Source organism: Pelobates fuscus, chromosome 7 (assembly GCF_036172605.1).
Source record: "Pelobates fuscus isolate aPelFus1 chromosome 7, aPelFus1.pri, whole genome shotgun sequence".
NCBI lineage: Eukaryota > Metazoa > Chordata > Amphibia > Anura > Pelobatidae > Pelobates > Pelobates fuscus.
This window is the reverse complement of record NC_086323.1, coordinates 18,970,299-19,114,477: the sequence shown is the minus strand read 5'-3', so window position 1 is coordinate 19,114,477 and position 144,179 is coordinate 18,970,299. Positions and strand designations below refer to the sequence as shown.

At 43.1% G+C, this 144,179-nt stretch overlaps 1 protein-coding gene across 1 annotated transcript; it reads left to right on the top strand.

The window, feature by feature from the left end:
* The first annotated feature begins 53,768 nt into the window (after positions 1–53,768).
* LOC134568981 (vitamin D3 hydroxylase-associated protein-like) lies at positions 53,769–122,895 on the top strand. The gene is made up of 16 exons (XM_063427747.1): positions 53,769–53,965; positions 57,940–58,280; positions 75,215–75,328; positions 76,434–76,577; positions 78,241–78,374; positions 78,881–79,087; positions 87,340–87,380; positions 88,237–88,361; positions 91,886–92,011; positions 94,898–94,995; positions 99,143–99,242; positions 99,528–99,571; positions 100,106–100,145; positions 102,979–103,087; positions 106,071–106,216; positions 122,684–122,895. The coding sequence occupies exons 2-16, from the start codon at positions 58,059–58,061 to the stop codon at positions 122,810–122,812; spliced, it is 1,779 nt and encodes a 592-aa protein (XP_063283817.1). The 5' UTR covers positions 53,769–53,965; positions 57,940–58,058; the 3' UTR covers positions 122,813–122,895.
* Positions 122,896–144,179: the final 21,284 nt, after the last annotated feature.

The following is a 144,179-nucleotide window of genomic DNA, read 5'->3' as shown; positions in this document are numbered from 1 at the left end:
GATCCTCCCCCTTTAGGTATAAATACTGAACCCGCAAAACCTACCCCAGTCTTCTTTCTTGTCCCGATAGGGATGGACAGGACTTTCGTTGATGGTGAGGCACACGGGTTGTTGTCTGGGGGATCCGGTCCGAGAGCTGCCCGGGTGGTAGGCTGAGTGGCCCATGCTCCGTTGTCTTGCCGTTACGGAGTGAAAGAGGCTGTTGGATTTATGCCGAGAAGGTTTCCGGCAGAATGCTTCCGGGAGGCGGAGCTCGCTCTGAGCAAGCGCACAGCGGTGGAACGCACGCCCTGGTGGTGATTGCGTTCCACCTAAGCTTCCGGGTGCGCAATGACGCATGCGCAAACGGAAGCTTAAAGATATACACAAAAAAAAAAAAACCCGCGAAATTTGAATTTAAAAGCTGTGCTGGTACCCACTGACAGCATGGATGCAGGTCAGAAGTGGTACGCCGTGTCACCTGCCCCCCCACACGGCTCAGAGGTATTTTGAGGTAAGATTGATAAAGAAATCTTTACTTTGAAATACTTTCTGAAGAAGAGTTTGGATTCTAAGTGCCTCCATTTATTTTTTTCCAGATATGTCTAGTCCACCTGAGATGGATAAGGAAAAGCTAACCCCCACGCCGAGAAAGGCTACGGTGAAGTCCAAACATATTGTTTGCAGCGAATGTGCAACTCCTCTCCCAGACGGGTCTAGGAAGAAAATATGCAGTCAGTGTACTGCAAACTCTTTGGAAAGAGAAAAGCAAAAGGATATGCAATCTTTCCTATCCTGGTTCCAGGAGAATTTGTCCCATACCTTGGACTCGATTAAAGAATCTAAAAGGGTAGAAGCCCCCATTCATCAAAAGATTAATAAAAGAAAGAGAATTTCTTCATCTGAATCATCTTCGGGAGAATGTTCTTCTTCTTGCGAATCAGTGGATTCAGGTTCCTCGTCAAGCGAACCAGTGGGGTTTCCCCCTGAGGCAATCCGCAAATTAATTAAAGACTGACAATCCTACCTCAGGGATCGGAAAATCCAAAGAAGGGCTTTTCGGTCCAACAGAGCCTAGTTGAATTTGTATTTAGGGAATGGAAAAACCCGGAAAAACGTGCCTTTATTTCCAGACACTTCAAGGATGTCTTCAGGCTGGCTAGCGACGTTATGTGGGAAGATCTCCCAAAGGTTGATGTTCAGGTGGCACAGATTGCCAAGAGAACCACTATCCCTATAGGAGAAACTGCAGCGTTAAAGAATCCTATGGATAAAAGAGCCGAAACCTCGTGTAGGCGGGCTTATCAGACAGCTGGTTTCCAATGCAAAGCCTTACTGGCAGGAGCTGCAGTAGCCAGAGCAAATGAAGTGTGGCTAAATTTTGTACAGGAAAATTTATCGTCTGGTCATATTGAGGATCTAAGTCACATGTTTCAGAACATGCATTTGGCGAATGAATTCCTTTTGGATATGTCGACTGAGGTGCTGAAATTGGCCTCCAGGATTATGGGTTTGTCTTCTGTAGCAAGACGTGCCCTATGGTTGAGGTCTTGGTCTGCGGATACAGCGTCAAAGGCAGTCCTTTGTGAACTTCCTTTGGAAAAGTCTAAATTATTCGGCGCCCCCTTAGAGGAAATCATAAGACAGATGTCTGAAACCAAGAAGGCACTTCCTCAAGATAGGAAGTCCTCCTGGAAACCGGGGTACAGAAATTACCAATCTAAGGGTAGGAGATCCTTTCAAGAGAGACCACATTTTTTTCAAAGAAAGGAAAAAAACCGGAAATTTGAAAGTAATGAGGTCAAAAGATCCTTCAGAGACAAGGGGAGACGTTTTTGACGCCAGAGGTGTGGGAGGACGGCTCCAATATTTTTTTCCGGTGTGGGAACAGACCACGGAGGATCCCTGGGTTCTAAAGATTATCCGAAAGGGACACAAGATTATTTTTCTGGAAAAACCAAGATCAAGGTTCCTACTTTCGACTTACCAGTCTGCAAAAAAATCTCGAGCCCTAGATTATCAGTCCAGGCTGCTTCTACACAAAGAGGTTATAGAAAGAGTTCCAAAAAAACAGGAATTTCGGGGAGTCTATTCGAGACTATTTCTGGTTCCAAAACCGGACAACTCGTTTCGGCCCATTCTGGATTTGAAGAAAATAAATCAGTTTATCCCCTATCACAGATTCCGTATGGAATCAATCGCATCGATTTTTCCTCTATTACAAAAAGGCGACGTGATGGTAAAGATAGACTTAAAGGATGCGTATCTTCATGTTCCGATAGCCACCGCTTCAAGGAAATATTTAAGATTTGCAATAAGAAGAAGAAGAGGTCACATCCTTCATTTCCAATTCAGGGCCCTGCCTTTTGGTCTGTCGTCCGCTCCAAGAATCTTTACAAAGATCCTGTCTCCTCTAACTGCTCATTTGAGGGAAAGGGGTATTTCAATTATCCCATATTTAGACGACTGGCTTCTAGTGGCTCATACCGAGGATCAACTACACAAGGATCTGCAGGTCACTATAAGGTTTCTTCAGGACCATGGCTGGATCTTGAATCTAAAGAAATCAGTTTGCATTCCAACAAGAGTTATAGAGTTTCTCGGTTTCGAGATCAAGTCAGACTCCATGTCAATTTTCCTTCCCAAACGAAAGAGAAAACAGATCCGAAAAACGATTTCCAACCTCCAAAGGATGAAAACTTGTTCCTTCAGAGAGGCCATGAGTGTGTTAGGCCTTCTTACGGCCACCTTCCCGGCGGTCAAATGGGCAAGATCAAAGGTCAGGCCCTTACAATGGAACATCCTGACTTCCTGGTCAAAGAAGGTGGAAGATCTGGACAAAATATTCCTGCTGTCCCCTCAGGTGAAGACGCAATTAGATTGGTGGAAAACCTCAGAGTGCCTTTTAAAAGGTTTATCCTTTCTACCAAAGGTCTGGCTAATAGTCACCACAGACGCTTCAAACTCAGGTTGGGGAGCCCACTTAGGCTCCACCATGTTCCAAGGAAAATGGTCTTCCAAGGAAGCAAAGGAGTCTACAAATTTCAAAGAATTATTGGCGGTTCTGTATGCTCTTCATCACCTCAGACCTTGGCTACTGCAAAGAGCGGTCAAGATACAGTCAGACAATCGCACGGTAGTCTCTTATATCAATCGACAGGGAGGAACCAGAGCAAGAAGGCTTTACAGTCTTTGTACAGAAGTTATGGAATGGGCGCAGAGAAATCTAGAAGACATCGCAGCGGTTTACATAAGAGGCAGCGAAAATGTAATAGCCGACGATTTGAGCAGAGGGAAGTGGGACCAAAAGGAATGGTCTCTAAACCCAGACGTATTCAGAATCTTGACTGGAAAATTCGGAGTCCCAGAAGTAGATTTGATGGCAAGAGAATCAAACAAAAAGGTTTCCCACTTCGCCTCCCTTTTCAGAACGGATCAACCCAATTGGATAGACGCTCTATCGATAAGGTGGGATTTTCAGCTGGCTTACATCTTCCCTCCTCTGCCCCTGATCCCAAAGGTCCTCCTCAAGACACGTACGGACAAGGCGAGGATATTGGCGATAATCCCTTATTGGCCAAACAGAGTCTGGTTTGCAGCCCTAAAGAAGATGACTATCGACTATTGGGAGCTTCCCATTTCAGTTCATCTCATTGTGAACAGGAACCTACCCTTGAAAGTACTGGAAATGTTCAGGTTGACGGCTTGGCTACTGCAAGGCTGATCCTTCGGAACAAGGGCTTGCAAGATGAGAGAATAACAGTCTTACTACACGCAACTAGAAGATCAACTTCTAGGATATACTTCAGAATTTGGTCCAAATTTCTTCACTGGGGTAGGGATCACCGGGTCTCGATATTACAACCGTCTATAGATAACATTCTTCAGTTTTTGCAAGACGGCTTTGACGCAGGCCTGGGAGTCTCCACTCTCAAGGTTCAAATCTCAGCTTTGAATTTTTTTCTTATTAAGGATTTGGCAGCCAATGTTTTCGTCAGAAGATTTTTTAGGTCCATCAGCCTCAAGAGACCTCCTAAACGATCGGTCTTTCCGACGTGGGACTTGTCCCTAGTCCTTCAGGCCCTTAGTACTAACCCGTTTGAACCCTTGGAGGAAGTTCCTTTGAAAATTTTATCTCTTAAGGTATTGTTTTTGGTAGCCATCACGTCTGCCAAAAGAGTGGGAGAACTTCACGCCCTATCCTCCTCAGATGAATTCACCATTTTTCATGAGGACAAAGTGGTTCTTTACCCGAGACCATCTTTTCTTCCAAAGGTTTTATCTTCAAAAAATGTTAATCAGCCTATTGTTTTACCTTCCTTTTTTAGTGCGCCCTCATCTCTTCAAGAGCACAGATGGCAAAAGTTGGACGTCAGAAGAGCGTTATGTATATATTTAAACAGAACAAAGGAGTTCAGAGTTTCGGATCACCTGTTTGTTAATTTTCAGGGTCACCAAAAGGGCAAGGTGGCTTCCCGTGGGACCTTATCTCGTTGGCTTATTCAGGCTATCGATTTGGCATATTCTTCCTCAGGTCTGCAGTCTCCTGCTACAATCAAGGCCCATTCTACTCGAGCAATGGCTACCTCATGGGCAGAAAGAGCACTTGCATCTCCAGAAGTCATTTGCAAGGCGGCATGCTGGTCGTCCTTCAACACCTTTATCAAGCACTACCGGCTAGACATATTCTCTGCCTCTGAAGCTGCTTTTGGGCGTAAGGTGTTACAAGCCGTCGTGTCATAGGTCCCGCCCAGAGGGATTCTTGCTATATCCCAGAGGTTACTGCCACCATATGACAGAAAAAACAGAAATTTTTACTTACCGTAAATTCTTTTTTTCTTAATATGGTGGCAGTATTATTACCCTCCCTCTTTTATTAAAGAATTTTTTGCATTGGATGTTTGCTTGTTCTGGTTTTCTTTACTTGTTACGTACTGGGGTAGGTTTTGCGGGTTCAGTATTTATACCTAAAGGGGGAGGATCCGTTTAAAAAAGCTTGTTAAAGGTCTTGTCCACAGGGAGGAGCAAAACCCAGAGGTTACTGCCACCATATTAAGAAAAAAAGAATTTACGGTAAGTAAAAATTTCTGTTTTCTTCTGTTTAAGCCATTCTGTTGTTGATTTACTTCTATGCTTTGGGTCATTGTCCTGTTGCAACACCCATCTTCTGTTGAGCTTCAGCTGGTAGACAGATGGCCTTAAGTTCTTCTGCAAAATGTCTAGATAAACTTGGGAATTAATTTTTCCTTCGATGATAGCAATCCGTCCAGGCCCTAATGCAGCAAAGCAGCCCCAAACCATGATGCCCCCACCACCATACTTCACAGTTGGGATGAGGTTTTGATGTTGGTGTGCTGTGCCTCTTTTTCGCCACACATACAGGGGCGTTTTAGCCGCAAGGCAAACAAGGCATTTGCCTTAGGCGGCATTTTCCAGGGGGCGGCAAAAAACGCCGCCCCCAAATGCCCAGGACAAATGCCTTGTTAGCCTTGCGGCTAACAAGGCTGCCGGTCGGGCTGATGGGCTGGGCGGGCGGGCGGTTGGCGAGGGAGCTCTTCCTCTGAGCGCTCTGCTCAGCTCCCTCGTGCGCCGCAGAGTGAGGCTGGGAGCCGGAATATGATGTCATCTTCCGGCTCCCAGCCTCACTCTGCGGCGCGCGAGGGAGCTGAGCAGAGAGCTCAGAGGAAGAGCTCCCTCACCAGCGCACAGCAGCCTGCACGCCCAGCCGGCAGCCACTGGACCACCAGGGAGAAAGAGACCCCCCCAGCATTCCCAAAGATAAGGAGGCTGGGGGGTAGGTTAAATTAAAAAAAATCTATATATATGTTAATGTGTGTGTTTGTCTGACTGTGTGTGTTTGTCTGACTGTGTGTGTGTGTGTGTGTGTCTGACTGTGTGTGTGTGTGTGTGTGTGTCTGTTAGTGTGTGTGTGTGTGTGTGTGTGTGTGTGTGTGTGTGTGTGTGTCTGCTAGTGAGTGTGTGTGTGTGTGTGTGTGTGTCTGCTAGTGAGTGTGTGTGTGTGTCTGCTAGCGAGTGTGTGTCTGACTGTGTGTCTGTTAGTGTGAGTGTGTTTGCCTGTGAGTGTGTGTGTGTGTGTATTTAGAAGGCGGGACGGGGGGGAAGGGTTGGGGGGGGGGGTGGCGCGGGGGAGGGGGGGGGGGGGGTGGCGCGGGGGAGGGGGGGGGGGAGAGGGGCGCCTGAGTTTTGTCCTGCCTAGGGCAGCACAAAACCAGGATACACCACTGCACACATAGTGTTGTGTGTTTCTTTCAAACAACTCAACTTTGGTTTCATCTGTCCACAGAATATTTTGCCAGTACTGCTGTGGAACATCTAGGTGCTCTTGTGCAAACTGTAAACGTGCAGCAATGTTTTGTTTAGACAGCAGTGGTTTCCTCTGTGGTATCCTCCCATGAAATCCATTCTTGTTTAGTGTTTTACGTATTGTAGATTCGCTAACAGGGATATTAGCATTTGCCAGTGACTTTTGTAAGTATTAGCTGACACTGTAGGATTCTTCTTCACCTCACTGAGCAGTCTGCGCTGTGCTCTTGCAGTCATCTTTACAGGACGGCCACTCCTAGGGAGAGTAGCAGCAGTGCTGAACTTTCTCCATTTATAGACCATTTGTCTTACCGTGGACTGATGAACAGCAAGGCTTTTGGAGATACTTTTATAACCCTTTCCAGCTTTATGCAAGTCAACAATTCTGAATCGTAGGTCTTCTGAGAGCTCTTTTGTGCGAGGCATCACTCACATCAGGCAATGCTTCTTGTGAAAAGCAAATCCAGAACTGGTGTGTGTTTTTTATAGGGCAGCTGTAACCAACACCACCAATCTCATCTCATTGATTGGACTCCAGTTGGCTCCCAGTTTCCCAGTTCCCAGTTTCAGCACCCAGTTTCAGCACCCAGGGAAACACCGAGGGGGAAAGCAGTCTGAATGGCCCCATTGCACTCGCATCCCCAAAGCAGATACTCCCTGCCAGGCCCGAACCCATAGTCGGTTTGAAGGAGGCTGACCTTGATTCCTCTCCAACAGACGCTTCCATTACAACAACTGTCCCAGAGTTCTCTGCATGACATGCAAATGAGCACAGATGGGTATTCTATTTCAGACTTAACTGTGTATTTCTGCAGGTACCGTTAGAAATGGTCAGATTTAAAGGTTTGTTTTTTTTTAAGATGTTGGGAGTTGAGAATTGGGAACTAGAAGGACCAATGGCCAGAAGCAGCGTATACAGTTTTTATCGTGTGGGTCTCATCGGCATGGCACGGATTATGGTCTGAAAGTGAAAGTATCTCTGAGAGCATATAGCTCGGTGCCAAAAAGATAGTGGTGAGACCAAACCCAATAAAACTCTCCAAAAGTGCAAATAGAAGGTTCACCTGCCCTGAATCAGCAAGGAAGATTTTCCAGGTTTGTCAATCTGAAATAAGAAATATTAAAAAATTAATGATGTAACAACATATAATATTAAATCACAAGATGGCAACATTCATAACTGAAGTTTGGAAACGTATTAATTTTATAAACAAATTCAGATTAAAAACAGATGAGACTCCAATTGTAAAACAAATACCTTAGAAAATATCCATATTTTGACCACAAGGGTGTAACATACAAATACATATATAGATAGATTAATAGTCATTTCTAAGAGCATGTTGTCTTCCAGCACGGAACCTCATGCACCATTTAGAGATGTTGTGGCCGGAGTGACGTCATATCTTGGCTCCTGTCATCACTGCAGGGCACGCAGGGGAGCAGTGCTGGTAGAGAACGAAGATTAGAGCTCCGTCGCTACGTCCATATTTCTCCTATCAGGCCCGGACTGGCCATCAAACACACCAGGCAAATGCCTGGTGGGCTGCGATGGCCATGGGCCATGGCAGGCAGGGGAGGTCACAAGATCTCCCAGGATTGTCCATCCGAGCGCCGGCCCAGCTGTTTTCCATGACGGGCCAATGGGGAGATCAAAGATCTCCCTTAGCGGCCTACATGTAGTGAAATGAGGCTGCCGGGGGAGAGAGATCGGAGAGGACCTGTAGGAGCTTTATCTTGCAGCTCTGCCGGGTTCCTCTTGCGAGATCCGGAGCGTTGCTATGGCCCCAGGCTAGAGTTCACTCACCACTAGGACCACCAGGGATGGCAGCACGGTCCCCGTCCCAGGCTAAAGGTAAGGGAAGAGAGGGGGAATGTAATGCCGGCTGTTTTAATAATAAATAAAAAAATTAAAAAAAACATATATAAATACGATGCCAATTACAAAGATGCTAATCTGTTAATCACATACTATAACTGTCTTTTGATAATTGTCAGTGTAAGAAAAAAACTCTGCAATACAATTCTCAGTGGCTATGCTCCATTCCAAACCATATAAAGAGACAGTATGCAAGTAAGCAGAAAACATCTCAATCCTTAGTTTTCAATTGTTTGCCACTTGGTGTAGCATATCAAATACTCAGACTATTAAACTGTGGAGAAAAAAAAATGAAAAAACAAATCAAATAAAGAGTTAATTATATTACTATTAGTGATGTCGCGAACATAAAATTTTCCGCAAATGTTCGCGAACCGGGCGAACTGCCATAGACTTCAATAGGCAGGTGAATTTTAAAACCCACAGGGACGCTTTCTGGCCACAATAGTGATTGAAGGGGGGGGGGGTGCGAGACCTACTCTCCTCCCCCCCCCCGGGCGGCGGGTGGAGGCCATAAAGATAATGAGGGGGGGACCCCTACTGTCCTCTTCCCCAGGCCCCCACCCCTGTGCGGCGTTTGGGGGCCATAAAGATAAGGAGGGGGGGACCTACTGTCCTCCCCCTCTCTGGCCCCCACCCCTGGGCGGCGGGTGGGGGCCATTAAGATAATGAGGGGGGACCTACTGTCCTCCCCCTCTCCAGCCCCCACCCCTGTGTGGCGGGAGAGGGCCCTAAAAAAAAATAAGGGGGGACCTACTGTCCACCCCTGGCCCCCACCCCTGAGCGGTGGGTGGGGGCCCTAAATACTAATAAGGGGGGGACCTAATGTCCGCCCCCATGGCCCCCACCCTTGACCCTTGAGCGGCGGATGTGGGGCCCTAAATAAAATTGGGGGTTGACCCTAGTCATCCCCTCCCACCCCCCAAAAAAATTATCCCCCTACCTACCCCCCTCACCCTAAAAATAATGAGGGTGGGACCTTTAACTAAGAACCTGTAAAGAAAATTAGAAAAAAACAACTTACCATTTGATGTTTTCTTTCTTCTAAAATCTTCTTTTTTCAGCCCCAAAAAAGGCCAAATAAAAAAAACCATAATAACCGACTCAATAAAAAAAAAAAAAATAATAAAAAAAAAATCCATCTTCACCCATGGAGGGCTCCGCGCAGACTGAGCTCTGCATGGCGGGGGAAGGCTTATAAAGCCTTGCCACGCCCTGCAATTAGGCTAAGAACACTCTGATTGGCTGGTTTAAGCCAATCAGAGTGCTCTTTGTCATTTTACACAGCGTGGGAAAATTCCAAAGAAGTTTCCCACGCTTTGTAAAATGACACAGAGCACTGTGATTGGATGGCTTGAAATCAGTAGGTCCCCCCCTTATTGTTTTTTGGGGCCCCCACCCATCGCTCAGGGGTGGGGGCCGGGGGGGGAGGACAGTAGGCCCCCCCTCATTATTTTTATGGCCCCCACCCACCGAGCAGGGGTGGGGAGAGGGGGGAGGACAGTAGGTCCCCCCCCTCATTATTTTTATGGCCCCCACCCAAGGCTCATGGGTGGGGGCGGGGGGGAGGACAGTAGGTCCCCCCCATTGTGATTTATGGCCCCCACCCACCGCGCAGGGGTGGGGGCCGGGGGGAGGACAGTAGGTCCCCCCCTAATTATTTTTATTCCCCTATATAACAATGTTTTGCATTTAGTGAATATTCCCCTATATAACAATGTTTTGCATTTAGTGAATATAGGGGAATATTCACTAAATGCAAAACATTGTTATATAGTGGAATATTCACTAAATGCCAAACATTGTTATCTAGGGGAATATTCACGAAATACCAAACATTGTTATACAGGGGAATATTCACGAAATACCAAACATTGTTATATAGGGGAATATTTACTAAATGCAAAACATTGTTATATTCCCCTATATATCAATGTTTGACATTTAGTGAATATTCCCCTATATAACAATGTTTGGCATTTAGTGAATATTCCCATATGTAACAATGTTTGGCATTTAGTGAATATTCCCCTATATACCAATGTTTGGCATTTAGTGAATATTCCCCTATATACCAATGTTTTGCATTTAGAATAAAAAGAAAAATGATAATAATAATAATAATAATAAAAAAAAATGATTGCAGCTTCCGAATGAATATAAATTGTATGCTGTCTAGTAGGTGGGAGGGTCTGCTAGGGAGGGTCTGCTGCTGATTGGCTGTAATGTGTCTGCTGACTGTGAGGTACAGGGTCAAAGTTTACTCAATGATGACGAATATGGGGCGGACCGAACATCGCATGTGTTCGCCCACGGTGGCGAACGCGAACATGCTATGTTCGCCAGGAACTATTCGCCAGCGAATAGTTCGGGACATAACTAATTACTATCCTATCCTCCACTTTTCACCTTGGTCATCCTACTTCTATCAACAACACTTACGCCCCAATACCCTATAACAGAGGAACATGGTATATTGTTATAATATAACAAGTTGTTTAGATATTGGCATTAACCTGCCTCCCCCAACACACAATCCCTCCAAACACACACAGCACCCTCACTTACACAGCATCCTCTCTCACACACAAAGCACCCTCAAACACACAGCACCCTCACTCACACACAGCGCACTGCACACCTCACACACAGCACCCTTACACACACATACTGCACCCCCCCACACACAGAGCATCCTCACATACACTGCACCCCTCACACATTATACTCCTCACAAATACACACTACACCCCTCACACATACACACTGCCCATCTTACACACACAGCAACCCCCAAACACACTGCACCATACACACGCACACAATAATTCCAAACATATACATATATATACTACAGAACCTCTCGCACACATACTGCACCCCTAAACACATTATATTCCAGACACACACTAGATCCCTTACCCAACTCTGGATCATCTACACACATACACACACTAGATATATACACTCTGAACCATCTACACACACTCACTAGATCTACTATACACATTCTGGGTCCTTCAAACACACACTAGATCCCCTACACACACACTGCACCACCTACACACACACTACATTTCTGACATACACACTCTGGATCCCCTATGCACACACTAGATACCTTACTATACTATACACATACTCTGCTGTGCGGGGGGGATAGGATGGCTAGAAGGTTGGAGGAGATTTTAAACTTGAAGTAGAGGGGGAGGGTCAAAGCAATCTAGAAAATGGAGATAGGATAGAAAGGAGATGGGCTTTAGTTCAGAACAAAGGGGGTGGAGCTGGGGGGAGCGGAAAGCTCAGAACAGAGGAGGTATGTAATATTGATAATTCAAAAAAAGTACAAACGACTCATGATAATATTAAATGTATGCTTACTAATGCAAGGAGCCTATATAACAAAATGGGGGAACTAGAGGCAATAGCATACACTAAACAATACGATATAATAGGCATAACAGAAACATGGTGGGATGAGACACATGACTGGGCAGTTAACTTGAATGGGTACACGTTATTTAGGAGGATAGGAAAAACAAGAAGGGTGGTGGGGTATGTCAATCATGAGTAATCTTAGGCAAGTGGAGTGTGACGAGGAAAATGTGGAAGCTTTATGGGTAGATATCTGCTTGGGGCAAACAAAGGGAAATCAATTATTGGTTGGGATATGTTATAAACCACCTAATGTTAATATTATTGAGGAAGAACAGCTGTTAGAGAAAATTGGGAAAGCTGCAAATCGGGGTAACACGTTAATTATTGGAGATTTTAATTACCCGGACATAAATTGGGATAGAGGGACTAGTACTTCAGCAAGGGGAATCAGGTTTTTGAATGTGTTAAATTACACCTTTATGTCACAACTGGTACAAGCACTAACTAGAAAGCATGCTTGTCTGGATCTTGTTATAACAAACAATGTTGATCTTTCAACCAACATTCAAGTAGGGGAGCATTTGGGAAATAGTGATCACAATATGGTAATTTTTGAAATAAACTCAAAAAAGCAAAAACACGTGGGGTATGCTAAAACGTATACCGTATATACTCGAGTATAAGCCGACCCGAATATAAGCCGAGGCCCCTAATTTTACCCCCAAAAACTGGGAAAACTTATTGACTCGAGTATAAGACTAAGGTGGAAAATGCAGCAGCTACTGGTAAATTTCTAAATAAAATTAGATCCTAAAAAAGTTATATTAACTGAATATTTATTTACAGTGTGTGTATATAATGAATGCAGTGTGTGTGTGTGTATGAATGCAGTGTGTATATGAATGCAGTGTGTATATGAATGCAGTGTGTATATGAATGCTGTGTGTGTATGCAGTGTGTGTATGAATGCAGTGTGTATATAATGAATGGAGTGCAGTGCGTGTATATGAGTGCAGTGTGTGTATAATGAATGCAGTGCAGTGTGTGTATGAGTGCAGTGTGTATGCAGTGTGTATATAATGAATGCAGTGCAGTGTGTGTATGAGTGCAGTGTGTATATAATGAATGCAGTGTGTATGTATGAATGCAGTGCAGTGTGTGTATATGAGTGCAGTGTGTGTGTATGAGTGCAGTGTGTATGCAGTGTGTGTATATGAGTGCAGTGTGTATATAATGAATGCAGTGCAGTGTGTATGAGTGCAGTGTGTATGCAGTGTGTGTGTATGAATGCAGTGTGTGTATATGAGTGCAGTGTGTGAGTGCAGTGTGTATATAATGAATTGAGTGCAGTGTGTGTATGAGTGCAGTGTGAATGCAGTGTGTGTATGTGTGTATGTATGTATGCAGTGTGTATGAATGCAGTGCAGTGTGTGTGAGTGCAGTGTGTGTGTGTGTGTGTGAGTGCAGAGCATTGGTGGGGGTGGGCATTTTATTAATTATTATTGTAATATATATTTTTTTTAATGTTATTATTTTTTTATTATTATTATTATTATTTTTTTTCGTCCCCCCTCCCTGCTTGTTAGCTGGCCAGGGAGGGGGGGCTCTCACTCCCTGGTGGTCCAGTGGATGGGCTGTAGGAGGGGGGCTGTCAGGAAGCTGTAACTTACCTTCACCGCAGCTCCTGTCAGCTCCCTTCTCTCTCCTCCGTCCGTGCAGCTCCCAGGTCAGCTTCCTCTGCAACTCTCGCGGCCGCGCGGAGCGTTGCCACGGTAACCCGTGGCAACGCTCTGACCCCGCGGCTCTCGCGAGATTTGCAGAGGGAGCTGACCTGGGAGCTGCACGGACGGAGGAGAGAGAAGGGAGCTGACAGGAGCTGCGGTGAAGGTAAGTTACAGCTTCCTGACAGCCCCCGGTCCTTGTCTGTATTATGGCAATGAAAATTGCCATAATACAGACAACTGACTCGAGTATAAGACGAGTGAGTGTTTTTCAGCACAAAAAATGTGCTGAAAAACTCGTCTTATACTCGAGTATATACGGTAATTTAAAAAAAAAAAAAAAACATTTTCAATAAGATTAGGGCAGCTCTACAACATATCGACTGCCACAAACTCCTTAGTGTAAAAAAACACTGAGGATAAATGGAAACTATTCAAACACATATTAGAAAGGTACATTTCTCAGTATGTACCATTGGGTAATACATATAAACAAAACAAATTAAAACCAATGTGGCTTAGTAGAGAAGTAAAACAAGAGATTACAAATGAGAAAAGGGCATTTAAAGCATTTAAATCGGACAAATCAGAGGCATCCTATATAAGGAAGCCAATAATTCTTGCAAAAAGGCAATTAAAGTGGCTAAACTAGAAAATGAGAAATTGATAGCCAAAGAAAGCAAAACTAACCGCAAAAAAATGTTTCAAGTACATCAATTCTAAAAAAACAAAAAATTAAAGTGTAGGTACACTGGAAACAGAGATGGGTTTGTGAGCTAATGAAGACCAGGAAAAAGCAGAAATTTTAAATAACTATTTTTCTTCAGTATATATTAATGAGGATCCTATGGCAAGAGATATGCAAATGATTGCTGCAAAAAACTTGCAGATAACTTGTGATTGGATAACTTGAGACAAGGTGCTACAGCTATTAAAGAAAATGAATGTAAATAAAGCTCTGGGGCCTGATGGTATTCACCCACGAGTACTTAAGGAGCTAAGTGGGGAAATAAGTGAACCTCTGTATTTAATTTTTCAAGATTCTTTTGTTTCAGGTATTGTACCGGAGGATTGGAAGAAGGCAGATGTTGTTCCTATATTTAAAAAGGATTCAAAATCCTTGCCTGGAAATTATAGACCTGTAAGCTTAACTTCTGTGACTGGGAAAATATTTGAAGGGAATTAATTGGGAAGAACTTTGTTATTAGCAATAATCAGCATGGTTTTATGAAACATAGGTCATGTCAAACTAACCTAATTGCATTCTACGAAGAAGTAAGTAGAAGTATAGATCAGGGTGTTGCAGTGGATGTGAACTACTTGGATTTTGCCATGACATACGGTTCCTCACAATAGGTTAGTCTTCAAACTAAAAGAAATTGGTCTAGATGAATATTCTTGTTGTTGGGTAGAACATTGGCTTAAGGATAGAGTACAACGAGTTGTCATTAGTGGTAAATTTTCAGGCTGGACAAAAGTGGTAAGTGGTGTCCCTCGGGGTTCTGTTGTGGGACTGCTTTTATTTAACATGTTTATAAATGATCTTGAAATAGGCATTGAAAGCCATGTATGAGTGTTTGCAGATGACACAAAACTTTGTAAAGTAATAAAATTCTATTGCTTTGCTGCAGATGAATTTGGATAGATTGGGGGACTGGGCATTAAAATGGCAGTTGAAATTTAACGTAGAGAAATGCAAAGTTATGCACTTTGGGGTTAAGAATGCACAAGTAATTTACATCCTAAATGGTAGTGAATTAGGGATAACCACACACGAGAAGGATTTGTGAATTCTTATAGACAACAAATTAAACAGCAATATGCAATGTCAATCTGCAGTTGCTAAGGCCAGTAAGGTTTTGTCATGTATAAATAGGGGCATAAACACATGCACAATACTCTTTCCTGGCATTTTTGTCTCTTGGTATCCCATTTATGGAGACACCAGAGACAAGTTTCAAGCAAACATAGCGCAAACATGTTAATAAATTTGCTTGCGCTGTGCAGAACAAATACAGGGCTCTGTGCATGGTCTGCCCTGGAAGAGCATTGAACGGGACCAACATGCTCACTTTGAGAGTGGGTGTGCTTGTCATTGGTAATGATAAAACACACCCTATCTGGCCCTGCCCTTTCTCAGGGGGCCGCTGTGATTAAAAAAATGCCCAGGCTGAATAGTTTTCACAGTCCGGCTCTGCAAACTATATTACGGCAACTATATTAGTGGATATATGCTCTCCTTCTAGGGGGCCTTAATGTAGCCAGCCTCACTGTGTTTAGTGCCAGGACAAGCACCATGGTACTCCTATTCACAGTGCTGCTTAAGTGAGGGACTATAATTTCTAGTGTAGGGTATGTACAGAGATAGTACTGATCCAAAAACTCTCTCTTTTTAGCAGTTTTTTTTGGAATATACAAACTCAAGACTCTTTCGCCCCTAGGGCTGAATGAGGGGTTTCCATAGTTACATTACCTATACATTTCTAGGACAATTACGCTTGTAAATAAAGTAAATAGTAGCTTTAATTGTGTGTATACTTCATTTTATCATCTTTTACAACTACCTAATACCTTGGTTTGTTGATTTGCAATCCTCTTATTCCACTATGTGCATATATAACTTGAGAGATACTTCACTGATGCATAGTGAGGAATATATTACCTGGTACACATATACCCTATGTCTACCTATTTATGCCACCTCTATACTAGATCACACATACCACGCATATGTCCTTAAAAAATACCAGCTACATGCACTTTATAATATAATGTATTTCTCCCTTAAATCCATATGATTAGTGGAATAATTAATGAACACATTTCATATGTGTGACAAAATGGCTTTTGTCACTGGGTCTGCATGTGACAAACTGCCCTGCCCCCCTATCTCTTGGAGGAGCCGGATTGCTAGCCTCTTACTCTGGGATGCTGGCCCGTTAAGTCATGGGGTCTTAAGGCACTTGGGACAGAGCCCTCTGTCTCTGGATCACATAATTCGCCTTACTTGCTTGGATTGTACATTTCCCCTGTTACACTCGTATGTGGGTTTGTGCAGTTTAACTTCCATTACAGCTGGTGAACTTTAAACTTTATTCGACGTTATTGAGATCTGTGTTCATGGGATCTGAGCGCTATTCGCCTATAATATGCGCTCAGATCCAAGCTATCTGGGGGGGGGTGGAACATGGGGACTTCGTTCAGCGAAACATGAGTTATTGATTTTAATACAGTTTTTTGTTAAAAGGTAAAAAGCACATGTTTCTCTCAGCCCGGAGATAATTAGGTTCTCTGCAACCACTTAAGTTAATTATCTCCAGGATAGAGAGGAGGGGTTACACTCTTCCTGTGGGTGTGTATAAGAATTGTACTGTATACTGATTGGTGCTGCATATTTTGTTAGTCTTCCACAAGGTCCCATGTGGGAGTTCCCTTACTGGGAGGCCCTCATAAAAGGGCTGAGTTTGGCCATCAATAAACACATTCGTTTTACCCCTTCATGAAGTCTCGACTCATGTTTGGGGAATTGGGAGCTATAATCACTACTTCACTCTTTTCAGCTTGGATTTTGGGAGACGCTACAAGGATCGGCGCTGCACGGATAGCAGGATCTTTTACAATATGTATGGATAATATATATTTGTTTGTGTAAACTAGAAGTAGCTTGTGTAAGGGACACTAAACACAATATGACCTATTTTATGTATATTAGAGAGACAGGATGCTGTGGTATCAATCACTCAATTAGATACTCCATACTAACACATAGGAGATGCCTTTGAGTGATGGGAGTGAAGAGCCACTGGAATAGCAACTCATATGGGAGGATGCATACAACGTAATAGGGCTCATCAAGTGGGACGGACAGATGGAGTATCCGCCCACACTATACCCCTCGGAGAACCCGAGGAGATTGACATCTCCCCCAAACCCCGCCCAGTTTACATCACGTGTGCCACAACATAAAGGTCCCCTCCCACATAAAATCTGGGCTATCAATGAATAACGGACCTATTAGAATGGAGCTATGCATAATCACCCTCAGGTGTTAGATACATACACCCCTTCTGTCCACACATATTCTATTGGCTGAAAGTGGTAATAACAGGAAATACTAGGGTATATAAGAGAATTCTGTAGTTAGTAGTTTGCTTTCCCCTGACGAAGGTGCGTCCTATGCAGTGCCGAAACACGCGTCGGGCGTTTGTTTTCTTTTGGGCTATGGGCACTTGACACGGCACTTTGTTTGCCTCACATGGTTTTTGTTTAGTATGTTACTTTTCTCTACTATTTTATTGCTCCTACCTCTGTCTAGTCAGTTTACCAGGGAGAGATGCTGTTTAACTAATCTCTACTGCTAGCTTTTCTAGCAGCTCATTTAAATCTCTACTCTCTATCCTAACACTATCATGTTGATGACAGATTGTATCCGTTTTGATACATTGTTACCTGACCAGGAACTATAAGCCTTTATACTAAGGGCTTCATGAATGGATAATTCTCTGATGTATGAGGCTTTATTGTATTAACTGACTAGATAATTGTAGATTATGCTAACGTAGTGTACCTATAATCTTAATTTCAATAATGACAGGAGGCGAATATTTTGCATAACATTCTTTACTTTATGCCTCCAGCAGCAAGTCAATCAGAAAAAAAACTTTAAACCAATCAGTAACAGGCATCACATCCATATATAAAGCCCTGACAGATACATGACTTCCTCTTTCTTTGATGCGAAAAACAGTCTATTAGAACGGCAGGGAATTCAGTAACAGTCCTGAGTAACATGTAGCACATAACTTGAAACGAAACTTGATACTTTCCAGCTTTATCTTGTCGAATCCATCTATAATGATTACGCTGAAAAGAACAGAAATACGTGAAAGGTGATGGAAACCAACTGTTGTCCACATTAAATCCACTACTATACGTATCTATATTTATATAAAGTTAATATACTGAAACATTAAACAACCATAGTATACTTAATAATCAACACAGATCTAACACATGTCAACCAGATAAGCATCCCATAAATATACTGAAATACCAAAACCTTACAATTACATTGAGAAAATGACAAACCAGAATATTAACATTTTCCAGAGTATAGGGAGGGAAACAGGGAGGGAAAATATTCGCCTCCTGTCATTATTAAAATGAAGATTATAGGTACACTACATTAGCATAATCTACAATTTTATCACATGGCAGGAGGCTTAATATTTTGCATTTTTAAAGCTGCGGTATGAGCCAGAAGGAAAGAAAATAAATATATGGAAGTAGTGGTTGAAGAAAATAAATATATGGAAGTAGTCTCTCCGTGTCCAATTCGTCGCTGTAAAATATAGAGTCCCCCCGTAAAGGCCTAAGAAGCAGCCGCGTACCGAATGAGTACCCAAAACACGTCTCCACCCCCTCTAGCGATAACAACCAATGAACCCATCTAGTCAGAGTGTTCATGGTAACTGGCTTGTATGGTTGGTATAAGACCAGCAGATGTCCTGAATGTGACAATCTAAGTGTTGTCGTGATCTCCATGTAACGAAGTACCGCTTTAACTGCACAAAGACTGGGAAACCGCCGGGAACAGGGTAAGATACGGACGCGGACAAGATTTTGTTCTACGAGACACCGTAGAAATCATTCCTTCCGGTGATTACGAAAAGACCGTCTACGTTGAACTCCAGTACATCTGATACCCGACGAAAAGACCTAAAAGTAACGTGGCTGATGGATAGGTCCGTGTTATCTGACTAGTTCCAAAGAACCAAATCAAAGTCCCACAACAGTGATACTTTGACGCATGCTTCTGGACAGTTTGATACCCCGCAGAAAGCGGCATATCAAAGGCTCCTGATCGACCGGAGTGTCATGAATCGTACTATGCGTCGTCGAACTGTTAATGGTAGAGAAAAGGTATTGTAAAGATTCAGCATTGAGGAGATAGGGGTAATAAAAGGATCACAGTCCCTTCCCATACACCAGCGACTCCAGGTGTTCCATGTGGATAAGTTATTTCGGGGAATACCTGGTGTTCATGAGTCCCATAATAGGTCTCTAGTTGGTTGCGGTAGTCCCTTGACGTACCAGTCTCCCCTGAAAGACATCAATCCAACAACGCCATACGCTCCTGCATTATCAATGGATGATGTTCTCCTTTTGGATCTGCCCGAGGGCAAGTTAAAACTGAAGGAGCAGTGGATGATCCCGATTAAGGACAACCATTCTGGGTGCCACGCTTGACTCCTTTACCGCGGTAATGAGTACTATTGAAGTCTTCGCTATTCTGATCCCAATTTCATAGGTGTGTCCGGATCTCAGGCAGTGAGCATTGAGCCGCTGTCTGGCCTGGTAGTGAAGCGGTCCTGGGAAATAGTCAAAGGGTTATGGTGTCTTTACGCCGTTTCCGTAGAATTTCCTTACGAATCGTCGCTATCAATGATGTGGGAAGGTGTAATCCGCCCAAGGTGGAATCTATTCCGAAGTAGAGGAACTGAATCACACGGAACTGGGATCGAACCGACTCCTCTCTGTTCACTATGGATCCCAACAATTCCCAAAACTGTATACATAAATCTTGTCTGTAAACGTAGTCAGGAATTGGATTTGCAAAAGGTCAGTGAGTCGTCTAGGTATGCGACAGTGGATACCCTTTGCTCTTCAGTGCGCCGTGACCGGCTTCAGAAACTTCATGAGGCACCATGTGAACCAGTAGGTAAGTGCCCTTCAAATCCAACCTTGTGAACCCCTTTCGAGGAGTAGATCCCCTAAGAGATGGATACCTTCCTTCTTGAGGTGTCGGTACACCCCAAAACCATTGGGTTGGCGTAGGTTGATGACTGGGCGATAGTCTCCTGTCTTCTTCCTTACTACCAAACCGTTGCTGAGATAAATGGTTCTCCAAACAATAGTCCGTCTGCCTGAGGTCCTCGCTCTTTCATCCCTAACTTCAATAGTTTGAAATCCATCTTTAATCGGGCTGCTTTGCGCCGTTCTGTGCACCTGTCTGCCTTGCGTTCCCCAACCTACATATTCCCTTTGCACTCATTCCCTCACATCGTGAGCTTCTAGAGGTGAGTCTTAGGTGGGATCAGGTCCCCAAAGTATAGAATTTTTTCCCGGGGCTGATCATGTCCAGTATTTCATCCTAACTCGTTTTGAGTCCTTCTCCTACACCTTTACATGGAGCCCTGCCTGATCGGGACATAAATATCACCACAGTGATACCGAACTCCATGGTGAGAACTATCTTGTTCAGTAATAGAGGGCGTGGCCATTCCTCCCTGAGCTTGTCTCTGACTTCTTTTCCCATAGGCCTCCTGAGCCAGAAGTGGGCAAAGTGTGCCCGGTGCTCCGGTAAACCCCATTCGGATGACCATGGGTGTCGGATGGTGTGTGAGTCAAAACAAGAGTGTCCAGTGTGCCAAAGAAAAGCCTTTCTAGGTGGGTCTTGTCACTTTACCACTTCAGATGGAGACTCTTCTGCTCTCCATTCTTTCATGATCTCTAGAGAAGCGGGAGGGATGAAGTCCTCGTTCCCTGATGATGGAGCCTGAGATGATTAATGGACAGGATGTTCTGAGAGATGGCTCCGCTAAATCGGGGTGTTCCCTTTCCCCTTTGGAGAAGCCGCGTTGGAGCCCTTCCAATGGTGTTTAGATGATAAGGTGTCCAACCTAACGTTGTCGGTATCTCTAGCTTCCATTGGTGTTGGTGCCATTGCACCCGCCCTGTCGGATGGGTTGTTAGCCAGCATATTGGCGAGGACTTCTTCCCCCGAAGCTGCCATGGCGGCCTTAATCCTCGTCTGAAAATCGGTCGGGGATATTGAGGGAAGTCCAACATGTTGGTTCACACCCTTTCGGTCTGTGGGAGACAGGATCGTACAACAGTACACTTATTGCCACTCAGTGGGCCTCCGCGTATAATTGGGGTCATCCAGAATTTCGATCAATCAGTACCACTTTCACAGGATCCGGGGGGTGGTCTTAGAATGAGGACACCCTCAGTAAGATCGGGATGAGCGGTCTGCAATGTCGGGACGTAGCCCGAGTATGGGAGACGTGAAAGCCTCAATATGTATAATCCAAGGGGGTCATCCTTATGTGGCCTAGAATTGTGGAGTTTTGGCAGCACTGTGAGTTCTCCTTCTCAGTTAAGGGAAGGGCGTACTGATTCCCCAGTTGAAGCATAGAGGTGCATGCATCTAGTGCGCCCTGGTCTGTGCATACAATGACAGAGCGTACTCTGAAGGTAGAAGCCCTAGAAAGGGCGCGGGTGGTAACCCCTTTGTACATATGCCACTAGCACCGGAGTAAGACTTGCTTGGGGGTCACCCAGCGTAGGGGGGTCACCCCTGTATGTATGTCTCTTATGGCATATTGGGACACTCTTTTGGTCTGTGGGGTACCGAACAGATGTCAGGTACGGTAGTACACTTATTGCCACTTAGTGGGCCTCCACGTACAACTGGGGGTCACCCAGAATTGTTTCAATCACTACAACTTAGAGATTTCCTGGGAGTGGTCTGAGGAGGGGGTCACCCTCAATAAGACCGGGATGAGCGGTCAGTAATGTCGGGACATTACCCGTGTGTAGGGAGGTATGGTAACCTCCAAATTATCCAAGGGGTCACCCTTATGGGATATAGTACTGTGGAGAAATGAAAGCACCGTGAGCTCTCCTTCCTGGCTCTGTCGATATACATGTATCCAGTGTGTCCCGGTCTGTGCATACCGTAACAGATCGTACGTGGATATGAGCCCCCCAGTATATGTATGTCACTAGTACCGGAATAAGATTCACTTGGGGTTCACCCAGCGTAGGGAGTTCACCCCAGTATATGTATGTCACTAGGACAGAAACCAGATTCGCTTGGGGGTCACCCAGCATAAGGGGGGTCACCCCTGTACCACAATGTCACTTTGGAGAGGTGACTGCCATGCTTGGGGGTCACCCAGTTTAAGGGGGGTCACCCCTGTTAATCACTCCGTTATGTGCCTCCACTACTGTGTCCTGGGAGGTGTATCCCTGTGGGGAAGGAGTGTATCCAGTGGTTGTGAAGTCCAGTGGGAGTAGGGAGCTGAGTAAGTTATCAGCTCTATTTAATTTCCCTGCCAGCAGATAGAGTAATGCATCCACTATATGCCCACAGCAGGGAACAGTCCCTTCATAATCCTCCAGACGTACAATAAAACTGTTATTCAACATGTCAATTGTATAGAACAGAATAGAGCAAACTGCCAGCAGACATGAGTACTGCATCCACTATATGCACACAGCAGGGATCAGTCCTACATATTCATGCAGAGTTACATATAGTTACGTATAGAGCTCAGCACTGAACAGTCCATTCATAATCTTCCAGAAAAGGTACATATAAAACCTTTATTCCACATGCCCATGATATGTATTAGTATTGAGCTCAAAAGTACTTGTAAAACTTTTATTTTGCAGGAAAAATTCCTTAAACAGTACAGATCTAGCTGCCAGTTCATGGGAATCACGAACTGGCTAAACGACATGGCTGACGTGAATCTCGCGAGTGCCGCGAGATTCAAGATGGCAGCCATCCGCGCGCAAAAGCGCCGTGCGGCCCGCAATCGAGGATACGATTGCAGCCCGCCGGTATGGAACAGAGTCCCCCTGACACCCCCAACCCCCAGAGACCTGCCCTGAAGTCCCAGCACCAGTGGGAAAAAAAGCGTGTTTGCACTAAAACGCTGCGATTGCGGTAAAAAAACCTGCGATCGCGGTAAAACGCAGCGATCCGTGCGAGACCAGAGCAAAGCATAGGAAAGAAAAGGTGCCAGCAACAGAAAACCAAACAGGCTAACAAAGCAGAAAATACAGGGTTAATTCGGGGTAAGGGTTACAGGGGGAGAATATCACACTATACAAGTCCAAATGGAAGGCAAGTGCAAAATAATGAAAACCGTTTAGGTCAAAAATGCAGGACGAGCTAATAAAGTTTAACTAAAGTGGCCATGCATATCCAGAAATAGTTTGGAGCAAAAACAGAATGTCTAGCATTTAAAAATCTAACTAAAGTGACCATAGCAAAATTAATAAAAACAGTTGGAGCAATCTGAAAGTCAAGTAATAAAGTTTAATTAAAGTGACCATTGCAATATCCAGAAAACCAGTTTGGATTAAAACTGAATGTCTATCATAAGGTGTCTAACTACAGTGACCATAGTAATATTAATAAAATGTTTAACTAATGACAATTTGCAATATCAGTAAAACAGTTTGGAGCAAAATACTCTGACCTGTGCCTTGGCTGGTAAGCAGTGAAGAAAGAGGAAGTCATGTGTCTGTCAGGGCTTTATATATGGATGTGATGCCTGTTACTGATTGGTTTAAAGTTTTTTTTCTGATTGACTTCTGCTGCTGGAGGCATAAAGTAAAGAATGTTATGCAAAATATGAAGCCTCCTGTCATGTGATAAAATTGAAAGTTTTTTTCTTTCATTATATAACAGAAGATTTAATAATAATAATAATAATAATAATAATATTAGGGAAAGCGCTGATATACTTAGAGCCAGATCAAAATAAAGCTCACTTGGTATATGTTCGCAATAGCACCTATATATAACCATTTTGACTAGTTATATACTACTTTGTACATAGGAGCATACTGATACCGGAGAAACTGACGGAAGCGAAGCACAGAGAGATGGACACAGGTTTCTTCAGGAAGGAAGAGATTCTTTATTGGATCACCGATCGGGACTCAGAGGGACTAACGTCACCAAAATACAGCAAGTTCTGAGCCCCGGACAATAGTGCAGGCTCCTTATATAGGCACATAACTCCTCCCATATTAAGCTCCACCCGCACATTCTCTTGACCAATCAATACAAATAAGAATTAACTTCCTGCTTGACCGCATGGCTTGTCCAGCACAATGGAGGAGGGGAATACTACATCCTGTATTCTTGCACATGCTCCGTACACTACTGATCGTATCTTGCCTCGTGCAACCAACTGATCGATACGTCAGCATATGCACGTACACATGCCACGTGGTAATCTCGGCCTACTAAATTTATTTTTACCGAGATTCCACCACATTCCCCCCTTTGATGCCTCTTGATATTTCACAATTACTTGAGGCATCACTTAACCTTAGTTTGCATACACCGCAAGTTACCCTGAACCAGACCAGACTTATCTTATGATGTGAATCTTCAACACTCATCTTCCTGCATTGGTTCTCCCTGATCTAGAGCCTCATATTTATAAATTGCCATTATCTGTGCAGCAGCCTTCCTCTCTGCTATATTTTCTATCAGGCTTTGCACAGACCTAACTACTAAGGGTATAAGACACGGCAGGAGTAGACACAACATTAAAATCAGTAGGACTCCACCTACCACTGCCTTAAGCCCTCCAAACCACTCATACCAGCTACCAAACCAACTACTTGGATTATACCCTTTCCATACCTGAGTAGGCACATGCGCTAGTTTAACCATATGGCTAGTAAGCTCAGCTATTGCTTGCCCTTCGTCATCTATTTGAAGACAGCAATTGCTCAGGTTAAACTTCCCACATACACCTCCCTCTACTGCCAAAAGGTAATCCAAGGCTAATCTATTTTGGTAGACTGCTGTCCTCATCCTGGTATTATGCTTCGCTAGAAGATTGAGCGCTTGTGATGTCTCGTTAGTAATAATCTCAACCACCGCCTGTAATCTTATAATACGGTTGAGCATATAAATAGGGGTTCTATAACCAAAGGTACCATCTTCTGCCCACGTGGCTGGCCCATAATAATCTATAATACGCTGGGGAGGCCATTCATTATCTTCCCAGGCGCCTATCTCTATGGGTCCCCTTTTCTTCCTATGATTCACATCATACACTTTAACACCTAAAGTCTCACCTGTTTCAATAGGTAACAAGAAGAAGGATGGTTTGAGCATACCCAACACACATGCCCCTTCCCAGTCCTGTGGCAACTCCGAATAGGCTTTCTTACCACAGATCCAGTACAAATTTGCTGGGGCTCTCCAGGTAGATGTGATGGATAAATCAAACCACACATCCTTTAAATTGGCGTATCTAGCAAACGGGTTAGATGGTTCTGAGACATTTGAAGCCGACCACCAAGTTGTATTCTTTGTATCATCATCATAAGCTTTTTGCCCTAGACAAGTTAATTCTCCTACAGAAGTATTATACATTATTCCTTTCCTTGCTATGCAAACATAACCTATGATGGAGGTCTTTAATCTCCACTCAGATTTACCTCTAACACTCATATGATAATCGGCTTGTGTAGATATTAATTGGTCAATTGCCTCAGAACCGGACATTACCTCCTTTGCTTCCCAAGGCCATTGGTCTCCCATGTTAGTACCTCCACACACATAGCAGTTGGTAACATTAAGACTACCGGCAATACTTTCGGCTAAATCAATGAACAGGTTTTTAGCATTATGGGGGATCTTATTATCTATACTCATCTCTTCATAAAAGGAATGGTATACTTGATGAGTTTGGGAGGATACCGTATCAGTCTCTATCCCTATAAACAATACTGTCCCAGGGTCTAAACCCGTCCCGTATATTTGAAACCCAAATAAATTGCCATACTTGTCTAAGAACTTGTCGGGGTTATTTATAAGTATATGGACTGGATTGCATTCCATAGACTTACAATATGGGCTGGTAGGCAACTTAGTCACTGTCTGTCCCCAAGTTGCCCACCCCACACAAGACCAATATGGGCAAAAGTTATAGTCTCTATTTGGGCATCTAGGACTCACATATTTATTTTTACTACTGGGACAAATATATTTATCATTAGACCCATACGTCCTCTCCCATCTAAGATCCCCACATACATTCCACGGCTTTCTACCACTTGATATCGCCTTACACGCATCAAATAGCAGAACACCCGAAGAATGTACGGATTCTAACACCGTCTTATTAATTAGGGTCCCCTGAGGATCTCCATTCCTGAGAGTCAACCAAATTGTACGAGGTTGATACTCCGGACTAAAGCACTTAGGTTCTCCTACTCCTAAATGGCACACACTATAGTCTATATTTAGGTATCTACATCTTGATACATCTCCTTTACACTCGTATTGTGAATGCCAAATTAGGGTTTGGGAAATATGGTTACCTGTTCTTGTAGTCTTAATGCATACCTCACAGCTATGAGTGTCGGTACCTCTACCTTCCTGAATATAAAAATACACATAAATAAACATTATCATCAACACATCTTTCGCCGTCATCCTCAGTCTTCGTCCGTGCGAAGGCACCTCAGCTTCCAGGATGTAAGGGCTGCAGGGAATGGAGTTCTGCTCGTCTTCACAGGAGTCCCTTCGAGACTTTCCCTGGCTTATATACTATACGTCGGTGGGCGGACAGGCTTTATTATGGCCTTCTCACTCACGCACCAAATCCCTAAAATAATAAAATTTTGTAATCCACACAAGTTCCTCGTTACTCCGACTGAGTCGTGCGTTTTAACCGGATCTTGCAGGGATTCTCTGGATCTGCTGTAACTTGCCAAGAATCGACTGCTGCTGGTTTAACCCTGGAGTGATGTATCCACGGAGTCACTTCGGCTACTTTTATCGCTGTAGGGGTAGACAAAAGAACAACATAAGGACCTCTCCACTTGGGCCCTAACGGTACATTATTCCACTCATTAATCCACACTTGATCTCCTGGATGGTAACTATGAACAGGGGGATAAATATTCACAGGTAATCTATCTTGTACCCATTTCTGTACCTCCTCCATAGTCTTACCCAACTCTACAACCTGCTGCCGGGTAATTCCTTCTCCCAACTGACTCAAGTCCCCCCTTAAGTTACCAAGTACGGGAGGTGGTCGCCCATACATGATTTCAAAAGGAGAGAGGCCCATCCTTCTGGTAGGGGTACTGCGGATTCGCAATAGAGCTATGGGTAAGAGAACGTTCCACTTAAGTTGGGTTTCCTGACACATTTTAGCCAACTGATTCTTAATAGTTCTATTCATTCTCTCTACCTTACCAGAACTCTGGGGTCTATATGCTGTATGAAGCCTCCACTTTATACCAAGCATATGAGTCAGTTGTTGTAGGCACTGATGAACAAAAGCTGGACCATTGTCCGATCCTATAGAGCAGGGTAGTCCATATCGGGGTATTATTTCTCGCAGCAGGAATCTCACAACTTCTCCTGCTTTCTCTGTACGAGTAGGACATGCTTCTACCCAGCCTGAATAGGTGCACACAATTACCAGCAGGTAACGATGTCCACCCGATTTAGGCATCACTGTAAAGTCAATTTGTAAATCGGACATGGGGAGTCCCCCCATAAACTGGACTCCTGGTGGCTTTACTGGTCCTTGTCTTGCATTATTTTTAGCACACGTTACACATCTTCGTACAATGGCCTGAGTCAAGTTGGACAATCTTGGTATGTAGAAATGTTTTCTGAGAGATTCTTCTGTGCTGTCTGTCCCAGAATGTGTCCCGTTGTGATAATTTTGGACAATTTCTACCGCTAGTGATGCTGGTATGACTATTCTTCCATCTTCTAGCTGATACCACTTGTTCTCCAAATACTTTCCTGGTTCAGTCTTTAACCACTCCTCTTCTTGAGCTGTATAAACTGGAGTCCATTGAGACAGTGGAGTTGGTATAAGAGCAGCTATATGCCCCACATATTACTGTCTTCCTGATTCAGCAGCACGCTTAGCTGCACTATCTTCCATCCGATTTCCCTTAGTTACATCACCATCTCCTCTCAGATGCGCTCGACAATGTATGATACCGACTTCTTTCGGCTCCCACACTGCTTCCAATAGTTGTAGGATTTCAGCTGCGTACTTGATTTCTTTGCCTTCTGAATTCAGTAGTCCTCTTTCTTTATACAAAGCTCCGTGGGCATGAGTGGTTAAAAACGCATACTTGGAGTCCGTGTAGATGTTCACTCTTAAACCTTCAGCCAATTGTAACGCTCGTGTCAGTGCTATCAATTCTGCCTTTTGTGCTGATGTTCCTTTCGCCAGTGGCCGAGCTTCTATCACCTTGTCTATTGTTGTTACTGCATATCCTGCATAGCGGATCCCTTCTTTCACATAACTACTGCCGTCGGTATAATATTGAACATCGGGGTTCTGGATGGGAAAATCACGAAGATCTGGTCTACTTGAGAATACTTCATCCATTACTTCCAAACAATCATGTTGACTTTCAGTAGGTTGTGGCAAAAGGGTAGCTGGATTTAAGGTGTTTACAGTCTCTAAATGCACTCTTGGGTTTTCACACAACATTGCTTGATACTTAGTCATACGGCTGTTACTAAACCAATGATTTCCTTTGTAATCCAACAACGTCTGTACTGCATGTGGGACTCGTACATAAAGTTCTTGACCCAGAGTGAGTTTATCGGCTTCAGCTACTAGCAGGGCGGCTGCAGCTACGGCTCTTAGACAAGGTGGAAGTCCGCTGGCCACTGCATCCAATTGCTTAGACATGTAGGCAACAGGTCTTTGCCATGATCCCAAGTACTGTGTCAATACTCCCACAGCCATTCTTCTTTGCTCATGTACATACAGGTAGAATGGTCGTGTGTGATCAGGTAGACCTAATGCTGGGGCACTCATCAAAGCCTTCTTCACATCTTCAAATGCCGTTTGCTGTTCTTGAGTCCATAAGGGGTCGTGCTCTGTACCTTTGATAGCTGCATACAGAGGTTTTGCCAGTATCGCGTAGCTGGGAATCCATATCCTACAGAAGCCTGCTGCCCCCAAGAATTCTCGCACTTGTCTTCTATTCTTGGGTATCGATATTTGGCACACAGCTTCTTTTCTCTCAGGCCCCATAATTCTTTGACCTTCAGAGATATGGAATCCCAGATATTTGACAGTTGGCAAACACAACTGAGCCTTCTTTCTAGACACCTTGTATCCTGCCTTCCAGAGAATGTGTAGTAGATCGTGCGTTGCTTGCTGACATATTTATTTTGTAACTGCTGCTATCAACAAGTCATCTACATACTGTAACAATACACACTCTCCTGGGATGGACTCGAAATCCAGTAGATCTTGACTTAGAGCTGAACCAAATAGGGTAGGTGAATTTTTAAACCCTTGGGGCAGTCTTGTCCAGGTCATTTGGCGTTTTGAGCCCATTACAGCGTTCTCCCATTGGAAAGCGAAAATACATTGACTTTCTGCGGCAATTCGGAGGCAAAAGAAGGCATCTTTGAGGTCTAAGACTGTAAAGTAAGTAGCCCCGCCAGGAATTAAAGCAAGCAGGTTATATGGATTGGGTACAACTGGATGTATACTAACAACCGCATCATTGACTGCTCTCAAGTCCTGCACAGGTCGATACTCATCTGTACCGGGCTTTTGAACAGGCAGCAATGGGGTGTTCCAGGGGGAAGTACAGAATTTTAGGATACCATACCGTATGAACTTATCCAGATAAGATTGGATGTTCTTCTTAGCCTTCTGCGGGATGTGATATTGTCTTAGGCTCACTGGATAAACCCCAAGTTTTAGTTCAATTTTAATAGGTGGAATATTGCGGGCCAGTCCTGGTGGGTTGTTCTCTGCCCAAACTCCTGGTATGTTGAATAAGGACTCATCACTCCTAGGGTTTTGGCTAGTCAACGCTGTATAAAGTCGCCACTCTTCTTCCTTTGGTACGGATAGTGTCATAATACCTGAAGGTCCATTAAACTTTAAGGATGTTGTTCCATTTGGTAGGAACGTAATCTGCGCTTGTAATTTAGATAGCATATCACGTCCCAGCAATTGGACTGGACATTCAGGCATATAAAGGAATTTTTGTTTTACTACGTGGCCTCCCAATGTACAGAGTCGACTTTTAAGAACCGGTTTTTCAGCACTTCTTCCAGTTGCTCCTATTACAGTAATAGTTCTTCCAGATGGAGGAGCAACTAGATTAGTCACCACCGAATGTTCAGCACCAGTGTCGATCATGAACGCACTCCTTTTTCCCCCTATTGATACATCGACCATAGGCTCCGCTCGACCAAGGGGGATGGAGCCCGGTCGGTATCAATAGTCCTCCATGACCGTGTCAGCCAATCCCACAAAGTCCCTACCTTCTCTATCGCGGGACCTTTGCGCTGCTGGGAAATACCTATCTTCCCTAACACTTCCTCTGTTCCCATTGCTCCCTCTATTACCATTACTCCCTCCGGGGCCTCCTCTACCTCTCGCTCTGCCTCCAAAGTTTCCATAACCTATCCTAGGTCTGTCTCTCTCACACTGTTCTCTTCGAGGACACTCATTTCTCCAATGCCCTTCTTCCCTACAGTATGCGCACTGATTTCTACTTAGAGGTTCCTCATTCCACTTACTATCGCCTCTATCTGGGCCTCGTCTATCTACGCCTGCGATCGCTACCGCTAGCATATCTGCCTTTCTACGCATCTTGCGCTCTACCTCTTTCTTACTTTCTGTTTCTCTGTTCATGTATACCTTATTCGCTACCTCCATTAGTTGGGTGATGGACATACCTGCAAACCCTTCTAACTTCTGTAGCTTGCGCTTAATATCTCCGTAAGCTTGGCTGACAAAGGCGGAGTTCACCATTCGGGAATTATCTGCGTCTTCCGGATTAAAGGGGGTATACAAGCGGTATGCCTCCAATAATCGGTCATAAAAGACACTGGGCGCTTCATCACTTTTCTGAATCACCTCAACTGTCTTCGACATATTAATGGCTTTCTTTCCTCCGGCTTTCATGCCAGCAATTATAGCGTCTCTATAGGCTCTGAGTTGAACCATATCAGCACCATTTACATTCCAATCGGGATCGGTGTTGGGATAATGTGTTGCGGCCCATGCTGATGGATTGGCTTGATTCAAAGTACGGGCTTTATCCTCTAGCGCTTTAATGGCCGCTTGATTAATTCTTGTCCTTTCCTCATTGTTAAACAAAGTCATTAATAACTGCTGGCAATCAGCCCATGTCGGGTTATGTGTCTGTACTATTGAGGTGAACAGATCAGTCATAGCTTGTGGTTTCTCAGTATACGAGGAATTGTGGGTCTTCCAATTTAAGAGATCGGTTGTCGTGAACGGGACATATACGAAGACTGGGTCAGCATGTGCCATTTGGCCTGCGGCATCGATATAGGCTGACCCGGGATTCAGACGAAGAGGCATCTGATAATGTTTTAATTGTTGGGTACCGGTCAGTTGTCGGGTTTGTATGGGGCTACGTGGAGGGGCGTCAGTTATGGGTTCCAGTCGGGGAGAAATAGGGCATGAGGATGTGGGAGCTTGGGTTTGGGAAAAGGTAGTAAATAAAACACTTCGAGCCGAGCTAGAAGAAGCTTGACCGGAAGTCTGAAGTGGCGCCAAATCAGGATATTCGGATCTAATGGGGATTGGCTCTGGTTCCGGAAGGGGAGATTTAGTACGAGAGGGGGTGGATTCTGTACTGGAGGAGGAAGCGGAAGTGGATGAGGGCAATGAGGGAAGGGTTGCAGGACTTCCTGCATTTGCGTCACTTCCTCTTAACGGAAAGTAAGGGGGCGGCAAAGGGATCTCGGACTCAGGGGGCGTGTCCAAAATGGGCCTAACACCAGTCCTAGTGGACAAACAAGTCCTAGCTACCATGAGGCGACATTGCTCCTCGTGGCATGTCTGAATCCATTTTGGCGAGTCATTTACGGCCTGTCTCCAACAATCAATATAAGGAAACTGGCCGTAAAGTTCAGGCCTACCCGATACAGCCACGTGTAAGCGCTGTACCAGAGTTGGATCCAAACTGCCACGTGGCGGCCATGCCGCAACCAAAGTAGGCCACTCCCTAGTACACAAAGTGACCAAACGTACAGGAGACATTTTAACCCCAAAATCACATGTTTTGAATCCCTTTTTAAAATTCTTCACCATACAACCTAAGGGATCCGGAATCGTTGACTGCGACGCGCCCATACTTAACAATGGAACGTCGCTGACAACGAATACTATGCACGCGTACTATTCAACAGTCACACCCGTTTCCTCTGGCAACAGCACCACGTGGTACAGTTACCAAGTGAAACGTACACGATAACACAATAAACACTCAGGGAATTCCCGTACACACACAGCTGTTACACCAGTCACTAGATAATCAATATTATGCCCTTTGGCGAAACTATACAGTCACCCACGCTATAATTCTCTATATACGAATTACCCGTCTATAACACACCCCAGTAACATCGTCTTTTACAAATTGCGGTTACAGTACGGTTAGCATAGGTCAAAGCACAAGTTAAGGTCACAATACAATTATTAGTGGTTATGGTGTTAAACATGCAATGGACGACAATGATTAGTACTTATATACAGTGTCAGTAAATATACAGGGTTATGGTACCGTGCACTATAATACAGCAACACACTATTAACACTCTCGCTAGACGGCTGAGCTCGCGCTATCTAACAAGATATACACTTTACTAACAATCTTTAACACATTTACAATTCCCAACTAAACTATTGGCCAGTACCTTGAATGGACTACCAAAAACAATCTACATACGTTTTGGTTAGCCACACTGCCTAAGCACCACATATAGCGAGCTAGAGGACCGAATTTACACAGACGCCTCTTAGTCGATTACTATCAAAAATCTAGTGGGTTCCAAATTTACACGCCTTCCCACTTAGCCAAGATAGGTTGAGAGCTAGCGAACCGAATTTACACAGACGCCGCTTAGTCTCCCGGTCCCTCCGACCTAGCGAACAAAATATACACCCTAGAACGCTAGTCTAGACAAGACACCGGTGTCCGGCTAGGGCTATTTACACCAGAGCCCCGCCTGACTAACAAAATCAAACGGTCTGACTAAAGAGCGTTCGATCGAGCGGTGCGCCTTCGCTCCTTCCCTCCGACAGAGGGGGCAGATTCCATACACAAATAACCCCTTATGGGCCTACCGCACAATCGGTATACCCCTAGTGGGTCTGCCGTCTAAAACAGCAGTTGTCTTACCTCCTCGTTCCTGAACCTGAGTTCACACTCATCGACGGGGACACCCCAGCACTTCTCACGTAGAGGCCGATGATTTCCTGGACAACAGACCAGTGGCGCCGAGACGAAAGGAGGTCCACGCAGAAGTTCAGGGGTGCAGCCGTAGAGAACGTGGGCAAAGATAGACCGTCTCACGCCTCTGCCTCTCAGCTACCGTTGAACGATGAGCTTCCCGGCCAATGCACCAAATGATACCGGAGAAACTGACGGAAGCGAAGCACAGAGAGATGGACACAGGTTTCTTCAGGAAGGAAGAGATTCTTTATTGGATCACCGATCGGGACTCAGAGGGACTAACGTCACCAAAATACAACAAGTTCTGAGCCCCGGACAATAGTGCAGGCTCCTTATATAGGCACATAACTCCTCCCATATTAAGCTCCACCCGCACATTCTCTTGACCAATCAATACAAATAAGAATTAACTTCCTGCTTGACCGCATGGCTTGTCCAGCACAATGGAGGAGGGGAATACTACATCCTGTATTCTTGCACATGCTCCGTACACTACTGATCGTATCTTGCCTCGTGCAACCAACTGATCGATACGTCAGCATATGCACGTACACATGCCACGTGGTAATCTCGGCCTACTAAATTTATTTTTACCGAGATTCCACCACAATACTTATTCTATGCTTACTAGTTTTCTACTTTTTTACCACGACTTGATAGAGACTTTTCCAGACTAATCATGGCAGCATATACACATGGGTTAGCTCCTCCCCTTACAGCCGATAGGACAGGAAAACCACCAAGGTTTTAAAAGGAGGCTCCATCCCTAAGGTCCTCAGTCTTTTTCCTGTCCTACAGCCCTTAGGACGTGAGCAATTTGCTCCCTTAACTTACGGACATGTATGGTTTTTTATCTTCATTACTTTATTTGCCTGTTTTACTGTAGTACATTATGCAGTTGTGCTTTTATGCTGTGATGCATTTAAGCTTTGATATCTTTAAACTAGTGCATTATACAGCTGTACCTTATTTTTAAGATTGTGGTACATTATGCGGTTGTGCTTTTGCTAGGAAGCATTTAACCCCTTAAGGACCAAACTTCTGGAATAAAAGGGAATCATGACATGTCCCACATGTCATATGTCCTTAAGGGGTTAAGTTGTGTTGCATTTCAGCTGTGTGGCATTTAAAACTGTTTCATTTAAATTTGCATTTAATACTTTTGCATGTATTGAAACTGCAGTACATTTGGAAAACTGCAGTGCATTTGAAGACTGATATATTTAAAACTGTGATACATTTTGAAAACTGTGTTACCTTTTATATCTTGAGGCCTTTAGACTGTGGTGCCTTTAAACTTTGACTTTTTGCACGTGGTTGCCTTTTCAACTCCCTTGCAGGCACTTTTGTTATCTATTTTGCTTCCCCTCTGTCCCAGTGATTTATTCCCGGTACCCTGGGTGTTTAGGGGCCATGTAGGCTTCAGACAGAGTCCTCTCCCTGGTCTCTAAACAGCAAACACACTCGGAATAGGCCCACATGTGTGCAGTTTGTGCCTTATTGGGCCTAATACAGATGACTTGCATTGTGGGAATACAAGTTGTGGCAGCCATCTTGGATAAGGGCAATTGCCAGAAAGTGCCTAAAATAAAGGGAAAAGTACAGTAAACCTACCACACTTATTTGGTAAGTATTTGCAGTGTCTCCAGACATGGATAAGTGCTGTCTTCAGCCTGTTTTAAAGCTGTTTCGCTGGTTTCTTATAGAATTTAACAGTGCACATTTTTTCTTAATACTTACCACAGGTAATATTTAGTTATTATTATTTGTCAGGTGTCTGATTCTTCACCAGGATCTGGTTATGAGGTGAAAACAGTGGAAGGAATCGGTTATGCACTGACTTCCTCCAGAAGGTTGTCGCTTCAGCATGACCTATCACTGTGCAGCCACATGACATGCAGGCAGGGCTTACAAAGTAAGTTCCAGAGGCCTTAGGGGTAAGAAAAGAGGCCAGGCTTTACCCTGTGGAGGAAGTTATTTCCAACCCCAGAACTACACCATCTAAGTTGCACACTTATGGATCATAGGTGGACGCAGACCTATCCAAAATTTTACGCCTACCATTGCAGGAGGCCAGCCAGCTGTGACTTCCGCTGCTGTTTCTACAAACATGAAATATGTGATTAAAGATCTCAAGGCTACTATGGAGAGAGATATTAAAAGCCAAGATTAAAGAGGCAGTCTGAAGTCTTCAGGTTACAACTGACTTCTTCACAGAAACTTCCCTAGATGTAACTAGGATATTCTCTGGATCAAATGGCTTTGTCTATAGCAGCTAGGAAAGCATTATGGTTCTATTTCTGGGATGATGACTCATCCTCCAAGTCTGCCCTCTACACCATTCTATTTGAAGGGGTGGTGCTGTTTGGGGAAACTTTGGATAATTCCATTGAAAAGGCGAATGAGGGCTGCAAGATATTGGTACCTTAGGGTGGAAGTTCCAAGGATCCCAGCTCCTCATAGTCATAGTCAGACCGGAGAACCTCCAGTGACCAGTATTTCTGAGATACATGGAGCTACTGGCCCTGCAGGGAATACTCCAGAGGTGACTCATGGCAGTTGGTAAACCTGCCTTTCAAGGTTCTAATGGAGCTATAACGCAGTCGTTTTGCTCTTCAGCAATGAACATATCTCCTCCGGTACTAGGAGCCTCATTTTACTCTGGAGGCTTGTGTGGTATCCATGGTCCAGATTGATATAGACTGGAGTTTTTTCTTAACGGGCACAGGAGTCCCCATACCAACAGGAGTATTAAGACCAATGAATCAAAAGGTAACGCACTGAAGGAAGAAGCCTTCTGGACGAAGAGGTGATATTTTTTTTTTAGGTCCCAGAACAAGAGCAGTTCCAGGGACAAGTTTCGCCTCTCTTCTGGTGCTTAGAGTAAAAGCACAGGAAAGCCTACATTGGACATAAGAGGGGCCAACAAGAGGCTGAATGTCAGTCTTCGGGATGGAGTCAAGCAGATCCATATCTCAAGCAATCTGGAAGGATAATTTCCTTACCTCTATATATCTCAAGGATGCTTATTTTCAGTCCAATCTGCAGAGATCTTCGGCATTAGCTCAGAAGAGAACCTACCATTTGGCCTCAATGTGGCCCCAAGAATCTTTATATGTGCTTATAGTGTTATTGAAAGTCCAGAACTCCACCTGGTTCCATTAGCTGGAGGATCTACTTCTGATAGCCTTAGACCCTCAGAAGGCAGGCACACAGAGGTATATAGTTCTTTCATAACTCCTAAAGTTTGGATGCTTGATGAATATCAAGAAAAGCAGTTTCAGACCAGCTCAGTGGTTGACATTCCCGAGTGGAAAATTCTATGCTCTGCTTTTCCCTATCTCGGGAACAGTTCCACAGATTGTAAAGGTTTTCTCTCCCAGTTTCTTCATTTCTGCTTGGTAACAGCAAGAAAATAGATACAACTACAAGGAATCTTGGCTTCCACCAGCAGACTTGTCAGATGGGCCCAATGGCATCTCTGGATTCCTTACAGATCCTTCCTATCTTGATCCAACAAGAGAAAGATTATTGGAGTCAGCCACTTACTATGTCCCCCATCAGTGGAGTTATACCTTCCCTGGCAGCTGAAAGAGGGATTAGATCTCTGAGTTTCCTGTGAACAGAACCTCATTGGTCGATTATTAGCTCGAATTCCAGTTTTTATAAGATTGGTTGCACAGTGTTTAGAACATGTTGCACAATATTTCCATTCATTTGTATGGAACTAAGAGTCATTTTCAAGGTTCTTCTTCACTTCAGATGCTTGCTGAAGAATGAGTGGGTCCAAATTTGCTCAAAAATCAATGCAACTGTATCCTATATTTACCAAGATGGGTCTCACAGATACGTATTGATGGAATTCCAGCCCATAATCAGGGCACAGAAGAACAACCAGTGGCTCAGAATACAATGGCTGTTTGCTAGAGCTGAATAACTGTGGACAAGGTGGATTGGCAACCAGGTCCTGACGTATCCTCAGGGTTGACGCAGATTGTCTGATACCCTACATAGATCTCATGGCCATTTCTTGGACCTACCAGGTCCAGAAGTATTTTTTACATGCTAGGACCAGAATGCTCAGGTTCAGGATACACTGACTCAAATTTAGAATTTTAGTCTGATGTACATATTTTCCTGTTTTCGACTTTCCTAAGAAGGCAATGCAAAAGGTGACAGTGGAAGACCGTGTCGACTCAAATTCCTATGATGAATAAGATGATTCTGGAACCTCCAAGGGAAATTCCTGTATGTCCAGACCTATTACAAGGCCCCATGACACACCAGGATCCTCAAGTTCTGGTGTTGATGCAGGGGTCCATATTAGTATAGGCATCCCTGAGACGGTCATTGAGATCCTCTTACAATCCTATACAGGCTTTACTAAGCTTGACATGCTTTTGTCTGTTGGAATTACTCCTCGTTCAGGCCTTGAAAGGTTCTGTGTTATAACACTCTAGAGGAGCACTTAGCTGCACTTTGCTTCATATAGGCATTGATTGAAATCATGCCTCCACTGAGTGTGGTGAAGCCAATATGTGATGTACCACTGGTCTCACGGGCCCTGACTGAACCATTATTCGAACCTCTAGAATGAGCTTCCATGGTGGTAGCACAGAAAGTGCTGGTGGCTGGTACCCCAGCAAGGAAAATGGGTGAACTCCAGGCTTGATCCTGTGAACCCCCTTTCACTACTTTTCAACAGATATGGTCATCTTGCATTTGGCATCTGAAGATCCTGCCTATGGTGAATGCTTATCTAGGTCATTCTCTACCTGTACTGAAGGGTACCGATTGAGCGTTGATATCCCTTGTGCTTTGCTTCATGTAAGCAACAATTGAACTCAAGCCTCCGCTGAGGGTGTTGAAACCAATATGTGACGTACCACTGGTCTCACAGACTCTGACTGAACTTCTAGCAGGAGCTTCCATGAATTTAGCCCAGATGTTGCTGTTGCTGGTGACTTGTACCTCAGCAAGGTGAATGTGTGCACTTAGCTGCACTTTGCTTCATATAGGCATTGAATGAAATCATGCCTCCACGGAGTGTGGTGAAGCCAATGTGTGACGTACCACTGCTCTCATGGGCCCTGACTGAACCATTATTCAAACCTCTAGAAGGTGCTTTCATGGTGGTAGCACAGAAAGTGCTCGTGGCTAGTACCCCAGCAAGGAAAATGGGTGAACTCCAGGCTTGATCCTGTGTACCCCCATTCACTGAATTTCAACAGGATATGGTTGTCTTGCTGGTAGCACCAGAGATCCTGCCTAAAGTGAGAGCCTTTCAATGCCATTCTCTACTTGTACCAAAGGATTTAGGGCATTCTCCACTAGTACTGTTACAGCATCTCGTGGGCTTCCATGGCAATGGTCTCTGCTGAAACTTTGTAAAGTTGGCATTTGGACCTCTTTGAACTAGTTTGTCCTGCATTACATATTGGACATTGAAGTAATTCGTGAGGCACAATTTGGACGTCACGTCCGTTCTCTACCTGTGCTGGAGGGTATCAGGGCACTCTCCTCTCATGCTGTTGCAGCATCATGGGTTGCCATGGTAATGGTTTCCGCTGACACTTTTTGTTAGCTAGCATTTGAACCTCTTTAGACACGTTTGTCTGGCATTTCATACTGTTCGTTAAAACAGTCTATGATGCACAATTTGGTACTCAAGTACTTAACTCAGTTAATTCTTCTATCTATGTTGAATTATTCTGATTATTTGATTGGCTATTCTGTCCCTCCCTTTGTAAGCGTGGGTATTCCCCATGTGTATATGCTGCCATGATTAGCCTGGAAAATGGAAAATTTATTCATACTTACCGTAATTTTCTTTTCCTGGCTATTATTCATGGCAGCATATACTTCCCACCCATTAATGTCTCTATTTATGTACTGTAGAGCTTGTAAACTGACTGAGGACCTTAGGGATGGAGCCTCCTTTTAAAACCTTGGTGGTTTTCCTGTCCTATCGGCTGTAAGGGGAGGAGCTAACCCATGTGTATATGCTGCCATGAATAATAGCCAGGAAAAGAAAATTACGTTAAGTATGAATAAATTTTCCATTATATGAATTAAGATCTACCCACCTGCAACTAGGTATTGGGGTATATTACCTTTTACTCCACATTAATTGGGCTACGTATACTTCCAGGTGATGCAATGGGTTATATATATATATATGTACTGTGACCACTTGTATCAGTTGTTTACTTGTTTTCTTTTTGCATATATTGGGGTTAAGCCCCAAGAGACCCCTGGAGTCTCTAACTGGTAGCTTTCGCTATAGCAGCTCATTTGCGTCCTGCTGTTTTCTACGTTTAGTTCTTTTTTTGTTCTGATTAGGTTTCAATACCGCAGTACCAATCAAGTGTATCATGGCCAGTTTTCTGTTTGATAAATCTAAGAGAGATATATGGTGTACAGATTATTAATTGTGTTGGCACTCAATTACTGGGCGGTGCAGGTATTAGAGGTATTCCCCATCATCATCAAGGACCTCAATAATATATACAAAACATCAATTAAATACCGCACTCATATGCATAACCATATGCATGAAAAATTAATAAGAGAGTCTCTATTTGATATGCAAAAAAAGTTAAATTGATTTATTATACACTAGTTGTCTAAATTAATTCATCAACAACATATAAACACTATTGTATTCTGATGATCTCCTTCATAATTTACTGGTTCATCAAAATAGGTAAATCACTCATATATTAGTCACTACATGTATGGTACACAGATAGAAATAAATAATAAACTCCTTGATAATTCATCTATGGTACAAAACGCTCATATATATACACATCCTAGGCTATGTACAATTATATACATTAATTAGATACAACATATATACTGTGTATAAGTTAATAAATGTATAGATGGATCCATTCCTTGGTGATTCTCATTTGAAAAAGGTTTATATACAAAATTAAAAAAAAAAGTGAAAAAAATAGAAAAAAAAAGAATATATAAGTGCACAAAAATTGCAAAAAATTAGAAAATGAGAAAAAAATTAAAAAAGGAAAGCCTAGGATGTGTAATATATATATATATATATATATATATATATATATATATATATATATATATATATATATATATATATATATATATATATATATAGCGTTTTGTACCATAGATGAATTATCAAGGAGTTTCTTATTTATTTCTATCTGTGTACAATACATGTAGTGACTAATATATGAGTGATTTACCTAACACTTATTTGCAAGGAAGCTTGCACTCCATAAGTTCCACTGCATAAGATAAGAAAAAAGAGCAAAAAAACTGGTCTTACAGCTCTCTGACAGTTGTATACTAGACACACTTGTATACCTTCTGTCTAGCAATGACATACCCACGAACCCACAACCTCCTTTCACAAAACTTAAAAAGAATAGCATGTTTACCCCACACCTTGCAGAATTCAAATACATTGACTTATTTGTAGAACTAACCTGCAATGAGATAGAAAAACTAAACTAAAAAAATCTGGGGATGCATCCCTACAGTAATATCACACCGCAAGAAAAAATATCCCTTAAACAACTACAAGCGAGGGATGACATCATCTCTTAGCCTTCCCGGTGGTAATACAGTAGTCCTAAATACCAAGCGTGGTAATACAGTAGTCCTAAATAAGATAGATTGTATTTCTATGGTACAACGACTAACCGAGGACAAAGATACCTACGAAATATTAAAGGGACACTATAGTCACCTAAACAACTTTAGCTTAATGAAGCAGTTTTGGTGTATAGAACATGCCCCTGCAGCCTCACTGCTCAATCCTCTGCCATTTAGGAGTTAAATCCCTTTGTTTATGAACCCTAGTCACACCTCCCTGCATGTGACTTGCACAGCCTTCATAAACACTTCCTGTAAAGAGAGCTCTATTTAGGCTTTCTTTATTGCAAGTTCTGTTTAATTAAGATTTTCTTATCCCCTGCTATGTTAATAGCTTGCTAGACACTGCAAGAGCCTCCTGTATGTGATTAAAGTTCAATTTAGAGATTGAGATACAATTATTTAAGGTAAATTACATCTGTTTGAAAGTGAAACCAGTTTTTTTTTATGCAGGCTCTGTCAATCATAGCCAGGGGGGGTGTGGCTAGGGCTGCATAAACAGAAACAAAGTGATTTAACTCCTAAATGACAGTGAATTGAGCAGTGAAATTGCAGGGGAATGATCTATACACTAAAACTGCTTTATTTAGCTAAAGTAATTTAGGTGACTATAGTGTTCCTTTAAGTGAAGATCCCACTAAAATATACTTGTCAGAATTGAAAAATATTCTAGATGAAGCCTTTTCACTGTCACTTATTTCCAAAGATGAATATCTTTTCATGTTTATAAAAAATCCCGTAACTGCCACTTTCTGTTCACTACCTAAAGTACATAAACAGCAGCCTGTACTTAGTGGTAGACCGATTGTCTCATGTGATTCCAATCTAACACAGAATGTGAGCATTTACGTAGACCAGATCCTAAGAAAAACCGTCACTGACCTTCCCTCATACTTGAGAGATACCAAACACACCTTAAACATCCTTGATGGAGTTCAACTCCCTGATAATGCGATCTTATGTAGCCTGGACGTGGAGAGCCTGTGTAGCTCTATTCGTCATGAGGTGGGCTTGGCACGCCTTAAAGCTATCCTTGACATCAGTCCAACAACCTCAAAAAGACATAATCAATTTGTTCAGGATTTGATGAATTTTATTTTCATGCACAATTACTTCATCTTCCAGGGGAGATACTAACACAAGGTGAGAGGGACAGCGATGAGGACGGCTTGTGCCCCCTCATATGCCAACCTCCACCTGGGGTGGTGGGAAAAGACCACTGTGTTTGGGCCCTATTTGGAGGAATATACTAGATATATCAGACTTTTGAAAAGATATATCGATGACGTCGTAACAGTATGGACTAACACTACTGAAATCTTCAAAGAATTTGTTGAGACACAGATTAATTTTCTGGATATCACCATTATGATTACAGATGAGGGATACCTGACGACTACACTATTTCGGAAACCCACAGCAACCAACAACTTCCTCAACTGGAATAGTTACCACCCACCTGCCCTTAAAAGGGGCATACCAGTGGGACAATATCTGCATCTTCGACGTAACTGTTCCACGATTAAGGATTTTAAAAACAAGGCTGAGGTACTTAAAGAACAATTTAAAAACAAGGGTTATCCAAATAGATGTCTAAAGGATGCATTTAAACATGCACTTTTGGTCAATCCCAAAGAATTGCTAACAGATGACCAACTAAGGAATCTACACAATACACTATTAGTTGCATAGGGAATTTTGTTGCCGGCTGGCATTCGATACTCAAAATTCTTGGAAGATTCTGGCCCCTTTGCATCAGGACCCCCACATACGTAAAGTAATAACTCCCCATGTCTCAGTGACAGCAAGAAGAGGTCCAAATATTAAAGATTTTAGTGCCTAGCCATCTTAAAACCTCCACTAATAAATTTACATGGCTCAAATCTTCAGTGTCAGGCACCTACCAATGTGATATACCAATGAATACGTATGAATTTAATGTAAAAACGTTCTTCAACTGTCAGTCAAAAGGTCTGGTCTACCTATTTACATGCTCATGCAAGAAATTATATGTTGGGAAAACCATCCGTAATTTCAAGTGTAGAATCCGAGAACATGTAAACTCGGTCAATCCTAAGAGACTGATTGAGACCCCCATCAGTAAACACTTGAAACAATATCACGGAGGGTCCGCAGAGGGAATTCGATTCTGTGGCATTGAAAAAGTCACACATGGACCTAGAAGAGGGGATTTAGACAAAAAGCTGCTACAAAGAGAGAGATTTTGGATATACAAACTCAAGACTCTATCACCCCTAGGGCTGAATGAGGGGTTTCCATATACACCGTTCATCCCTGAATAGTTACATTACCTATATATTCCTAGGACAGTTATGCTTGTATATAATGTAAATAGTAGCTTTAATTGTGTGTTTTACAATCACCTAATACCTTGGTTTGTTGATATGCAATCCTCTTATTCCACTATGTACATATATAACTTGAGAGATACTTCACTGATACATAGTGAGGAATATATTACCTGTTACACATATACCCTATGTCTACCTATTTATGCCACCTCTATACTAGATCACACATACCACGCATATGTAATTAAAAATACCAGCTACATGCACTTTATAATATAATTTATTTCTCCCATAAATCCATATGATTAGTGGAATAATTAATGAACACATTTCATATGTATGGATAATATATATTTGTTCATGTAAACTAGAAGTAGCTATAAGGAACACTGAACACAATATGACCTATTTTATGTATATTAGAGAGACGGGATCTATGTATGTATATACTCTATTGATACATGGATGCTGCATCTGCACCGGGGCCCATTAGGTGGCCCAAGCATTTAGGGCCACCCGATGGGCCCTATATCTTCAGGGGCCCGGTCAGCGCTGCAGCCGGCTAATTGCGCGACCGGGCGCCTTTAAAAAAAAAAAAATTGCGGCTACACCGCAAGGGCTGCTTGGAGGAAGTGATGGCCGGGGGGAGAACGGAGGAGAGGGAGAGCAGAGGACACCAGAGGCATCCACTCCCATCATCCCCAGCCATCCTCCTGCAACTTAAAGGTAAGAGGAGGGTGGCTGATAAATGAAGTGTGTGTGTATGTATTTGTCTGCAAGTATGTTAGTATGTCTGTCAGTATGTCTGTATGTGTGTGTGTATGTCTGTATGTGTGTGTGTATGTCAGTATGTATATATGTCTATATATATATATGTCTGTGTGTGTGTCAGTATGTATGTGTGTGTGTATGTATCAGTGTCAGTATGTATGTGTGTGTGTCAGTATGTATGTATGTATGTGTGTGTGTGTGTGTGTGTGTATGTCAGTATGCATGTGTGTGTGTATGTCAGTATGTATATATGTCTGTATGTATGTCTGTGTGTTTGTCAGTATGTATGTGTGTATGTATGTCAGTATGCGTGTATGTATGTATGTGTCTATCTGTGTGTGTATGTATGTCAGTATGTATATATGTATGTATGTATGTGTGTATGTCTGTATGTATGTCAGTATGCATGTCTGTATGTGTGTATGTCTGTATGTGTGTATGTCTGTATGTGTGTATGTGTGTATGTGTGTATGTCAGTATGTATATATGTCTGTGTGTATGTCAGTATGTATATATGTCTGTGTATGTCAGTATGTATATATGTCTGTGTGTGTCAGTATGTATGTATGTCTGTGTGTGTCAGTATGTATGTCTGTGTGTGTCAGTATGTATGTGTGTGTGTGTGTGTGTGTGTATGTCAGTATGTATATATGTATGCATGTATGTCTGTGTGTTTGTCAGTATGTATGTGTGTATTTATGTCAGTATGCATGTCTGTCTGTGTTTATGTCTGTATGTATGTGTGTATGTGTCTATCTGTATGTGTGTGTGTGTATGTCAGTATGTATATATGTCTGCATGTATGTGTGTGTCAGTAAGTATATTTGTCTGTGTGTGTGTCAGTAAGTATATATGTCTGTGTGTGTGTGTCAGTAAGTATATATGTCTGTGTGTGTGTGTCAGTAAGTATATGTCTGTGTGTATGTATGTATGTATGTCTGTGTGTGTGTCAGTAAGTATATATGTCTGTGTGTGTGTGTATGTATGTCTGTGTATGTCTGTATGTATGTGTGTGTATGTCAGTATGTATGTCTGTGTGTGTCAGTATGTATATATGTCTGTGTGTCAGTATGTATGTGTGTATGTATGTATGTCAGTATGCATGTATGTCTGTGTATGTCTGTATGTATGTGTGTATGTGTCTCTGTATGTGTGTGTGTATGTTAGTATGTATATATGTCTGTATGTATGTATGTATGTGTGTATCTCAGTATGTATGTATGGCTGTATGTCTGTGTATGTCTGTATGTATGTGTCTATCTGTATGTGTCTGTGTTTATGTCAGTAGGTATATATGTCTGCATGAATGTCTGTGTGTATGTCAGTATGTATATATGTCTGTGTGTGTGTATGTCTGTATGTATGTATGTGTGTATGTCTGTGTGTATGCCAGTATGTATGTGTATGAATATATCTATCAGTATGTATGTCAGTATACATGTATGTCTGTGTATGTGTGTATATCAATATGTATGTGTATGTATGCCATTATGTATGTATGTCAGTATGTATTTATGTGTATGTATGTCAGTTTTTCAGTATGTATGTCTGTCTGTATGTGTGTGTGTCAGTATGGGAGTATGTATGTACATCAGTGTGTGTGTCTGTATGTCAGTATGTGTGTGTGTGTGTGTGTGTATCTGTGTATGTGTCTATGTGTGTGTGTCTGTTTCAGTATTTATGTCTGTTAGTATGTGTTAATCTTCCTGTGTGTGTGTTTGTGTCTGTGTGTGTGTGTATTGCACCTTTTCACAATATTCTAATTTACTGACATTGTGGATTTGGGGTTTTCATGAGCTGTAAGTAGGCATGTGCATGGGGAAAAGTTTCGGTTCGGTTCGGCATTCCGAAATTCGGGACTTCGGCAATTCGGGACTTTGGCAATTCGGCACTTCGGCATTTAGGCACTTCTCTTGCAGCCGCTTAGAAGATAACTCCCTAATTCCCATGGTATTAGGGAGTTATCTACCAAAGGCTGAAAGACCTAAATTGGTCTTTCAGCCAAATTGACTAATTCTAAGTAAAAATTACTTAGTATTAGTAAATTTTGCCTCTACTCGCTATACTGCGAGTAGGGGCATGTCTATTAAACAGTGAGCAGCCCGTGGCTGCTCACTGTTAAAAAACAAAAAGGGTCACCCCTCCCAAGCCCCCACCCGCGATGCGCGAGTGAGGGCTTTTAAAATAAAGGGGGGACCTATTGCTCCCCCAGCCCCCAACCCTGAGTGGCGGGTGGGGGCCCTAAAGTAAAATGATGGCGGAGGGACCTATTGTCCTCCCCCAGGCTCCCACCCCTGAGAGGTGGGTGGGGGCCCTAAATACTAATAAGGGGGGGAACTAATGTCCTCCCCCTGGCCCCCAACCCTGAGCGGCGGGTGGGGGCCCTACAGTAAAATAAGGGGGGCCAAGGGGGAGGACGTTCGGTCCCCCCTTTATTAGTATTTAGGGCCCCCACCCACCACTCAGGGGTGGGGGCCAGGGGGGAGGACATTAGGTCCCCCCATATTCTAATTTAGGGCCCCCACCCACCGCTCAGGGGTGGGGGCCAGGAGGGAGGACATTAGGTCCCCCCCTTATTTTATTGTAGGGCCGTTAAGGGGTGGGGGCTGGGGGGGCTATCCCCCTTCAGGTTAGAAGCCCCCACTCGCACAGCACGGGTGGGGGCTCAGGAGGGGGGGGAACTTTTTTTTTTTTAAAGTGAGCAGCCACAGGCTCACTGTTTAATAGACATGCCCCTACTCACGGTATAGCGAGTAGGGGCATAATTTACTAATACTAAGTAATCTTTACTTAGTATTATTAATTTGGCTGAAAGACCAATTCAGGTCTTTCAGCCTTTTAGTAGATAGCTCCCTAATACCGTGGGAATTAGGGAGTTATCTACTTATTCATTCCTGTCATTACACTGACTGGCTAAGTACCGTATATACTCGAGTATAAGCCGACCCGAATATAAGCCGAGGCCCCTAATTTTACCCCCAAAAATTGGGAAAACGTATTGACTCGAGTATAAGACTAGGGTGGGAAATGAAGCAGCTACTGGTCAATTTCTAAATAAAATTAGATCCTAAAAAAATTATATTAACTGAATATTTATTTACAGCGTGTGTATATGAATGCAGTGTGTATATGAATGCAGTGTGTGTGTATGCAGTGTGTATGAGTGCAGTGTGTATATAATGAATGGAGTGCAGTGTGTGTATATGAGTGCAGTGTGTGTATATGAGTGCAGTGTGTGTATATGAGTGCAGTGTGTGTATATGAGTGCAGTGTGTGTATATGAGTGCAGTGTGTCGATATGAGTGCAGTGTGTGTATGAGTGCAGTGTGTGTATGAATGCAGTGTGTATGTATGAATGCAGTGTGTATGTATGAGTGCAGTGTGTGTATATGAGTGCAGTGTGTATGAATGCAGTGTGTGTATGAATGCAGTGTGTATATAATGAATGCAGTGCAGTGTGTGTATGAGTGCAGTGTGTATGCAGTGTGTGTATGAGTGTAGTGTGTGTATGAGTGCAGTGTGTATGAGTGTGTATAATGAATGCAGTGCAGTGTGTGTATATGAGTGCAGTGTGTGTATGAGTGCAGTGTGTATATAATGAATGATGAATGCAGTGTGTATGTGTGAGTGCAGTGTGTGTGTAGTGTGTGTATAATGAATGCAGTGCAGTGTGTATGAATGCAGTGTGTATATAATGAATGCAGTGCAGTGTGTGTATGAATGCAGTGTGTGTGTGTGTGTGTGTGCAGAGCATTTGTGGGGGTTGGGCATTTTATTAATTATTATTTAATTATCTTAATTTTTTTTTTATTTTTTTTTGGTAATTATTTTTTTATTTTATTATTAATTGTATTATTTTTGTTTGTTATTATTATTTTAATATTTTTTTTTCTTATTATTTGTTTTCTTAATAATTTTATTTTTTCGTCCCCCCTCCCTGCCTGTTAGCTGGCCAGGGAGGGGGGCTCTCACTCCCTGGTGGTCCAGTGGATGGGCTGTAGGAGGGGGGCTGGCAGGAAGCTGTAACTTACCTTCACCGCAGCTCCTGTCAGCTCCCTTCTCTCTCCTCCGTCCGTGCAGCTCCCAGGTCAGCTTCCTCTGCAACTCTCGCTGCTGTGAAGGTAAGTTACAGTTCTGCCAGCCCCCCTCTCTCCCCAGTCTGTATTATGGCAATGAAAATTGCCATAATACAGACACTCACTCGAGTATAAGACGAGTGGGAGTTTTTCAGCACAAAAAATGTGCTGAAAAACTCGTATTATACTCGAGTATATACGGTAACTTACATTTTACATGAATGTATGTTACTTGATTGTTGTAAGTGTTGCAAATGCTTACAGCTGAATCCTAGCTATGTTTGTATACTTTTATTTAAAATTGTATACAGTGTAACATTCTGAATTCTTCCACTGGGTAAGTATATTAGTTCTTAGGCAATACTGTGCTTCGGCACTTCGGCACTTTGGCAACTTCGGAACTTCGGCTATTCGACACTTCGGAAATTCTGTAATTTCGGGACTTCAACTATTCGGCAATTTGCAATTCATCTATTTGGAAATACTTCCCGAAATTTGTTCGAATTCACATTCTGACTGAAACGAATTGCACATGTCTAGCTGTAAGCCATAATCATCGCACTTAAGACAAATCACAGCTTGAACTATCTTGCTTTGCATGTAATGCGTCTATCTCATTTATTAGTTTCCCCTTTTACGTTGCATTACTGAAATAAATGAACTTTTGCACGATATTCTAATTTTTCGATTATCACATATATATACTTGTATCAGTTGTTTACTTGTTTTCTTTTTATATTCTAAATGATCCTTGTCCTGGCCTTTTGCAGTATTTTAATTTTGTATGCTATGTCAGTGAATTGTGTCACCACATCCCAGCGAGAGTCCACCAGGGCCTGCAATAACCCTGAGTTTTCTGTATACCCAATCCACCGCTGTGGTCCCGTCACCTGGAACACTGCCAGTGAATCCACATGACCCTGCACAAGCTGCATCAAGTCCTTTGGTGCAATACTCTCTGGTATTCCCCTGATCCTAACATTTCTATTTCTCTGCTTGAGGAGAAGGGACTCCACAGACAACTCCAAAATCGCAATCTTATCCAAGACCTTACTCTGCTTGTCGGGTTGAAATGTGTGTCAGACTCCAGGGTAAGTGTGCACTGGGGTAGATCTCCCACTTCTTGTTGGAGGTCTCCCAACTCAGCATGGAACATCTGCTTAAAGTCCCGGAACAAAAACACGGAAAATCTGCTTAAAGTCCCGGAACAAAAACTTAGTTAATGGGGACGTATCATCATCCAAACCTTTGGTTCCATAGGAGGAAGGTTTCGTGTTCGACACAGACTTCCTTTCTTGGTTGTCATCTGAGTATTCCGATTCGAAGCGTATCTTGGTCACCCTCAGGTGAAGCCTGTGAGGGCCTTCGTATCAGTAAGGACTCCATAACAGCATGTTCAGCTGCCTGTTTTGAGCATTTTTCTTCTGTCTCCAGCCCATAGGGATCATGGGAGCAGGTGGGAGCCAAATTAAATCATTTGGGGTGCAAAAGGACACAAAAAGATTATATAATCATCGGTTGTCGTCAGGAGCTCAAGCACCATGCGTCCTCCTGCTAGCTCAGTCGGTTCTGCCTGCTCCTACATATTTTTTATTTTACAAACAAAAACATACACGGACAGGGGAGTGGGAGTCAATACTCAGGGGTATTCCGCCCTTGTATGGTAGGCTGTGACCTGACCCCTTTGGGCCTACATGTGCCTCAGGATGTCCAGGAGAAAATCTGCAGAGGTGAGTACGTTGATTTTCTTTCTCTGGTTTCTCCAGACAAAGACTCAGGGGACAGGCCACAGCCAGGAGAGCTGCCAGAGGCAAACAAAGGTAAGCATAAAGGTAAGCATATATGTTTTTGCTAGCATTCTGGTGCGCCGGTTTCCTAAAAAGGAATCGTCACTTTTTGTGTATTTAGACTTAATATGAGGGGCATATAAGGTCTACGGGGTGCAATGCTAGTATTGTTATGACCAGCAGTTCAGCCAAAAGATGGCGGCTGGGATGGATTTCCTGGTGTCCAGGACAGCAGCTTGTGGCTGTTAATCATGACCCCCAGTAGACCGCCCCACTTTCCCGTGCCAGCCGGAGGAGTCTCCAGCTCGTCGACAAGTCAACAAAAAGGCGTGTGCTGGCTCTTTAATGAGAGCCAGTGCAGGTGGTACAGCTCCTGCAGGATCCAGCATGAATGTGCCCATTGTGGAGGAGCGCATTCGGCGATGCTCTGCTTCAGAAACGGCAAGCCGCTTGTCGGTAAAGGTTAAAAATGTTCATAGTGGAGAGGACGCCGGTGGACATAGTAAGGATGCCTCCGTGACTTGTGCAGTATCCTAGGCATAACGATTCCCAGGTCTTCTTTGAGGGGTTTACGTTAGGGTTCTGGATTCCATTTGTTCATTCTTCCTCGCCCCAGTTTGCGGACAACCTCCGCTCAGTTAGGGGTAAGGAGGATGCAGGAGCGTACCTAGAGCATTTGGCACCCGGGGCGGACCCTGAGTGTAGCACCCCCCCATAATAAAAATGTAAGAAAATATCCACAATTTTTTGCTTTCCTATGGACTGTTTGAATGTGCGCGCATGTGCATTCGGCTCCACTCGGGAGCTGACGTCGGCGGGGGAGAAGAGGTCACCCCTTAAACCCCTTAAAACCAATTCAGCCACTTACCTTTCTCCAGCGTCGGTCTCCCTCTGCGCTGGTGACCTCTCCTCCCCCTGCCGACGTTAGATCTGACTGCGCATGCGCGGCAAGAGCCGCATGCGCATTCAAACTGCCCATAGGAAAGCATTACTCAATGCTTTCCTATGGACGTCCAGCGTCTTCTCACGGTGAGTTTTACAGTGAGAATTGCGAAAGAGCCTCTAGCGGCTGTCAGTGAGACAGCCACTAGAGGCTGGATTAACCCTCAGTGAAACATGTTTTCAGCTGCAGGGTTAAAACTAGAGGGACCTGGCACCCATACCACTTTATTGAGCTGATCCTTAGAAATAGAATAGGAAAGGGATTTGGGTTCAAAAGATGTAGCGGCTAGGGCAGAGGTTTTGTAGAAGGGGGCCAGGGCAGGGGTTTTGTATAAATGCGCCACAAGACCAGTGCTAGAAAACTCCTCCCCTGCCCCTTTCTACAAAGCCCCTGGTCTCGCCCCTTCTAGAAAACCCCTGCCCTTCGCCCTTCATATAAAAACCCTGCACACTGATCACATAAATTTCATACACTCCCTACACATAAAAACCCTGCACACTGATCACATAAATTTCATACACTCCCTACACATAAAAACCCTGCACAGCGATCACATAAATTTCATACACTCCCTACACATAAAAACCCTGCACAGCGATCACATAAATTTCATACACTCCCTACACATAAAAACCCTGCACACCCCCCTTAATTAAAAAAAAGAAGCTGCACACCCCCTTAAAAAAAAAAAAACCTGCACAACCCCCTTAATTAAAAAAAACCTGCACACCCCTTAATAAAAAACAAAAATCTGCAGTGCACATCCTCCCTTAATAAATAAAATACTGCAACCCCCTTAATTAAAAAAAAACCTGCACCCCCCTTTAATTAAACATACCCCCTCTAAATAAACCTCCCCGTGCTGCACCCCCTTTAATTAATCCACACCCCCCTTTAATTAATCCACCCCCTTTAATTAATCCACCCCCTCTAATTAATCCACCCTCCCTCTAATTAATCCAACCCCCTCTAATAAATCCACCCCCTCTAATAAATCCAACCCCCTGTAATTAATCCACCCCCTGTAATTAATCCACCCCCTCGAATTAATCCACCCCCCTGTAATTAATCCACCCACCTGTAATTAATCCACCCCCTGTAATTAATCCACCCCCTCTAATTAATCCACCCCCCTCTAATTAATCCACCCTCCCTCTAATTAATCCACCCCCCTTTAATTAATCCACCCCTCCAGGGCCATCTTTAATTTGGATTGGACCCTGGGCAGGCATTTACTAGGGCCCCCCGACTACATATAGATACACACAAATACACTACCTGACACACACACGCAGATACACACTGACTGCATATAGACACACCGACACACACACAGATACACAACCTGACACACATGCAGATATACAGATACAAACACTGACACATACAGATACACACACAAACACAAATGGACAACATACAGATACAGAGACACATTCTGACAGACGTACTGACACAGACAGCCATACTGAAACACACATACACAAAGACATACTGAACCACACAGACACTGACGGACTCACACACACAGACATACAGATACACTGACAGACATACTGGCACATATACACACAGAACCACACGGACACTGACAGACTCACACATAGACATACAGACATTCTGGCACACATACACACATACAGACATACTGAAACACACATACAGACATACTGACACACTGACACACACACACACACACACACACACACACACACACACACACACACACAGACAGACAGACATAATGACAGACTCACACACAAAGACATACTGACAGATTATCTCTCTCTCACACACACACACACACACACACACAGACATACTGACACACTGACAGACATACACACATACACTGACAGACATGCACACATACTGAACCACACAGACACTGACAGATACACTGACAGACATACTGGCACACTAACACATACACACATACATATATACTGACACTGACACACACACACACACACTCATGCAAAATTTGTCGGCTGCCGAAAAGCAAGGGCCCGGTCGCGCTGTTAAAGCGCCACAGCGCCCGACCGGGCCCCTGCTGACACAGGCCCACCGGGTGGCCCTAAGTGCATGGGCCACCTGATGGGCCCCCATAGTTTGCGGGCAGAGGGCAAACGGAGCAGCTGTCTTGGGCCCCCCAGCAGGGACAGGGCCCGGGACAGCTGCCCCGTTTGCCCCGCGTTAAAGACGGCCCTGACCCCCTCTAATTAATCCACCCCCTCTAATTAATCCACCCCCCCTCTAATTAATCCACCCCCCTCTAATTAATCCACCAACCACTTACATTTTGATGATGCCTTGCTTGCCCGCTGAGTCTGACCACTGGGTGCCTCACCGCCCGGAAATGGATCCTTCTGCTGAAGATTCATGAAGGCGGACTGATGGCGCTGTGCACGTTGTCATCACGTTGCGCGACGCCGCGGCCCGCAATGCTCCTCACCCTCCTCCTCATTGAAGAAGGAAGTCCCGCCGGGCCGCAAAGGTGTTGCGGCTGTGCGCAGCGTAATGATGGGGGGTGACACATGACACTGGAAGTCATGGCACCCCCCTAGTCAGTGGCACCCCCCCCCACCCCCCCTTAGTACACCACTGGGAGGATGTCCTCCAGGAAAAATAGGACGTCAAGGTTCAGCGGGGTCGCATGGCAGGTCCTTTTGCATGTTTGTGTTGTAGGTTGGGTGCTGTGTTTCTTCTTTGTTTTGTCACAGCTCGTGGTAGTCCTGGCCAGCGCAGTTAAAATGGAAGAAAGTGCCCAACCAGCCTGGGGAGTCGCAGCCTGCTGAGAGCTGATGGCTGGGGCAGGCTGCTCCGGACTCGTGGTTCATATTGGAGAGAGCTGTCTGTTTGTGAAGCAAACCAACAGCTGACAGAGTTATGATGCTGGCAAGAATTTATTAATAAAGCTGTGGCCATTGCCCTTACCCATATCAAGTGTTATTGTGTCTTTATTGGGCAATGGGTGGTTGGGGGTATTCTGTTCATCACTCATGTCTGCAGTCATTTCCACAAAACTATACATCAGGCTATGTTTAAAGAGAACTTGGGGAGAAACCTTTGGGCTTAAACAGCTCGTGAACAGTTTAACCCGTAAAGGTAAGCTGGTGTTCTGTCAGATTTAGTATCCTGTTAGAATGTGTTTATCATCGGAATTCCTCGTCCCTCAGGATCCTTGTGTCATTAGGCCATGTAGGGTTAAAGTTAGTTAACCCCTTAAGGACACATGACGGAAATATTCCATCATGATTCCCTTTTATTCCAGAAGTTGTGTCCTTAAGGGGTTAAAATTAGGATTCGCATTAGGGAGTCTTTTTTTTTTTTATTCACAGATTACTGACACATAGGAAAACATAAATGTATAATTACGTCCTGGGTTAATTTTAACGTTACTTCTAGGTTTATTGTTGGAATAAGAAGTGAGAGGCTAATTTTAACCCGTAATGTACCCAGTGCTGCAGTGAATCCCCTAACTATAAGCAGAGTGTGACAGTAACTTTACTTACTCAGAATACCCTCACGCTGGAAGCAGCAGGTTAATTGTTGGTGTAGTACTCCCCTGGAAGGTTTGCCTTGACGTGGAGGTGATAGTGCACAAATAACTGTTATCTTTGGTTTTATTGTGTATTCATTGGGGCTTATGTGTACTATAGTCATTGCTGCCGCCCAGGATTAGTGTGAGTTTAATCGCACGGCCTATTTTTGCATCTTTGTATCACACAGCCATTTTACAATGCTACCAAACACCCCATGTGTTCCCTATTAAGAGTTGAATAGTGTGTAGAGAGACTAGAAAAAACACCCCTCTCAGGCCCTGGGGAGATAGCGCAGCTAAGCGGACAAGGGCAGGGCCGGATTAACATAGGGGCTGATGGAATAGGCCCATTGATTTAAAAAAAATAAAATTACATTTTTTCTTTTCCCCACACACTACTCTTAGGGATTCCACCTGACTTTTATTCTATTGGCACAGCCAGTATTTGAGGCTGCCTGGCTGGTGCCAATATTGCAGTGATACTGGCAATACAAATGCTGGTATTTTTCTCAGTATAAACAAGAGAATACTATGCAATACCAGCACTGGCCAGTAGGGGTCGCTGTGTGTGGAGACAGGCAGGGATAGGAAGTTCCAGCAAATCCCTCCCTGCCTATCTTTACTCACTGATCTGCAGGGGTGCAGCTACAGAGAGTCCAGACAGCAACTCCCACCCTGCAGAGACAGCCTTCAGCTCAGGGAAGTAAGGGATGGGGGAAAGGCTGCAAGGAGACATACACTAAGACACTAAGGGACATTGGGAGACATTATAACAGACATATGGGGACACAGGAATCCATCTATACAGCAGAATCAAACTAAGTAGTTTTTTGGTGATTTTACAGCATTTATGTCACTCCTTGTGATTTACATCATGTTTTTCCAAGAAAGGTTGCAACCCTAACTACTTTTCACATACTCTTACTTAAGTATGGAAACTTAAGAGGGATGTATGGGAACAAAACTTGTGTGAACTGGCTGACAATGAATATGGTTAAAGGGACAGTATAGTCACCAGAACAACTACAGCTTACTGAATTTGTTCTGGTGAGTAGAATCATTACCTTCAGGCTTTTTGCTGTAAACACTATCTTTTCAGAGAATATGCAGTGTTTACATTACAGCCTAGTGATAACTTCACTGGCCACTCCTCAGATGGCTGTTAGAGATCCTTACAGGGTCATGGCTGCCTAAAATGCATCCAAACATTCAGTGTCTCCTCCCTCTGCATGCAGACACTGAACTTTCCTCATAGAGATTCATTGATTCAATTCATCTCTATGAGGAGATGCTGATTGGCCAGGGTTGCGTTTGAATCATGCTGGCTCTGCCCCTAAACTGCCTCCTTGACAGTCTCAGCCAATCCTATGGGGAAGCACTGTGATTGGATCAGGCCACCACTTCTAATAATGTCAGCAGACTGCTTGTTTTTCTGAGTCTAACAGCATGCAGAGTTACAGCTTCAGGCTTGAATACAGTAAGATTTTGCTATATTTATGGAGGCATGAGGGGCCCAGGGGGGGCTAGATGGTGGTGTTAACACTATAGGGTCATGAGTTCACGTTTTTGTTCCTGACCCTATAGTGATCCTTTAAGGTAATGCTGACTTTGGTCTCTCTAACACTGTGGCATGTTCCCTTTCTTCTACACTCAGTACATACAGCTTTTCTCTGCCCCAGACTATATACCAGGTGCTTCTGCCTGCTAGTAAGAAGGTAAGGAGACAAGTGGACCAGCGAGTGCTAGGGGACAGTCCTTAGAAAGCATTGAGCGAGCGCATCATTAGATGCATTTATGCCAAGCTCAGGGTGCTGTCTGCATAGTATGCCCTTAATTGGCCAGCTGCATGATTGGCAGGCAGCCTGACATGCATTCATGCCAGGCTGGCCTTCTTATTCTTTGGGCAGACATGTCCTCTTTTTGGGCATGTTCGCCCCTTTTGGCAGGTTACGTGATTTGTGTCAGTGGCACACCCTTTTACTGTGCCCATTGACTTCCTGCTTGACTGGACACTGCTGTTAGGGGTTATGGATTTACTTGAAAGATGAAAACATAAATTAGTGAGAGATAAGCCTAGGGTATGTGTTTTCTTATAGCTGCTGTTTTCTTTTTCTCCAGCACCATCTCCATCAGATACATGACGCTTGGGAGTGTTTTACTGTTTTTGGTCAATATGATTATGTAATTAGGCCCATCATAATTGTCAGCACCAGGCCCACAGGGCTCTTAATCTGGCCCTGGACAAGGGCACATGTAGGAGTGTGGGGATAGATGCATGGGATTGGTTGGGAAAGAGTCTGTGGGTGGGATTATGTTCTGTGTAAGTTAGTGTGGGGGAGGTCTTACCTCAGTGCCACTTGGGATTCTGGCCAGCAGACAGCTTCCCTCCCGCCCGCCCTATTAATATATTTTGTTGCAGCTAGCCGGGGGTATGTCCTTGCCAATTGAGTTTGAGGTTACGTTTAAGTATATGGAATGAGATGAACAAGTTTTTAAGGTCTCAAACCTCCCCTGCTCCAAAGGTTAAACTTTAGGTTGCCTGAGGTCTCGTCCCATCGAGCGTGGATAAGGTCGGCTGATGGCAGGCATTGGAAAGATATGATTTTTATGACGAGGGGGGAGGTGAGAAGGAGTGGTGATTAGGAACCACTCTATGTTTATTGGAAAGGATGGTTGGGTCACTGTATAACACTATGTGTGGAGTTATATATGTATATATGTTAATTTATGCTTATTTATGTCTAATGTTTTGGTTACAGAAAAGAAGAGATTTAATAAATAAAGTTATGGATGTGTTATGCAGTAATTTAATTTGTGATAATAAATGCTGTGGCCTGTTTCATCCATACTAAGTGGTCTGTCGTTACTGGGGGGTTGAATGGGGTTAGATTTTGTTCTAGGCTGCATCGCGATTCCCCACTACGTACGTACATGTCTTATTAGAGCTTTTGCCTTCAAGGTGAAATATTAGTGTAAGACTCACCTAAGAGGTTTGCAGGTGAGCCTGGAATTTAAGGGCCATTGGAGTGATCCTAAAAACCTCCATGTATTTAAATGTGCATATAGATTTGGGATAGTGCCCAAGTAACTCTTTGATTGTTATTGTATGTATTAGACTGATGTGTAATATAGTCATTGCTGCTGCTGCTCGGGTGTTAATTTTATATGTTTGAATCTGACATAACACCAGCTCTAGGAACCTCTTGGCACCATAACCACTTCATTTAATGAAGTTGTTATGGTGCCTGGAGTGTTCCTTTAAGCTGAAAGCAGTTGCAGTGTGGCGATTCTTAGAGCTGCGTCAATCCATTGATCCTATATGATCAGAAACTTTGAAAGTTTTTTATTAATTTTTTTTTTTTTATATATATGACAAAATTAAAGCATTGCATCCTTCTAAGGGGTTAAACAACTTTAAAGCATTCCACAATAGTCTAATGTGTAAAACCCCTGTTACATTGAGCAATGACTGTGCTATAAGATTTGTTTCAACATGAATCCAGAATGTTAAAACCTCTATCTGTTTTATATTCCCAAGGTTGAGTCGTTGGTTCTATCGCCCCCTCCTCCACCAATAAATAACACTGTGATCCTCCCAGAAATATTAAGAACTTGGAACACTCCGCATCGACTCGGAGCAAGAAGTATCAGTTGGGGATGGATCTCAGCCTTCTACTTGACAAGTGGAAGCAGGTGCTTTCTGAGCATAACTGGCAGTGGAAAGTCCTTGCTACCGTAGGATGCATCTTGGTTGCCACCATTTATGGTCCAAAATGGAACAGGAAGAGGAGATTTCTCAAGAAAGTGAAACAGGAGAGAGAAAGGAGAGCGAAAAGTGTGCAGTTCATGGAAGGAAAAGTTACGAAGTTCAAGAAACAGGTACAGCAGTACTTCTATATTACAGACTGAGCATTTTATAATATCTTCTGTGGTGCCCTCCTTAGTACGGACTCTGTTTAGAAATGCAGATGTATTGGAGCCAGTTGGGGGCTTGAATGTGTCCAAGGAATGAAATAAGGCTTGGTATATTTCTAACTAACAAACAGTAGATCCCAGGAACTTTTACATAACTTTTTTTTGTTTTGTTCTAAAGGTAAAATAAAATGAAGTACTTACACTGCAGTGTATGCTGCTGTATTCTGTCTAGAAGTGTTCTCGTAATATTGACATAAAATACCTTTTCTGCTCTCTTGTTTAACTGGATTGATAAAATGCACAGAAAAAAAATTGGCTTATGGTGAAACCACACAGTGAATAAAGGCAAAAACATTAATAAAAAGGTGTATTTATTATAGAATATCCAAAGGGGGAAAAAGTCAAACGAAAAATGACTATAAATCCTAGGACAGTATAAAAGGGACAATTCACCAACAGCGAGTTGTCATTGAGGCTTATAGGGACACTCCACTCTCTAAATACAAAAAATAAACACTGCTTGGTAGATATGCCCCAATGAAAACATGCATGCATTCTTATTTCATAGGGGGTATGTCTAACAAGCAAAAAAAATGGGTTGCAATAGCTGCAGGTCTCTTGTCTGCAGCCTTTGCAAGCCCTTGCCTTCTAACTACATCCAGACATTCTGTGTCTGTCCAATCAGACTTCCAAATGCAGCTCAATGAGAATTATTTGCAAGGCAGGTGCTCTGGGCAGTTGCTGCCTCTTGAGTTAATCTCCACTGAGCTAAACAAACTAAGTAACCGGACCGGTTGTCTGATAGCTGGAAGGAATGGGGTGGGGAGGTGTAACCAGGTTAATTTATAAATGTACTAATTTCCATTGAATCTGGTGTTTTTTGTAAAATGGGAGAAAAAAAACCTCCTATACATAAAGTACAGTTACGGTGCCTTAGGTGTTTGGAGGGTTCCTTTTAACATGGCTTTCTCGTATGCACTGCACCTGGTGTTATGGGAAACCTTACCTTCTATGACATAACTTTTATTTTCTTAAAGGGACACTATAGTTGCCAGAACAACTACAGTTTATTGTGTTTGTTCTGGTGAGTATAATACAAATAATAATATAATAACCTTCACAAACAAACATTTTTTTTCTTTTCTTTTCTTTTTTTTTTTTTTCTTTTTTTTAAAGAAAATGCAGTGTTTCCATTACAGCCTAGTGATAACTCCACTGGCCACTCGTCAGATGGTCACTAGAGGTGCTTTTTGGGTCAGTGCTGCACAGTGTGACTGATATCCAGGGTCTCCTCCCTCTGCATGCAGACACTGAACTTTCCTCAAAGAGATGAATTGATTCAATGCATATCTCTGAGGAGATGCTGATTGGCCAGGGCTGTGTTTGACTTGTGCTGGCTCTGCCTGAATATATAATTATAAGAAAAGCTCAACTGTAAGTGGGTGAGCAGTGATGTGGTTTAAAAAGTACTGGGTGCTCTTTAAGGAAAAAAACATTCCCACACTGGATATATATACAATAGATATAGTAATGAACCCAAGGTTTACACACAACAAACGTTTATCCATGCATTAAGAAAGAAATACATCAAGTAACTTTGACTGAGAAAAAGTGCATAGAATATTACCAGTAGCACAATAGTAATAAAGTGCTAATTACATACACCCATTAAAAAATGGATACTGACCAAGAGCAGGAGAAATGAAAAAAACTATATTTTGGCTCTTAAAGGGACTCTCCAGTTGCACAGGAAAACAAACAGTTTTCCTGGCACTGCAGGTCCCCTCTCCTGCTCATCCCAAGTTGCTGAAGGGGTTAAAACCCCTTCAGTGACTTACCTGTATCCAGCACCGATGTCCCTCGGCATTGGGTCAGGCTCCGCCTACGCTCCTCCCCCACCGACGTCAGCCAGTGGGGGAGACCTATTGCGCATGCGCGGCCTGCAGCGGGGGAGACCTAATGCGTGGCAATGCCGCACACACACACATTAGACCTCCCCCATATGAAAGCATTGAATAATGCTTTCCTACGGTGATTTCAGCTACACTGGAAGTCCTCACATAGCGCGAGGACGTCCATCATCGTTATAACACACTTTTCGTGTTCTATGAACACGGAAATGTCCTCTAGTGGCTGTCTAGTAGACAGCCACTAGAGGAGGAGTTAACCCTGCAATGTAAATATTGCAGTTTATGAAAACTGCAATAACTACACTTGCAGGGTTAAGGGTAGTGGGAGTTGGCACCCAGACCACTCCAGTGGGCAGAAGTGGTCTGGGTGCCTGGAGCAGTGGTGTATCCTGGTTTTGTGCTGCCCTAGGCAGGACAAAACTCAGACCCCCCCTCTGCCACTGACCCTCCTCCCCGCCACCCCACCCCACCCCCTCCCCCGCCTTCCAAATACACACATTCACTGACAGATACGCATACACTAGCTAACAGACACACACACACACACACACTCACTCTCAGACACACACACAGACACACACTAACAGACATACAGACACACACTCACACTAACATACAAACACAGACACACACACTCACACACACTAACAGACACACTAAACAACACACTAAAAGACACACACATACTAACATACACTCACTAACAGACAAACCACTAACAGACACTCACTCACTAACAGACACTCACTCACTAACAGACACTCACTCACTAACAGACACACACTAACAGACAAACACACACTCACTCACAGACACACTAAACGACACACTAACAGACGCAGACACACACTCACACTAACAGACAAACCACTAACAGACACTCACTCACACTGACACACACACACTAACAGACACACACACACTGACACACACACACTAACAGACACACACACACTGACACACACTAACATACACACACTTTTTCTTTTAAAAAATCAACCCCCCAGCCTCCTTACCTTTGGGAATGCTGGGGGGTCTCCTTTTCCCTGAGGGTCCAGTGGCTGCTGGTCAGTCCGGCGGGCGGCGCTGGCGAGGGAGCACTTCCCCTGAGCTCTCTGCTCAGCTCCTTCGTGCGCCGCCTGCAGAGTGATACCGGGAGCCGGAAGATGACGTCATATTCCGGCTCCCGGTATCACTCTGCAGGCGGCGCACGAGGGAGCTGAGCAGAGAGCTCAGGGGAAGTGCTCCCTCGCCAGCGCCGCCCTCCCAGCAGCCAGCCTGGATTGTCAGTTAGTCGCAAGGCCTGGGCATTTGGGGGCGGCGTTTTTTGCCGCCCCCTGGAAAATGCTGCCCAAGGCAAATGCCTTGTTTGCCTCGCGGCTAATACGTCTGTGGCCTGGAGTGTCCCTTTAAGCCTTCCTCTGGGGGACCTCTCACTGACTGATCTATGATCCCACTTATATACCCTGTTTACTCAAACAAATACAGCTTAAAGGACCACTATAGTGCCAGGAAAACATACTCGTTTTCCTGGCACTATAGTGCCCTGAGGGTGCCCCCACCCTCAGGGTCCCCCTCCCGCCAGGCTCTGGAGAGAGGAAGGGGTTAAACTTACCTCTTTTACCAGCGCCGGGCGGGGAGCTTTCCTCCTCCTCTCCTTCTTCCTTGCGACGTCATCGGCTGAATGCGCATGCGCGGCAGGAGCCGCGCGCGCATTCAGCCGGTCGCATAGGAAAGCATTTACAATGCTTTCCTATGGACGCTTGCGTGCTCTCACTGGGATTTTCACAGTGAGAATCACGCAAGCGCCTCTAGCGGCTGTCAATGAGACAGCCACTAGAGGTTTTGGAGGCTGAATTACGTGCAGATGTGATCATGTGTTCCGGCAACATGGAGCAACTACAGGAAAACGTAGTGGCCAAACTTGATGTCAAAGGAAATTGGTACTATTGCATAACGGCTAATTGTATATACTATCTATTGGCCAGTATATCCTAAATCTCCTGTAGCTTGGCCCATGGCCATCGCGGCCCACCTGGCATTTGCCCGATGGCCAGTCCGGGCTTGTATATAGCTGAATAGCAGTCTCACCTAAACACTAGCCGAGACTTGATGAAGGCCGGGTGAACCACAGGTTTATATAGGAGTAATACAAGAGGGGGTCATCAAACAAAACAATTCAAGCCCATAATGGAATTACCTGCCTGACACCAAGATCCAATGCACAATGGCTATTGTATAATAAGCTAATTATCTTCCACACACACACATACACACACACGCCAACACAATTAGCTCCCATAGTACAAGAAAACTCCTAAACACATATACAGCAGTCAAAAGGGGTTAACCCATAGGATAAATTGAAAAAACAGGGGGAAGGGGGGAAAACTGTCCAGTGACCACAGAGTATAATAAAATATAACTTTTTTTTTATAAATTCTTTATTTATGTCGAGGAAGAACATTACAATAATTGCATATCAAAACGAGCCGATACAGGATATTGTTACATTATATATGCATGGTTCACATCGTATTTGGAATGACCTTAAACTATCCCTCCTAGTAAACCTTCACTTCACCAACGTATCCTGGAATGCGGCTATCAGCTTTTAACCAGTCCTTCCCAGTTTTTTATTTTTAAAATTTTTAAACTTATAACATAGATGAGAGATAAGCAAAGGCAGTAATAAGACAAAAACAGAAACCAATAAAGCAGGTCAAACAGCACCATATATGTCATACTAGTATGTTCGCATGTTAAATATGTTTAGGACATGCCCTATTTTCCATCCTGTGTTTCCATGATAATCTAACAACTCGTTTGCTGTTTTATATTTTTTGTCAAACTCTTACAAAGTTCTATCCAATTGCACCAGTAAGCCCATGTCCCAATCCTTTCGTGGTACTAGTTATTTACAGTCTGCCTGGCTGTCGTGAAATAATTAAGAAGATCTCACAAGAAAGAAGGAAAGGAACAGAGAGATGAAAGTAGATATCAGAGTGTGAAAAAAGGAAAAACTAGGGGAAAGAAAAAAAAAAAAGGGGGGGGGGGGGGGAGGAGGGTGACGTCAGGAGGGTCCGGCCATCCCATGTCGTGTGAGCTAAACTCACGTATTAGCTGCGCTGGCCTCCCAAGGGCCCCAAATTTTTTCAAACTTTTTCGTCGTACCCCTAACTCGAGCTGTGAGGTCATCCATGAGGTAATTATCTTTAATTTTCCTGATCACCATATCAATCCCTGGGGCCTCCTGTTTCAACCATCCCTGTGCCAGAGCTCTCCTAGCTGCCAGAGTCACCTTATTCAATAGGGCTAGTTGCGCTTTGGTCCAGTTATCTATAGGTCTGGCTAACAGGAACACCCATGGGTCTAGTTTAACCTCCCTCTCAAATATGTCTCGTAGCAATTGCGCAATTTGTCGCCAAAACACTTGTGCTATTGGGCATTCCCACCACATGTGGACATATGTGCCCTTGAGACCACATCCTCGCCAGCATAGGTCTGTAGTAATTTGATTCATACGGCTCAACTTTACCGGTGTGGTATACCACCTAAATAGCGTCTTATAGGACTGTTCCTGCAGGGAGACACACATAGAAGCCTGCGCGGCCGCCTCCCACATCTCCTGCCACTCCACTCCCTCTAATGTCTCACCTAATTCCGCTTCCCATTGGGCTATGTATGTTAGTCCTCCCCATTCTGAAGTGTTGTGGCATAAATGTAAGTAGATAAGTGAAATCATTTTTCCTGGGAATCGTTCTTTTGCGCACATTCTCTCAAAGAACGTCATCTGTGCCTCTGCGGCTTGTTTAACCTGGATGTTACGGGCATAATCCCTGATCTGAAGGTACCTGAAATAGTCAAAGGGTCGCAGAGGTGTTTTATTTTGCAGATTGTCAAAAGTCACGATCGAGCCCCCCTCGTATAGCTGAAATAACCTTTGCAGACCTGCCCTTTCCATGCCTCTAAACTCCCGGGCCGACATCCCTGGTAAGAATGCTTTGTTCCTCAATAGAGGGGTCATCGGTGAGGGGAAGGACGCCAAGCCATACTTAGGTGCAGCCGTGTCCCATATTTTCAGCGAGTTAGAGATCGCTGGACAAGTCACTGTTATGTCCGGTCTGTGCTCCTTCGGGGTCCACATATAGAACTGAGGCATATCCATCCCCATAAGGGATGCTTCCAGGTCAACCCATCTTCTTTCCTCAGGCGGGGAGTGCCACAGCGCCACCTGTGCCAGTTGGGCGGCAATGTAATAAAAGTGTAAATGTGGAAGGCCAAGTCCTCCTCTGCCCTTAGCTCGATAAAGAATGTTGCGTGATACCCTGTGTTTCCTGTTTTGCCATATAAATTTGCCTATGGCTTGCTGTAGCGGTCCTAGGTCTGATCTGGATACCCTTATCGGAAGTGCCTGGAACAAAAACAATATTCTGGGTAGCACATTCATCTTTACGGAGTGTATCCTGCCGATCCAAGAAATTGCCTTTTCCATCCATTTCTCCATATCCGTCATCAAGGTCTTAATCAGCGGAGTGTAATTCTGTTGGAATAATTTAGATGGATCCGCTGTCAATCGTATGCCTAGATATTTTATGTGATCTCTCGATATTCTTAACTTGTAGGTTCTCCCTATGTAGTCTGTGTCCAGCTCCGGCATCCCTATGGGTAACACACTGGATTTATCCATATTCACCTTGTATCCGGCCAATTCTCCAAATTTTCCCAAAACGTCTGCCAGTGCCGCCATAGATCGCCTCGGTTCAGTTAGCGTCAGTAACACGTCGTCGGCAAATGCCGACACCACGTATCGTTTCCCTCCGACATCTACCCCTTTGATATTCGGGGCTGCGCGTATTGCCTGAAGGAGCGGCTCTAAAGACAGGGCGAATAATAAGGGCGACAATGGGCATCCTTGTCTCGTGCCATTGCTAAGACCAAACGGTTTTATCTTTGCACCCGAAATGCGGATTTGGGCTCTGACGTTGGTATACATTGCTCGAACCGCAGTCGTGAACTGAGCCGGGAATCCAAGGTGATCCAGCATTGTAAATAAGTAAGGCCATTGAACCCTGTCGAAAGCCTTTTCGGCATCCAACGATAGTAATATCGTCGGTATCTTCCTCGTGGTTTGTCTCCATATGAGGTCCACGTTACGTCGAGTATTCTCGAATAGTTGTCTAGTTGGAATAAACCCCACCTGGTCAGGGTGAATCAGCCGAGGTAGGATCAGATTTATCCTGGTAGCCAGGATCTTCGCTAGTATTTTTGAGTCGTGATTGATAAGGGAAATCGGGCGAAAGTTTTCTGGGGTCGACAAATCTCTGCCTGGTTTCGGCAGTAAAACGATGTCTGCTAGTGACATATCCCTATCAGGCGTTCCTCCATCTAATAATTCGTTAAGCCAATCAACCAGGTGTGGAACCAGTTCTTCCCTAAAGGTTTTATAATAAGAGCCATCGAATCCATCCGGTCCCGGAGCCTTATTACTTTTCAGAGTATAGATTGCCACTTCTACTTCCCCCTCTGTAATCGGTTTCCTCAAGGACTCCACTTCCGCCCCATTTAGTTTTGGTAAATCCAGCCCGGCAAGGAAGGCTTGTATCTTGTCCCTTTCGTCGCTGATTCTGGCGGGGTCTGTTGTGGAGTGGTTGTATAGTTTAGCGAAGAATTCCGTAAATACTGTAGCTATATCTGTGGGGTCTGTGCGGTATTGACCTAAGGCATCTCTGATTTTAGTAATGTGGGGTCGATGCTGTCGTGGCCGTAACGTTCTCGCCAGTAGGGTATCCATCTTGTTGCCCTTTTCAAAATAGGTCCGTTTAGATCTTACGATAGCCCGTGCTGTTTCGTCTATCATCGTTCCTTTAATCGAAGCTCTCAGTTCCCGCACCACCTGCAAGTTAGCAGGTGTAGCGTCGATCTTATGTTTCAGTTCGGCCTCACGCAAGGACTCCAGAAGGGAAGATAGCAGTTGGGTTTTGCGTTTTTTCTTCAGCGTTGCTGCACGAATCAAAACGCCCCTGATCACCGTTTTATGAGCCGACCACACCGTCACCTTTGATAAATCCGTGCCAGTTTCTCTAGCGAAGTAGTCAAGCAATTCCCTCCTAACCTCCTCAACTATTGCCGGATCACGCAGCAAAGAAGTGTTCAATTTCCATGACCATGGGGACATAGCACTTAGTTTATCTAATGTTATGGAAATGTCAGCGTGATCAGACCAGGTTATGGATCCTACAGTCGATATCGATACTTTGGGCACTGAGTGAGTATTAACCAAAAACAAGTCAATTCTCGAGTAAGTATCATGGGGTGCAGAGTAGAATGTAAAATCGTTGTCGTCCGGGTGTTGCGCCCTCCAGATATCTACTAAGCCTGTGTCCTGCATGAAGATATGTAATAATTTGTCCTGTCCGCCCCTATTATGCGATCTAGGAATACCTTTACCTGATCCCCTATCTCTTGCCGGGCATGGCGCTGCATTGAAATCGCCTCCTACTATTATCATGCCATGTGGTAGAGTGTTAATCATCAGTGTCAATTCCGCCCAAAACTCCTTGGAGGGGTCATTGGGGCCATAAAGATTAATAATATGTATGCTATGGGAGTACAGGGTTCCTGACAGGAGCACAAAGCGGCCCCCCGAGTCCGCATGTACTCTAGTAACATTAAGCGGGCATCTGTGGTGTACCAGGATTGCAACGCCATTCCTCTTATTGAGCGCTCTCGACTCATACGTGGTTCGGTACGTACGGTCTCTGAGTGCAAATTTCGCCGAGGCCTGAATGTGTGTCTCCTGCAGGAAAGCTATATCGGGGTTCAAACGGTTGAGATCCCTAAACATGAGGCGCCTTTTTTTGGGTGCATTAAGACCTTTAACATTCATGGACAATATCTTCACCGGCATGGGTCTATCCCGTGTGAATCGCTATGATAAAACCCATTGTGAAGCCTGCGCACTAAATGTATTTCGTCTAACTTTCTCTCGGTAGGAATAGATAATTTTCGCCGGCGCGATCTAGCTTGCATAGTAAGCGCTGCTCCTGTCATTGAAGTCTCACCAGTTATGTTCCGGCCGTTCCTAAGGTGTATTCCCCCAACGTCACCCTCCAGGGCTGGGTAAGGGAAGGTATAAGAAGGGATAGAGAGGGGACAAAAGAAAGAGGAAAGAAAAAGAACAGTAAGTAGAAAACATATTATGTACAGTAAATGCCTGGTCTTATCTAAAGCCAGGCTCTTGTGGGGTATGAGTCCCTGTCCCTCCAGTGATCCTAAAAGGCTCAACAGGGCCAGGGATTCAGACCAACCTAAAAATAATTAAAACCGCAGCCGAATAGAAACGATTGGTGGCGGTCATTACTAATACATTCACCTAGGTAGGGTGCCCCACCCCAGGCTCCCCTTGGGTGTCATACCCGTACTCCCTCTCGGGCATCCCTTGCAACTCGGCTTTACTCTCGCCCTGTGATCCCCTCGCTGCTCCCTGCATCCTATGGGTGGAAAGAGCTTGCCTTGCGTGTTATTTAAATCAAATGGGAAGACATTTATATAGGCCCGACCGGGGTAACCAGGGTTCGTGCGACTAAATATGGGCTATAGCCCTGGGGATATCCCATAGCTAATGGAGCGTGAGCCGGAGGCGGGAAGAAATAAGGCCTAAACCGACGTCCCCCCTCCCCCGGAAAGAACAAGCAGTATGCCCTTTGCCTCAATTGTTGGGGACCCCTCTCATCCCTAGCTCCCCGAGTCAGCCGGAGTGGAGCATACGGGTGCCAAAAATTGGTCTTGGTGTATTTCAACTATCCACCTCTATGCAGCCCAACATGTGGCCGCATCTAATACCTGGTTGTGGGTACTCGAGAGTGAAAGAGGAAGCATAAATACATAGAGGGGGGTACGAAGAAAAAACTAAAAACTGTTTAAACTTGCCTATAACCGAACAATAGGTGTGCATAGTACAAATACAAATAACCCCTCCGTCGGTGCCTACCCCACCGTCCACCCCGCTCCCGCCGGACATATTAAAAATCAAAGTCCAGACCTCACAACAATAGCAAAAACGTTAACCCATGAGCTGGCAACCACACCGTGCCTCGATTGTATGCTGGGCGCCGCCTTGCAGATGCGTCAGAATCATGTCCCCAATATGAGTATATAATCCCACGCCTTTCCAGAAGGAGAAGCCCTAACCCTCCCCAAAACACAATGGAGCCCCCCCCCGGATATCAACCCCAGGCCGAGCAAAAATCACTCGCTCCTGACGGGTACAAAAACCTTTAAATTAAAATAGATGTAAGTGCCCGCAGAAAAAAGACCCCCTCCCAAAAAAAACAGGATGCAAAATACCCCCCACAAGCCGTCCCCAATGGGGCACTTCTTCAAGGGGCTGGCATCAGAAAAGGAACGTAAGGGAGCCCCCCGCGGACCTCACTCACCCGCCGTGTACCATTCTCGAGGGAGGGGATGTACCGTCGCTGTCGCAGCTCCAGGCACTGCAATGTCGCCTGTGTCTTGTACCCCTAGGTCGTGCAGGAATGCCGCCGGATCGCCCCCAGGGTGTAGGATCTTAGAGCGCCCATCCTTAAAGGCCATCAGGCGGAACGGATGGCCCCACGCGTATTTAATAGAGTGCTGTTGGAGCAATTCAGTTATAGGCCTCCATTCCCTCCTCTGTCTCAGGGTGTCTGGTGTCAGGTCCTGAAATAGGGCCAATTCAGCTCCTTTATACTTGATTTGGTTTTCCCTTCCATATCTCATCAAAGCTTCCTTTGTTTGAAAAAACTGAAATTTGATGATGATATCCCTGGGTCTGGTATCATTTGGCCGTCTGACCCTGAGAGCCCTATGAGCCCTCTCAACATGCCAGAGGTTTTCCGGTATGTTTGGTAGCAATGGTTGAAATATGGCGAGTACCACCTCAATCAGGGAGCCTTCCCCCTCTCTCTCTGGCAAACCCCGCAGTCTGATATTGTTCCTACGCGAGCGGTTGCCCAAATCTTCTAGCGCATATTCAGCCACCGCTAACCTGGATGTCAACAGGTTAATTTGCGCAGCGGCTGCATTGTGAGCTTCCACTGTGGACTCCACTCTTTGCTCTAGCACTGCTGTTCTATTGCCGAGTGCCTGTATCTCCGCCTTAACTTCGGCGGTATTCCTAGCTATCTCTGTCGCTAGGTATGATCTTACCTCCGCCAAGGTAGCCAGTATCTGTTTGGCGTCAGGCTCTTGGGATCCCGAAGTCCCGCTGGATGCCGGGCTGGAAGGAGATCGCGGCCCTCCAAGGCTTTCCCGTCCGCCATCTTGGGTGTTCCTCATGGCGCGGGAGGCCGCAAAGAGATCTGCCACCGTCGCTCCCTGCTCAGCCTGCTTTTTGGTCGGCTTCTTAGGGGCCCGCTTTTCCATCTCGGGTCTCCCTTCAGTTTGATCCGCAATAGGTCACGGAATGCCGCTTCTGTTAGCCGTTGATCCAGTGGTCCCGGCGGAGCTCACACGGACACGTCCAGCTCGCTCCCACCTCAGACCACGCCCCATAAAATATAACTTTTAATAGCTACCGAAATATAAAAGGAACTAGAGAATCATCTAGTTCACAATGAACAAACAAATAGAAATAAAGAGAGAGAATATATGAATATAGAGGTGATAATAGTCACAATACCCTCTAAAGTTTCTCTATCTAACTAAATCGAACCTCCTGTCGGTAAATTGACTATGTAGGTGACCCTAGGTCAATGATACAAAGTATCTAAATAATAAGAGGGAGATACATCCACATAGTAACAGATAAATAGTAACAATAGCGGAGTTCGAAAGTAAAGACAAATGTAGAGACAGAGAGTCAAGAGAAGTAGCCCAGGACGGGGTTAACCTGGTGCTGCAGATAAGCGTGTAGCTGGCTAACACGTGTAGTTTTTTTCTTTGACCGTCAGCAAGTTATATTAGCTAGCTCCTTGATCCTGATACTAGTTTAGAACTTAAAATGTATTTGTCTCTATTAGTTGCAGACTTTACTTGGGTCCGGTATTCAGGCTATCTATAGCTTCAGACCAGCGTTCTTAGAGAGGCAGACATAACGATTCAGTCTAGATTGTATCTAGTCGAGGGATTTTCCAGCCTTATTACTTGCTTTATCCTGACGAATTTTGTTTATTTGTCTGCAGCAGGGATTGTTTTCGCTTAGCCAGCTACACGCTTATCTGCAGCACCAGGTTAACCCCGTCCTGGGCTACTTCTCTTGACTCTCTCTGTCTCTACATTTTTCTTTACTTTCGAACTCCGCTATTGTTACTATTTATCTGTTACTATGTGGATGTATCTCCCTCTTATTATTTAGATAATTTGTATCATTGACCTAGGGTCACTTACATGTTAGTGTGTGTCTACTTCCGTGACCGGTTCTCTCTGTGAGAAAGGGTCCTCCCAACCTGTCCTCTGTATCCAGCCCAGTATCTGGTTGAGGACGAGTGAGGGCTGTGCCCCCTAACAACAAATCAGTATCCGGTTCTGTATGAGAGGGTTCGCCCTCCGTTCCTGAAAAGGAACATACTCGGATCGAGGTGATGGAGGGCCGCACCCTCCTGTGGTGCCAACTAGAGTCCCTAGAGATTAAGGGTGACCAAACTGTAGGGCGCACCAATATAATGTCAGCATAAGACTGAGGGCAATCTTCTGAAACAACGATGGAAAACTATCAACTGACTATCCGGATCCCGTGCGCGCGCGCGGGGTCCAGTTAGACCGTTGGTAGTCTGAGGAAAGCTGGAGACGTTCTCCGCAATCCACGAGTGCCCGGGAGGTCGGAGGAGGTCAAGTCTGGCCTCACGACAACCCGAGCGAAAAGAAAAAGGAAGTCATGAAAAAACTAAAAAGCAACAATTAATGTAGATAAGAGAAAATACCAATTCTACCTCGGATAGAAGGCAAACAGCAGGCCGGAAGGTAAGAAAAGTAAGTCCCACTGGGCAGGGCCAGGAGCCAACCTAACACAGGAAAAACTACCGAACCTATAGGGATTCCGGGAGGCAGATACGGAGTAGCTGGTAAGGACAAGGAAAACACCGCTTTCTCCTGTAGGAGTCTGTGTACCGTTCCTTGCCTGTGCGAAGTTCTCCTTGGAGATGCGCCGTCACCGGTTTGGAGGAAAATGTGGATGTGTCTGGGGTCTTCATAAGAAACTTAGCCCTCCAGGCCTGAGGTTTAGGGCCTTCACCCATCCCACCATATTCAGATGGCCGTATACTTGTGTCCTCTTGAACACTATGGCAATGGTGTTTGTCTGGACACCTGCCTATCTCCATGTCACTGGTGGGCTCAGGGTTATCCTCAGTGAAATTACCCCAGGCCGGCGGCCAAAAGGGGATCGGTACCAATAGTGTAGGCCCATCAGTAGGGCACAGGCCCAGCAGACCAAACGAATGGACACAGAAAGGTAGCCAAGCAAATAGTCACATACATAGCAGGCCATTCAAGTAGGCACCAACATATCAGGCTATTCGATGGGGCACAGGCATAGCAGGCTGTTTTAATGGGCACAGGCATAGCAGGCTGTTTTAATGGGCACAGGCATAGCAGGCTGTTTTAATGGGCACAGACATAGCAGGCTGTTTTAATGGGCACAGACATAGCAGGCTGTTTTAATGGGCACAGACATAGCAGGCTGTTTTAATGGGCACAGACCTAGCAGGCCGTTCTTATGGGCACAGACATAGCAGGCCGTTCTTATGGGCACAGACATAGTAGGCCGTTCTTATGGGCACAGACATAGCAGGCCGTTCTTATGGGCACAGACATAGCAGGCCGTTCTTATGGGCACAGACATAGCAGGCCGTTCTTATGAGCACAGACATAGCAGGCCATTCTTATGGGCACAGACATAGCAGGCCATTCTTATGGGCACAGACATAGCAGGCCATTCTTATGGGCACAGACATAGCAGGCCATTCTTATGGGCACAGACATAGCAGGCCATTCTTATGGGCACAGACATAGCAGGACAATCAATGGGGCACAGACATAGCAGGACAATCAATGGGGAACAGACATAGCAGGCCAATCAATGGGGCACAGACATAGCAGGCCAATCAATGGGTTGTGTGATACCATAATATTATTAATAACATGTATTTATATATAGCGCCTTCCAATTCCATAGCGCTTTACAGAGGGTATCGAATGAGTAACGAGGACCTCTGAGTTCGGGTAGAGGTCCCTAAAAATTGTAGATCCACAGGGCATCTTGTGACATAGGACCCTTACACAATCAATCCTTTTTGACAGCGTAATGCTGCGTGAGTAACTTGAACCGGGACTGGCAGTCCCTAAATGCCCAGCAGGCAAATAGTGGTATTCCATCTGTATTGGGTACAAGGGGGAGTTGTTCCAGTGACTATCACGTCCATGAATGTAAGATACTCTGAGCGATACTGTCCTTGAACTGTGAATAGGTATGCACATGTTCACACAGATCTGTTTGAAATTTCTCAGCATTATATAGATACCATCATCATACCGCCAGAAGGTTATTGAAACCATGGACTCTTCCAGGAGTAGGGCTAAACCATAGCCCTCAATGAATTCCCCCAATGACCCGATAAAATTGCACGGTATCAGCGCAGACTGGTCTCTCATACCAGTTAGAGTCAGAGCCAGGTCTGTAGCTTATATATACGCCATGGACAGATAATGCATCCCAGGGTAGTCCCCTCTGAGGCCTTATAGCAGGAGCAGAAAAAATATATACTGAGAAGGATGTGAATCCTAGAGCTAACTGGCACTGTATACACCCTGTACAGAGCCTGTATAACTGAGATCATATAAACCTGTAACTCACAGAAATCTGTGATATACCCTGATAGAGAAAGCACAGTAGACAGCAATATGCACTGTCCGTAAAACTCTCAGCAAAACTCACATGTCAGTAAATCTCACAGCAGTCTGTGGTATACACTGTCAGGAAAACTAAATCTCGAAGCACACTGGCAGTAAAACTAAAGCTGTGATATACACTGTCAGTAGAGCACACAGTAAAAGTGTAAACTAAATCTGTGATATACTCTGACAGAAAAACAACAGCAATCTGTGAAATACACTGTCGGCAAAGAACCCACAGTAATCTGTGATAAACCCTTGTCAGCAAGACACACCGCAGTCTAGATGAAGTCTGCCATCTAAAAGGCAAAAGGATGAGCTATATATTTTATCACACAACGCATATAAAATATGTGGACTATTAGAACATAAAAGATAGGAATACAAGTAATAATGTGGAATGGCAGTCACAGTAAACGTATCCCATCATAACTAAGAATGCCTCGTGTGGTTTGCAGACTCTGTCAGATAGGGGGAGACTATGTAAGCTGATCTGTGTTCAAATCAGCATTGACACGTGGCAGATGTTGCATAGGAATAGAATAGTCAGTGCAACCTGTATGCTTACGGAGCCAACTACAGTCCGCTTAATACATTGAAATAAAAACCATATTCATATTTGAGCAAGCGAAGGCAAACCTGAGAGCAATCCACCGGCCAGCAGGGCGACAAACCCGAGAACCGACCACCGTGGAACGGAGGAGGGGCCGCGGGTAGGTGCACTCTCCTCCACCCGGTTGGCTGCCCGCGGCTCTGAGAGGGAGCTGAGTGCGGTGGCGGCCACGTGGCGCGCGGGGTGGCCACATGGGAGAGCGGAGCGGTCGCCGGATACTCGCGTCCGACCGCGAGTACCTCGGCTGCCGGAAGATAGACAGGGGTTCAGGGAAAATCAGGAAACAGTCAGAGGCTAGTCTCCTGAAACCCCGACACAGTGCAAGCAGCCCACGGATAGTAAAGGCGGGAGAAAGAGAGTGGGGTAGCGAGGGGAGGGGGTGGAAGGACATTGGAAGGAATCCCCAAGAAACCCCTCAAACCCCCTACAGAAAAAGGAAAGGTCTCCCCAAAGAGACAGGGGAAGCAACAATTCAAAGGAAGGATTTTAAACATAATCGAAATATCTAAGTACAATACACATAAACTACATAATCAGGAAGAAGTAAATATATATCACAAATATATAACTAAACACAAAAAATATATAACATAAATATATAGAAGAAGAAAACATATGAAGCCAAATATTAACTAAGAACAGCATAACAAATAAGTAAATATATTAAGATAAAATAAATCCCAATAAATCAAAATAAATCCCAAAGCCACCCACTATAAGCAGGAGGCAGTGGTACTCTGACCTGTACTGATGCGGAGCAGCAAAGAAAGAGGAAATGAAGCATGGGGAGGGGAGTTTTATAGTACCTAACTTTTTTTCTGATTGGTTGTTTTTCTGTGCTGCTGTGGAGTTCTAGTAAAGAGAGACTTAAGCAAATACGAAGCCTCCTGTCATGTTATAAAATTTACCAACAGGAGGTTCAATTTAGTTAGATAGAGAAACTTTAGAGGGTATTGTGACTATTATCACCTCTATATTCATATATTCTCTCTCTTTATTTCTATTTGTTTGTTCATTGTGAACTAGATGATTCTCTAGTTCCTTTTAGATTTTGGTAGCTATTAAAAGTTATATTTTATTATACTCTGTGGTCACTGGACAGTTTCCCCCCCTCCCCCTGTGATGTGCAGAGGATATCCACAGATTTCTGTGACGGAGCCTCAATATTATCACATACATTACAATCGTTCATGAGTGGGGGGGAAAAGCCAAAATTTGTGGGGCCAATCTGCAGAGCTCAAGAGGAGCTGCACAATGGCTTATTCTATTGTATATCTGTATGACTGAAACTGTCAAAATATCTCCTAAACATCAGCTGGCCATCAGAGGCTTATGGGAACTGATTCGTGCTGAAAATTATTGGTAAGACCAGAATAAACCGTGTTATTCCCTTAAATGAGAATTGTCTGGAAAACAAAGTGTATTTCAAATGCAAAATGGCCGGACTGAAAACAAATGATTTGGAGATGTTTTTTTTTTTTTTTTGTTTTTTTTTAAATATATAGGGTTCCGGAGCAGATTGTAGAAGAATTCTAAACATGTCTTTGCCTGAACTTGTAAAGGAATTGCACGATGGATCTGTTCCCGTGGAAAGCGTTCTGTACTCCTATGTTAACAAGGTGCTGTGTTTTCTTGAACATTCTAAGATTGACTCCTCCTGCTTCCTGTGTCCCCACTAATCGGTTTATCCACTAAAATGAGACTTCAAAGTGCATTTCAAATTTAAGGACATAAAAGGTGAACTGGAAACATTCTCTAACTTGACAATGATTCAATTTTGGCTAGTTTGGTCTTAAAGGGACATTTTAGCCATCAGAACCACTGTAGATTAATGTAGTGGTTATGGTTCATGTCCCCGCAGGTATTTCAGTGTAAACACTGCCTTTTCATAGAAAAAGCAGTGTTTACATTAGTGCCTAACAGCACGTCTAGTGGCCGTCACTCAGACTGCCACCAGAGGCGCTTCCAATCTCAGTGCTCCACATGGAGATTTTAAATGCTCTCCAGAGATACATCAATTCAATGCGTCTCTTTGGGGAGATGCTGATTTGCTGCACATGCGCAATAGCCTCCCAATGCTTTTCTATAGGAAGCATTGGATTGGCTGAGATTATCATGATTGAATAGCCCTGGAGGCGGGGCTAGCCCTGTCAACACTGGCAAGGGAGAAGCAGTGAGTAAAATCCCTTTATCACTCTAATCTAAAGGGGTGTGCTGGGGATCTATACACCAACCCTAGGACATTAGGTTTAGGAATAAATGTTGGTATGACACTAGAGTGGTCCATTAAAGGTCCCGCCTCTCGCGGCCCCTCTCCCACGGGGCTGACAGGGTTAAAACACCTTTAGCCACTTACCTTAATCCAGCGCTGATGAGGGGAGGGGGTAGCCCACAGATCAGTTTCGCACCGGGGCCCCATGGATTGTCTGTACGCCGCTGTCTCCAACAATGGAATTGGAAGGGTTAACTGCAAAACAAATTAGTGACCCGGGTGTCCCTGTACAGAAAAGCCACAACACAAGCAAATGATTTAACTCTAGCTTTGCCAGTCGTTCCATTTGACTAGAGAGATATAGAAGGATGAGTGCTGATGCCAGCTACAATGCGTTTATTTTAGAAAGCATAGTGTTAGTAGTCAGATGGAACGTCTAGTAATGCTTCCAGAAGCCAATGTTACCATAAGATATTTAATTTGACCGCAGTTTCTTGCATTCTCTCCTATAGGCTCTAGAATTGGACAAAGATCTCAATTGCGTGACTGTTTTTCTCACCGATTGTGAAGCTCAAATCGAGGAGTTAAAAAGGATAAAAACAAAAGGTCCATTGTATGGTGTGCCCATCTCTATAAAAGAACACATTGGTTATAAGGTATGATTGTGGATAACTAATTGTATTTAGATACTACAGCTCGAAGTGCTGTTGGAGGCATTGAATACATGTTTTGCCTTTGAAGACAAAAAGTACCCCTGAAAAGAAAGATTATATAAATCTAAAGTTTGGTTAGGAAAATAAAAACGTTTGACATGCATACACGGTAACATCCAGACTTGTGCACAGTGGGGAACTTTTTTTTTTTTTTAGTGAAACTAATTTCTTCAAAAAAACAACAACTTTGGGACTGACAAAATGTGTCCATATGGCAATTTGGCTAATCCAAACTTAATTTCCAAAGGATCTGGAAATCAAATCAGACAAACCAAATTAAAATAAGGCAATCTGTGTACTAAAAATACATTTTCATTTTCCCACCATTGGGTTCACAGATCAAGTGAGAAAGTAACCGATAGAAGGAGAAACCATAAGAAAAAAATCTAATATTTATATGTTAAATATTTAAATATAGATTTTACTTCTTTGCCTTTTTCTCCTTCTACTGGTTAATTCTCACTTGATCTGTGAATAAAAACATTTAGTGACTGCGCCCTGGCCATCAGTCAATAATATTTTTATTTTTTTTTATTTTTTTTATATATATAGATTTTTTTGGGGGGGCTCATAGTTCGGGAATTTACACAATCCCCAGATCTGCCCAAATGCGGACAATCTGCAGTTTGTAACGACTCTCCAAGCTGGTGTTTATATTGTGAGCAAGCATGGGAACAGCCTGAAAGGAGTCTGGTGGAATGATCTCTCCAAATCCCCACCTAACTCTATAGTTCTACATCACTCACAGAAGAATTATCTTCTTATTCCACACTCTTTTTACATTTTATTTGTTGTCATTTTTCCAAGTAGGCTAGCTTGATGCAATTTCCTCTGTGAAGTTTTAACACTAAACATTGTTTTAGGAGAACATTTAAACTTGCATTATTAACAAAGTCTGTATGTCTGTCTGTTACGGAGCTCCTGTACTTGGACAGTACCTCCACCAACTCAGCTTCTTTTCTGCACCGGGAACTCCTGGAGAGCTTCAGACAAGTTGTTGTAGTTTGACTTGGGGACCTCTTCCCAAGACCAGGCCGCACTGACTCTAGATCTAGAGACTTTCTCTCTCCTATAACGCAGTAATTATAACCATATCACCCCTTCCCACCAAATACTAGAGATATACCATAGGGTGAAAAACTGAGCTTTATTAAAAATGGCACATCTACTTATACCGCTAACATACATTAGGGTTACAGTGGAACACAAATTTCCCCTTCAGATCCTCCACCGCAAACCCCACCGAAACAGCACAGTGAGCCCAAGTCAACCAATAGCAGAATGGACTTGGGACTGCAACCAATTACATTACAAAACTTAATGACATTACACGTAGTGTGCATTGAAACACTGTGATTACAAGGAAGGGTGGGGACAGACTTTAACCAGGTCTGGGGACCGCATGGGAGATTTAACAGAGTGACGTAGCAGCCTATTTTAACTGGTCTGGAAGTGTACCTGGAACAATGGGACAATGCACTGCTGGGGAAACAATTAAACAGGGGGAGGAGAAAAGGCACATACTGTGTGTGTGTGTGTGTGTGTGTGTGTATATATATATTTGCAATATATTCTCGCTAATACAACCTTTTCTGTGGATTTCCAGGGACATCCCTCCACATGCGGCCTGGCGCAATACATTGATGAGCTTGAGACTGAGGACAGTGTCCTTGTTAAAGTTTTGAAGAAACAAGGCGCGATTGTGTTTGCCAAGACTAATGTACCACAGACTTTAATATGGTGAATACAATATCGGGGGTTCTGACTGTTCCGTACGTGCAGAAGACAAAGTCTGCATTTTATCAGGAATATATATTACTGCTCAGGTGCTTTAACTTAACAGACAGTTACCGGTTATATTCAATCGCTGGCATCCAGATTTTGTAGACTCCAATGTAAGTGACAGAACTTAATCAGATCTAAGGTCGTGTTGGAAAAACATCATACAACATTCACTGTAGGCAAGTGGTAAAACTACATTTCACGCACTACTGCTCTATGGCAGTGATGGCTGATCTTGACCAGCTTTCAGCGAAATGTAGGTTTATAACCTTATTCCTGTACAAACTATACTTTAGACTTATCTTCTATGAAAACAATTTGATTTGGATTAGGGCATTCCAGCTTGGTGTAAGACTTTGAGAACCATTAACCGCAAAGTTTTTGGAGTGAACTTTATTTCACTTTGCATTACTTTGACAACTCTTTATTTTCCCTTTATTACTAACATAATGTTCTTCAAACAGCTATGAGAGCAGCAACCCAATATATGGGTTAACCTGCAATCCACACAACCAATCGAAGGGCTCCGCTGGCTCTACGGGTGGTGAGGGAGCACTGATTGGAGGAGGAGGGTCCGTCTTGGGATTTGGCACGGATCTTGGTGGAAGTATTCGTTTGCCATCCAGCTTCTGTGGAATAACCGGGTTTAAACCAACACCAAACAGACTAAGGTATACTTCACTTTTTGTCAACTTTTATTTATTTGTATTTTTTTCTTAAAGTTTATTACTTTGTTTAGCAGTAGAAAAAATGACAAACTGAATCACACTGTGGAGCTAAACAAAATTGAATACACCCCTTTTATAAACCCTCTTTATATCTACATATTCATCAGTGTTCGGTTGAGGATCGAACTAGTAACTGCTGGGCAACTGCACGTTCCTGTAGACCGAACCACTGAATACTATGTGACCCTGGCTGAAATATTCAGATATGGTGTTCATGCCAAAACCGCTTCTAAGACCATCACAACGCTTTCCCATAAGATTGGCTGAGATCAGGGCAGGACTGGCCCTCTGGGATACCGAGAAATTTCCCTGTGGGCCGTCGGCACCTGGGGCCGGGCAGGCAGTTGGCTCACCTGCGGCCGCAGAGGGTGCCCTTCTGGCGGCCGCTGGCTGGGGGATCCCTTCTGGCAGCCGCAGGGGAGCTGGCTGTTCTGTCTCTGCTCCCCCGCCCTCGCGCACTTGAAAGAGTCCGGGGCCGGAATATGATGTCATATTCCGGCCCCAGTCTCATTAAGCGGCGCGCTGGAGCGGGGGAGCAGAGACAGAAGAGCCAGCTCCCCCTGCGGCCGCCAGAAGAGCCAGCTCCCCCATGCGGCCACCATCAGACTGAGCTCCCCATGCGGCCGCCAGCACACAGGTAGAAATTATGTGTGTCAGTGTGAGTGTGTGTGTGTCTGTGTCATGGTGTGTCTGTCTGTGTCATTGTGTGTGTGTCTGTGTCATTGTGTGTCTGTCTGTGTCATTGTGTGTGTGTCTGTGTCATTGTGTGTCTGTCTGTGTCATTGTGTGTCTGTCTGTGTCATTGTGTGTCTGTCTGTGTTGTGTGTGTGTGTCTCTGTCTGTCATGGTGTGTGTGTCTGTGTGATGTTGTGTGAGTGTCTGTTATGGTGTGTGTGTGTGTGTCTGTGTCATGGTGTGTGTGTGTGTCTGTGTCATGGTGTGTTTGTCTCTCTGTGTCACGGTGTGTGTCTCTGTGTCACGGTGTGTGTCTCTGTGTCACGGTGTGTGTGTGTCTCTGTGTCACGGTGTGTGTGTGTGTCTGTCTGTGTCATGGTGTGTGTGTCTGTGTCATGGTGTGTGTGTCTGTCTGTGTCATGGTGTGTGTGTCTGTCTGTGTCATGGTGTGTGTGTCTGTGTCTGTCTGTGTCATGGTGTGTGTGTCTGTGTCTGTCTGTGTCATGGTGTGTGTGTGTGTGTGTCTGCCTGTGTCACGGTCTGTCTGTGTCATGTTGTGTGTGTGTCTGTCTGTGTCATGTTGTGCGTGTGTCTGTCTGTGTCATGGTGTGTCTGTGTCATGGTGTGTGCCTCTGTGTCACGGTGTGTGTGTGTGTGTGTCTCTGTGTCATGGTGTGTGTGTCTCTGTGTCATGGTGTGTGTGTCTCTGTGTCATGGTGTGTGTGTCTCTGTGTCATGGTGTGTGTGTGTGTGTGTCTGTCTGTGTCATGGTGTGTGTGTGTCTGTCTGTGTCATGGTGTGTGTGTCTGTCTGTGTCACTGTCTGTCTGTGTCATGTGGTGTGTGTGTGTTTGTCATGGCGTGTGTGTGTCTGTCTGTGTCATGTAATGTGTGTCTGTCTGTGTCACGGTCTCTCTGTGTCGTTGTGTGTGTGTCTGTCTGTGTCATGTAATGTGTGTCTGTGTGTGTGTTTGTGTCACGGTCTGTCTGTTATGGGGTGTGTGTCTTTTTTAAGGTGTGTGTCTGTCTGTGTCATGGTGTGTCTGTCTGTCATGGTGTGTGTGTTTCTGTCTGTGTCACGGTGTGTGTGTGTGTCACGGTCTGTCTGTGTCATGGTGTGTGTCTGTCATGGTGTGTGTATGTGTGTTTTTACTCACCCTTTTTTTTTCCCCCACGTCGTGCTGGTCTCCCCTCGACTGGCCCTGCCTCTATGGCTGAGATCATCAAGCTTGATGATCTCAGCCAATCCGCACTGACACAGGAAGCACCTCTAGTGACTGTCTGCGTGTCTGTCACTAGGAAGCAATGTAAACACTGCCTTTTCTCTAAAAAGTCAGTGTTTATATTGAAAAGCCTGCAGGGACAGGCTATAGACACCAGAACCACTACATTAAGCTGTGTGTGTGTGTGTGTGTGTGCGCACCTGTTAGTGAGTGGGCTTGCTTGTTTGTGTGTGTGTGTGTCTGCTACTGAGTGAGCTTGTGTTTTTATGTCAATGACCTTATGTATATCAATGAGATTGTTTGTCTATGAGGCTGTGTATCCATCAGCTTGTGTCAGTGAGATTGTCTGTGTCTGCATGTGAGTATGCTTACTGTATAATTAAAAATTTTACTCTGAAAGGACCAATATCTTATATTGGGGAAAAAGCAATATATATCACAATCATCTAGGGTGGCAAGACATAGCCTTACATATTACATGCGACAATATATGGCACAATGACTTATGGGGCTGGCATAGATTATTTTTTTTTTCCAGGGCTGCTTTGGAATCCCCAGTCCGGCCCTGGCTGAGACTGTCAAGAAGACAGATCAGGTGCAGAGCCAGCGTGATTCAAACACAGCCCTGGCCAATCAGCATCTCCTCATTGAGATGCATTGAATCAATTTACTCTTTGAGGAAAGTTCAGCGAAGACACTGAATGTTAGTCACACTGTGCAGCACTTTCCCAGGAAGTAGCCATCTGAGGAGTGGCCAGTGGAGGTATCCCTGTAATGTAAACACTGCATTTCCTCTGAAAATACAGTGTTTACTGCAAAAGGCCTGAAGGGAATGATTCTACTCACCAAAACAAATTCAATAAGCTGCCGTTGTTCTGGTGACTATAGTGTCTCTTTAAGACTGCCCAGTATCAGTTGTAGATGTTCCAAAAGTCAATGCAGGTGGCTCAGGATCAGCAAAAAGACTAGAGCAAGTGGTAGTAAGGAACACGGTCAAATGGGAATAAGATTGATACATAAAGAATGCAACACAACTGCGTTGGAACAAGCACTGCTCTCTGAATGGGTTGACACCAGGGAAGACTGTTTATTGTATTCCAGAAACAAGATACAAGTATTTGGCTTTTTTTTTTGTGTCATAGGCCTGGCCAAGAATATGCTCCCCAAGCCATGATTTGTCACCCCTCTTTCTACCTATAATTACAAAAGAAATTGAACGTGTGTGTATATATATATATATATATAACATAATTTCTATAGCGCCATCAGATTCCGTAGCACTGTACAATGGGGGGGACTAACACATGTAATTGTAACCAGACAACTGGACATACAGTAACAGAGAGGTGGAGGGCCTTGCTGTGTGTATATGTGTGTACACAGGCTTACAGGACGTCCTGAAGCAGGCCAGGAAGGTGTGTGGCCATTTCAGGCATTCCTACACGGCCATGGCGCACTTTGCAGATATCCAGCGGCGAAAAAACATGCCAGTGAGGCGCTTGATTTGCGACAGCCCGACACGTTGGAATTCAACACTCTTAATGTTCGACCGCCTGCTCCAACAAGAAAAAGCCGTTAATGAATATTTGTATGACCGGGGTGCTGGGATTTTTTTTGCCACGTTACTGGACGCTCATGCGCAATGCCTGTAGGCTCATGCGTCCTTTTGAGGAGGTGACAAACCTAGACAGTCGCACCGAAGGCACCATCAGCGACATCATACCATTTGTTTTCTTCCTGGAGCGTGCCCTGCGAAGAGTGCTGGATCAGGCCGTAGATGAGCGTGAAGAGGAAGAGTTGTGGTCATCGCTTGCTGGACCTGCGGCAACGCTGGAAGAGGATTGTGAGGAAGAGGAGTCAGAGGAGGAATGTGGCTTCGAGGAGGAGGAGGAAGACCAACCACAACAGGCATCCCAGGGTGCTCGTTGTCACCTATCTAGTACCCGTGGTGTTGTACATGGCTGGGGGGAAGAACATACCCTCATTGAGATCACTGAGGAGGAGGAACGGGAAATGAGTAGCTCGGCATCCAACCTTGTGCAAATGGGGTCTTTCATGCTGTCGTGCCTGTTGAGGGACCCTTGTATAAAAAGGCTGAAGGAGAACGACCTGTACTGGGTGTCCACGCTACTAGACCCCCGGTATAAGCAGAAAGTGGCTGAAATGTTACCAAATTACAACAAGTCGGAAACGATGCAGCATTTGCAAAATAAATTAAAAAGTATGCTTTACACAGCGTATAAGGGTGATGTCACAGCACAACGGGAATCTAACAGGGGAAGAGGTGAAAGTAATTCTCCTCCTCCCATGACCACGCCGGCAAGGACAGGACGCTTTAAAGACGTGTTGTTGATGGAGGACATGCAGAGCTTTTTAAGTCCTACGCATCACCACAGCCCTTCGGGATCCACCCTCAGAGAACGACTCGACCGACAGGTAGCAGACTACCTCGCCTTAACTGCAGATATCGACACTCTGAGGAGCGATGAACACCTTGACTACTGGGTGTGCAGGCTTGACCTGTGGCCTGAGCTATCCCAATTTGTGATAGAACTTCTGGCCTGCCCCGCTTCAAGTGTCCTGTCAGAAAGGACCTTCAGTGCAGCAGGAGGTATTGTCACGGAGAAGAGAAGTCGCCTAGGTCAAAAAAGTCTAGATTACCTCACCTTTATTAAGATGAATGAGGGATGGATCCCGAAGGGACTGACACTGGGTGATACATTCGACTAAAAAAGGCCTGATGAGATGAGCTGCCTTGGGCTAAAAATGGTCCACACGCTGCTGTATTTTAGCTCTGAATGCCGGTTGACTTGCGTGACTTATCCGCCACTAACTAGGGTTCGAGCCGCAATGTTTTAGGGCACTTTCTGCCTGGGAAACAAACATCAATTTTTCTGGCCGCTGCTACAGCAGCGGCTGCAACAATACCTAATTTTTCAGGCATGTGTACATGCCTAATTTTTCGGGCCTCTGGTGCTGCACTGTGGCTTCAAAAACCAAACCAAAAAAAAGGCACATAACAGGGATTAAACTGATAGGAGTGGTGTGTTAAGTATTACTATTCCTATCTGGTGGCACATTAGATTGCACGTGCAGTGCCCCAAATTTGAAGTAGGAGGACCGACCAAGCTTCTTTTTCCATCTCCCGGTTCCTAAAATCGATGCCATATAAACGTCCCCTGATAGGGCGCCAGCTCGTTATTCTCTTGGGTGCCAGCTCGTTCTTCTCTTTTTCACTTCACTAGGGACACTTTACTGCACTATGGGCACTTAGACCCACTCTTTGTCTTGCGCAGTGTTATTCCTAGCCAGCATCTGTGATGGGAAATCAGGCAGTCATCTAAACGTTTAGATTGAGCTTTAGCTTAGAACACCCTTGAAGGTGTTTAAGGAGATTAGGGCTAGTTTATAGGATTATTCTTAGACCTCTCTGAGTCTTTATAGCCCTTCTACCTATCCAAAATTTCTGGAAACTAGCTAAGAGAAAGGGTGGCTGTGTGTCTGTGATACATTTAACTTTATATCACCTTATTGACACTTTTTATGACAGCATCACTCCGGTCTCCATACTCTCTGCCTATACCCATCTATTTAGAGGGAATTTCCTTGCCCCTGGCATTATTATATAATAGGTAATAGTATTACCATTATTACACAATTAGCCACTATAGGGGAATGAGTATAGTAACCCTTTGTTATTTATAAATGATACAATAAAGACTTTTGTCCATTACTCAATTTACTTTAACAAAGGGTACTAACCACGGTATTAGGAAACATTACTCTGCTTTCCCTTTCTCCCTCTATTATACACCTATGCTCACTAGGATTTGTAGGTATCACTTTATTATAGTTGTCTAACCTTTTCCTATGCCAGTTTTAGATCTCTTTCTTGGGAAATGTTTTCTTTTTTTCAGTTTATTAGCATACCTGGGTACAAGCCCTCGGTGGGGCTGGCACCACCACCTGACCACATTTCCTCGTTTCTTCCACTCATACCGCTTTTTCCATCTTTGAAGGGGTTTGGCGAAACAAGGAAATAGTCCTCTACTTGTAACAGGGATTAAACTGATAAGAATAGTACTACTTAACACACCTTATAATAATGCAGAGAGAGGCAACGCGGAGAGAGGAGTCTGAAGAAGAGGAGTCAGAGGAGGAAGGTGGCTTTGAGGAGGTGGAAGACCAAACACAGCAGGCGTCCCAGGGGGCTTGTTGTCACCTTTCGGGGACCCTTGGTGTTGTACGTGGCTGGGTGGAGGAAGAGACCTTCAATGACATCAGTGAGGACAAGGAACGGACATGGCTAGCTTGGTATCCAACCTTGTGCAAATGGGGAGTTTGCGGTTGTTTGCTGTGCGTTAAATGGGGAGTTTGGTCTGTCACTGTGAAGCGAGCGTAACCTTTACACTACCTGATTGATACAACATCATACAGTAGGTCACCCCCCTCATTATTTTATGGCCCCCACCCACCGCTCATGGGTGGGGGCGGGCGGGAGGACAGAAGGTCCCCCCCATTGTGATTTATGGCCCCCACCTATCGCGCAGGAGTGGGGGCCGGGGGGGAGGACAGTAGCCCCCCCCCTTATCCTTATTTACTGAATATTCCCCTGTATAACAATGTTTGGCATTTAGTGAATATTCCCTATTCTGCTCTGTCATTGTGTATCAGAGTCTCTGAGGACAGGTGTCAATCCATATCTGCCAAGTGACCCTATGTAGGGGGAACAGTCCCTATTCTGCTCTGTGTCAGTGTGTATCAGGGATCATTAGGATAGGTGTCAATCCATGTCTGCCAAGTGACCCTATGTATGGGGAACAGTCCCTATTCTGCTCTGTGTCAGTGTGTATCAGGGATCATTAGGATAGGTGTCAATCCATATGTCAAGGTGTCAATATGTCATATGTCAGGTGTCAATCCATATCCATTGTGATTTAGGAATGTTAGGTGATTTATGCCCTTTATGGATTAAAACCAGACTCTGCATCAACTGTGTAATTTTCCATGGGAGTTTTGCCATGGATCCTCCTCCGGCATGCCACAGTCCAGATGTTAGTCCCCTTGAAACAACTTTTCCATCACTATTGTGGCCAGAAAGAGTCCCTGTGGGTTTTAAAATTGGCCTGCCCATTGAAGTCTATGGCGGTTCGCCGGTTCGCGGAACGTTTGCGGAAGTTCGCGTTCGCCATTCGCGAACCGAAAATGTTATGTTCGCGACATCACTAGTTACAGCAAATCGACGTTTCAGTCCATCATAGGACTTTTCATACTGATGAAAGTCTATATCTCTCTATCAGAATGCCTGAAGTTGTGGGAGGGGTTTGTTGCCGGCCCATATATACCCCCTCCTACCGTTCTTCCTACGTTTCCGAAATGTAGGACGAACGTTGGGAGGAGGGGGTACATATAGGCCGGCAACAAACCCCTCCCACAACTTCAGGCATTCTGCCTTTTATCCCTCGTGTAAAGGCACATAAGATTTATCTCTAAATATACCCCTTGTAATATATATGAAACATACACACATACAATATCTCTCCCATAGAAGAAAGTGTGTGTGTATATATTTATTTGTAGAGGGCACAGAAAGAGAAAATACATTTTGCACAAACTTGTATAGATAACTCAAATATTTGTTAACTTCAACTCCCATCACCACTGGTAGTAATTCGAGTTTGAGGTATTGAGTCTTGACAATTGCATGACCTGTAAAAATGGCAAATTCTACCATAACAATTTGATCTCCGAGCAGTCTCCTCACATCGTTACATTGTGTCACCTGTAGTAAAAAAACAAAAAAAAAAAAACATTAAGCAGAGATCCATTAGTGCTTTGCGCCACCTTCTGGTGCTAGAAGAGAATGACAGTTCAGATCCTTAAACAGAATCTGTACAATGTAAAGAGATTGGGCACTTTATATTAATGCAGAGTTTTCATAAATATACATTATAAAAATATTATGGAAATTAATGTAACAGTCGATTTATGCTTTTCATTTGGGATTTCTATATTTTTCTTGGTGTTGCATTGTTTACCTAGATTTATTGAATTATTTATTTGAAAGTATTCAAATATTAAACATTTATTACGTAATTACATTGTAATGTGTCCCACGCTCGTAAGTTGGAGTTTTATTCCTTCATAAAATAAAATAAACTTACCCATGTACTTACATATGTGTTGTGCATTGCTATGTCATCTGTATTGTTTGTGTTTTTTTTTTTTTGTGACAACTAGCCTTGAACAATACCAAAAGATTTTATTGTTGACAGAATCTTTATTTCTTATTTTCCAGTACTCTTGGTATTCGTCCCTGCATTGACGGCCTCCGATCAGGTGACTCAAGCTAATCTGGTATAGCTATTACCAATGATAACTTCAGTTTACAATCAATTGTTTTAGTTAAATGTGCCAAGGGTGTTCATGAAACGGGTAATCATGGTCAGTGCGATGATATTTGGCTACAATGGGGGCCGCCTCTCCCCTTTAAAAAAAAAATAAAAAAATGTTTTTGCCTGTCTCTCTCAACCCATCCTTTTCTGTACCCCCCCCCCCCCCACACTCCCCCTCCCTTTTTTTTTCTTTTGTATTGAATCCACCTTTTGTGGTCTCTTGTACCCCCTGCCAGTGCCTTTTAAAACCCTTCCCTTAGTGTTTATTTTACACTCACCTGTGCCACTTATGGTAAGGACAGCCCTGCAGGTAAAAACAGACCTCATAGTCCTGCATTCTTGAAAACAAAAAGATAATAAAAATGAATCCATAACATCTGTGCAAGTACTTAACCTGGTTCCTCACAATTATTTTCGATGGTTTCCATTGCTTGAAAAAGACTCCACATATTAATTAGTGGCAATGCCGCTTTCCCAATTGAGAACCTGCTGAGGCTTAGATCGTAATTCTTCAATGTAAACTTACTACATGTTATAGAGATTTCAAGATGTGTGTGTGTGTGTGTATGTATACGTATGTGTGAATTTCACTTATTTTTGCCCTAATCTAGCATTTCCCTTCTCAATTCACACCAGTTCTCTATTAAAAACAAAAACCTTAAGACATCTTGTCATAGTTTACTACAGTTTCAGTTTCAAAGTTACTGATTTGTTTTGCGATGTTGACATTAATACTTGTTAATCAAACAAATGTCAGCCTGATTTAGTAAAAGCCATCGTTTCACCATTCGTGTTTTCAGTTTTGCTCTGTGTTGGACCCATGGCCAGAGATGTGGACAGCCTGGTTCTGTGCATGAAGGCTGTTCTTTGTGATGAGATGTTCAAGCTGGACCCAACAGTACCACCTCTTCCTTTCAATGACAAGGTAAAGAGATCCTGAAAAACTAATGACCAGAACAGCACTCCATAGAGATTGTAAATGGATCATCGAGTATCGCCCTTTGTCCATCTCTTTGTTTAAGGTTCAGTTTAAAATCCTAGCCCCAGTTTATAAAGCTCTCCATAACAGTTCTACAATAAATAACACCTTTCTAATTACCTGGAATACCTTCTCCTGTCCAACCTCTGCGATGAAGGCTTCTGCCTGAATTCTATTCTCACCTACCACTCCAACTCTAACCTAAAATACTTTTCTAAGACTGTACCCCCTGGTCTTTTAGTTGTCCCCTTACTTTGCAATCCTTTAGATATCCTTGAAAACTAATTTGTTTATGAAGGCCTATGATTTAATTTCTCATGTTGTTTTTTGGATTAGTCTTCAATAATCTCATCCTCTCCTCTATTCTTGGTGGTTTGTGAACTAACTTTTATAGTTCTAACTAATTGTTGCATTTTTAAATTTGCTTGTATGTCTTCTTCACCCATTGTAGAAAACTGCAATGGCTAATCCATTAGCTAAAAAGACCTGTGCCCTACTAATACATAGCCATGTATAATCATGTCGACACTATGCAGCTTATTCTGTTTAAAGCACTTTTTTTTCCATTTTACAATGTAAGATTTCAATAGAAATAGGCACTTTTATTAATTTACCTTGCTATACCCCCCTGCCTGTTAATCAGACAACAGCTTATATTTCTTCCTGGTTTGGTTAGCTTATTTGCTAATTATTTGAACTCAAGAGGCAGCAATTGCTTAGAGCTCCTGCCTTGCAAAGACTTTCTCATTGAGCTGCATTGGGAAGTTTGTGATTGGACAGACACAAAGTCTGGGAGGGGATAGAAGGGGAGGACTTGCAAAGGCTGTGGACAAGAACTGCAGCTTTTGTGAGCTTGCTTGAAATATAACCTCAATGAAAGACGTGCATATATCCCCACCAGGGATATAATGTTGGGTAGATTCTTCAAGGAGTAGTATCCAAAATTTCCTTATTGGGTAATTTAAAAAAAAAAAAAAAAAAAAGTTTTGCTCCAGGAACATATGAAAATATTAAAATAAAACCAGCTAAAACATAAAAAGTGTAATAAATGTACAAACACAATGAATAGTGAATACGAAATCACCAATGACAAACACTTCCTCTCAAAGTGAGCATGTTGGTTCAATGCTCTTCCAGGGCAGACCATGCGCAGAGCTCTGCTAAAAAATCCCTGCTGTATTTGTTCTGCACAGCGCAAGCAAATTTAATAACATGCTTGCACTGTGTTTCCTTGAAACTTGTCTCTGGTGTCTCTATAAATGCATAGCAGGAGACAAAAGGGCCAGGAAAAAGTATTGTGCATGTGTTTGGAGCCTGCTTGTGGGATTGCGTGTGTGTAGAGTGAGCTGATTGTGGTGTGGTATTGTGTTGTGTTTTTGTTGTAATGCATATGTGGCTAAGGGCTGTAAGAGTGTGTGTGTGTGTGTGTGTGTGTGTGTGTATGTGTATATGTATGTGTATGTATATATATATATATATATAATAAAATATGGGATGTAGTGTGTGTGTGTATAATATATGTGTGTATATATATGTATGTATGTAAATGTAGAGTGTGTGTTTAGGGGTGTAGTATGTGTTTGTTTACAATGAATCTAGTGTGTTTATAAGGGGTGCAGTGTGTGTGTGTGTGTGTGTATGTATACAGGAGTCTAGTGTGTGTTTGAAAGACCCAGAATGTGTATAGGAGATCTAGTGTGTGTGTGTGTGTGTATATGATCTAGAGTTGGGTAAGGGATCGTGTGTGTGTCTGGAACGTAATGTGTTTAGGAGTGCAGTATGTGTGTGAGGGAGTGCAGTATGTGTGTGAGGGAGTGCAGTATGTGTGTGAGGGAGTGCAGTATGTGTGTGAGGGAGTGCAGTATGTGTGTGAGGGAGTGCAGTATGTGTGTGAGGGAGTGCAGTATGTGTGTGAGGGAGTGCAGTATGTGTGTGAGGGAGTGCAGTATGTGTGTGAGGGAGTGCAGTATGTGTGTGATGGGTGTGATGGTGCTGTGTGTGAATGTTAGAAGGGATTGTGTGTGTGTGTGTGAGAGGGGGGACCAGCACAGTGGTACCTGGGAGACAGAGGGGGGGGACCGGAACTCGCACTCCGACACCATCCCTGGTGGTCCAGTGGTGAGTGAACTCTAGCCTGCGGGCTAGAGTTCACTCTCGCGAGTTACGGTTGTTGCCGTGGCAATGCTCCAGATCTTGCGAGAGGAACCCGGCAGAGCTGCAAGATAGAGCTCCGCCGGGTCCTCTCCCTCCCTCCCCAGCCGTATGTCTGCCCAAGTGGGCCGGTGAGGGAGATCTTTGATCTCCCTACCGGCCCATAAAGGCACACAGCAGGGCCGGTGCTTGGATAGTGCCTGCCCTGCATAGACCGGCAGGGGAGATCCTGTGACCTCCCCTGCCGGCCTCGGCACATTTCCCCGGTGTGCCCGATGGCCAGTCCGGGCCTGTCTATATATGTATATAAACAAGATGGCGCACAATTGTATGCAATGCAATTTAAATTATAGGTTAGGTTATGACAACTGCAGCAACCAACATAAAATCTTGGTAATGAGATTTAGAAAAGATTAAAAAAAAAAAAAAAAGAGTTGGTGCGCAGTATTAAAAAACTCTCTCTGTGGATATGATATCCTGTAAGAAAATTTGTTTAAAAGAAACCTTAAGTGATTATAATAGTATTTAGCAAGCGTGTCCCAAACCTGGGTGCAATCTAGGTGTGTCTAAAACAGCAATCAGTGGTGGTGTGATACACACAACCAACAGTATAACATATAACATATACTTGCATACTTTTTTAAATCCACAAATAGGGAATCTGGAAAGGAGATAAACAGGGAGAGCTCCTAGTGCAATAAAGTCCCAAATGTATAAATATAAAAAGATAGTCTGAAGGCATCCAACTCACAAGATAAGAGTGGTTAGAGTATCACTCATTACTATAACACCCAGGGAGGATCAGCCCCTAGAGTGTGTGGGATCCAGTGGATGCACTTGTGACTGGGATTTTTGGTAAGTAGATTTTATTCCAAAGATAAATAAAAGCGAAGGCAGCAATATTAAACTCTTGCTAAAAACTCAAGAGTATGGTTGTCAAGACAGCACTCCAGGAATAAAGTAAAAGTTGATCCCTTATTTTCGAGCAAATAAAAGCGATCTATGCTAACAAGTACTTTTATAATTTGGAGTGTTTTATGTGTGTGTGTGTGTGTGTGTGTGTAGGGGGTGAAAGGTCAACACTCTGCTTTGGGGTTAGTCTGCCTGGTGAGGAGAGACCTACTGTGTGGCTTTGGGCTCAAGTGGAAGGAACCAGTGTGCATTGCAGGGCACCGTGGGACTTGGAGGCATCAATCTCTCTGCCAATTAATCAGAACTTATAGTTGGTTTTTATTCTGGCAGTTCAAATTATACCATTTTGGAACAATAATTGTATCCCTTTTAATAGGTTTGACAAATCCAATGTCTCTGCTCTGCAGGTCTACACCGAATCCAAGCCCCTACGTGTGGGGTACTACGAGACCGATGGCTTTACATTGCCAAATCCTGGTATGAGACGAGCAGTATTAGAAATCAAATCTCTCCTGGAGGCGGCAGGACACACTGTAAGAATGAGAGAATTATGCAATGCCCTTAAATATTAAAGGTATTTAGGGTACTGGGGGAAAGAAAATGTAGGCCTGAGGGGTTTATTCACCAAGAAGTGGTGAATTGGAAACCATATTGCAAAATTTAGTCTTAAATTATCAAGATGGAAAACCAGCTGGATTAGAGAAATTCTTTAATGCAGCGGTTTAGCTTACATTTTATATGTATTCGAGAAACCAAATGGAATTAATATATCTGGTATCCGCACCCATGACCTGGTTAAACATTCACCAGTATTTCTGCAATCCTGACCCTTATTTTGATTATCAGCGCTTTGAGAGTATAAACATTGGGCTAGTTTTGACCTCCCATTTCCCTTGATTTTTTTCCCTTACTGTAGCTGACCACGGGTAACCCAACTGGTTACCTCTATTTCTGTTCCTTCAACCATTCAGGAAGCATTACAACTAGCAGGCATCCACTTTCCCCCCAGTAACTGGACAAAACACAGTCCTGGAGGTTACAACACTGACTGTTTATTTTGTCACAAATGGTTTTTCATGCACAGACCCCTACATGGGGTCTCTAACACAATTCACCAGGGGTTTCAATTCCAAGAAGCTGATGGGGGATGGAAGAAGGACAAAGCAGCTAGTTAAACTGGGCTGGCAGTGTCCCTGTGACCACGTCCTGCTGAGACAGGAAGAAAAGGGAGGGGACCCGCAGCTGTATATACAGGTACAATACATGACACACAATACAAAGAGAAAACCATGGACAGCCGGGGTTCCGTCACACACCTAACCTTAACCACCAGCCAGCATACACAGCCAGATCCCCAACGGATCAGCTTGTGGATGTCCGGGGAAGGGCTCACAGATCACTCCTCCAGTTCAGTCTGTCTTGACAACCATTCGGCGTTCCCATTTTGCCCACTAGGTTGGTAGTGTATGGTGATGTCATAGGCTCCATCGCAACAGGCTCCATCGCAACAGCTTGGCATTGTCTCCCATGACCCTGTTAAGCCACACCAACGGGTTGTGAACTGCTGTCCATAGATGTAGGGTTGCAACTTCCTGAGTGCCCACACAACTGCCAGACACTCATTCTCAATGGTGGTGTTGCTTACCTCCCTGGGTTGTAGCTTCCTGCTGAGTTAAGCTACTGGGTGTTCTCTGCCATTATCCCTGACCTGGCTCAGCACTGCTCCTAATCCGAACATAGAAGCATCTGTGTGGATGAGAAAATGTTTGCAGGGATGAGGAGCAGCCAGGACAGGGGCATGTAACAGGGCGTTAAGGGCTTGGAACACCTGCTCACACTCTGGGGCCTAGTTTTCCTATCTGGGTAGGTTCTTGCAGGTAAGGTCAGTGAAGGGCTTGGCTATGGCACTGTAATTGGAGACAAATTTTCTATAGGAAAGGCCAGCACCTGGGTCTCAGAGCACAGATGGGGCCAGTTCTCCTCAACCTTGGCTGGCTCAGGCTTCTGCTTTCCACCCCCTACCCGGTGGCCCAGGTACTGTACATCGGCCATCTCTGTTACATTTACTTGGCTTTAGGGTTAACCCTGCCTGCCTAATCCAATCTTGTACCACTCCGACATGTCAGATGCTCCTTCCAAGTATCGCTGTATATGGCGATGACTTCCAGGTATGCACAGGCATAATCCTGGAGGCCATCCAACAGCTGGACCACCATTCTTTGGAAAGTGGCAAGGGCGTTCTTCATCCCAAATGGCAAAACCTTACATTAGTAGAGGCCAAAGGTGGTGATGAAGACCGACTTGGGGACAGAATCTACCGCTATGGGAATCTGCCATTACTCCTTGCACAAGTCTATCGTGTTGAGGTACTGGTTTGAGCTAGGAACTCGTTAATGCAAGGCATGGGGTAGGCATTGGAAACTGTCTCTTAGTTGAGCCTCCTGTAGTCCACACAGAACCGGGTGGTTTCGGGACCAGGACTACTGGTGAGGCACAAGGGCTTTGGGACGGTTCGATCACCCCCAGTCGAAGCATCTCCTGGATCTCTGCTTCATGTTTTCCTGGACTGCCTCAGGTATCCGGTACGGGATCTGCCTCAGAGGTAGCTGGTTGGGTTTTTCCCAGGTAAACCACTCATTATCCAACCCAGCTTGACTAGTTGCCACCTGATTTCTGCAGGACTTCAGGGAAGGGTCGGACAATACCTCCCTCCCAAACTTGGCAGAGATATCCCACGCTAAGGGTGTCTGGATAGGAGAAGGGTCATGGGGAATAGGATCAAAGGGACCGGCACAGGGTAGTATTCTACTGGGATGGCTATGGGAAATTGGGGCACGGGGATGGTTGTGTGAGCTGCCTGGGAATGGAAGAGGGACAAAGCAGCTAGTTCAAACTGGGCTGGCAGTGTCCCTCTGACCACTTCCTGTTGTGACAGGAAAAGGGGGGAGAGGTCCAGGCAGACACTACATTCTGAAAAGTAGGGTGGAGGGGGCCCACAGGTGCATATACAGGCACAATACATGAAACCCATAATACAAGGGGAAAATCACGGACAGCCGGGGTTCCGACACACTCGCCTCTTTGAAGCTTCTCACATTATTAAAGATGCAGTTTAAGTACCTTAACTGCCACATGATCTGGTGGAAGCTGCAGGCGCAATCCCTCCGTTCAGGGCCAAACGATTTTTGATAGCGCCTTGCTCGCTGGATTTATAGTGCAGAAGTTCCACATGAGCAATACCAATCTTGTCCATGTTTGGACAGCACTGACCGGCTGAACCTACCAGTTGATGGGGTGCATTTTGTCTGTGGTCCAAAAATGGATAAAGTAACGAGCGCTAATGGAAAAGGGAAATGTTTGCATCAGCAAATTGAAGAGCAATCTCATTTGAGGCACTGAACATTTTTCTTACTTTTTAGCTTGTCCCATTCACCCCTCCTCGACTTGATTATGTGAAATATGAATTGTTCCTTAAAGCCATGCTGGGTGATGGAGGGAAAACATTAAAGGAAAAACTGTAAGTTGAATAACTTCGTTATAAACTGTAAAAATAAACCAATTATTGTGCTAAATCCTGCCCAGTTCATACTCTGACCCTCTCCCTTCATTCTCCTGTATATTTGTTTATACACTTGTCTCTATCATTTCCCGACAAGTTATGGCTGTCACTATTACCGTTTCCTGGCTGTTTCCATATGAAGTACGTTTTAATGTCTCATTATTAATAGAAGCTGATAAACGTTGTCAGGATGAGGATTTTTCCAGTTTACTTTTTTTGTCATTATTACTAAATTGCATTAAACTGAATTTCATGATGGACGATAAATAAAACTACCAATTCATTCCATTGCGATGTCCATTTTACATCTACTTTACTTAGCGTTTGCAGTTGCTAATGTGTCTCTTTGATTTTACACCCAACAGGTTTATGTACTAAAATGAGAAATGCAGGGAACGCGAAGTGAATTTCTAATTAAAAGGCTGATTAACAAATGAAATGAAAGCGCAGCTGAATTTGAGAATTTTTCTAGTCCAGCTATTTTGAGCTCAATTTGAAATTCACTTTAAGTTCTCATTTTACTAAAACCTGCTTTTCATGTCAGACAATGAATATTATCACTGGATTCAATCACGAACTCGTTCAGTTAGCGTTTGTAGCACCTTACAGGGGTAATCCCCCAAAAACTAGAAATGAGGGTTATTCAAAGTGAATATTTTGGCCTTAAATTTGAAGTTCAAACAGAATTGACTTTAAAAAAAATAAAAATAGAAAACAAACTATGTTTCTAAAATTTTTATTTTTATTCGCTTTGAATCCATGCATCTATAAGAACTATTTTTATATTTTAAAAATTCTGTTTTTCATTACATTTTAAGGGAGTTGTCAAGGCTACACCAACACATCTTTAGCTTCCTGGTAGTTGTTGTGGCATACCATTATCCCCCACCCATGGGCAGCAGATGGGGAATATTTGTATTGATGGAGGCAGGGATTATACTATTGTACCTCCAGCCCAAGCCTGTTGGTAGAGGTGGGGGGTAATAACATGGCGAGATTGGGTAGACATGCCAATTGTTCTCAGTTCTACTCGCCTCAACAATGGGCATCATGTGGGTGGACTTGCCACTAACCACCTCCCTTTGCTTTAGGGTCCACAAGCCCCTAGCCATTCCCTCTTTAATCCAAAGGGTGTGCGTGTGCATGTGCGTGTGTGTGTCTTAAAGTGGTTTTGCAAAAAAAAAAAAAAACTTTTTTGGCCCCCAAATAAACATAACTTAAAAAAGTGACATAACTTAAAAAAAAAAAAAAAAAAAAAAAAAAAGTGAATTGCCAAACAAAGTAGCAATAATGAAGCTAAGCACATGGAGGGCTATGCGCAAATTGACAATTCAAGAGCTTTCCACGCTTTGAATTATCTGTCCGAATGTTCTAACCAGTTGGTTTTCTAAATCAACCAATCCGTATGCTCTTGGACGCAGGTCTCGCTTCTCACGAGTATTATCTGGTAAGTTTAGCAGATATACCCAGATATATTCTCCCTATAGTTAGATGTGTGTGATATTGGTCCCATATGCTTATACACTTTTTAATATATATATATATATATATATATATATATATATAATTTTTTTATTTTTTTTACTGTGGTAGCTGACCTGCATGCACTGTACAACCATCACACTATGGAGAGACATGGCAGGGAGGTGGAAAGAGTGTAAATGGTAACACTGGGGTAAGGTGGAATTGGTGACACTGGGAAGGTTGCTAACTAATTGATTTATTATTATTATTTTTTTTGCATGGGGACTGGGGAGGTTATTATGAAGGGATGAAAGACATTTCAGGGGCTACAAAGTTGTAGGGTGGATATTTTTGAATGGCCATGTGGGATCCTGAAGCCCATGATGTGTGTTATTTTATTTATTTATTTTTATTTATTTTTTCCTAACCTAGCTTTGTCCCGGGTTGAGACTCCTTTATATTCTGGAATGGAGTAGGAAGATTAGCCACATTTTGAAAGTCTGTCTAAATATCAGGGTGGATGGATGTTCAGACTCTCGACAGGCTTTTAGATGCACAAAGTAAGACGCAGCAAACCAGCCAGCCTCAGCCGAGCTTGTCTCAATGCTCTCATTAATGTGAGCTGATACTTCTACTTTCTTCAGCTGCACTTGGGAAGAACTTGATTTTACTCAGTATGTGTTATGCTCTAAATCCGTTTGTTACAATCTATCTGAGTACTCTGATAAATGAGTGAGTAAACGGTGAGCATGAAGATATCCTATAAACTATTTTATATGTGCTGGGGGAGCACAATCTATCTCTTGCCCCCCACCCCACCCCTTCATACTGATCTGCTTTAGCAGTATCTGAGGACACTAGCGTATATCATGGCAAACTCCAGCACGTTTTGTGTCCTGGATTGTACGTCCAGGTACTGGAACTGCTGATTTAGACAAGGCAGATTTACGAGCCACCAGAGACTCCAATGTCACTGTAGCGGATTGGTACCGGGCTGTCCTACAACATGTATGGGAATAATTGTATTTGGTCATATTGCTAGTTTAATGTGTGTGAACATGCATAGAAATCATTGTATCCGGTTATATTGGCAGTTGAATGTGTGTAAAGTACTGTATTCCTCTGGTTGTTCGGTAGAATCATTCGAATGAAACAAGGGAATGAAACTACCGAACAACCAGACCACCCTGTGTAAAGTGTGCCTTCAATTACCGTTTGCAACAATGTTGCAAACGGGTAATTACCTATTCGTGCAGTGTGGTCTTTGTCCTCTGGGTGGCCGCCATTCGGGATACGAACACGTGGCGGCTGCCATCTTAAACTGCCGAACAGCGGTGTTTTGCCGTTGAGTGTCTGGAACTAAAATCGGACACTTGACTAGGCAAACACCGCTGAGACCTCCATACTTCCAGAAATTCGTATAGAAACTACCGAATGACCCGCCGTTCGGTAGAAAGAACCCCACAAACAAGGGAATTCATTCAAACCCTCTCCAGGCTCTATAACACAGGCAATTCGTCTGTTTTCATTCCCTTGTTTGTGACCGACCGCAGGGCCAAAATGCATGGAACTGTTTTCGGATACTTTACCCCTGCGGTCGGTCAATACCTTAAAGTCCCATAACTCCCGAACGCTTTATCCGAATGGGCTTCATTTAAAACTTGTTGTTCCTCCAGACTAGGGCTATCTGGAGACATTGGATTTGTGGATGTACCCCAAGTATTTAGGGTACATCCAAAACTTTGGTAAAATTATGTACATGATAAGGGGATTATGATGCTAGAGGAGGGGAGGAGATGTGTGGGAGGTTACTGTTCACAGATTGGATAATGTCTTAAGTGATAGAACCTCCTCCCTTGCATGGGAGAGGGCTTTATAAGGAACTGTGGAATAAAGCTTGTCAGTACTACTCCTGAAACTGTGTGTCGTCCAGTTATTGGGATTGCGATGGGGATATTGCTGTATTACTCTACCTGCTAGAAACCTTGCCTGTGGACTTATCATCACCTTGTTCCTGAGCCTCACTGGGATCTCTAGTGGAGAATAGCTGTGAAAGATCGGCTCTCCGCTACAGTCACTTCTTCCTTCAGCAAGATCACATTTGACTCTTGATGTAACTTGAAAGTGCACGTCTCTCCTTTGGTCTTTACAGGCACTCATCCCACCTTCGGCTGGTTTCTGCTTGTGAGGTTTACAACCACTGGTCTGGTTGCAGTTTTCCTCTGTCACGTAGACCTCCCTTTGTACTATTTATTAATTATGTTCATTTTCCTCTATTGCTTTTTTATCCCCCTCATTCCCTCTTCAGTTTAATTTCATATACCAAGCAAGGTCTCCATGTTCCATTGGATTCTGGTGATAATGGATCCTACGTTGTCATCCTGGATCCAGAATGGAGTAAGGGAGCATCCAGTAATGGTTAATGCAGAATAGGATTTCACAACCATAATTCCTGTTGTTGATTCTCACAGTGGTGCATTGACTTGATCCTGTGTTCCTTTGCCAAGTAACTACAAGCAAACCACCTTGTCTTGTGCTGTATTGTGTGTTTCAGTAATATCAGTAGATGGAACTCTGCTGAATGTTTTGTGTTTTTTTTTTTTTTTTTTTTTTATAATCTCATATTGTTTCCTTTCTCCAGAGACCAGAACATTTGTGACCCAAATCTTAAAGATCTGAACATAGTTGTCAGCACCCCAGGATTTCTGAAAAAGCTTTTGTCATTTGTCCTATGGCCCTTGGTAAGCATTCGAGGTCTATGCAATTCACGTCTAGGCGTCAACAAACCGTTTGAAAAGAACTAAGCTGGCAATACATTATCTCAATCATGAATCATTACCAAAATAAAACCGGCACGTGATTTTGATTGAGACTCCATTTGGGAAAAGAAAATTACAAAAAGTAATCTGCCAACAGATGGTGTCAATGTCAAAACAGTGTTACATAACTCATAGCTAAGGTTAAAGAAGAAGTTAAATAGTGCGTTGAGGGAGTATTTGCTGATATTAATATCTCATGTTTTACAGTACCCAAGGATCTCAAAGTTCATTAATGCAACACGAGGCGCAAGGTGAGGTCCCTACATGACATTCGAATCAATCCTCATGTAAAATTACATTTTTATAAAAAATATCTGTGGTTTTCACACAAAAATGGCAAAATGTTGTTCATATGGAATTAACTTTTTCGTCTTCATTGGGGTATCCGTTTTGATGGGGGGGAAAAAATATCTGGTTGTTGGTTTTGCGACACTATTTGCAGACTAATCAACACCTGCCAGTATTTGGATAATTGTTAGGTCAGGATCTTAGAAGTCCAGATAAACCCCAAGATTGGCTTTTTTTTTTTTTTTTTTTTATGTAAGGGCATCGATGATTGCCAAAGTGTATGTATATATGTATATATTTATTTATTTTTGGATAATGATTGGGAATTATTGTGTAAAGAGAGTGGATTGACTGTGTTTGAATGAATCTTCCAGGAAACAGCAGAGTGATGTTTGTCAGTCATATTCTTACTGCTCTCACTGCCATCAGCTGGAATTAATTCACTGCTTGGCTCCACTAAATTATATATTTTTATTTTTTTTTCTCTCATGGTTTAGCTCCGTGAAAGACCACTGGCATCATCAAACTGCATTGCAGGTAATGTGTGTGCATTCATGTCCCTCCAATAGTAGTTGCCGGCATATCACTTACCAGTGGGGGGCAGGGAGCCTGTGCAGGGGAGACCTTCAGGTGAGTAAGCTACAATCAGCGAAGGCATCAGCCGCCTCCCTCCCGCTGTCTGAGTAGGCCTCAGGCCTGTCCCCGGGAAGAAGCCACCAATTTCGGTCGATCCTGTTATTTGTAGCCGCAGTAGTAAACTCCCGTCTCTGGGGCTTGTGAGCAGGCAATATTTAGGGCTGTTTTCGATGATTTTTGGCTGTTTTGCATTGAGCTCGTATGATGTGCGACCGATCAGCGCGGCTGCTAGGCTCCGCTCCCAACTTTTATTTATTTTATTGTGTCATGGTCACATTTTTATACTGGGGGCCCAACCGGAGGTCCTCAAGGAGAACAAAAGAATTGCCACATTCCCGATGCCTTGGTGCCTGTGCCTGAGCAGGTAATCTAATTTAGTGACCAGACACCTTGGCACTAGGTTAACAAAAATATATTAAATTTAGGGTTCCAATGACCACAACTGTGCCATCCCAGAGAAGCTCTCCTCTGAGCGCCCAATCTGTCCAAGAAGCACTCAGATCGGATATGTCTAGCCTGAATAAGGTGGAAGGTAAAGTTTTTAGGAGAGCGTGACTATCCTCTAATCGGCTCATAGTTTCAGAGCGCTGGGTAGAATTCTCTCTCGTTATTGGCTGCACAAGCAGAAAGTGTCAGGAGGATGCTCAAAAAGCAATCGGTGTGAAGTGACGTCACAGCCCTGCTTTCACTGGTGCTTGACCTCACAGAGAGGAGCAATGATGTAAACTTATATCACGAAAGACATGTTGCTTTTTTGCCTATTACATCATCAGGAAAGCTTGGGGATAGGAAATAAAAGCTGTTGCTATCTGTGTTACTCATTAGCAGTGGAGTGCGTGGTTAGGGGTAGTTTGGTGAATCGATTGAGGAAGGGAAGGAAAGGATGTGGTAGGGTGTTGAGTAGTGGAGTGGGAGAGTTCAAGAAGGGATGGATTGGATGGCATGATGTCTAATGCAGTGAGAGAGGCATGTATAGATGATGTGATGGCAAATAGAATGGGAGGAAAGGGATATAATGGATGCAATATTCAAGGTTTTAGCATGTGTTTGGGGTATGTGTGTGTGTGTGTTTGACTAGTTTTGTATGTGACGAATGTCTGTGTTTGGAGTATATATTTACAAAACAATATGACTGATATATGTGTGTGTGTGTCAGTGGTGTGCACACGATTCATGGGGCTCCGGTGCGAAAAATAGATCTGTGGGCCCCCCTCCCCCTGGCGCTTACTCTGCGCGGGCCGGGGACGCAACACATGGCGGCGCAGGGCTGCGACCCCTGCGACCACAGTGTGCACACCAGTGCATGCAGATACACATACACTTAAAGGACCACCATAGGCACTCGGATCACTTCAACTCAATGAAGTGGTCTGGGTGCCAGGTCCCTCTAGTTTTAACCCTGCAGCTGAAAACATAGCAGTGCCTATAGTGATCCTTTAAGTGTATGTGTATCATGCACTGGCATGCACACCGTGGTCGCAGGGGTTGCAGCCCTGCGACCAGGTGCCCACCGCCATGTGAAGTGGCCCCAGCCGGCACAGAGTAAGCGCCGGGGGGTGGGGGAGACCCACGGATCAATTTTCGCACCGGGGCCCCATGGATTGTGTGCACGCCACTGACTGTATGGTTAAATAGATGGATCGTTATATGTCGGTATTTGAGTTCCTGATCTTGCTAGTGTGGTTAAGAAGTACATTACTGTTTGCAAATACTTCTGCATATTTGTGTATGTATGGGATGTGCTGCAATAGCCAAGGAAGTACACCTTGAAGAGTCCCCTCCAGCTTTTAATCAGACAACTGGTCCTGGTTTGGTTAGCTCAGTGGCACTAAAATAAAGATTCAGAAATTGCCCAGAGCAACTGACTTACAAAGGATTCTCATTGAGCTGCGTTGGGGAGTCTGTGATTGGACAGTCACAGAAAGTCTGGGCGGTGTTAGAAGGGGAGGGCTTGCAAAGGCTAAAGTTGTTTTTAGACTAACTCCAATGGAAAAATTGCATAATTAAACACATGCATGTTTCCATTGGGTATATCTACTAAATGGGTATTTTTATTTGTAGTTTTTTATTTTTTTTCATCTTTTTATTATTTTTATTTTTTCATTTGGGAGTCAGTGTCTCCCTTATAGTGGTGATTAAGTTTAACAATTTGCACGAATCTCAATGGTATTTACACTGAGATGAAAGTTGTTGGTTTTTAAATACTTTGTTATTGTTTATTATTTTAGCCCAACTTTACTGATATTCACAATTTCTCACAGAAACCCTCTTTCATCCACTGCTCCCTCTAGCGCTTGATACTTTCTACCACTTTTGCCATTTTACAGATGTTTCTCCATATCTGAGACCATATTTTTTTTTTCATCTTTAGGAAGTGAATACAAGGGATAATGTGCAAACACGCAGTTCACAGAGGAAATACATGGCTGGGGCTAACTGAAATGTATGCTTAGAGATTCCCCTACATCCGTAGAGCAGGAGAAGCCATGCTCTCCTCTTACTGTGTAACTACATCACCCATAATTCATAGGAAAATAACACAAATGCAATGTTGGTGAAACTACACCATTGATGACACCTAAATGTTTTTTGAGCTGTATATTCTTTTGAAAACTGTGGCATCTATGTTCGCTATGATTGTGACCAATGCAGTAAAGCTATATATATTAAATGTGTTCTCCATTTTATGTTGGTGGGATAGCTTGGCTTAAATATACTTTATCTATCATTTCAGGAATACCAGACTGAATTCATTGCGGAGTGGAGAAAGCTGGACCTAGATGTCATTCTCTGTCCTATGTTGGGACCAGCCTTTAATATTGGATATGCAAAAAGTCTGCTAGGTACTGATTGGTGTCTTGGGCTGTCCAATCCATTTTGAAACTAGATTAACATTTAAGAAAATAAAAATACAGTAGAGGAAAATGAGATTTGTCTGTCTTTAAAATTCAAGGCCAGAGTAGCCAAACTAAAAGCATAGACTGGTAGAAAAAAGATTTTTTCCAGTTTGGCTATTTTAACCTTAAATTTGAAACTCCCCTTTAATTCCTGCTTTAAAGAATAACTCTGCAAGTATTTAAAGTAGATCTGCCACTTTTTTTGTTTTTGTTTAAATGTTCCCTGTGCCATGGTTGGTTGTCCCGTGTGTGTTTGTTTGTTTTTTCTGAATGTTCTACATAAGGATAAGTGGGACTACTTTTCCCTATGTAGAACCTGAAGGTTGACAAAGGGCGAGGCTTTAGTTGGGCTCCACTGCCTTTGTCAACGTTGCCATTGGTTGTACTCGGCTCCTTCGAGCGTCGCGTCTCTGGCACTCTTGCGCGTTCGCAAGAATCCTCACCGGTCTTTTGGAGGTCTCATTTGATGCACACACCCAAGGAAGAGCAGAGCATGGAATTCTTGGTGCCACCATCTTAGGAACACAAAGATGAGGCGTCCCTGTGGGAAATGACCCAGCTGGACCAGCACAATGTGGGAAAGACAAGTGTCACTGCTTAAAGTGTTTATTCTCAAAAGTGGTGCAAAGATATAAAAGAAGTCACCAACAGAATGTGCTTTCCGGTGTCCATAGTGACTACCCCACTTTCCGTAACTTGGAACACAACTCTTTTTATACAGAAACATCATTGTTTAATTTCTCTGTGACGGAATGCTGGCACTCTGACAGAGTACCTCCGCCAATCGATGCTCCTTGTGTTTGCCGAGGACTCCAAGCACTCCACCAGACACCATAAGTACTGCAGACCCCCCTTCCAGCAATGCAGCTGTGCCGGGGTCTCGCCGTCCTTCACCCACCCTGGACCCAAGACCAGGATCCAGCTTCCAGTGGGCAGACCTCTCTCTTCCTCCAGAGAGCATAGCAGGAACAAGAACAGCTCTTACAAGATAAAAATAGAGGAAAAGGGTTAGCGCTAAAACCAGAACAAGGCTGCAACTTTAAAAGGGAATCCCTCAAAACCCTTAAAACACAATAAAAAAAAACGTAGAAGTTAAAAGCTGCGCTACTAGAAGAGTGAATAAATAGTCCAGCTAAAAGGGAAAGTCCAAATAAATAAAATCTTAGCTGGATAAATCTTCTTTAGGTTAGATAGTCTATATAATACTGGACGGGGAACGATGTCCTTGTCGTCCTTCCACAGGACAGGTAATATGAAAAGATAAAACAAATATCCAAAATAGTGTAATAAATTCACTAAAGTGTGACAAATGAAGTAATAAAAGTATAGCACTCACATTTAATAGAGCTATAGCTAGCTCTAGTGTGGAACGCGTACAGCGGTTTAGATCCCCACTTGTAGGATATACTGCAGCTTATTCTTATCTTCAGAGGAAGAATGCCACTCAGAGAGAATAGAAAGACACAACCAATAGTGTTCTCTGTTTAAAATAATAAATATATAAAATAAATGAATAAAATGGTACTCACAAGAGTGGAGCAGGCTGACTGCTCCTTGATGATAACGTAGGTGGAATAATCCCCACCAAGGATTGCTTGGAGTCCCAAGGGCTCCTTACAAGAGCTTACCCTGGGGAGTATAGTGTGATTATAGCAATCCCCAGAGTGAAGTTATTCCATCCCCCAAGCATGAGCCAAGGCTTCAAGAAAAGGTCAAGCAGGTCTGTTAAGCACCAAAGGGCTTTCATTTATGCAAGTTTTACACACAAAATACCACCCACATGGTCTTGTGGAACAGCCAATCAAACACGTACAATACAGTTAAGCACTCCCATTCCTTCCAGCAAAATCCTCCCCTCTGCCCGTGATATGATTACTGTACACAATGGGTTAATGTAATTATCACAGGCAAGAAAATACAGTTTGTATACAATTCTTATAACTCCTAAAATATAAATCCAATCTCCAAGTTACATATTATTAATCAGCATACTTCAAATACAAACATACCCAAAAATCAGACAATTCCCTCTAGTGGTTCAAAAGTTAGATGGAAGTCCTTTTTGACCGACCGCAAGCATGGCTTTCCTGCCCAAAAGAGTTCCATAGATTTGGGCTGTGCGGTCGGTCTATTTTACACTGAAAAACGACTAAGTCCCATTGGAATGCATGAATGGGGCACCGTTCGTGCAAATGGCTTAGTATAACTGCGTTCGAATTGTTGAACGCACTTCGATTTTAGTCTAAGTGGAAGAGAAGGTAAGGGTCACCGGTGTTCGTGCAAATGTGTAGCCAATTTTAGTTCCATGGATTTGACGGCACACACCGCTGACCGTGTTTGACTAAATAAAGATGGCCGCCGCCGCCACATGTTTGACTGAATGAACGGCGGCCACCCAGCGGTCGGCAATTAACCTGCGGTTAACCGCCAGCCTTGGAGGTAAATTGCCTGCACACTTCCACTTGCATGTGAGCCGCCTGTGCAGTAAGTGGTTCGGTAAGCCCCATTTACCGAACCAAGTGGGGAAAAGGAATGAACACAGTATTTTAACAGTCTGGGGACACCGTTTTAAAGGGGCATTGTTCCAAAAAGTCCCAATATGCCCATATACTGTTTTTAAAGGGCCAGGGCCATAGTCAGAGGGCAAGAGGCTGGCAATTGGGCACTTCGTCACATTCTCCTCCAATCTCTATGCTCTCTATATCAGAACTCTACCAGGTGCAATTGACAGTTTTAATACAGTGGAATGGATTTCTTAATGTTTTATTTTTGAGAACTGACAAATATATTTTTATTAAATAGAGGGGATTCATTAACATTATATTAATAATCCTGAGAAGAGATAATTTAGAGGTTTATAAAGTGTTGGTAGCAATAAATCAAATATAATGGTTGATATTTAAAGATAATTTTATTTTGCCTCTTTCAGTCGCCATTTCAACCACCATGTTGTACAATGTACTGCAGTTCCCAGCGGGAGTTGTCACTGTGACCTCTGTCACCGAGGAAGATGAGGCTGAACTGAAGAACTACAAGGGCCACTATAATGATCCTTTTGACAGGCTCTTTAAAGAGGTATGTTTGTTTGACTCTTGCTGGGGCAGCAATTGCTTAAAGGGTAATTTCCAGCACCATAACCCCAGGGCCGCCATCAGGGCATGACAACCATAACGGTTGTTATGGTGTGTTCCAGCGGTCCTGAGGGGCCCAGACTACTCTGGCAGTTCCAGCCCCACTTTCCTTATGTGCACGATTCTCGATATCTCTATATATCTATATACACACACTGCGGACCCCCTGCAAACTGCAGAGAGGGGCCCAGCAGCACACTCTCTTCTCTTTCCAGCTTCTCTGTCTAACTTTGGCAAGCCCTATGGGTTACCATGGCATCGCTCCGCACAGCATGCAGACCGGTTTTGCAAGAGTTAGCAAGAGACGCTGGAAAGGGAACACAGTGTGCTGCTGGGCCCCCCTCTGCAAGGTACATCGGCTGGCTCCCTCCACCATGCCACTGGACCACCAGGGAATGTGATCTCCCCACTCCCTGGCCAGGTAAGAAGTAGGGAGGGGAGAATAAAATATATACACAAATTAATGTAAACAAATGCTCCCCCCCCACCCCCCTATTTTACACACATTGCATCCTTACAAGCACGCACACACTATACACACTTTGCATCCACTACAAACTCACTACAATCATTATACACACTCTGTAGCGAGTGTAATGTGTGTTTGTTTGTAGTGAATGCAAACACACTACATGCACTTACATACTTTGCACTCACTACAATACCACTATATTCTCTATACAGACTTTGCACTCCCTACAAACACACTCTGCATTCACTACAAACACCTCACTACACACATTCACTATACACACACTCTGCATCTAATGCATACAAACATTACATACATTACACAAAGCGTACTATCTGCATCCATAACACACATACAGCATCCACTATACACACACTTCATCCGTGTGGGTGGACTCAAGGTCGGGCAACTGGGGGCCCAGACCTTGAGCTGTGTCATCATTTGTGATGGCAGCCCTGACCACTGCAGTCCACTGTAGTGATTAAGGTGCCAGGAGTACCCTGGCCCTTTGCCCTTTTACCTGGGTCCCCGCTTCTGTAATCCAGTCGCAAGTCATTGCCACACAAATAATGGCACACTGAGCAGGGAAAGTTGCACAGAATTGACATAAGCCAGCCCAGAACATTTTTCAAAGCTGACTAATGATGCCTCAATAATGACTCTGCCAGAGATGGCGTTACACCTACGGCAACAGAGGATTAAACTCTGTATGTATATACAGAGATTCACTTTGAAATGCTGCGCAGACTCCAAGCACCATAAAAATCACTGGTGCTTACCATTTAAATATTTTTGAGGCCAAAATTTAACTGATCAGAATTCTGTTCCGTTTAGAATTTTAACCCCTTAAGGACTGAGCCAAATGTACAAGTTGTGAACAAAACAAAACGTAAACAAAACCTGACATTTGCGCTATATGTCTGTCCAACCGTAATTCACCTCTTTCATATTAAATGCACCCCCCTTATTATATATCATTTTATTCAGGGGAAACAGGGCTTTCATTTAATATCAAATATTTAGCTATGAAACATAATTTAATATGAAAAAAATGGGAGAAAATAAGAAATTTTATTTTTTTTAGTTCTACATGACATTTTAACTGTCAATGTCATAATACTGTTTGCTTTTACTGCAATAAAATACACATATTTGTATTCAGCAAAGTCTCACGTGTAAAACAGTACCCCCTATTTACAGGTTTTATGGTGTTTTGGGAAGTTACAGGGTCAAATGTAGCACGTTACATTTGACATTGAAATTTGGGTTGTCTACTATTGCAAATGGTATGCCATCATAGGGGTAATTTTCATTCTTGGGCTACCATAGGATCACAAAGGCAACGTAAGCAATCTGGCAAATCTTAATGTGAAAAAAATGAAACACAAGCCTTATATTTGACGCTGTAACTTTTGAAAACACCATAAAACCTGCACATGAGGGGAGACTGTTGTACCCGGGAGACTTCGCTGAACACAAATATTTGTGTTTCAAAACAGTAAAAAGTATTGCAGCAATAATATCGTCCGTGTAAGTGCTGTTTGTGCGTGAAAAATGCAAAAAACGTCACTTTACTGGCGATATCATCGTTATAATATATTTTACTGTTTTGAAACACTAATATTTGTGTTCAGCGAAGTCTCCCGAGTAAAACAGTACCCCCCATGTACAGGTTTTATGGTGTCTTGGAAAGTTATAGGGTTAAATATAGTGCTAGCAAATTAAATTCCCTATACTTTCGGCATGGGTTGTCAGGCAGGTCCCGCTAATTGTAATTAATTAGAATAACTAATTATGTAAAAATATTACATAAATATATGTGTAGAATTAATATATGTATATATACGTATATATATAATTTTTTTTAAATATTTTTATTTATATATAGGTATAGGTATAGATATATAGTGATATATACGTATATATTTATGTATATAGATATATTTCGTTCTACGTGTATTTGATATAAATATATATATTAATATCACAATACAGTTAGAACTAAATAACACACATCTATATTTTTTAATTTTTATTTTATTTTTTTTTTTATTTTTTTACGTATTTACATATTTATTTTTATAAATATATATATAAAACAATAATTATATATATATATATATATATATATATTTAATCAGTATCAGTCTACGTTTAATTTGATATTAATATATATATATATATATATATAAAGCAGAAACAGAACCTCTTGCACTCCTACTCAATTTGTGTAACCAGGTGCCAAGTCCCAAACATATAAAAATCCAAAAAATATTACCGGCACTCTTGGAGTAGATTCATTCAGTTTATTCGTTTAGTAGAACCAGTCAACGTTTCAGCTCCCGATCGGAGCTTTCATCAGGACACACAAGGCATAAAACATAGCATAAAACAAACTTAAATAAGACATCTCAACCAATAAACACTCACCAAATCAGCTGAAATTCATCGCTCATCCTGCACGGCGTGTGCCCCGCACAACAGCGCATGTGTCAAAACAATTTACTCTTCCGTATCACGTGATGGAGGGGGGGCCATGAATCAACCCAGAAGGCGTCATAGTATCCTAGCAACCTCCGATGTAATCGGCAATAGTTGCTACTATGTATACAGCCTCTGGTCGGAGAAAATCTCCTTTCATGAATGGCGCCATCCACTACATACGTAACGGACAGTTGCTGTGGCAACCGGCTCTAGCCGAATTAGCAGGAGCTGATGAGGATAATCAAAACTAAATAATATATATTAAATTAAAGGGTAAGGGGAACTTCTTATTAATAAATAGCATTTCAATGCCAAGTGAATCGGTAAATCAAACAGTGAGAACATATTAAATTCATTATCATATCGTGGAATTATAGTCTAATTTATAGACTGTGTCGCTAAAGTCTCATACTGAGAGCAGCTCTTCTGCTAACATATAGTGTATCAAATTCCATTCTATATATTATTGCATACTCCAAGTGCAAAATATGTATGTTATTATAACCTAAGTGTGTTTCCACATCCTAAGTAAAAGTGAAACAATTCTTATAATGTGTGATCATTAAAGGGGGGTTAAATCTCATGTTATTGTAACCTACTAAAAAATGCTAAGTGTGTTTCCACATCCTCAATAAAAGTGAAACAATTCTTATAATGTGTTATCATTCAAGAGGGGTTATGTATCATTCAATACACACCCTCTTATATAGTGTACCCTAGGGCTTCAAAACGTGGTATGCAAAAACATTTGAAAGAAATTAATAAAAAATAAAAAATAAAAAATAAAAAATAAAAAAATAAAAAAGAAGGATATTTTTACAGCCCCTATATACCCTACTATTTTTATATACAGCCTTTGGTGAGTGTTAATTTGCCTATTTTGACCGATTATCAATGCATCAACTAAATTTATCGCTAAATCATAAAAGCAATTTTGACTTAAAATTACAGAGGCAGTTTCTCCATGGGTTCCCAGTAGGGAATTGTTTTCCCTATTAAGGTTCCCATGCGAAAACTATTTCCTCAATCTCCAATATGTTCGAGGGTTATAACAATATGGTCTTGATTATGAAGTTATAAGAATGATACAAAGGAACATTTTTCATTCAGGCCTTTAGGGGCCACAGTGTCCAACTCCACTATCCAATAGGTTTCTCTCTGCAAGAGAAGCTTTCCTCTATTTCCCCCTCTTGCTGCCAATGGAATATGGTCGAACGCCACGCATCGTAAAGCAGAAAGAGGATGTTGCTTTTCCAAGAAATGTCTGGCCACAGGTTTGTCCGATCTGCCATCACGGTAGGCAAGACGGATACTTGACCTGTGGCCTCTAATTCTCTCGCACAGGGCTGTCTCTGTCTTTCCTATATAACTCAGTCCACAAGGACATGTGAGTTTATATATGACAAATTCTGTGCGGCAGTGTATCCTATGCGCAATCTTATATGATTTACCCGTATGTGGGTGAGAAATTGTCTTAGATGGAATAATATGCCCACAGGTTACACACCCTAGGCATCTAATACATCCATTATTGGTCTTCCCTTTTAATGAGGGACTATAGCAGTGGATGGGGTCAGTCTTCACTAATAGATCCCTTAGGTTCCGATTTCTCTTATAGCAAAACATCGGTTTGGATATCAATTCTTTTGGAAGCGTCGAATCTTGTTGTATCATGTTCCAATTTCGGCTGATAGACTCCTTTATTTCCTGGCTGGCAGAGTGTAGTTTCATAGGGAATACCACTCTATTATTTGTTTCTTTTTGAGGGATCCTTTCCTTGTTGAAGTATTGTTGTTTTGCTTGGCATAAAGCTTTTTCCAGTATAGGACGTCTGTATCCCCTCTTGACAAATTTAGCATACATCATTCTCAATTGTTCTTCCCTTTGTTCTTCTTGAGAGTTGTTCCTATATACTCTTATAAATTGGGAGAGCGGTAATGATTTCTTTAAGTGTGGCGGGTGGAAGCTTTCGGCATGCAGGATGGTGTTCCGGTCCGTGGGTTTGGTGTATAGTTTGTATTCAAGTTTGCGATTAATGACAGAAAGTTCTATGTCAAGAAATTGAACATTTTTAGAATCGATATGAGAGGTCACTTTAATCGGTGTTGGTAAGTTATTGATATATTCAATCAATGTGTCTGCTTCTTCATGTGTTCCATTCCAGAGTATTAAAATATCATCGATGAATCGATAATATCGTATTATTTGGTTCTGGTATTGTGTCAAAATGTATTTCTGCTCAAAATTAAACATGAACGAATTGGCATACATGGGGGCCATCGCTGCCCCCATAGACGTGCCTGAGACTTGTAAGAACCATTGGGTCTCAAATCTGAAATAGTTATTCCGTAATGCCAATGACAACAATTCCATTGTAAACTCTATAGGGGGTCCACAGTAATGTGCAGAACTGGTCAAGAGTTCCCTCATAGCCTCGATACCCTCTTCGTGCGGGATAACAGTATACAAACTGTTAACGTCCATAGTAATGAATAGCCCATCAAACTCTTCAATTTGTCTCAGATTTTGTATGAGACTGTTAGTGTCCTTAATGCAGGTTGGAATCGCAGTGACAGGTTGTTTAAAAAGATGGTCAAGGTACTTGGCTATGGGCTCCAAGATGCCGTCTATTGCGGACACAATTGGCCTGCCTGGTGGGTTAGATGGGTTTTTATGGATCTTTGGAAGTGTATATAGCACAGGAGTACGGGGATGGGTTTTCTGTAGATATTCAAATAACTCTATTCCAATAAAGCCCGCCCTTAATCCGAATTGGAGTGTTTCCTCAATTTTTTGTGCAATATCATTAGTTGGATCTTTTTCTAGTAGTTGGTAAGTTGTTTCTACTGCCAGTTGTTTGTGGATCTCACTCGCATATTGAGCATAATTGAGTACCACTATGCCCCCACCCTTATCTGCGGGTCGGATAATGATTGTTGGATCTGATGCCAATCGGCGGACCAAAGAATGCTGCTCCTTTGTAAAATTCCAATATAGTGGTTTATGTTTCTTCAGAGCGTCCGAGGTCTCGTTCTTCACCGTGGATAGGAAAGTCCTGATCGTGGGTTGGTTAGTAGGAGGGTCAAATTGGCTCGGTTTCCTAAACAGTTGTTGGTTGGATATCAAATTTCGGTCCTCTGGCTTTCGATTTTTATTGAAAAAGTCTTTCAATCGCAGTGTACGGCCAAATTTATATAGCTCCACATTCCACTGAAATTGATTTGGAGCCTTGGTGGGTATGAATGATAGCCCCTTATTGAGGATATCTAGCTCCTGGTGGTCGAGTGGTCTATCTGATAAATTAAAGACGGGTATTATTTCCGCACTGGTGGCCTCCCTCTGAGTCCAGTGGGCCCGTCCTTTTTGTCCCCTTCTAGTGGCAAATCTTTTTCGTTTTTGTTTTTGTTCCGTGTGGAGACTCTTTGTGGTAGTGTATTCTCCGAATGTGCCTCCATTTCTAAAAAATCCCTCGGTTGAGATAAATGACGTCCTTCATTTTCTGACCCTGATTCACCTGAGGTGACATCTATTGTCGTCACATTGGGTTTGATGATCCGTTTTCTAAATCGTCTTGGTCGAGTCCGTTGTTCTCCCGACAACCATTTGTAGACAGTGTGTTCAGAATAATCTTGTTGTATACGTTCCATTTTTTGCCTTTTAAACTTTATCAGCTGATTCTTATACTTTAATAGCTCCTCATTAAGTTTGAGTAGTATGTTGATTCCTTCCTGGGAGTTTAGCAGGATTGCCTCCTCGTTTTCCAAAAATTGAATCTTCTTGCGAATCTCCATAAGATCTTCTTTCACATCCTGTATGGTAATCAACATCAGGTCTAGTGAGCATTTATTAAGCACTAGGGTCCAATCCTTACACACTTTGGATTTCATTCTACCAATCGTAGGTATGTTGCGGACTCGAAAGCCCCTTGGTATGTGTTTGGCCCTGTGATAATCAGATAAAAAAAGTCCGTGTAGGTCCAAATCTATTTCTTTCTTTTTAAGTTTCAAAAGTTTAAAGTATACATCCCGTACAGTGGTTGTGGTTGGTAAAGTTAAACTTGTTGAATCCCATAATATTTCATCAGCCTGTTCGTTAGAAAACTGCAGAGTGTTTGCCTGAGTTGCATAGGCTCCTGAGTCTTGCAAAAAATTATCCATAATTAAAGATTGCCCCTTTAAGGGAACAAAAAAATTTTTTATTCCAAACAAATTGAACTGAGTCAAAACCGAAAGTCAAAACCACGTCTTAATTATACTCTCTGAAGATACCACTTTAAAGAATAGGTTCATTAGCTGGCATTGAAAGTTGTTATTATCTTCTTCCCTCTTCCATATGGGGTAAGTAAAAAGTTATCCACTTTGAAATTAAAACTCATATGTTTTATTGGTATGCATTAAAAATCTTTCAAACAAAGGAGGTAACCATTTAAAAGAAATACAAAATGTACTGAGAGTGTCCCAATGTTTGTTTTAATCCTTTCTTTCCAGAGGATATATCTTCATTTCATTAGTGGGTGCATAGAGAAGGGTCCTGGGAGGATCCCATATATACAAAGCAGAAACAGAACCTCTTGCACTCCTACTCAATTTGTGTAACCAGGTGCCAAGTCCCAAACATATAAAAATCCAAAAAATATTACCGGCACTATTGCCGGCACTATTACCGGCACTACATGCTATTTATTAATAAGAAGTTCCCCTTACCCTTTAATTTAATATATATTATTTAGTTTTGATTATCCTCATCAGCTCCTGCTAATTCGGCTAGAGCCGGTTGCCACAGCAACTGTCCGTTACGTATGTAGTGGATGGCGCCATTCATGAAAGGAGATTTTCTCCGACCAGAGGCTGTATACATAGTAGCAACTATTGCCGATTACATCGGAGGTTGCTAGGATACTATGACGCCTTCTGGGTTGATTCATGGCCCCCCCTCCATCACGTGATACGGAAGAGTAAATTGTTTTGACACATGCGCTGTTGTGCGGGGCACACGCCGTGCAGGATGAGCGATGAATTTCAGCTGATTTGGTGAGTGTTTATTGGTTGAGATGTCTTATTTAAGTTTGTTTTATGCTATGTTTTATGCCTTGTGTGTCCTGATGAAAGCTCCGATCGGGAGCTGAAACGTTGACTGGTTCTACTAAACGAATAAACTGAATGAATCTACTCCAAGAGTGCCGGTAATATTTTTTGGATTTTTATATGTTTGGGACTTGGCACCTGGTTACACAAATTGAGTAGGAGTGCAAGAGGTTCTGTTTCTGCTTTGTATATATGGGATCCTCCCAGGACCCTTCTCTATGCACCCACTAATGAAATGAAGATATATCCTCTGGAAAGAAAGGATTAAAACAAACATTGGGACACTCTCAGTACATTTTGTATTTCTTTTAAATGGTTACCTCCTTTGTTTGAAAGATTTTTAATGCATACCAATAAAACATATGAGTTTTAATTTCAAAGTGGATAACTTTTTACTTACCCCATATGGAAGAGGGAAGAAGATAATAACAACTTTCAATGCCAGCTAATGAACCTATTCTTTAAAGTGGTATCTTCAGAGAGTATAATTAAGACGTGGTTTTGACTTTCGGTTTTGACTCAGTTCAATTTGTTTGGAATAAAAAATTTTTTTGTTCCCTTAAAGGGGCAATCTTTAATTATGGATAATTTTTTGCAAGACTCAGGAGCCTATGCAACTCAGGCAAACACTCTGCAGTTTTCTAACGAACAGGCTGATGAAATATTATGGGATTCAACAAGTTTAACTTTACCAACCACAACCACTGTACGGGATGTATACTTTAAACTTTTGAAACTTAAAAAGAAAGAAATAGATTTGGACCTACACGGACTTTTTTTATCTGATTATCACAGGGCCAAACACATACCAAGGGGCTTTCGAGTCCGCAACATACCTACGATTGGTAGAATGAAATCCAAAGTGTGTAAGGATTGGACCCTAGTGCTTAATAAATGCTCACTAGACCTGATGTTGATTACCATACAGGATGTGAAAGAAGATCTTATGGAGATTCGCAAGAAGATTCAATTTTTGGAAAACGAGGAGGCAATCCTGCTAAACTCCCAGGAAGGAATCAACATACTACTCAAACTTAATGAGGAGCTATTAAAGTATAAGAATCAGCTGATAAAGTTTAAAAGGCAAAAAATGGAACGTATACAACAAGATTATTCTGAACACACTGTCTACAAATGGTTGTCGGGAGAACAACGGACTCGACCAAGACGATTTAGAAAACGGATCATCAAACCCAATGTGACGACAATAGATGTCACCTCAGGTGAATCAGGGTCAGAAAATGAAGGACGTCATTTATCTCAACCGAGGGATTTTTTAGAAATGGAGGCACATTCGGAGAATACACTACCACAAAGAGTCTCCACACGGAACAAAAACAAAAACGAAAAAGATTTGCCACTAGAAGGGGACAAAAAGGACGGGCCCACTGGACTCAGAGGGAGGCCACCAGTGCGGAAATAATACCCGTCTTTAATTTATCAGATAGACCACTCGACCACCAGGAGCTAGATATCCTCAATAAGGGGCTATCATTCATACCCACCAAGGCTCCAAATCAATTTCAGTGGAATGTGGAGCTATATAAATTTGGCCGTACACTGCGATTGAAAGACTTTTTCAATAAAAATCGAAAGCCAGAGGACCGAAATTTGATATCCAACCAACAACTGTTTAGGAAACCGAGCCAATTTGACCCTCCTACTAACCAACCCACGATCAGGACTTTCCTATCCACGGTGAAGAACGAGACCTCGGACGCTCTGAAGAAACATAAACCACTATATTGGAATTTTACAAAGGAGCAGCATTCTTTGGTCCGCCGATTGGCATCAGATCCAACAATCATTATCCGACCCGCAGATAAGGGTGGGGGCATAGTGGTACTCAATTATGCTCAATATGCGAGTGAGATCCACAAACAACTGGCAGTAGAAACAACTTACCAACTACTAGAAAAAGATCCAACTAATGATATTGCACAAAAAATTGAGGAAACACTCCAATTCGGATTAAGGGCGGGCTTTATTGGAATAGAGTTATTTGAATATCTACAGAAAACCCATCCCCGTACTCCTGTGCTATATACACTTCCAAAGATCCATAAAAACCCATCTAACCCACCAGGCAGGCCAATTGTGTCCGCAATAGACGGCATCTTGGAGCCCATAGCCAAGTACCTTGACCATCTTTTTAAACAACCTGTCACTGCGATTCCAACCTGCATTAAGGACACTAACAGTCTCATACAAAATCTGAGACAAATTGAAGAGTTTGATGGGCTATTCATTACTATGGACGTTAACAGTTTGTATACTGTTATCCCGCACGAAGAGGGTATCGAGGCTATGAGGGAACTCTTGACCAGTTCTGCACATTACTGTGGACCCCCTATAGAGTTTACAATGGAATTGTTGTCATTGGCATTACGGAATAACTATTTCAGATTTGAGACCCAATGGTTCTTACAAGTCTCAGGCACGTCTATGGGGGCAGCGATGGCCCCCATGTATGCCAATTCGTTCATGTTTAATTTTGAGCAGAAATACATTTTGACACAATACCAGAACCAAATAATACGATATTATCGATTCATCGATGATATTTTAATACTCTGGAATGGAACACATGAAGAAGCAGACACATTGATTGAATATATCAATAACTTACCAACACCGATTAAAGTGACCTCTCATATCGATTCTAAAAATGTTCAATTTCTTGACATAGAACTTTCTGTCATTAATCGCAAACTTGAATACAAACTATACACCAAACCCACGGACCGGAACACCATCCTGCATGCCGAAAGCTTCCACCCGCCACACTTAAAGAAATCATTACCGCTCTCCCAATTTATAAGAGTATATAGGAACAACTCTCAAGAAGAACAAAGGGAAGAACAATTGAGAATGATGTATGCTAAATTTGTCAAGAGGGGATACAGACGTCCTATACTGGAAAAAGCTTTATGCCAAGCAAAACAACAATACTTCAACAAGGAAAGGATCCCTCAAAAAGAAACAAATAATAGAGTGGTATTCCCTATGAAACTACACTCTGCCAGCCAGGAAATAAAGGAGTCTATCAGCCGAAATTGGAACATGATACAACAAGATTCGACGCTTCCAAAAGAATTGATATCCAAACCGATGTTTTGCTATAAGAGAAATCGGAACCTAAGGGATCTATTAGTGAAGACTGACCCCATCCACTGCTATAGTCCCTCATTAAAAGGGAAGACCAATAATGGATGTATTAGATGCCTAGGGTGTGTAACCTGTGGGCATATTATTCCATCTAAGACAATTTCTCACCCACATACGGGTAAATCATATAAGATTGCGCATAGGATACACTGCCGCACAGAATTTGTCATATATAAACTCACATGTCCTTGTGGACTGAGTTATATAGGAAAGACAGAGACAGCCCTGTGCGAGAGAATTAGAGGCCACAGGTCAAGTATCCGTCTTGCCTACCGTGATGGCAGATCGGACAAACCTGTGGCCAGACATTTCTTGGAAAAGCAACATCCTCTTTCTGCTTTACGATGCGTGGCGTTCGACCATATTCCATTGGCAGCAAGAGGGGGAAATAGAGGAAAGCTTCTCTTGCAGAGAGAAACCTATTGGATAGTGGAGTTGGACACTGTGGCCCCTAAAGGCCTGAATGAAAAATGTTCCTTTGTATCATTCTTATAACTTCATAATCAAGACCATATTGTTATAACCCTCGAACATATTGGAGATTGAGGAAATAGTTTTCGCATGGGAACCTTAATAGGGAAAACAATTCCCTACTGGGAACCCATGGAGAAACTGCCTCTGTAATTTTAAGTCAAAATTGCTTTTATGATTTAGCGATAAATTTAGTTGATGCATTGATAATCGGTCAAAATAGGCAAATTAACACTCACCAAAGGCTGTATATAAAAATAGTAGGGTATATAGGGGCTGTAAAAATATCCTTCTTTTTTATTTTTTTATTTTTTATTTTTTATTTTTTATTTTTTATTAATTTCTTTCAAATGTTTTTGCATACCACGTTTTGAAGCCCTAGGGTACACTATATAAGAGGGTGTGTATTGAATGATACATAACCCCTCTTGAATGATAACACATTATAAGAATTGTTTCACTTTTATTGAGGATGTGGAAACACACTTAGCATTTTTTAGTAGGTTACAATAACATGAGATTTAACCCCCCTTTAATGATCACACATTATAAGAATTGTTTCACTTTTACTTAGGATGTGGAAACACACTTAGGTTATAATAACATACATATTTTGCACTTGGAGTATGCAATAATATATAGAATGGAATTTGATACACTATATGTTAGCAGAAGAGCTGCTCTCAGTATGAGACTTTAGCGACACAGTCTATAAATTAGACTATAATTCCACGATATGATAATGAATTTAATATGTTCTCACTGTTTGATTTACCGATTCACTTGGCATTGAAATGCTATTTATTAATAAGAAGTTCCCCTTACCCTTTAATTTAATATATATTATTTAGTTTTGATTATCCTCATCAGCTCCTGCTAATTCGGCTAGAGCCGGTTGCCACAGCAACTGTCCGTTACGTATGTAGTGGATGGCGCCATTCATGAAAGGAGATTTTCTCCGACCAGAGGCTGTATACATAGTAGCAACTATTGCCGATTACATCGGAGGTTGCTAGGATACTATGACGCCTTCTGGGTTGATTCATGGCCCCCCCTCCATCACGTGATACGGAAGAGTAAATTGTTTTGACACATGCGCTGTTGTGCGGGGCACACGCCGTGCAGGATGAGCGATGAATTTCAGCTGATTTGGTGAGTGTTTATTGGTTGAGATGTCTTATTTAAGTTTGTTTTATGCTATGTTTTATGCCTTGTGTGTCCTGATGAAAGCTCCGATCGGGAGCTGAAACGTTGACTGGTTCTACTAAACGAATAAACTGAATGAATCTACTCCAAGAGTGCCGGTAATATTTTTTGGATTTTTATATATATATATATATATAATTATATATATATATATATATATATTAATAGTAAAATACACCTAGACAGTGTATGTGTGTGTGTGTGTGTGTGTGTGTGTGTGTATGTATGTATATGTATGTGTGTGTATATATATATATATATATATATATATATACTTAGATTATATATATATAATATGATCTAAGTATAATTTTTTTTTTTTTACAATTATTTTAATTTATTTTATTTTATTTCCAGCCAGCAGGGGGACTAACAGTTAGTCCCCCTGCTGGCTGGAAATAAACAGTTAGTCCCCCTGCTGGCATTGCTGCAGCCAGCTATACCGGCCATGTGATTGTGAGGTCCTCGCAAGGACCTCACTCTCACATGGCCCGGGGGGCTGAAGAGGGCGGACGTGCTGCGGGGGGCTCACTGGGAGTCCCCCCAACCGTGATCGCCGGCGACCAGGTAAGTTTAAAAAAAAACAACCGGAGGGCGTACAATAACGCCCGGCGGCGTTTAGAGCCGCTTAAAAAAGGACGTAATTGTACGCCCTCCGATCTTAAGGGGTTAAATATCCCTCTGGGTCTGTTTGTATGCATCTATGTGCAATGTCACAAAGAAAAGAAGCCGATCATAGATTCACTTTTTTTTTTTTTTATGGGCCTATTCCATTGGCATTGGTCTGGAGATGCAGCTCCATCAGCCCCTTCGTTAATCCAGCCCTGAACACCTCAAACGTAAACATATCTGGGATCTGTTAATCCCCAGCAAAAATTCTACTAAAAATATGGGGGCGCTCACTAGACCTCACCATTATCCAAGGGAAGTCCAGTGGAAATACCCATCTTTCTTACTCCCCCCTTCCCCTGAGGATGGGATGGAGATCTTTAAAAAGGGGCACACCATTGTCCAAATACAAAAAAAATAGCTGTTCAGTCGATATCCCACCTAATGATAATGTGCATGCATTTAGTTGTACATTTTGCAAGTTTTTTGTTTTTTTTATCCTTTGTCTGCAGCCCTCCCATTCTAGCCCCATCCAGAATTTCTGTGACTCTCCAATCAGACTTCCCAATGCAGCTCAATAAGTCTTTGCAAGGCAGGTGCTCTGGGCAGTTACTGCCTCTTGAGTTTATCTCCACTGAGCTAAACAGACCAGGAATGAACAGTTCTGCTTTCCTGATTGACAGCCAGGAGGATTTAGCAGGGTTAATTTATAAAATTGCCAATTTATATTGACATCTGCACTTTTTGTAAAATGAACAAATAGGACACACTCTTCACATATAAAGCTTTTCAGCAAGCTGAAGTGCCTTAGGGTCTGGTGTGTCCCTTTAAAGGTAATATGAGAGATATATTTAGTTGAGATGGGAAGAGACGCAAGTAAAGGTAATGAGGGAGACACACGTGGGGGTAAGACGAGGTAAAGACATAAGTGAGGTAAGATAAGGTAAGAACATAAGTGGAAATGGTTTTGGGGAGACATGTTGGCAGAGATGATGGCACAAGGCGTGTTTAGGAGCGATACTAGTGGTTTGATTTGGAGAGAAAAAGATGAGACACAAAACTGGGGGATGGCTAAGAAGTCCGTTGCAGACAAATGTCGATGGGGCTTGATGGAATACACCCAAGGCTATTAAAAGAGCTTAGTGGTGTACTGGCAAAACCATTAACAGATTTATTTAACCAATCATTAACAGGAGTAGTCCCAGGAGATTGGAAGTTGGCGAATGTTGTGCCCATTCACAAGAAAGGTAGTAGGGAGGAGTCCGGGAGTTTATGCCAGTAAGCCTTCAGTAGTGGGGAAAATAATGTAAACCATGTTAAAAGACAGGATTGTTGAACATCTAAAATCACATGGATTTCAAGATCAGGGACAACATTGGTCAGGAATCTGGCACCTGTAATGTCGGCAGCTGGGAGAAAGTGACACCCTGTCAGTTCCTCCCAGCGTCATGCAGGTAGACAGCGCGGGAGGGAGAGGAGGCAGCAACAGGATGGGAGAGGAGCAGGAAGAGCTCCAGACCCCTCACTCCCAGCAGCAGGACTCTAAGCCACCCTCCTGGACACACAAGGTAAGCTAACAGGCGGGGAGCTGGAGATGTTAAAAATATCACATATGAGTGCATCTCTGCGTGTGTACATATGTCAGTGAGTTTTAAATTCAAACACACCCCTGCAATAAAACGCAAACATTACATACAAACACACCCCTATATTAAAACACTAAAACTATATAGAAGTACCTCTTCAAACATCAACACTGTACACTACATTATAGCGCCAGTTAATGCGGCAGTGCTGTACAGATATAAAACCTAGAAATTTTGACTTGGGGTGCCTTGGAAAAATTTTGAAATATTAAGGTTGAACTTAAAGTTTGGGAACCACTGGGTTAGGCAGTGGCTGAGTGACCGGCAACAGAGGGTTGTAGTCAATGGAGTATATTCGAAGCTTGGGCTTGTTACCAGTGGGGTACCTCAGGGATCTGTACTTGGACCCATTCTCTTTAATATTTTTATTAGTGATATTGCAGAAGGTCTTGATGGTAAGGTGTGTCTTTTTGCTGATGATACTAAGATATGTAACAGGGTTGATGTTCCAGGAGGGATAAGCCAAATGGCAAATGATTTAGGTAAACTAGAAAAATGGTCAGAGTTGTGGCAACTGACATTTAATGTGGATAAGTGCAAGATAATGCATCTTGGACGTAAAAACCCAAGGGCAGAGTACAGAATATTTTAGTTCTAACCTCAACATCTGAGGAAAGGGATTTAGGGGTGATTATTTCTGATGACTTAAAGGTAGGCAGACAATGTAATAGAGCAGCAGGAAATGCTAGCAGAATGCTTGGTTGTATAGGGAGAGGCATTAGCAGTAGAAAGAGGGAAGTGCTCATGCCATTGTACAGAACACTGGTGAGACCTCACTTGGAGTATTGTACGCAGTACTGGAGACCATATCTTCAGAAGGATATTGATACCTTAGAGAGAGTTCAGAGAAGGGCTACTAAACTGGTTCATGGATTGCAGGATAAAACTTACCAGGAAAGGTTAAAGGATCTTAACATGTATAGCTTGGAGGAAAGACTAGAAGGGGGGAGGGGGTAGTGGATGCATGGAATAGCCTTCCAGCTGAAGTGGTAGAAGTTAACACAGTAAAGGAGTTTAAGCATGCGTGGGATAGTCATAAGGCTATCCTAACTAGAAGATAAGGCCAGGGACTAATGAACGTATTTAGAAAATTGGGCAGACTAGATGGGCCAAACAGTTCTTATCTGCTGTCATATTCTCTGTTTTTTGGGGGGGGGTTTCTAATAACTTTTTAAAACTCCTGCATTCACTTCCATAGACACCGTGACACTGTGCACAAAGTATAGATGGCAGATACATTATAGCCCCTCTTCCTCTCTCTCTGTCTGCAGGCTGTATCGGGAGGAGTGGGACTTCCTCTGTCTGTGCAATGTGCGGCTCTGCCGTATCAGGATGAACTGTGCCTGCGCTTCATGAAAGAGGTGGAGACCCTGAACAGAGCCCACAAAAACATCAAATAAAATGTTTTGTGTCCGAATGACTTTAACGAGACCATACAGTACTGCTAACCATGAATTGTCTAATAAAGCAAATATGGAAAATCTGTTTTGTTGATTGGCTCCTCTTTCTTCCACTTCAAGTGCATCTCATACCAAATCCGGTCTTCTCTGAGCTTAGCGAGCATTCCACAATACAACTAGAGCTCTAAATCCAAACTAAGAGTGGCTGGGAACATCTGCAGCTCTTACAGAAATTGTGTGTGTGCGTGTGTGTGTGCGTGTGTGCGTGCGTGCGCATGATGTGTAATTTACACACTGACATGTTTTCTATACATCGACCTTCTATGCATGTATGTTGGACTGGAATTTCCCGTAGGTAGAGTTTGCCGCTTCCTACAGGCACCTGATTACACGGGGCACCTACCCTTAAATTAACAGTAATTTTTGTCATTAAATCTATTTCCATATATTTTGTCATGTTATAAATACATTTTATTTTCTCTGTGCTGGGAGTGAGTGATATCATTTTTTTTTATTCTTTATTTTTATTTAGCCATGCCTTATTTTCATGTAGCCACAGGTCAACCCATGTTTCTCAAGAAAAAAAACAATAAAAGTGGCTAAAACGATGTTCATTTAAAAAAAAGAAAATCCAAAAACCATATGAACTGAGTAACTTGTATAGACCAGGCTTCCCCAAACTCCGGCCCTCCAGATGTTGCTTAATGACAACTCCCATGATTCTATGAATGAAATAGGCTGAGAATCATGGGAGTTGTAGTTCAGCAACATCTGGAGGGCTGGAGTTTGGGGAAGCCTGACTATAGACACACACAGTTACCCTTCTCCATAATGATCTGTAAGGAAGGAGAGGAGGCAGTTGCAGCTCCTGGAGTTGTTGGGGAAGCAGGGACTCCTTCCTGCTTCCCCATTCCTGTGCAGCACACACCACACCGGCTTCTGGGTGCGCTTAGCTGTGCCCCGCTGTTCATCCCCGCCCACATTTTTTGGGATTGTCCCGGGTGGAGAAAAATGAAATCCTTCACCTGGGTAGCAGGTGCGCGCACTTTGATTCCGGCTGTGTTTGCTGCATGGCACCTTGTGCGGCTGCACAGCTCACACACCCCTAAAGCTGGCTCTGCTTCCATAGCGCTATAAAGCTAAAACTGGAAAGATCTGTTTGCAAGAGTTTACAGTCTAGAACGATTATTCTTGTGCTGTTCATTATATATGGACTTCTGTATTCAGTCTATTAAAGCGGGCAGCTTCTATTTGTATAACAATAAAATAGATTGTCTGCATATTGAATGTGTGAACAAACCATGCACTCTGCCATCAACAGCAAGGTTAAAATGATCAGAGACCTACAAACAGACAAAACAAAGCACTGTGCTTAAACTCCCACTGTGGTGGAATCTCGGTAAAATTAAATTTAGTAGGCCGAGATTACCACGTGGCATGTGTACGTGCATATGCTGACGTATCGATCAGTTGGTTGCACGAGGCAAGATACGATCAGTAGTGTACGGAGCATGTGCAAGAATACAGGATGTAGTATTCCCCCTCCTCCATTGTGCTGGACAAGCCATGCGGTCAAGCAGGAAGTTAATTCTTATTTGTATTGATTGGTCAAGAGAATGTGCGGGTGGAGCTTAATATGGGAGGAGTTATGTGCCTATATAAGGAGCCTGCACTATTGTCCGGGACTCAGAACTTGTGGTATTTTGGTGACATTAGTCCCTCTGAGTCCCGATCGGTGATCCAATAAAGAATCTCTTCCTTCCTGAAGAAACCTGTGTCCATCTCTCTGTGCTTCGCTTCCGTCAGTTTCTCCGGTATCATTTGGTGCATTGGCCGGGAAGCTCATCGTTCAACGGTAGCTGAGAGGCAGAGGCGTGAGACGGTCTATCTTTGCCCACGTTCTCTACGGCTGCACCCCTGAACTTCTGCGTGGACCTCCCTTCGTCTCGGCGCCACTGGTCTGTTGTCCAGGAGATCATCGGCCTCTACGTGAGAAGTGCTGGGGTGTCCCCGTCGATGAGTGTGAACTCAGGTTCAGGAACGAGGAGGTAAGACAACTGCTGTTTTAGACGGTATACTAGGGGTATACCGATTGTGCGGTAGGCCCAAAGGGGTTTAAATCTGTGTATCTGCCCCCTCTGTCGGAGGGAAGGAGCGAAGGCGCACCGCTCGATCGAACGCTCTTTAGTCAGACCGTTTGATTTTGTTAGTCAGGCGGGGCTCTGGTGTAAATAGCCCTAGCCGGACACCGGTGTCTTGTCTAGACTAGCGTTCTAGGGTATATATTTTGTTCGCTAGGTCGGAGGGACCGGGAGACTAAGCGGCGTCTGTGTAAATTCGGTTCGCTAGCTCTCATCCTATCTGGGCTAAGTGGGAAGGCGTGTAAATTTGGAACCCACTAGACTTTTGATAGTTATCGACTAAGAGGCGTCTGTGTAAATTCGGTCCTCTAGCTCGCTATATGTGGTGCTTGGGCAGTGTGGCTAACCAAAACGTATGTAGATTGTTTTTAGGTAGTCCATCAAGGTACTGGCCAATAGTTTAGTTGGGAATTGTAAATGTGATAAAGATTGTTTAGTAAAGTGTATATCTTGTTAGATAGCGCGAGCTCAGCCGTCTAGCGAGAGTGTTAATAGTGTGTTGCTGTATTATAGTGCACGGTACCATAACCCTGTATATTTACTGACACTGTATATAAGTACTAATCATTGTCGTCCATTGCATGTTTAACACCATAACCACTAATAATTGTATTGTGACCTTAACTTGTGCTTTGACCTATGCTAACCGTACTGTAACCGCTATTTGTAAAAGACGATGTTACTGGGGTGTGTTATAGACGGGTAATTCGTATATAGAGAATTATAGCGTGGGTGACTGTATAGTTACGCCAAAGGGCATAATATTGATTATCTAGTGACTGGTGTAACAGCTGTGTGTGTACGGGAATTCCCTGAGTGTTTATTGTGTTATTGTATACGTTTCACTTGGTAACTGTACCACGTGGTGCTGTTGCCAGAGGAAACGGGTGTGACTGTTGAATAGTACGCGTGTATAGTATTCGTTGTCGACGACGTTCCATTGTTAAGTATGGGTGCGTCGCAGTCAACGATTCCGGATCCCTTAGGTTGTATGGTGTATGGTGTTTTAAAAAGGGATTCAAGACATGTGATTTTGGGGTTAAAATGTCTCCTGTACGTTTGGTCACTTTGTGTACTAGGGAGTGGCCTACTTTGGTTGCGGCATGGCCGCCACGTGGCAGTTTGGATCCAACTCTGGTACAGCGCTTACCGTGTAGGCCTGAACTTTACGGCCAGTTTCCTTATATTGATTGTTGGAGACAGGCCGTAAATGACTCGCCAAAATGGCTCCAGACATGCCACGAGGAGCAGTGTCGCCTCATGGTAGCTAGGACTTGTTTGTCCACTAGGACTGGTGTTAGGCCCATTTTGGACACGCCCCCTGAGTCCGAGATCCCTTTGCCGCCCCCTTACTTTCCGTTAAGAGGAAGTGACGCAAATGCAGGAAGTCCTGCAACCCTCCCCTCAGTACCCTCATCCACTTCCGCTTCCTCCTCCAGTACAGGATCCACCCCCCCTCGTACTAAATCTCCCCTTCCGGAATCAGAACCAACCCCCATAAAACCCGAATATCCTGATTTGGCGCCACTTCAGACTTCCGGTCAAGCTTCATCTAGCTCGGCTCGAAGTGTTTTATTTACAACCTTTTCCCAAAACCAAGCTCCCACATCCCCATACCCTATTTCTCCCGACTGGAACCTATGACTGACGCCCCTCCACGTAGCCCCATACAGACCCGACAGTTGACCGGTGCCCAACAATTAAAACACTATCAGATGCCTCTTCGTCTGAATCCTGGGCCAGCCTATATCGATGCCGCAGGCCAAATGGCACATGCTGACCCAGTCTTTGTATATGTCCCATTCACGACAACCGATCTCTTAAATTGGAAGACCCACAATTCCTCGTATACTGAGAAACCACAAGCTATGACTGATCTGTTCACCTCAATAGTACAGACACATAACCCGACATGGGCTGATTGCCAGCAGTTATTAATGACTTTATTCAACAATGAGGAAAGGACAAGAATTAATCAAGCGGCCATTAAAGCACTAGAGGATAAAGCCCGTACTTTAAACCAAGCCAATCCATCAGCATGGGCCGCAACACATTATCCCAACACCGATCCCGATTGGAATGTAAATGGTGCTGATATGGTTCAACTCAGAGCCTATAGAGACGCTATAATTGCTGGCATGAAAGCCGGAGGAAAGAAAGCCATTAACATGTCGAAGACAGTTGAGGTGATTCAGAAAAGTGATGAAGCGCCCAGTGTCTTTTATGACCGATTATTGGAGGCATACCGCTTGTATACCCCCTTTAATCCGGAAGACGCAGACAATTCCCGAATGGTGAACTCCGCCTTTGTCAGCCAAGCTTATGGAGATATTAAGCGCAAGCTACAAAAGTTAGAAGGGTTTGCAGGTATGTCCATCACCCAACTAATGGAGGTAGCGAATAAGGTATACATGAATAGGGAAACAGAAAGTAAGAAAGAGGAAGAGCGCAAGATGCGTAGAAAGGCAGACATGCTAGCGGTAGCGATCGCAGGCGTAGATAGACGGGGCCCAGATAGAGGCGATAGTAGATGGAATGAGGAACCTCTAAGTAGAAATCAGTGCGCATACTGTAGGGAAGAAGGGCATTGGAGAAATGAGTGTCCTCGAAGAGAACAGTGTGAGAGAGACAGACCTAGGATAGGTTATGGAAACTTTAGAGGCAGAGCGAGAGGTAGAGGAGGCCCCGGAGGGAGTAATGGTAATAGAGGGAGCAATGGGAACAGAGGAAGTGTTAGGGAAGATAGATATATCCCAGCAGCGCAAAGGTCCCGCGATAGAGAAGGCAGGGATTTTGTAGGATTGGCTGACACGGTCATGGAGGACTATTGATACCGACCGGGCTCCATCCCCCTTGGTCGAGCGGAGCCTATGGTCGATGTATCAATAGGGGGAAAAAGGAGTGCGTTCATGATCGACACTGGTGCTGAACATTCAGTGGTGACTAATCTAGTTGCTCCTCCATCTGGAAGGACTATTACTGTAATAGGAGCAACTGGAAGAAGTGCTGAAAAACCGGTTCTTAAAAGTCGACTCTGTACATTGGGAGGCCACGTAGTAAAACATCAATTCCTTTATATGCCTGAATGTCCAGTCCAATTGCTGGGACGTGATATGCTATCAAAATTACAAGCGCAGATTACGTTCCTACCAAATGGAACAACATCCTTAAAGTTTAATGGACCTTCAGGTATTATGACATTATCCGTACCAAAGGAAGAAGAGTGGCGACTTTATACAGCGTTGACTAGCCAAAACCCTAGGAGTGATGAGACATTATTCAACATACCAGGAGTTTGGGCAGAGAACAACCCACCAGGACTGGCCCGCAATATTCCACCTATAAAAATTGAACTAAAACTTGGGGTTTATCCAGTGAGCCTAAGACAATACCACATCCCGCAGAAGGCTAAGAAGAACATCCAATCCTATCTGGATAAGTTCATACGGTATGGTATCCTAAAATTCTGTACTTCCCCCTGGAACACCCCATTGCTGCCTGTTCAAAAGCCCGGTACAGATGAGTATCGACCTGTGCAGGACTTGAGAGCAGTCAATGATGCGGTTGTTAGTATACATCCAGTTGTACCCAATCCATATAACCTGCTTGCTTTAATTCCGGGCGGGGCTACTTACTTTACAGTCTTAGACCTCAAAGATGCCTTCTTTTGCCTCCGAATTGCCGCAGAAAGTCAATGTATTTTCGCTTTCCAATGGGAGAACGCTGTAACGGGCTCAAAACGCCAAATGACTTGGACAAGACTGCCCCAAGGGTTTAAAAATTCACCTACCCTATTTGGTTCAGCCCTAAGTCAAGATCTACTGGATTTCGAGTCCATCCCAGGAGAGTGTGTATTGTTACAATATGTAGATGACTTGTTGATAGCAGCAGTTACAAAAGAAATCTGTCAGCGAGCAACGCACGATCTACTACACATTCTCTGGAAGGCAGGATACAAGGTGTCTAGAAAGAAGGCTCAGTTGTGTTTGCCAACTGTCAAATATCTGGGATTCCATATCTCTGAAGGTCAAAGAATTATGGGGCCAGAGAGAAAAGAAGCTGTGTGCCAAATACCGATACCCAAGAATAGAAGACAAGTGCGAGAATTCTTGGGGGCAGCAGGCTTCTGTAGGATATGGATTCCCAGCTACGCGATACTGGCAAAACCTCTGTACGCAGCTATCAAAGGTACAGAGCACGACCCCTTCTTATGGACCCAAGAACAGCAAACGGCATTTGAAGATGTGAAGAAGGCTTTGATGAGTGCCCCAGCATTAGGTCTACCTGATCACACACGACCATTCTACTTATATGTACACGAGCAAAGAAGAATGACTGTGGGAGTATTGACACAGTACTTGGGATCATGGCAAAGACCTGTTGCCTACATGTCTAAGCAATTGGATGCAGTGGCCAGCGGACTTCCACCTTGTCTAAGAGCCGTAGCTGCAGCCGCCCTGCTAGTAGCTGAAGCCGATAAACTCACTCTGGGTCAAGAACTTTATGTACGAGTCCCACATGCAGTACAGACGTTGTTGGATTACAAAGGAAATCATTGGTTTAGTAACAGCCGTATGACCAAGTATCAAGCAATGTTGTGTGAAAACCCCAGAGTGCATTTAGAGACTGTAAACACCTTAAATCCAGCTACCCTTTTGCCACAACCTACTGAAAGTCAACATGATTGTTTGGAAGTAATGGATGAAGTATTCTCAAGTAGACAAGATCTTCGTGATTTTCCCATCCAGAACCCCGATGTTCAATATTATACCGACGGCAGTAGTTATGTGAAAGAAGGGATGCGCTATGCAGGATATGCAGTGACAACAATAGACAAGGTGATAGAAGCTCGGCCACTGGCGAAAGGAACATCAGCACAAAAGGCAGAATTGATAGCACTGACACGAGCGTTACAATTGGCTGAAGGTTTAAGAGTGAACATCTACACGGACTCCAAATATGCGTTTTTAACCACTCATGCCCACGGAGCTTTGTATAAAGAAAGAGGACTACTGAATTCAGAAGGAAAAGAAATCAAATACGCAGCTGAAATCCTACAACTATTGGAAGCAGTGTGGGAGCCGAAAGAAGTCGGTATCATACATTGTCGAGCGCATCTGAGAGGAGATGGTGATGTAACCAAGGGAAATCGGATGGCAGACAGTGCAGCCAAGCGTGCTGCTGAATCAGGAAGACAGGAGTATGTGGGGCATATAGCTGCTCTTATACCAACTCCACTGTCCCAATGGACTCCAGTTTATACAGCTCAAGAAGAGGAGTGGTTAAAGACTGAACCAGGAAAGTATTTGGAGAACAAGTGGTATCAGCTAGAAGATGGAAGAATAGTCATACCAGCATCACTAGCGGTAGAAATTGTCCAAAATTATCACAACGGGACACATTCTGGGAGAGACAGTACTGAAGAATCTCTCAGAAAACATTTCTACATACCAAGATTGTCCAACTTGACTCAGGCCATTGTACGAAGATGTGTAACGTGTGCTAAAAATAATGCAAGACAAGGACCAGTAAAGCCACCAGGAGTCCAGTTTATGGGGGGACTCCCCATGTCCGATTTACAAATTGACTTTACAGTGATGCCTAAATCGGGTGGACATCGTTACCTGCTGGTAATTGTGTGCACCTATTCAGGCTGGGTAGAAGCATGTCCTACTCGTACAGAGAAAGCAGGAGAAGTTGTGAGATTCCTGCTACGAGAAATAATTCCCCGATATGGACTACCCTGTTCTATAGGATCGGACAATGGTCCAGCTTTTGTTCATCAGTGCCTACAACAACTGACTCATATGCTTGGTATAAAGTGGAGGCTTCATACAGCATATAGACCCCAGAGTTCTGGTAAGGTAGAGAGAATGAATAGAACTATTAAGAATCAGTTGGCTAAAATGTGTCAGGAAACCCAACTTAAATGGAACGTTCTCTTACCCATAGCTCTATTGCGAATCCGCAGTACCCCTACCAGAAGGATGGGCCTCTCTCCTTTTGAAATCATGTATGGGCGACCACCTCCCGTACTTGGTAACTTAAGGGGGGACTTGAGTCAGTTGGGAGAAGGAATTACCCGGCAGCAGGTTGTAGAGTTGGGTAAGACTATGGAGGAGGTACAGAAATGGGTACAAGATAGATTACCTGTGAATATTTATCCCCCTGTTCATAGTTATCATCCAGGAGATCAAGTGTGGATTAAAGAGTGGAATAATGTACCGTTAGGGCCCAAGTGGAGAGGTCCTTATGTTGTTCTTTTGTCTACCCCTACAGCGATAAAAGTAGCCGAAGTGACTCCGTGGATACATCACTCCAGGGTTAAACCAGCAGCAGTCGATTCTTGGCAAGTTACAGCAGATCCAGAGAATCCCTGCAAGATCCGGTTAAAACGCACTACTCAGTCGAAGTAACGAGGAACTATTGTGGATTACAAATTTTATTGTTACAGGGATTTGGTGAAGTGAGTGTTTTTAGACGGCCATAATAAAGCCTGTCCGCTTACCGACATATAGTGTATAAGCCAGGGAAAGTCTCGAAGGGACTCCTGTGAAGACGAGCAGAACTCCATTCCCTGCAGCCCTTACATCCTGGAAGCTGAGGTGCCTTCGCACGGACGAAGACTGAGGATGACGGCGAAAGATGTGTTGATGATAGTGTTTATTTATGTGTGTTTTTATATTCAGGAAGGTAGAGGTACCGACACTCCTAGCTGTGAGGTATGCATTAAGACTACAAGAACAGGTAACCATATTTCCCAAACCCTAATTTGGCATTCACAATACGAGTGTAAAGGAGATGTATCGAGATGTAGATACCTAAATATAGACTATAGTGTGTGCCATTTAGGAGTAGGAGAACCTAAGTGCTTCAGTCCGGAGTATCAACCCCGTACAGTTTGGTTGACTCTCAGGAATGGAGATCCTCAGGGGACCCTAATTAATAAGACGGTGTTAGAATCCGTACATTCTTCGGGTGTTCTGCTATTTGATGCGTGTAAAGCGATATCGAGTGGTAGAAAGCCGTGGAATGTATGTGGGGATCTTAGATGGGAGAGGACGTATGGGTCTAATGATAAATATATTTGTCCCAGTAGTAAAAATAAATATGTTAGTCCTAGATGCCCGAATAAAGACTATAACTTTTGCCCATATTGGTCTTGTGTGGGGTGGGCGACTTGGGGACAGACAGTAGACAAAGACATGATAGTGACTAAGTTGCCTACCAGCCCATATTGTAAGTCTATGGAATGTAATCCCATCCATATACTTATAAATAACCCCGATAAGTTTTTAGACAAATATGGCAATTTATTTGGGTTTCAGATATACGGGACGGGTTTAGATCCTGGGACAGTATTGTTTATAGGGATAGAGACTGATACGGTATCCTCCCAAACTCATCAAGTATACCATTCCTTTTATGAAGAGATGAGTATAGATAATAAGATCCCCCATAATGCTAAAAACCTGTTTATTGATTTAGCCGAAAGTATTGCCGGTAGTCTTAATGTTACCAACTGCTATGTGTGTGGAGGTACTAACATGGGAGACCAATGGCCTTGGGAAGCAAAGGAGGTAATGTCCGGTTCTGAGGCAGTTGACCAACTAATATCTACACAAGCCGATTATCATATGAGTGTTAGAGGTAAATCTGAGTGGAGATTAAAGACCTCCATCATAGGTTATGTTTGCATAGCAAGGAAAGGAATAATGTATAATACTTCTGTAGGAGAATTAACTTGTCTAGGGCAAAAAGCTTATGATGATGATACAAAGAATACAACTTGGTGGTCGGCTTCAAATGTCTCAGAACCATCTAACCCGTTTGCTAGATACGCCAATTTAAAGGATGTGTGGTTTGATTTATCCATCACATCTACCTGGAGAGCCCCAGCAAATTTGTACTGGATCTGTGGTAAGAAAGCCTATTCGGAGTTGCCACAGGACTGGGAAGGGGCATGTGTGTTGGGTATGCTCAAACCATCCTTCTTCTTGTTACCGATTGAAACAGGTGAGACTTTAGGTGTTAAAGTGTATGATGTGAATCATAGGAAGAAAAGGGGACCCATAGAGATAGGCGCCTGGGAAGATGATGAATGGCCTCCCCAGCGTATCATAGATTATTATGGGCCAGCCACATGGGCAGAGGATGGTACCTTTGGTTATAGAACCCCTATTTATATGCTCAACCGTATTATAAGATTACAGGCGGTGGTTGAGATTATTACTAACGAAACATCACAAGCGCTCAATCTTCTAGCGAAGCATAACACCAGGATGAGGACAGCAGTCTACCAAAATAGATTAGCCTTGGATTACCTTTTGGCAGTAGAGGGAGGTGTATGTGGGAAGTTTAACCTGAGCAATTGCTGTCTTCAAATAGATGACGAAGGGCAAGCAATAGCTGAGCTTACTAGCCATATGGTTAAACTAGCGCATGTGCCTACTCAGGTATGGAAAGGGTATAATCCAAGTAGTTGGTTTGGTAGCTGGTATGAGTGGTTTGGAGGGCTTAAGGCAGTGGTAGGTGGAGTCCTACTGATTTTTAATGTTGTGTCTACTCCTGCCGTGTCTTATACCCTTAGTAGTTAGGTCTGTGCAAAGCCTGATAGAAAATATAGCAGAGAGGAAGGCTGCTGCACAGATAATGGCGATTTATAAGTATAAGGCTCTAGATCAGGGAGAACCAATGCAGGAAGATGAGTGTTGAAGATTCACATCATAAGATAAGTCTGGTCTGGTTCAAGGTAACTTGCGGTGTATGCAAACCAAGGTTAAGTGATGCCTCAAGTAATTGTGAAATATCAAGAGGCATCAAAGGGGGGAATGTGGTGGAATCTCTGTAAAATTAAATTTAGTAGGCCGAGATTACCACGTGGCATGTGTACGTGCATATGCTGACGTATCGATCAGTTGGTTGCACGAGGCAAGATACGATCAGTAGTGTACGGAGCATGTGCAAGAATACAGGATGTAGTATTCCCCCTCCTCCATTGTGCTGGACAAGCCATGCGGTCAAGCAGGAAGTTAATTCTTATTTGTATTGATTGGTCAAGAGAATGTGCGGGTGGAGCTTAATATGGGAGGAGTTATGTGCCTATATAAGGAGCCTGCACTATTGTCCGGGACTCAGAACTTGTGGTATTTTGGTGACGCTAGTCCCTCTGAGTCCCGATCGGTGATCCAATAAAGAATCTCTTCCTTCCTGAAGAAACCTGTGTCCATCTCTCTGTGCTTCGCTTCCGTCAGTTTCTCCGGTATCACCACTACTGCTGGCTGGTTGGTCTATTACGAATGTGTCTGGGTTCATAAAATGTTATGTTGAGTTTTTAGTTGCTATTGTAGGACTTGCCAACAAGGTTTTGCCTTGATGTGGCAGGTGAGCTTACACTTGAATGGCCATTGGAGTGATCCTAAAAAAACAACAACTTCCAGTTATTGGAAGGTTAATGTATAGGGATTTGGGATAGTGCACAGGTAATTTTGTATTTTTTATTTTTGACCATGGTGCATACAAACCCTCACACAAATGTAGAATACACAGGCCATGGTGCAAAAAAAATGTTGGGATGACTATAGAGCACAGGTGATCAAAAGGCAGATCCACAACTGTGTACACCTCCCGCAATGCTTTGCCAGATGTCCATTTACCGTTTGGTAAGGCTTGTATTTGTATGCAGTGTTTGTGTGTTAATCTGGATCGATACACTGACGATCGAAATCCTGGAGCAGTGATATATTTTGGATTTGTGCTTCCCTGGGCATGATAAACTCGCACCGCCCCCCCACACCACCCCAATCTAAGTTTGCCCCTTCCTGTCAAGGCTGACAGATGCACACTCTCAGATCCATAAACCGTGATGTACATTTTTTTTTGGTCAATATTTTGGGTCCGTACGTTTTATTTTACATTGACTTAACACACTACAACTCAACAGGTGACCAGGTTAGGGTGAATGTACAGTTAACATCACTGTGTTTCCTTGCCTGTCATATGGAACAGTCAGTTATTAGGATGACAGAAGACAATACAGAAGATCTGGTTAGATTCCACGTAGTTACAGGTCATTCTTCGAAATCTGTAACCCAAGCAACCTACATAATTAATGCTAAAAAAAAATTCAGTTTTTCTCTGTACAAGATAAAATGGCATATATCTAAAAAGTGACATACATCCACGGACGGACGGACGGACGCTCTTACTGACGCACAATGACAGATACATAAACTCACTAACCGATACATACACTGACAGACAGACACACATTCACAGACTTACACTGAGAGACACACACATTCACTCACAGTCACCCTGATACTTGTATGTGTGTAGTGGGGAATTACGATGCCACATAAACATAACTAACCCCATTCAACCCCCCCAATAACGACGTAGACAACGTAGTATGGATGAACAGGCCACAGCATTTATTATAACATAAATAAATTACTGTATAACACATAACTTCATATATTAAACTCTTCTTTTCTGTAACAAAATTGTTAGAAATAAATAATCATAAAATAACATATATACATATATAACTCAACATACAGTGTTATACAGAGACCCAACCGTCCTTGCCAATAAACATGGAGTGGTTCCTAAACACCACTTCCTCTCACCTCCCCCCTCGTCATAAAAACATATCATTCCAATGCCCGCCATCAGCCGACCTTATCCACGCTCGATGGGCATGAGACCTCAGGCAACCTAATGTTAAACCTTTGAAGCAGGGGAGGTTGAGACCTGCAAACATAATGAACTTACTCCATCCTTAAACAGAACCACTCAAACTTAATTGGCAAGGACATACCCCCAGCTCGATGTGACTAACTAATCCTACACGGGGTGGGCGCCGGGAAGCTGTTTGCTGGCCCGAATCCCAAGTGGCACTGAGGTAAGACCTCCCCCCTACTAGCTCACATAGCCCTAACCCCACCCCCACACATACATACTTCCAAAGACACTCCCATGCATCTATCCCCACACTCCTACATGTGCCCTTGTCCGCTTAGCTGTGCTATCTCCCCAGGGCCTAACACAGTTACAGATTTGATATATTTTTAATTTTGTTTTAACCCCTTAAGGACACATGACATGTCTGACACGTCATGATTCCCTTTTATTCCAGAAGTTTGGTCCTTAAGGGGTTAAATCCACCAAGCTTCCCTACCTTTGGGAGAGCTGCAGTGGATTCAGTGGGGCTGGCTGCTTGTGGCCAGTGGGCCCCTCATGAAAGAGGCTGACAAGGCATCAGCCAGGGTGCTTGGGTGGTGCCCACTTACTCATTTAGCCCATAGTCTCCAGCATGGAGATTCCATTACATTCATTTTTGTTAAATAAGTAAAATGTTAAATTAAATATCCTGTGAATTGACTTAGAGTTTTAGGAAATCATTTGTATAAATCAGGATCTGCTTGTACTCAAGACATTATGGTCTGAAATTCCCATCATTTTTAGCACAGTAAAGTCTGCCACAGCATCTGTATCGTATCCGGAGTGTGAAAAGAGACACGCTCTACAAAGATGTAGGAGCAGAGTTTGGGATACCGTGCTACCTGAACCATTATAAATGACACTGCAATTAAACTGTGATCTCCATTAAGGAGTTGTTGTAATGAAACTCAACATTTTGACCTTTCCAATTTAGATACAAAAAAAATAAATACAAAAAAAAAAATATATATATAAAAAAAAAAATAATAATATATATATATATATATATATATATAGTAATTAAAAAGTATGGCTATGCTCACAGTCATAATAGGTAATCCTTTAGTCCAAATACATACGTTTCAGATAGATCTACGTTTTACAAATACAAAAAGAAAAGTCCTGCGCTCACTCCCACCACTCCTGGGCGGCAGCAACGACCACAGTACACATCAGCTAATACGTATAGTAAAAACTAAAGAAAAAAAATTACCTGCGCTCTCTCCCTAATCCCTATGTATATTTAAACAAATAGAGGTCATTTAGTTACTCCAATGGCCACAGGAGGGAATGCCCGCCTGCCAACGTCAAGGCAGACCCCCCTAGACGGGTCCTACTCTGACCCTTCACCTTGCTTCCCTGAGCTTCTGTCAAAAATATCTCTAATGAAACAGAAAGGGCTATTTTTTATATACACCTCTATATACTTTTTGTATCACACAGCCCAATGCTGCCGCCCATCCCATGTGTTCCCTATTAAGGGTTAATAAGTATATAGGAGTGTATATAAAAAATAACCCTTTCTGTCTCATTAGAGATATCTTTGCCAGACGCTCAAGGAAGTGAAGGGTCAGAGTAGGACCCGTCTAGGGGGGTCTGCCTTGACGTTGGCAGGCGGGCATTCCCTCCTGTGGCCATTGGAGTAACTAAATGACCTCCATTTGTTTAAATATACATAGGGATTAAGGAGAGAGTGCAGGTAACTTTTTTTCTTTAGATCTACATTTTAGTCCACACAGGGACTTTCATCAGGATCAAGACAATATATATATATTTATATTTTAAACTGATGAAAAATCTAACTTTACTTGAAATTTTCACCAAGTTTATAAGGTTTAATATTACGTTTGCAATGAAGGGTTAACTTTACGGTGGAGTTGGGTGACTGTGAATGTACTGTCCTGTATGGAAAATTAGGTAGTCGTTTCATTATTTTTACATTTTTATTTTGCATGCGCAATCTGATTTAGATGCTTCACGGAGGAGATGGAATTTTTAAGAGGTTTCTATACGGAGAATGTTTTGCTTGTCCAAATGACTGTGGCTTCATTGTACAATGCAATCAGCCGAGTGATCCACACCTCTGACCTAAAACAAACCTATTCCTGTTACTCTGTATCAGAATGACTATAATAGTGTTCCTTTAATGATATCCACATTTACATGATTTCGGTTCCTTGGGATTTCAAATGTTCAATTTGTGATCCTAGTGCAAACCACCATAAAACCAGCGATGGAGGCAATTTAAAATGAGCATCCTTGCAAAAATGCAAAGCGGAAGCCGGCATTGATTGCTATTGAATGGTTTATTTTCTGCGTTCCTCTTTCTTCTGACAATTTTCCCATAAGCTCATCTCGCATTTGAAATAGTGCTTTGTAAAAGTATTTATCCCTGATTTGCACAGAATCTCTGACAGGCTGTCAAAATAGTTTGGGGTGCCTTCACTAAAAGAGTTCTGGTGGCTCAAGACTGACTTGCAACATTCAAGGTACATTAACCCAGTCATATAAAAACTCAAAATAAGCTAGAACACAAATTAATTGGATTTATTAAAGGGACGCAGTAGGCACCCAGACCACTTCAGCTCATTGAAGTGGTCTGGGTGCAGTGTCCCATGCCCCTAATCCTGCAGTGGTAATTATTGCAGTTTCTGAGAACCTGCAATAATTACCTCTGAGGGCTAATTCAAAGTCTACCACACAGCCAATAGAGGGACTTCTGGAATTAAAATGGACCTTTGGTCCGGTATCCGACGCTGGACGTCCTCACGCTATGCATGAGGACCCCCAGTGCAGATTTTTCCCCTAATCCCTAGAAATCCTAATGCGAGTACGACCATTACCTCGCATGCACATTAGGTCTCCCCCGCCGGCTGACGTCAGTGGGGGAGGAGCGTGGGCAGAGCCTGACCCAGCGCTGATGTCCCTCGGGATTCAGGTATGTGGATGAAAGGGTTTAACACCGAGGGAGGGGGGATCACCTATTAACCCTATAGTGCCAGGAAAACGACTTTGTTTTCCTGGCACTATAGGATCTTTTAAAGTTATTATCCAATAAACCTACTGTTTAGGGCGAGAATGACTCAATCTTTTTGGGATGTACGCATTACTGGTACATCCTCATTCTGGCCCTTCCCATCCCGGTTACATACACAGGGCGCAGTGTTCTAGCCATCAATTACTCATTCCATCAGTTTGCCGGGGTAAGGAGGGACATCTGGAGAATGAAGATGATGTCAAATATGCGTATCGTGTAAAAATACTAATATATCAAAAAATGTAAATTAATATAAAAAAAAAAATGGAAGCTCAAGCCACATTAGTCCATATATTATTATTCTATTATTTATATAGCGCCATCAAATTCCGTAGCGCTGTACAATATATGCCTTTGGTCAGATAGTGTTTGAAAATGGACAATTAGTCTCTATGGTCTTCCCTGTTTCTGTGTATGGAGTGAGGCAGGGAAGACCATAGAGACTGTCGGTTTTCAAACACTGTCTGACCCAAAGTTCATGTATATGGCTGAAGGATCCTGTCATAGATTAAAGGTAAGGATGACTTTTTTTTCCGTTTCAGAAACTGAATCACAAGAACAAAAAAGGGGCTACGATGGACCAATCAGTGTGCTGCAGAATATATACATAATAAGCATCATTTTTCATTACACTGATAGGAGCGTAATCCTGCCATTTGGTTCACAGATAAAGTGAAAAAAGTAACCAATAGCGGAAAAACAGGAGGGGCCGTATAAAAAACAAACTATAAGGTTAAATATTATGTTTACGTCTCCTTTTTCCCCTCTGTTGATCACTTCTCACTTGACCTGTGCATAGAATCAACATTTGATGACTGTACCCTAGCTATCAATCATTGTTTTTTTGTTTTGTTTTGCCACCGAAGGTATTCAGAATCACAACATCAAACCTAATGTACATCTTGACTTGAAGTTTGAAAATTTAACCCAATCGACCCAAATCTGGGCAAATAGCAGATTGGTCCAGGATGTATCTCCAGGTCTATTCCTCAATGCAACATTCCTTTATTCACAGAATGTGATGGCGGCAAGCCCTTCCTATATAATATGACATCATTAAAATATAATTTGACAAACACAAATGAATGCCAGAAGAACACCCTAAATAATAATAATAATAACAATAATAATAATAATAATATATATATATAAACACCCTATTTTCCAGACCAGAAAGGAAAACAAATCCTGAACCAAATGGGTTATCCTATTTGCATCCATACATTGCCTACATGACTAGGAATAAAGGTTCAATTATTGTTGTCCAGTCAAAGCAAGGTTTTGGAGTTGGAGTTACAGATGTGGTCACCTTTTGTTATACCATAGAAGATAGAGTTAAATGCAGCCAGTGTTGCTATCTATTTTGCATGCATAGATCAAGGTCAATGATATGAAGTGTGTTAACTGTGGTTGCTGTACATTATAAAGCCACAGTTATTCCCCGTGCCATTCTAACGATCAATGCTCACAGCAGAATGTATAGAGGGCGGGAATTCATAGGGAAAAATAGCTAACTACCTATGGCCTGGTTAAAATGTATCTGCATACCCAAGCAGAATTAACCATACGGTGATCTAAGGCAGCAGCCTACTGCCCTGGGGTTAGAGAGGGGCCGCAAAACCATGACTTTGCTTTACCCCATTCACCATTCCTATGGGAAGAATGAAGAGGGCTCCAAACTAGTAACTGATAAGGACCTTCATTGGTGAACAGCTGTTGTTGGAAAAACATCTCACAGGATGAATGCCGACTACAGTCAAGTGGTTTTATGATGTCCTAGCTATGCGTTGGTCTCACCATCTTACACTCAATCTGTCAACCCCATATACATTTTAAACCAGTTGGATGGGTGTCATCGAGAGCTAAAAATTCTTCTCTAGCTGAAAGTATTGAGATGAGATCGCAGTGACCAATTCCATATTGATATGTGTCAGAAAGATAGAGCTATCAGCCTATCACACTACCAAATATTCTTCAAACTTCCCAGTTTCTACGTGAGCAATGCCACTTTATACTCTCCGATGTCTTCATCATCTCAGCTCCGATTTCTCCGCCTGACTCGAAATGACTGCATTGTGCTCAATAGATTTTCATTTTAATGTGAACATTAAAACTTTAAGTGGCTAAAAATATGACATGAGTTGTTTTCTACAGCTGAATGGAGATAATTGTATTGGCAATTGTGAGTGATTACTGTATTATCTTCAGTCAGAGAAAGTTATTTTGGAATGCTAAGGGAATTAATGACACATAAACCTATTTTCATACTGGCTGCATTCATCAGCAGAACTGTTTTTTTTCTCCAGCACTGGCAGTTTGTGATTACTCCAAGACACTTGGATGTATCTAAGGTATGTGCATTGAACACTAATTTGCATATATTTACATCCATATCGTACATACGCACAAAAGAAACCTAGATCTATTGCAGAATGTATGAAATGCTGAATAATACATTCTTCTAATCTACAATAGCGATGTTTAGCGGCATTATATTTAAAGGGATCCTTTAATACCAGGAAAACAAACCCCTTTTCCTGGCACCATAGGGTTATTAGGTCCTCCCCCCCCCTCCCTCGGAGCCCCCCTCCCGCTGGGCTGAAGGGGTTAAAACCCCTTCAGCTACTTACCTTAAGCCAACGCCGGGCTCCCTCGGCGCTGTTGACCTCTCCTCCCCCTGCCGACGTCAGCTCCCGAGTGGAGCCGAAGGCGCACACGCATTCAAACAGTTCATAGGAAAGCATTTCTCAATGCTTTCCTATGGACGTCCAGTGTGAGTTCAATGCGTTTTTCACACTGAGAATCGCGGAAGCGGCGTCTAGTGGCTGTTAGGAAGACAGCCACTAGAGGTTGGATTTCAGCTGCAGGGTTAAAACTAGGGGGACCTGGCACCCAGACAGCTGCATTGAGCTGAAGTGGTCTGAGTGCCTATAGTGGTCCTTTAATATTATTCAATGTCTAATACTTAATCATTAGATTAGGTAGCAAACACATGTTCTACATCTATTGCCCTTCTTCATTATAAGTATCATATATAAGATAGTTTGAAAAAGTATCCATCTGCAGTCACACAGAACCCAATTCTGTAGGAAGCCTGGTACAATCACACAATATTTTAAAATCTATATTGTATAGTAGAACTTCAACTGATGGACACCCTGTGGGTGATTGAAACTATGGAACTCAGCCAAAGCTCAAACTTCAGTGAAGTCATCATCCATGAAGATTTTTGTCCAATCCGATGAGCAGCATTGAGATCCTACAACATGTGTGGCAAGATTTCAACAGCTTGCAATGTTATTATGTTGAGCGTGATGACGCTGAGTGTGAAAATGTTCAATTTCTAAAGGTCACAATGAGGAAATGCCTCTAATGGATGTTAGTCCGACAGTCACTAGAGGTGTGTCCTCTGACACATTTTTCAGAAACCGCATTGTTTACATTCGTTACAGAAAAGATACACTGGGTTTGTGCTTCTTAGTGTGGTAAGTAAATCAGCAGTGAATCGGTGGGCATGCCACGACAAGGAAGTAGGATATATTGGCTTTAGATAAATGAATCAAAGGGATCTTCAATTACTTATTAAGATTCTTTGTGCTCCCGCGCTGACCCTGGCAATATTGGACATTATTTGCAGCTCATCCTGTGAAAAATCTATCACTGGAGATTTAAAATGCTGGAGTTCTTTTTTGTTGATAAACACTCGGCCTGCTAGAAAACACAATCTAATAAGGACATACGTCAAGAACGTGATGTAAACTCCTTTCCTTATGGTGGTAAAGCTCTTAATAAGTATCTGCATTTTTAATTTGTGAACTCTTAGTAACGAGTTAGCTCTGCTCAGATCTGACACATCCTATATTACACTTACATTATGGAGCTTTGAATTTAGCCTCAAGCTCTTTGCTCCCCTTCAATTCTCATATGTAACCCCTAGACTAATGCTAACCAAAATTAGTAATCAAAGACCTTATTGACCAATTGATGTTACACATAAGGCATTTTCAGATGAACGAAAGCCTTGTGTTTAATAATGAACATTGTAAAGGAAGCGTAACAGAATACTTTGTCACCGTTACCCATTGCCAGAGGCATGCAGATATATCTGTCTAATGGTGTCTGTACTTGGCAAACAAAAAGAAATGTAATCATTTTATCATGGCCAGTTTTCGTGTTAAATAATATATCATGTTTATTTCAACAAGCCTTAAATACAGTTGACTATTTATTGGGATGAGCATTGTATTGTTTTATATTTTATTGCCCCACAACACCACTGGCCGAAGAAGAAATTTACTTTTGGTGTTAAGTCATTAAACTGAGAATTGTAGGCATTTTTCGGACCAATTCTTCGCAAATCACAGTATAACTGGAAAACAGGAATAATCAGAATTTTTCATTAAACTGGGAATTAACCAGAGCCCTGAAAACAGTATGCAAAATAGCTGAACTGCACGTTCCAAAAGAATTGTGCTTTGGCTTCTGCCGAATTGCAATTTGCCTGAATTTAGGCCGATATGTGGGTCATCCAAATCCTAGAACTCAGAAGCACCATATGGGCATAAACTGAACAAACGACTGGAGAAACGGATGAGTACGGTCGTTTGATTCGTGATTCAGAATTCCACCAAAAAAAGAGATGATTGATGGGAAAAAAAGGGGGATTAAAGTCTAAATCACTAAATGTTGATTTTATTCACAGATCAGAAAGTGACCAGCAGTGGGAAGTAAGAAGGATCAGTAAAAAAATAAAAATCTACTTTTATATACATTTAATACATTTGTATTGCGCTCTCTTTCTCCACTCTATTGGTTACTTTTTCTCTTTGTGTATGTTATCTATTTATTGTGCAAAACACTAATTAGCCCATTTTCACAACCTTTTTGGTTCATCCTAAAAGGACGAGCTGAGCCATCAAATCAACGAGTGTCGCAGGTCCAGCACGAAATGTAATTTTTGAAAAAAGTGGTTCGGCCGAACCAGAATTATTCTTTAAATTCAACTATCCCTCCAACATGTCTTGGAATAAAATGTACAGTTCTCTGGTGCATTCTCAGTTTAGTCAATAAACTCTACGTGAAAGATACATTGTTATTGGATAACCAGTACATAATGGTTATTGGAATGGAAAAAGTCAGGCTAGAATAGGAAAGTTGGGACTATAACTGAGTGGGAGACTGTTTTTTTCACCCAATATAAAAATACATTTTAAAGATCCCCCTTTCTTCATGTATTACAAAAATAATACCATGTAACTAAATGTGTGTGTATGTGTGCCTATGTATATTTATATTTAAGCACTGAGCAAATCCATTTAGTTGTTTATTATTTTGATGGCGCTAACCTCTGAGGGTTTATCGCCGTGATCTCTGAAGGAGGAGGTAGGTTTCAGAAGAGCGTATTGTCTTTTTTTTATGCTACAAAAAGTGCAGATTTCAATAGAAATCAGAACTTTTATAAATG

Coding starts and splice junctions, on each gene's coding strand:
- LOC134568981 (XM_063427747.1), top strand. CDS start 58,059: ATGGATCTCAGCCTTCTACTTGACAAGTGGAAGCAGGTGCTTTCTGAG. Junction 76,578..78,240: donor AAGAACACATTGGTTATAAG/GTATGATTGTGG, acceptor GTGGATTTCCAG/GGACATCCCTCCACATGCGG. Junction 106,217..122,683: donor TTGACAGGCTCTTTAAAGAG/GTATGTTTGTTT, acceptor CTCTGTCTGCAG/GCTGTATCGGGAGGAGTGGG.